The sequence below is a fragment of the Schistocerca serialis genome, unplaced genomic scaffold (assembly GCF_023864345.2).
Source record: "Schistocerca serialis cubense isolate TAMUIC-IGC-003099 unplaced genomic scaffold, iqSchSeri2.2 HiC_scaffold_1431, whole genome shotgun sequence".
NCBI classification, from domain to species: Eukaryota; Metazoa; Arthropoda; class Insecta; order Orthoptera; family Acrididae; genus Schistocerca; species Schistocerca serialis.
The window spans coordinates 133,858-278,036 of NW_026047660.1; the positions used below are offsets into that span (position 1 = coordinate 133,858).

Sequence of the window (144,179 nt, forward strand, 5' to 3'; positions counted from 1 at the left end):
CACAGCTTGCGAGGACAGCACAGCTTGCGAGGACGGCACAGCTTGCGAGGACGGCACAGCTTACAAAGACGGCACAGCTTGCGAGGACAGCACAGCTTGCGAGAACAGCACAGCTTGCGAGGACAACACAGGTTGCGGGGACAGCACAGCTTCCGTGGACAGCACAGGTTGCGAGGACAGCACAGCTTGCGAGGACAGCACGGCTTGCGAGGACAGCACAGCTTGCGAGGACAGCACAGCTTGCGAGGACAGCATAGCTTGCGAGGACAGGACAGCTTGCGAGGACAGCACAGCTTGCGAGGATGGCTCAGCTTGCGAGGACGGCACAGCTTGCGAGGACCACACAGCTTGCAAGGACATCACAGCTTGCGAGGACAGCTCAACTTGAGACGACAGCTCAACTTGAGAGGACAGCTCAACTTGAGAGGACAGCTCAACTTCAGAGGACAGCAAAACTTGAGAGGACTGCTCAACTTGAGAGGGCTGCTCAGCTTCAGAGGGCAGCTCAACTTGAGAGGGCAGCTGAACTTGAGAGGGCAGCTCAACTTGAGAGGGCAGCTCAACTTGAGTGTACAGCTCAACTTGAGAGGAAATCTCAACCTGAGAGGAAACCTCAACCTGAGAGGACAGCTTAACTTGAGAGGACAGCACAACTTACGAGGACAGGAAAGCTTGCGAGGACAGCAAAGCTTGTGAGGACAGCAAAGCTTGTGAGGACAGCACGGCTTGCGAGGACAGCAAGGCTTGCGTGGACAGCACGGCTTCCGAGGACAGCACGGCTTGCAAGGACAGCACTGCTTGTGAGGACAGCACACCTTGCGAGGACAGCACGGCTTGCAAGGACAGCACGGCTTGCGAGGACAGCACAGCTTGCGAGGAGAGTACAGCTTGCGAGGACAGCACAGCTTGGGAGGACAGCACAGCTTTCGAGGACAGCACAGCTTGCGATGACAGCACAACTTGCGAGGACAGCACGGCTTTCGAGGACAGCTCAACTTGACAGGACAGATCAACTTGAGAGGACAGCTAAACTTGAGAGGACAACTCAACTTGAGAGGACAGCTCAACTTGACAGGACAGCTGAAATTGAGAGGACAGCTCAACTTGATAGGGCAGCTCAACTTGAGAGGACAGCTCATCTAGAGAGGACAGCTCAACATCAGAGGACAGCTAATCTTGAAGGAGAGTCAACTTGAGAGGACATCTCAACTTGAGAGGACAGTTCAACTTGAGAGGACAGCTTAACTTGAGAGGACAGCTCAACTTGAGAGGACAGCTCAACTTGAGAGGACAGCTCAACTAGAGAAGGCAGCTCATCTTGAGAGGACAGCTCAACTTGAGGGGACAGCTCAACTTGAGAGGGCAGCTCAACTTGAGAGGGCAGCTCAACTTGAGAGGGCAGCTCAACTTGAGATGGCAGCTCAACTTGATAGGGCAGCTCAACTTGAGTGTACAGCTCAACTTGAGTGTACAGCTCAACTTGAGAGGAAATCTCAACCTGATAGGACACCTCAACCTGAGAGGACAGCTCAACATCAGAGGACAGTCCAACTGTAGAGGACAGCTCAACTGTAGAGGACAGCTCAACTTGAGAGGACAGCTCAACTTGAGAGGACAGCACAACTTGCGAGGACAGCAAAGCTTGCGAGGACAGCAAAGCTTGTGAGGACAGCAAAGCTTGTGAGGACAGCACGGCTTGCGAGGACAGCAAAGCTTGCGTGGACAGCACGGCTTCCGAGGACAGCATGGCTTGTGAGGACAGCACGGCTTGCGAGGACTGCACAGCTTGCGAGGACAGCACGGCTTGCAAGGACAGCACGGCTTGCGAGGACAGCACAGCTTCCGAGGAGAGCACAGCTTGCGAGGACAGCACAAATTGGGAGGAAAGCACAGCTTTCGAGGACAGCACAGCTTGCGATGACAGCACAACTTGCGAGGACAGCACGGCTTGCGAGGACAGCTCAACTTGAGAGGACAGCTCAACTTGAGAGGACAGCTCAACTTGAGAGGACAGCTCAACTAGAGATGACAGCTCAACTAGAGAGGACAGCTCAACTAGAGAGGACAGCTCAACATGATAGGACAGCTCAACTTGAGAGGACAGCGCAACTAGAGAGGAAAGCTCAACTTGAGAGGTCAGCTCAACTTGAGAGGACAGCTCAACTTGAGAGGACAGCTCAACTTGAGAGGACAGCTCAACTTGAGAGGACAGCTCAACTTGAGAGGACAGCACAACCTGAGAGGACAGCACAACTTGAGAGGACAGCTCAACTTGAGAGGGCAGCTCAACTTGAGAGGACAGCTCAACTTCAGAGGACAGCCCAACTTGAGAGGACAGCACTACTTGAGAGGAAAGCACAACATGCGAGGACAGCAAAGCTTGCGAAGACAGCACGGCTGGCGAGAACAGCACGGCTTGTGAGGACAGCAAGGCTTGCGATGACAGCACAGCTTGCGAGGACAGTACAGCTTGCGAGGACAGCGCAGCTTGCGAGGACAGCACAGCTTGCGAATACAGCACAGCTAGCGAGGACAGCACAGCTTGCGAGGACAGCACAGCTTGCGAGGACAGCACAGCTTGCGAGGACAGCACAGCTTGCGAGGACAGCACAGCTTGCGAGCTCAGCACAGCTTGCGAGGACAGCACAGCTTGCGAGGACAGCACAGCTTGCGAGGACAGCACAGCTTGCGAGGACAGCACAGCTTGCGAGGACAGCACAGCTTGCGAGGACAGCACAGCTTGCGAGGACAGCACAGCTTGCGAGGACAGCACAGCTTGTGAGGACAGCACAGCTTGCGAGGTCAGCACAGCTTGCGAGGACAGCACACCTTGCGAGGACAGCACAGCTTGCGAGGACAGCACAGCTTGCGAGGAGAGCACAGCTTGCGAGCACAGCTCAGCTTGCGAGGTCAGCACAGCTTGCGAGGACAGCACAGCTTGCGAGGACAGCACAGCTTGCGAGGACAGCACAGCTTGTGAGGACAGCACTGCTTGCGAGGACAGCTCAACTTGAGAGGACAGCTCAACTTGTGAGGACAGCTCAAAGTGAGAGAACAGCCCAACTAGAGAGGACAGCTCAACTAGAGAGGACAGCTCAACTAGAGAGGACAGCTTAACTTTAGAGGACAGCTCAACTTGAGAGGACAGCTCAACTTGAGAGGACAGCTCAACGTGAGAGGACAGCTGAACTTGAGAGGGCATCTCAACTCGAGAGGGCAGCTCAACTTCAGAGGGCAGCTCAATTTGAGAGGGCAGCTCAACTTGAGAGGGCAGCTCAACTTCAGGGGGCAGCTCAACTTGAGAGGACAGCCCAACATGAGAGGACAACACTACTTGAGAGGAAAGCACAACATGCGAGGACAGCAAAGCTTGCGAAGACAGCACGGCTGGCGAGGACAGCACAGCTTGCGAGGACAGCAAGGCTTGCGATGACAGCACAGCTTGCGAGGACAGTACAGCTTGCGAGGACAGCACAGCTTGCGAGGACAGTACAGCTTGCGAGGACAGCGCAGCTTGCGAGGACAGCACAGCTCGCGAGGACAGCACAGCTAACGAGGACAGAACAGCTTGCGAGGACAGCACAGCTTGCGAGGACAGCACAGCTTGCGAGGACAGCACAGCTTGCGAGGACGGCACAGCTTTCGAGGACGGCAGAGCTTACAAAGACGGCACAGCTTGCGAGGACAGCACAGCTTGCGAGAACAGCACAGCTTGCGAGGACAACACAGGTTGCGGGGACAGCACAGCTTCCGTGGACAGCACAGGTTGCGAGGACAGCACAGCTTGCGAGGACAGCACGGCTTGCGAGGACAGCACAGCTTGCGAGGACAGCACAGCTTGCGAGGACAGCATAGCTTGCGAGGACAGCACAGCTTGCGAGGACAGCACAGCTTGTGAGGACAGCACAGCTTGCGAGGACAGCACAGCTTGCAAGGACAGCACAGCTTGCGAGGACAGCACAGCTTGCGAGGACAGCACAGCTTGCGAGGACAGCACAGCTTGCGAGGACAACACAGCTTGCGAGGACAGCACAGCTTGCGAGGACAGCACAGCTTGTGAGGACAGCACAGCTTGCGAGCACAGCTCAGCTTGCGAGGTCAGCACAGCTTGCGAGGACAGCACAGCTTGCGAGGACAGCACAGCTTGCGAGGACAGCACAGCTTGTGAGGACAGCACTGCTTGCGAGGACAGCTCAACTTGAGAGGAGAGCTCAACTTGTGAGGACAGCTCAACGTGAGAGAACAGCCCAACTAGAGAGGACAGCTCAACTAGAGAGCACAGCTCAACTAGAGAGGACAGCTTAACTTTAGAGGACAGCTCAACTTGAGAGGACAGCTCAACTTGAGAGGACAGCTCAACGTGAGAGGACAGCTGAACTTGAGAGGGCATCTCAACTTGAGAGGGCAGCTCAACTTCAGAGGGCAGCTCAATTTGAGAGGGCAGCTCAACTTGAGAGGGCAGCTCAACTTCAGGGGGCAGCTCAACTTGAGAGGACAGCCCAACTTGAGAGGACAGCACTACTTGAGAGGAAAGCACAACATGCGAGGACAGCAAAGCTTGCGAAGACAGCACGGCTGGCGAGGACAGCACAGCTTGTGAGGACAGCAAGGCTTGCGATGACAGCACAGCTTGCGAGGACAGTACAGCTTGCGAGGACAGCGCAGCTTGCGAGGACAGCACAGCTTGCGAGGACAGCACAGCTAACGAGGACAGCACAGCTTGCGAGGACAGCACAGCTTGCGAGGACAGCACAGCTTGCGAGGACAGCACAGCTTGCGAGGACGGCACAGCTTGCGAGGACGGCACAGCTTGCGAGGACGGCAGAGCTTACAAAGACGGCACAGCTTGCGAGGACAGCACAGCTTGCGAGGACAGCACAGCTTGCGAGGACAGCACAGCTTGCGAGGACAGCACAGCTTGCGAGGACGGCACAGCTTGCGAGGACGGCACAGCTTGCGAGGACGGCAGAGCTTACAAAGACGGCACAGCTTGCGAGGACAGCACAGCTTGCGAGAACAGCACAGCTTGCGAGGACAACACAGGTTGCGGGGACAGCACAGCTTCCGTGGACAGCACAGGTTGCGAGGACAGCACAGCTTGCGAGGACAGCACGGCTTGCGAGGACAGCACAGCTTGCGAGGACAGCACAGCTTGCGAGGACAGCATAGCTTGCGAGGACAGGACAGCTTGCGAGGACAGCACAGCTTGCGAGGATGGCTCAGCTTGCGAGGATGGCTCAGCTTGCGAGGACGGCACAGCTTGCGAGGACCACACAGCTTGCAAGGACATCACAGCTTGCGAGGACAGCTCAACTTGAGAGGACAGCTCAACTTGAGAGGACAGCTCAACTTGAGAGGACAGCTCAACTTCAGAGGACAGCAAAACTTGAGAGGACTGCTCAACTTGAGAGGGCTGCTCAGCTTCAGAGGGCAGCTCAACTTGAGAGGGCAGCTGAACTTGAGAGGGCAGCTCAACTTGAGAGGGCAGCTCAACTTGAGTGTACAGCTCAACTTGAGAGGAAATCTCAACCTGAGAGGAAACCTCAACCTGAGAGGACAGCTTAACTTGAGAGGACAGCACAACTTACGAGGACAGGAAAGCTTGCGAGGACAGCAAAGCTTGTGAGGACAGCAAAGCTTGTGAGGACAGCACGGCTTGCGAGGACAGCAAGGCTTGCGTGGACAGCACGGCTTCCGAGGACAGCACGGCTTGCAAGGACAGCACTGCTTGTGAGGACAGCACACCTTGCGAGGACAGCACGGCTTGCAAGGACAGCACGGCTTGCGAGGACAGCACAGCTTGCGAGGAGAGTACAGCTTGCGAGGACAGCACAGCTTGGGAGGACAGCACAGCTTTCGAGGACAGCACAGCTTGTGATGACAGCACAACTTGCGAGGACAGCACGGCTTTCGAGGACAGCTCAACTTGACAGGACAGATCAACTTGAGAGGACAGCTAAACTTGAGAGGACAACTCAACTTGAGAGGACAGCTCAACTTGACAGGACAGCTTAAATTGAGAGGACAGCTCAACTTGATAGGGCAGCTCAACTTGAGAGGACAGCTCATCTAGAGAGGACAGCTCAACATCAGAGGACAGCTAATCTTGAAGGAGAGTCAACTTGAGAGGACATCTCAACTTGAGAGGACAGTTCAACTTGAGAGGACAGCTCAACTTGAGAGGACAGCTCAACTTGAGAGGACAGCTCAACTTGAGAGGACAGCTCAACTAGAGAAGGCAGCTCATCTTAAAAGGACAGCTCAACTTGAGGGGACAGCTCAACTTGAGAGGGCAGCTCAACTTGAGAGGGCAGCTCAACTTGAGAGGGCAGCTCAACTTGAGATGGCAGCTCAACTTGAGAGGGCAGCTCAACTTGAGTGTACAGCTCAACTTGAGAGGAAATCTCAACCTGATAGGACACCTCAACCTGAGAGGACAGCTCAACATGAGCGGACAGTCCAACTGTAGAGGACAGCTCAACTGTAGAGGACAGCTCAACTTGAGAGGACAGCTCAACTTGAGAGGACAGCACAACTTGCGAGGACAGCACAACTTGCGAGGACAGCAAAGCTTGCAAGGACAGCAAAGCTTGTGAGGACAGCACGGCTTGCGAGGACAGCAAAGCTTGCGAGGACAGCAAAGCTTGCGTGGACAGCACGGCTTGTGAGGACAGCACGGCTTGCGAGGACAGCACAGCTTGCGAGGACAGCACGGCTTGCAAGGACAGCACGGCTTGCGAGGACAGCACAGCTTCCGAGGAGAGCACAGCTTGCGAGGACAGCACAAATTGGGAGGAAAGCACAGCTTTCGAGGACAGCACAGCTTGCGATGACAGCACAACTTGCGAGGACAGCACGGCTTGCGAGGACAGCTCAACTTGAGAGGACAGCTCAACTTGAGAGGACAGCTCAACTTAAGAGGTTAGCTCAACTAGAGATGACAGCTCAACTAGAGAGGACAGCTCAACATGATAGGACAGCTCAACTTGAGAGGACAGCTCAACTTGAGAGGACAGCGCAACTAGAGAGGAAAGCTCAACTTGAGATGTCAGCTCAACTTGAGAGGACAGCTCAACTTGAGAGGACAGCTCAACTTGAGAGGACAGCTCAACTTGAGAGGACAGCTCAACTTGAGAGGACAGCTCAACTTGAGAGGACAGCACAACCTGAGAGGACAGCACAACTTGAGAGGACAGCTCAACTTGAGAGGGCAGCTCAACTTGAGAGGACAGCTCAACTTCAGAGGACAGCCCAACTTGAGAGGACAGCACTACTTGAGAGGAAAGCACAACATGCGAGGACAGCAAAGCTTGCAAAGACAGCACGGCTGGCGAGAACAGCACGGCTTGCGAGGACAGCAAGGCTTGCGATGACAGCACAGCTTGCGAGGACAGTACAGCCTGCGAGGACAGCGCAGCTTGCGAGGACAGCGCAGCTTGCGAATACAGCACAGCTTGCGAATACAGCACAGCTAGCGAGGACAGCACAGCTTGCGAGGACAGCACAGCTTGCGAGGACAGCACAGCTTGCGAGGACAGCACAGCTTGCGAGGACGGCACAGCTTGCGAGGACGGCACAGCTTACAAAGACGGCACAGCTTGCAAGGACAGCACAGCTTGCGAGGACAGCACAGCTTGCGAGGACAGCACAGGTTGCGTTGACAGCACAGCTTGCGAGGAGAGTACAGCTTGCGAGGACAGCACAGCTTGGGAGGACAGCACAGCTTTCGAGGACAGCACAGCTTGCGATGACAGCACAACTTGCGAGGACAGCACGGCTTTCGAGGACAGCTCAACTTGAGAGGACAGCTCAACTTGAGAGGACAGCTCAACTTGAGAGGACAACTCAACTTGAGAGGACAGCTCAACTTGACAGGACAGCTTAAATTGAGAGGACAGCTCAACTTGAGAGGGCAGCTCAACTTGAGAGGACAGCTCATCTAGAGAGGACAGCTCATCTAGAGAGGACAGCTCAACATCAGAGGACAGCTAGTCTTGAAGGAGAGTCAACTTGAGAGGACATCTCAACTTGAGAGGACAGTTCAACTTGAGAGGACAGCTCAACCTGAGAGGACAGCTCAACATGAGAGGACAGTCCAACTGTAGAGGACAGCTCAACTGTAGAGGACAGCTCAACTGTAGAGGACAGCTCAACTTGAGAGGGCAGCTCAACTTGAGAGGGCAACTCAACTTGAGAGGGCAGCTCAATTCGAGATGGCAGCTCAACTTGAGAGGGCAGCTCAACTTGAGTGTACAGCTCAACTTGAGAGGAAATCTCAACCTGATAGGACACCTCAACCTGAGAGGACAGCTCAACATGAGAGGACAGTCCAACTGTAGAGGACAGCTCAACTGTAGAGGACAGCTCAACTGTAGAGGACAGCTCAACTTGAGAGGACAGCTCAACTTGAGAGGACAGCTCAACTTGAGAGGACAGCACAACTTGCGAGGACAGCAAAGCTTGCGAGGACAGCAAAGCTTGTGAGGACAGCAAAGCTTGTGAGGACAGCACGGCTTGCGAGGACAGCAAAGCTTGCGTGGACAGCACGGCTTCCGAGGACATCACGGCTTGCGAGGACAGCACGGCTTGCGAGGACAGCACAGCTTGCGAGGACAGCACGGCTTGCAAGGACAGCACGGCTTGCGAGGACAGCACAGCTTCCGAAGAGAGCACAGCATGCGAGGACAGCACAAATTGGGAGGAAAGCACAGCTTTCAAGGACAGCACAGCTTGCGATGACAGCACATCTTGCGAGGACAGCACGGCTTGCGAGGACAGCTCAACTTGAGAGGACAGCTCAACTTGAGAGGACAGCTCAACTTGAGAGGACAGCTCAACTAGAGATGACAGCTCAACTAGAGAGGACAGCTCAACATGATAGGACAGCTCAACTTGAGGGGACAGCTCAACTTGAGAGGACAGCTGAACTAGAGAGGAAAGCTCAACTTGAGAGGTCAGCTCAACTTGAGAGGACAGCTCAACTTGAGAGGACAGCTCAACTTGAGAGGACAGCTCAACTTGAGAGGACAGCTCAACTTGAGAGGACAGCTCAACTTGAGAGGACAGCACAACCTGAGAGGACAGCACAACTTGAGAGGACAGCTCAACTTGAGAGGGCAGCTCAACTTGAGAGGACAGCTCAACTTGAGAGGACAGCCCAACTTGAGAGGACAGCACTACTTGAGAGGAAAGCACAATATGCGAGGAAAGCAAAGCTTGCGAAGACAGCACGGCTGGCGAGAACAGCACGGCTTGCGAGGACAGCAAGGCTTGCGATGACAGCACAGCTTGCGAGGACAGCACAGCTTGCAAGGACAGCACAGCTTGTGATGACAGCACAGCTTGCGAGGACAGCACAGCTTGCGAGGACAGCACAGCTTGCAAGGACAGCACACCTTGCGGGGACAGCACAGATTGCGAGGACAGCTCAACTTGAGAGGACAGCTCTACTTGAGAGGACAGCTCAACTTGAGAGGGCAGCTCAACTTGAGAGGACAGCTCAACTTGAGAGGACAGCTCAACTTGAGGAGACAGCTCAACTAGAGGACAGCTCATCTTGAGAGGACAGCTCATCTTGAGAGGACAGCTCAACTTGAGAAGACAGCTCAACTTGAGAGGGCAGCTCAACTTGAGAAGACAGCTCAACGTGAGTGTACAGCTCAACTTGAGAGGAAATCTCAACCTGAGAGGACACCTCAACCTGAGAGGACAGCTCAACTTGAGGGGGCAGTCCAACTGTAGAGGACAGCTCAACTGTAGAGGACAGCTCAACTTGAGAGGACAGCTCAACTTGAGAGGACAGCACAACTTGCGAAGGCAGCGCAACTTGCGAGGACAGCACAGCTTGTGAGGACAGCACAGCTTGTGAGGACAGCACTGCTTGCGAGGACAGCTCAACTTGAGAGGACAGCCCAACTTGAGAGGACAGCACTACTTGAGAGGAAAGCACAACATGCGAGGACAGCAAAGCTTGCGAAGACAGCACGGCTGGCGAGGACAGCACAGCTTGCGAGGACAGCAAGGCTTGCGATGACAGCACAGCTTGCGAGGACAGTACAGCTTGCGAGGACAGCGCAGCTTGCGAGGACAGCACAGCTTGCGAGGACAGCACAGCTAACGAGGACAGCACAGCTTGCGAGGACAGCACAGCTTGCGAGGACAGCACAGCTTGCGAGGACAGCACAGCTTGCGAGGACGGCACAGCTTGCGAGGACGGCACAGCTTACAAAGACGGCACAGCTTGCGAGGACAGCACAGCTTGCGAGGACAGCACAGCTTGCGAGGACAACACAGGTTGCGGGGACAGCACAGCTTCCGTGGACAGCACAGGTTGCGAAGACAGCACAGCTTGCGAGGACAGCACGGCTTGCGAGGACAGCACAGCTTGCGAGGACAGCACAGCTTGCGAGGACAGCATAGCTTGCGAGGACAGGACAGCTTGCGAGGACAGCACAGCTTGCGAGGATGGCTCAGCTTGCGAGGACGGCACAGCTTGCGAGGACGGCACAGCTTGCAAGGACATCACAGCTTGCGAGGACAGCTCAACTTGAGAGGACAGCTCAACTTGAGAGGACAGCTCAACTTGAGAGGACAGCTCAACTTGAGAGGACAGCTCAACTTCAGAGGACAGCAAAACTTGAGAGGACTGCTCAACTTGAGAGGGCTGCTCAGCTTCAGAGGGCAGCTCAACTTGAGAGGGCAGCTCAACTTGAGAGGGCAGCTCAACTTGAGAGGGCAGCTCAACTTGAGTGTACAGCTCAACTTGAGAGGAAATCTCAACCTGAGAGGACACCTCAACCTGAGAGGACAGCTCAACTTGAGAGGACAGCACAACTTACGAGGACAGGAAAGCTTGCGAGGACAGCAAAGCTTCTGAGGACAGCAAAGCTTGTGAGGACAGCACGGCTTGCGAGGACAGCAAGGCTTGCGTGGACAGCACGGCTTCCGAGGACAGCACGGCTTGCAAGGACAGCACGGCTTGTGAATACAGCACACCTTGCGAGGACAGCTCAACTTGAGAGGACAGCTCAACTTGTGAGGACAGCTCAACGTGAGAGAACAGCTCAACTAGAGAGGACAGCTCAACTAGAGAGGACAGCTCAACTAGAGAGGACAGCTTAACTTTAGAGGACAGCTCAACTTGAGAGGACAGCTCAACTTGAGAGGACAGCTCAACGTGAGAGGACAGCTGAACTTGAGAGGGCATCTCAACTTGAGAGGGCAGCTCAACTTCAGAGGGCAGCTCAATTTGAGAGGGCAGCTCAACTTGAGAGGGCAGCTCAACTTCAGAGTGCAGCTCAACTTGAGAGGACAGCCCAACTTGAGAGGACAGCACTACTTGAGAGGAAAGCACAACATGCGAGGACAGCAAAGCTTGCGAAGACAGCACGGCTGGCGAGGACAGCACAGCTTGCGAGGACAGCAAGGCTTGCGATGACAGCACAGCTTGCGAGGACAGTACAGCTTGCGAGGACAGCGCAGCTTGCGAGGACAGCGCAGCTTGCGAGGACAGCACAGCTAACGAGGACAGCACAGCTTGCGAGGACAGCACAGCTTGCGAGGACAGCACAGCTTGCGAGGACAGCACAGCTTGCGAGGACAGCACAGCTTGCGAGGACAGCACAGCTTGCGAGGACGGCACAGCTTGCGAGGACGGCACAGCTTACAAAGACGGCACAGCTTGCGAGGACAGCACAGCTTGCGAGGACAGCACAGCTTGCGAGGACAGCATAGCTTGCGAAGACAGGACAGCGTGCGAGGACAGCACAGCTTGCGAGGATGGCTCAGCTTGCGAGGACGGCACAGCTTGCGAGGACGGCACAGCTTGCGAGGACATCACAGCTTGCGAGGACAGCTCAAATTGAGAGGACAGCTCAACTTGAGAGGACAGTTCAACTTGAGAGGACAGCTCAACTTCAGGGGACAGCAAAACTTGAGAGGACTGCTCAACTTGAGAGGGCTGCTCAGCTTCAGAGGGCAGCTCAACTTGAGAGGGCAGCTCAACTTGAGAGGGCAGCTCAACTTGAGAGGGCAGCTCAACTTGAGTGTACAGCTCAACTTGAGAGGAAATCTCAACCTGAGAGGACCCCTCAACCTGAGAGGACAGCTCAACTTGAGAGGACAGCACAACTTACGAGGACAGGATAGCTTGCGAGGACAGCAAAGCTTGTGAGGACAGCAAAGCTTGTGAGGACAGCACGGCTTGCGAGGACAACAAGGCTTGCGTGGACAGCACGGCTTCCGAGGACAGCACGGCTTGCGAGGACAGCACGGCTTGCGAGGACAGCACGGCTTATGAGGACAGCACACCTTGCGAGGACAGCACGGCTTGCAAGGACAGCACGGCTTGCGAGGACTGCACAGCTTGCCAGGAGAGCACAGCTTTTGAGGACAGCACAGCTTGGGAGGACAGCAACGCTTGCGAGGACAGCACAGCTTGCCAGGACAGCACGGCTTTCTAGGACAGCACAGCTTGCGAGGACAGCACAGCTTGCGAGGAAAGCACTGCTTGCGAGGACAGCACAGCTTGCGAGGACAGCACAGCTTGCGAGGACAGCACTGCTTGCGAGGACTGCTCAACTTGAGAGGACAGCTCAACCTGTGAGGACAGCTCAACGTGAGAGAACAGCTCAGGTAGAGAGGACAGCTCAACTAGAGACGACAGCTAAACTAGGGAAGACAGCTCAACTAGAGAGGACAGCTCAACTAGAGAGGACAGATCAACTAGAGAAGACAGCTCAACTTGAGAGGACAGCTCAACATTAGAGGACAGCACAAGTTGAGAGGACAGCTCAACTTGAGAGGACAGCTCAACCTGAGAGGACAGCTCAACCTGAGACGACAGCTCAACTTGAGAGGGCAGCTCAACTTGAGAGGACAGCACAACTTGAGAGGACAGCACAACTTGAGAGGACAGCACAACTTGGGAGGACAGCACAACTTGGGCAGACAGCACAGCTTGCGCCGACAGCAAAGCTTGCACCGACAGCAAAGCTTGCAAAGACAGCACGGCTTGCGAGGACAGCACGGATTGCGACGACAGCACGGCTTGCGAGGACAGCACGGCTTGCGAGGACAGCACAGCTTGCGAGAGCAGCACAGCTTGCAGGGACAGCACAGCTTGCGAGGACAGCACAGCTTGCGGGGGCAGCTCAGCTTGAGGGGACAGAACAGCTTGCGGGGACAGCACAGCTTGCAGGGACAGCACAGCTTGCGAGGACAGCACAGTTTGCGAGGACAGCACAGCTTGCGAGGACAGCACTGCTTGCGAGGACAGCTCAACTTGTGAGGACAGCTCAACGTGATAGAACAGCTCAACTAGAGAGGACAGCTCAACTAGAGAGGACAGCTCAACTAGAGAGGACAACTCAACTAGGGAAGACAGCTCAACTAGAGAGGACAGCTCAACTAGAGAGGACAGATCAACTAGAGAAGACAGCTCAACTTGAGAGGACAGCTCAACTTTAGAGGACAGCTCAACTTGAGAGGACAGCTCAACTTGAGAGGACAGCTCAACTTGAGAGGACAGCTCGACCTGAGACAACAGCTCAACTTGAGAGGACAGCTCAATTTGAGAGGACAGCACAACCTTAGAGGACAGCACAACTTGCTAGGACAGCACAACTTGGGCGGATAGCACAGCTTGCGCCAACAGCAAAGCTTGCACCGACAGCAAAGCTTGCAAGGACAGCATGGCTTGCGAGGACAGCACAGCTTGCGAGGACAGCACAGCTTGCAAGGACAGCACAGCTTGCGATGACAGCACAGCTTGCGATGACAGCACAGCTTGCGAGGACAGCACAGCTTGCGAGGACAGCACAGCTTGCAAGGACAGCACACCTTGCGGGGACAGCACAGATTGCGAGGACAGCTCAACTTGAGAGGACAGCTCAACTTGAGAGGACAGCTCAACTTGAGAGGACAGCTCAACTTGAGAGGACAGCTCAACTTGAGAGGACAGCTTAACTTGAGAGGACAGCTTAACTTGAGAGGACATCTCAACTTCAGAGGACAGCTCAACTTCAGAGGACAGCTCAACTTCAGAGGACAGCTCAAGTTGAGAGGACAGCTCAATTAGAGAGGACAGCACAACTTGAGAGGTGAGCTCAACTTGAGAGGACAGCTCAAGTTGAGAGGACAGCTCAACTTGAGAGGACAGTTCAACTTGAGAAGACAGCTCAACTTGAGAGGGCAGCTCAACTTGAGAGGGCAGCTCAACTTGAGAGGGCAGCTCAACTTGAGAGGGCAGCTCAACTTGAGAGGGCAGCTCAACTTGAGAGGGCAGCTCAACTTGAGAGGGCAGCTCAACTTGAGAGGGCAGCTCAACTTGAGAGGGCAGCTCAACTTGAGAGGGCAGCTCAACTTGAGAGGGCAGCTCAACTTGAGAGGGCAGCTCAACTTGAGAGGGCAGTTCAACTTGAGAGGGCAGCTCAACTTGAGAGGGCAGCTCAACTTGAGAGGGCAGCTCAACTTGAGAGGGCAGCTCAACTTGAGATTACAGCTCAACTAGAGAGGAAAGCTCAACCTGAGAGGACACCTTAACCTGAGAGGACAGCTCAACTTGAGAGGACAGTCCAACTGTAGAGGACAGCTCAACTTGAGAGGACAGCACAACTTGAGAGGACAGCACAACTTGAGAGGACAGCACAACTTGCAAGGATAGTAGACCTTGTGATTAACCTTGTAGTGCCTTAACTATTGTGCATTCAGTAGCAGTTTCATTTGCAGCAACCTTTCTGTATACAGTAACACTTGCATGTACAGATATACTGATATGAATAGGAATAATTTTACTTTCAGCAGTTTTCGCTAATAGAACATGGATAGTGTGTGCTGCAACTCTTGCATCTACAGTATCTCAAATGTGCAGAGTAAGTTTTGCGTAAGCAGTCACTCCTCCATGCAAGCTATCTCTTGCATGTTCAGTAACAGATGCTTTTGCAGCTGAGATGTGTGTATTAACCACAGAACTTGAATAGACTGCTTTGCATGCAGCAATGCGGAAAGAAAGAGATGGGGAGGAGAAAAAGTAGTATGTAGAAAGAAGGGAGGGAGGGAGGGAGGGAGTGTAGGAGGAAAGTATGTTTGAGAGAGTTGAAGAGGATAGTAATATGGGGAAGGATGAGAGGAGGAGAAGGAAGCCATGGTGAGAAGAGGGAGGATGTATCGGGCAAAGAGGAAACGGCGGAGAGAAATAAGGAAGGAACGAAAGTAACAGGTAATATAAGTATAAAGTGAGTGGAGGGGGATAGAGAAAAATATATATAAATATATATATACATAGTGTGTAGATGGTATGTTTACTACAATTGAGAACACACGAAAACGCTGTACAGGCAGTGAAGTGGAGACGCAAAAGGTGAAAACAAGCACTAAGTCTGAGGTGAGGCAAGAAGGAATAACTTCCACAACAGTAGGCGCTACTGAATAATAAAGTGGGGAAACCAAAGTGTAGAATTGTAGTTGAGCAACATGGTGGCTAGAATAAAAGACACTCGTCGGTGTGGTGTCTAATATCAGTCATACTGTCTGTCAAGACACAACAGGAATGTGCAGATCAAACAGGTGCATCGAAATTCCTGACGACTGCAGCATTACAATAATCAGTACCATAAGCTGTGCTGTGTGGCGCCAAATAACAAGTTGTCAGATGAGAATCAAAGGCAAGAAATCCACTGTAATACAAAAGATGAGAGACAGATGTACCAGTACTGCAAGACATGCCTAATGCCGCATAAATCCACGCTGCCACTTGTGCCGCCCATTCACATAACGTAGTGTTACAGATGAAGTGCCTGCCGAAAACGCGGAGGGATTTCTATAGACTGTAACAATAAAAAAAAAAGGGAAAGTGTGAAGAGCGTGGGACACAGGGCAGACGATACATAGTACGCCAAGGACGGAATGTGATGTGTTGGCAAATGTGCCAACACCTTGTAGATAGAGGAGGCCGAAATGGACGCTATCTAACGCAGACGGGCGTGAATTCTGGAACAGGATAAGTATTGAATGCTAATAAGAAAAGTATGCAGCTCCTCGAATACTTAACTTTATTCCATCCTTGTGGTACATCGCTCTTGATAATACAAATAAGACTATCTTCAGATACGGTTAATGGCGCCTTGCTATGTCGTAGTCATGGACTTAGCTGAAGGCTATTCTAACTGTCTCTCGGCAAATGAGAGAAAGGCTTCGTAAGTATAGTCGCTAGCAAAGTCGTCGTTCAAATGGGGCGAGTGCTATTCCGGATCTCGAGACCTGCCTTGTGGTGGCGCTCGGTCTGCGATCACACAGTGGCGACACGCGGGTCCGACATGTACTAAATGGACAGCGGCCGATTTAAAGTACCAACTAGCAAGTGTGGTGTCTGGCGGTGACACCACAGAATGCGTCGGAAAGCGCGGTCCAGTATTGCGATAGGGGGTGTGGTGGGGGGGGGGGGGGGGTTATGGGGCACAAAATGCGGCCCGTCATTCGTCGGAATTCGCAGCTCGCGGCCGATATCCCGTGGTGCGAATCCAGGGATGAGCACAGCCTCTCACAGTCGCCTGGAGGCGTCATAAAATCCATGTTCAGCTATTTGCTTCCAGGTTGCACTTCCTGAGTTAGCAGGCTTCAATATAATATTGTTGCAACCCTAGCTTCCCGACTGAGAAAGCAAAACAGAAATTTCCAGATCACACACACACACACACACACACAAATCGTCGCAATTGGGCTGCATTAAAATAATTGGAGCGTTACATAATATTTAAAACACAACCAGTACTGTGTGGCAGCAGTGAAAGGGTGTCTAGAAGGAAAGCCAGGGGGAAAAAAAAAATACGCGCCGTCAGACCAAGCCGCCCGACTTAGCAAGCGACTTCTTGTTCCCCTCTAAGCTGCCCGACTTAGCAAGCGACTTGGTTTGTGTGTGGGGGGGGGAGGGGGGGGGGGGTGAGTGTAGTGCGCATCCTGTTGGCTTTGGCTTCGCAGCATGCATTATGTCCCCCTCCTAGCCGCCCGACTTAGCAAGCGACTTTGCAATGCGACTCCGCTGCGCTCCGCTTGCTTCCAGTTACGTTATAAGGCGGCCACTCCGACCAAGTGACAGCGAGAGGCCGGGGTACACTTAGCGGTGCCCGGAATATCTACTGCATCAACGCATCTAACGACACGTCACCTACAGTCTTAAAACTCTGACACCGCCAAGAGACCACCGACCTCAGTACGTCATACAAATTTCACCTCGATACGACCTTACTGTCCCAGGCAAAAACGCACTCAAAGACGCAAATACAAACCGAAAAACGGATCACACAAACTCGCGCAAAAGCTACTTTTTCGTCTGATGTACTTGCAAATTAAACACTTTCCGTTACTCTCCTTTCATTCCACTGTGGAAACTAGTATTTTTTTACGTCGCCAAACGGTCCTATATCAAAGCAAACTACACTTACTGGGACAGGCGGCGCGGCGCGGCGCGGCGCGTCTCTTCTCATCGTCTCAAAATACGCTGCATAAACGTCCGAAACTCCTCGATGCCCTCACTTCAAATCTTAAAACTTTGACACCGCCAAGAGACCACCGACCTCAGTACGTCATACAAATTTCACCTCGATACGACCTTACTGTCCCAGGCAAAAACGCACTCAAACACGCAAATACAAACCGAAAAACGGATCACACAAACTCGCGCAAAAGCTACTTTTTCGTCTGATGTACTTGCAAATTAAACACTTTCCGTTACTCTCCTTTCATTCCACTGTGGAAACTAGTATTTTTTTACGTCGCCAAACGGTCCTATATCAAAGCAAACTACACTTACTGGGACAGGCGGCGCGGCGCGGCGCGGCGCGTCTCTTCTCATCGTCTCAAAATACGCTGCATAAACGTCCGAAACTCCTCGATGCCCTCACTTCAAATCTTAAAACTTTGACACCGCCAAGAGACCACCGACCTCAGTACGTCATACAAATTTCACCTCGATACGACCTTACTGTCCCAGGCAAAAACGCACTCAAACACGCAAATACAAACCGAAAAACGGATCACACAAACTCGCGCAAAAGCTACTTTTTCGTCTGATGTACTTGCAAATTAAACACTTTCCGTTACTCTCCTTTCATTCCACTGTGGAAACTAGTATTTTTTTACGTCGCCAAACGGTCCTATATCAAAGCAAACTACACTTACTGGGACAGGCGGCGCGGCGCGGCGCGGCGCGTCTCTTCTCATCGTCTCAAAATACGCTGCATAAACGTCCGAAACTCCTCGATGCCCTCACTTCAAATCTTAAAACTTTGACACCGCCAAGAGACCACCGACCTCAGTACGTCATACAAATTTCACCTCGATACGACCTTACTGTCCCAGGCAAAAACGCACTCAAACACGCAAATACAAACCGAAAAACGGATCACACAAACTCGCGCAAAAGCTACTTTTTCGTCTGATGTACTTGCAAATTAAACACTTTCCGTTACTCTCCTTTCATTCCACTGTGGAAACTAGTATTTTTTTACGTCGCCAAACGGTCCTATATCAAAGCAAACTACACTTACTGGGACAGGCGGCGCGGCGCGGCGCGGCGCGTCTCTTCTCATCGTCTCAAAATACGCTGCATAAACGTCCGAAACTCCTCGATGCCCTCACTTCAAATCTTAAAACTTTGACACCGCCAAGAGACCACCGACCTCAGTACGTCATACAAATTTCACCTCGATACGACCTTACTGTCCCAGGCAAAAACGCACTCAAACACGCAAATACAAACCGAAAAACGGATCACACAAACTCGCGCAAAAGCTACTTTTTCGTCTGATGTACTTGCAAATTAAACACTTTCCGTTACTCTCCTTTCATTCCACTGTGGAAACTAGTATTTTTTTACGTCGCCAAACGGTCCTATATCAAAGCAAACTACACTTACTGGGACAGGCGGCGCGGCGCGGCGCGGCGCGTCTCTTCTCATCGTCTCAAAATACGCTGCATAAACGTCCGAAACTCCTCGATGCCCTCACTTCAAATCTTAAAACTTTGACACCGCCAAGAGACCACCGACCTCAGTACGTCATACAAATTTCACCTCGATACGACCTTACTGTCCCAGGCAAAAACGCACTCAAAGACGCAAATGCAAACCGAAAAGAAAAACAGATTACACAAACCCACGCAAAAGCTACTTCTTCGTCACATGTAATTACACATTAACCACTTTCCGATACTCTCCTTTCATTCTACTGTGGAAACTAGTATTTTTTTACGTCCCCACACGGTCCTATATCAAAGCAAACTACGCTCACTGGGCCAGGCGGCGCGGCGCGGCGCGTCTCTTCTCATCGTCTCAAAATACGCTGCATAAACGTCCGAAACTCCTCGATGCCCTCACTTCAAATCTTAAAACTTTGACACCGCCAAGAGACCACCGACCTCAGTACGTCATACAAATTTCACCTCGATACGACCTTACTGTCCCAGGCAAAAACGCACTCAAAGACGCAAATACAAACCGAAAAACGGATCACACAAACTCGCGCAAAAGCTACTTTTTCGTCTGATGTACTTGCAAATTAAACACTTTCCGTTACTCTCCTTTCATTCCACTGTGGAAACTAGTATTTTTTTACGTCGCCAAACGGTCCTATATCAAAGCAAACTACACTTACTGGGACAGGCGGCGCGGCGCGGCGCGGCGCGTCTCTTCTCATCGTCTCAAAATACGCTGCATAAACGTCCGAAACTCCTCGATGCCCTCACTTCAAATCTTAAAACTTTGACACCGCCAAGAGACCACCGACCTCAGTACGTCATACAAATTTCACCTCGATACGACCTTACTGTCCCAGGCAAAAACGCACTCAAACACGCAAATACAAACCGAAAAACGGATCACACAAACTCGCGCAAAAGCTACTTTTTCGTCTGATGTACTTGCAAATTAAACACTTTCCGTTACTCTCCTTTCATTCCACTGTGGAAACTAGTATTTTTTTACGTCGCCAAACGGTCCTATATCAAAGCAAACTACACTTACTGGGACAGGCGGCGCGGCGCGGCGCGGCGCGTCTCTTCTCATCGTCTCAAAATACGCTGCATAAACGTCCGAAACTCCTCGATGCCCTCACTTCAAATCTTAAAACTTTGACACCGCCAAGAGACCACCGACCTCAGTACGTCATACAAATTTCACCTCGATACGACCTTACTGTCCCAGGCAAAAACGCACTCAAACACGCAAATACAAACCGAAAAACGGATCACACAAACTCGCGCAAAAGCTACTTTTTCGTCTGATGTACTTGCAAATTAAACACTTTCCGTTACTCTCCTTTCATTCCACTGTGGAAACTAGTATTTTTTTACGTCGCCAAACGGTCCTATATCAAAGCAAACTACACTTACTGGGACAGGCGGCGCGGCGCGGCGCGGCGCGTCTCTTCTCATCGTCTCAAAATACGCTGCATAAACGTCCGAAACTCCTCGATGCCCTCACTTCAAATCTTAAAACTTTGACACCGCCAAGAGACCACCGACCTCAGTACGTCATACAAATTTCACCTCGATACGACCTTACTGTCCCAGGCAAAAACGCACTCAAACACGCAAATACAAACCGAAAAACGGATCACACAAACTCGCGCAAAAGCTACTTTTTCGTCTGATGTACTTGCAAATTAAACACTTTCCGTTACTCTCCTTTCATTCCACTGTGGAAACTAGTATTTTTTTACGTCGCCAAACGGTCCTATATCAAAGCAAACTACACTTACTGGGACAGGCGGCGCGGCGCGGCGCGGCGCGTCTCTTCTCATCGTCTCAAAATACGCTGCATAAACGTCCGAAACTCCTCGATGCCCTCACTTCAAATCTTAAAACTTTGACACCGCCAAGAGACCACCGACCTCAGTACGTCATACAAATTTCACCTCGATACGACCTTACTGTCCCAGGCAAAAACGCACTCAAACACGCAAATACAAACCGAAAAACGGATCACACAAACTCGCGCAAAAGCTACTTTTTCGTCTGATGTACTTGCAAATTAAACACTTTCCGTTACTCTCCTTTCATTCCACTGTGGAAACTAGTATTTTTTTACGTCGCCAAACGGTCCTATATCAAAGCAAACTACACTTACTGGGACAGGCGGCGCGGCGCGGCGCGGCGCGTCTCTTCTCATCGTCTCAAAATACGCTGCATAAACGTCCGAAACTCCTCGATGCCCTCACTTCAAATCTTAAAACTTTGACACCGCCAAGAGACCACCGACCTCAGTACGTCATACAAATTTCACCTCGATACGACCTTACTGTCCCAGGCAAAAACGCACTCAAAGACGCAAATGCAAACCGAAAAGAAAAACAGATTACACAAACCCACGCAAAAGCTACTTCTTCGTCACATGTAATTACACATTAACCACTTTCCGATACTCTCCTTTCATTCTACTGTGGAAACTAGTATTTTTTTACGTCCCCACACGGTCCTATATCAAAGCAAACTACGCTCACTGGGCCAGGCGGCGCGGCGCGGCGCGTCTCTTCTCATCGTCTCAAAATACGCTGCATAAACGTCCGAAACTCCTCGATGCCCTCACTTCAAATCTTAAAACTTTGACACCGCCAAGAGACCACCGACCTCAGTACGTCATACAAATTTCACCTCGATACGACCTTACTGTCCCAGGCAAAAACGCACTCAAAGACGCAAATACAAACCGAAAAACGGATCACACAAACTCGCGCAAAAGCTACTTTTTCGTCTGATGTACTTGCAAATTAAACACTTTCCGTTACTCTCCTTTCATTCCACTGTGGAAACTAGTATTTTTTTACGTCGCCAAACGGTCCTATATCAAAGCAAACTACACTTACTGGGACAGGCGGCGCGGCGCGGCGCGGCGCGTCTCTTCTCATCGTCTCAAAATACGCTGCATAAACGTCCGAAACTCCTCGATGCCCTCACTTCAAATCTTAAAACTTTGACACCGCCAAGAGACCACCGACCTCAGTACGTCATACAAATTTCACCTCGATACGACCTTACTGTCCCAGGCAAAAACGCACTCAAAGACGCAAATGCAAACCGAAAAGAAAAACAGATTACACAAACCCACGCAAAAGCTACTTCTTCGTCACATGTAATTACACATTAACCACTTTCCGATACTCTCCTTTCATTCTACTGTGGAAACTAGTATTTTTTTACGTCCCCACACGGTCCTATATCAAAGCAAACTACGCTCACTGGGCCAGGCGGCGCGGCGCGGCGCGTCTCTTCTCATCGTCTCAAAATACGCTGCATAAACGTCCGAAACTCCTCGATGCCCTCACTTCAAATCTTAAAACTTTGACACCGCCAAGAGACCACCGACCTCAGTACGTCATACAAATTTCACCTCGATACGACCTTACTGTCCCAGGCAAAAACGCACTCAAACACGCAAATACAAACCGAAAAACGGATCACACAAACTCGCGCAAAAGCTACTTTTTCGTCTGATGTACTTGCAAATTAAACACTTTCCGTTACTCTCCTTTCATTCCACTGTGGAAACTAGTATTTTTTTACGTCGCCAAACGGTCCTATATCAAAGCAAACTACACTTACTGGGACAGGCGGCGCGGCGCGGCGCGGCGCGTCTCTTCTCATCGTCTCAAAATACGCTGCATAAACGTCCGAAACTCCTCGATGCCCTCACTTCAAATCTTAAAACTTTGACACCGCCAAGAGACCACCGACCTCAGTACGTCATACAAATTTCACCTCGATACGACCTTACTGTCCCAGGCAAAAACGCACTCAAAGACGCAAATGCAAACCGAAAAGAAAAACAGATTACACAAACCCACGCAAAAGCTACTTCTTCGTCACATGTAATTACACATTAACCACTTTCCGATACTCTCCTTTCATTCTACTGTGGAAACTAGTATTTTTTTACGTCCCCACACGGTCCTATATCAAAGCAAACTACGCTCACTGGGCCAGGCGGCGCGGCGCGGCGCGTCTCTTCTCATCGTCTCAAAATACGCTGCATAAACGTCCGAAACTCCTCGATGCCCTCACTTCAAATCTTAAAACTTTGACACCGCCAAGAGACCACCGACCTCAGTACGTCATACAAATTTCACCTCGATACGACCTTACTGTCCCAGGCAAAAACGCACTCAAAGACGCAAATACAAACCGAAAAACGGATCACACAAACTCGCGCAAAAGCTACTTTTTCGTCTGATGTACTTGCAAATTAAACACTTTCCGTTACTCTCCTTTCATTCCACTGTGGAAACTAGTATTTTTTTACGTCGCCAAACGGTCCTATATCAAAGCAAACTACACTTACTGGGACAGGCGGCGCGGCGCGGCGCGGCGCGTCTCTTCTCATCGTCTCAAAATACGCTGCATAAACGTCCGAAACTCCTCGATGCCCTCACTTCAAATCTTAAAACTTTGACACCGCCAAGAGACCACCGACCTCAGTACGTCATACAAATTTCACCTCGATACGACCTTACTGTCCCAGGCAAAAACGCACTCAAAGACGCAAATGCAAACCGAAAAGAAAAACAGATTACACAAACCCACGCAAAAGCTACTTCTTCGTCACATGTAATTACACATTAACCACTTTCCGATACTCTCCTTTCATTCTACTGTGGAAACTAGTATTTTTTTACGTCCCCACACGGTCCTATATCAAAGCAAACTACGCTCACTGGGCCAGGCGGCGCGGCGCGGCGCGTCTCTTCTCATCGTCTCAAAATACGCTGCATAAACGTCCGAAACTCCTCGATGCCCTCACTTCAAATCTTAAAACTTTGACACCGCCAAGAGACCACCGACCTCAGTACGTCATACAAATTTCACCTCGATACGACCTTACTGTCCCAGGCAAAAACGCACTCAAAGACGCAAATACAAACCGAAAAACGGATCACACAAACTCGCGCAAAAGCTACTTTTTCGTCTGATGTACTTGCAAATTAAACACTTTCCGTTACTCTCCTTTCATTCCACTGTGGAAACTAGTATTTTTTTACGTCGCCAAACGGTCCTATATCAAAGCAAACTACACTTACTGGGACAGGCGGCGCGGCGCGGCGCGGCGCGTCTCTTCTCATCGTCTCAAAATACGCTGCATAAACGTCCGAAACTCCTCGATGCCCTCACTTCAAATCTTAAAACTTTGACACCGCCAAGAGACCACCGACCTCAGTACGTCATACAAATTTCACCTCGATACGACCTTACTGTCCCAGGCAAAAACGCACTCAAAGACGCAAATGCAAACCGAAAAGAAAAACAGATTACACAAACCCACGCAAAAGCTACTTCTTCGTCACATGTAATTACACATTAACCACTTTCCGATACTCTCCTTTCATTCTACTGTGGAAACTAGTATTTTTTTACGTCCCCACACGGTCCTATATCAAAGCAAACTACGCTCACTGGGCCAGGCGGCGCGGCGCGGCGCGTCTCTTCTCATCGTCTCAAAATACGCTGCATAAACGTCCGAAACTCCTCGATGCCCTCACTTCAAATCTTAAAACTTTGACACCGCCAAGAGACCACCGACCTCAGTACGTCATACAAATTTCACCTCGATACGACCTTACTGTCCCAGGCAAAAACGCACTCAAACACGCAAATACAAACCGAAAAACGGATCACACAAACTCGCGCAAAAGCTACTTTTTCGTCTGATGTACTTGCAAATTAAACACTTTCCGTTACTCTCCTTTCATTCCACTGTGGAAACTAGTATTTTTTTACGTCGCCAAACGGTCCTATATCAAAGCAAACTACACTTACTGGGACAGGCGGGGCGGCGCGGCGCGGCGCGTCTCTTCTCATCGTCTCAAAATACGCTGCATAAACGTCCGAAACTCCTCGATGCCCTCACTTCAAATCTTAAAACTTTGACACCGCCAAGAGACCACCGACCTCAGTACGTCATACAAATTTCACCTCGATACGACCTTACTGTCCCAGGCAAAAACGCACTCAAAGACGCAAATACAAACCGAAAAACGGATCACACAAACTCGCGCAAAAGCTACTTTTTCGTCTGATGTACTTGCAAATTAAACACTTTCCGTTACTCTCCTTTCATTCCACTGTGGAAACTAGTATTTTTTTACGTCGCCAAACGGTCCTATATCGAACCAAACTACACTTACTGGGACAGGCGGCGCGTCTCTTCTCATCGTCTCAAAATACGCTGCATAAACGTCCGTAACTCCTCGATGCCCTCACTTCAAATCTTAAAACTTTGACACCGCCAAGAGACCACCGACCTCAGTACGTCATACAAATTTCACCTCGATACGACCTTACTGTCCCAGGCAAAAACGCACTCAAAGACGCAAATACAAACCGAAAAACGGATCACACAAACTCGCGCAAAAGCTACTTTTTCGTCTGATGTACTTGCAAATTAAACACTTTCCGTTACTCTCCTTTCATTCCACTGTGGAAACTAGTATTTTTTTACGTCGCCAAACGGTCCTATATCAAAGCAAACTACACTTACTGGGACAGGCGGGGCGGCGCGGCGCGGCGCGTCTCTTCTCATCGTCTCAAAATACGCTGCATAAACGTCCGAAACTCCTCGATGCCCTCACTTCAAATCTTAAAACTTTGACACCGCCAAGAGACCACCGACCTCAGTACGTCATACAAATTTCACCTCGATACGACCTTACTGTCCCAGGCAAAAACGCACTCAAAGACGCAAATACAAACCGAAAAACGGATCACACAAACTCGCGCAAAAGCTACTTTTTCGTCTGATGTACTTGCAAATTAAACACTTTCCGTTACTCTCCTTTCATTCCACTGTGGAAACTAGTATTTTTTTACGTCGCCAAACGGTCCTATATCAAAGCAAACTACACTTACTGGGACAGGCGGGGCGGCGCGGCGCAGCGCGTCTCTTCTCATCGTCTCAAAATACGCTGCATAAACGTCCGAAACTCCTCGATGCCCTCACTTCAAATCTTAAAACTTTGACACCGCCAAGAGACCACCGACCTCAGTACGTCATACAAATTTCACCTCGATACGACCTTACTGTCCCAGGCAAAAACGCACTCAAAGACGCAAATACAAACCGAAAAACGGATCACACAAACTCGCGCAAAAGCTACTTTTTCGTCTGATGTACTTGCAAATTAAACACTTTCCGTTACTCTCCTTTCATTCCACTGTGGAAACTAGTATTTTTTTACGTCGCCAAACGGTCCTATATCAAAGCAAACTACACTTACTGGGACAGGCGGCGCGGCGCGGCGCGTCTCTTCTCATCGTCTCAAAATACGCTGCATAAACGTCCGAAACTCCTCGATGCCCTCACTTCAAATCTTAAAACTTTGACACCGCCAAGAGACCACCGACCTCAGTACGTCATACAAATTTCACCTCGATACGACCTTACTGTCCCAGGCAAAAACGCACTCAAAGACGCAAATACAAACCGAAAAACGGATCACACAAACTCGCGCAAAAGCTACTTTTTCGTCTGATGTACTTGCAAATTAAACACTTTCCGTTACTCTCCTTTCATTCCACTGTGGAAACTAGTATTTTTTTACGTCGCCAAACGGTCCTATATCGAACCAAACTACACTTACTGGGACAGGCGGCGCGTCTCTTCTCATCGTCTCAAAATACGCTGCATAAACGTCCGTAACTCCTCGATGCCCTCACTTCAAATCTTAAAACTTTGACACCGCCAAGAGACCACCGACCTCAGTACGTCATACAAATTTCACCTCGATACGACCTTACTGTCCCAGGCAAAAACGCACTCAAAGACGCAAATACAAACCGAAAAACGGATCACACAAACTCGCGCAAAAGCTACTTTTTCGTCTGATGTACTTGCAAATTAAACACTTTCCGTTACTCTCCTTTCATTCCACTGTGGAAACTAGTATTTTTTTACGTCGCCAAACGGTCCTATATCAAAGCAAACTACACTTACTGGGACAGGCGGGGCGGCGCGGCGCAGCGCGTCTCTTCTCATCGTCTCAAAATACGCTGCATAAACGTCCGAAACTCCTCGATGCCCTCACTTCAAATCTTAAAACTTTGACACCGCCAAGAGACCACCGACCTCAGTACGTCATACAAATTTCACCTCGATACGACCTTACTGTCCCAGGCAAAAACGCACTCAAAGACGCAAATACAAACCGAAAAACGGATCACACAAACTCGCGCAAAAGCTACTTTTTCGTCTGATGTACTTGCAAATTAAACACTTTCCGTTACTCTCCTTTCATTCCACTGTGGAAACTAGTATTTTTTTACGTCGCCAAACGGTCCTATATCGAACCAAACTACACTTACTGGGACAGGCGGCGCGTCTCTTCTCATCGTCTCAAAATACGCTGCATAAACGTCCGTAACTCCTCGATGCCCTCACTTCAAATCTTAAAACTTTGACACCGCCAAGAGACCACCGACCTCAGTACGTCATACAAATTTCACCTCGATACGACCTTACTGTCCCAGGCAAAAACGCACTCAAAGACGCAAATACAAACCGAAAAACGGATCACACAAACTCGCGCAAAAGCTACTTTTTCGTCTGATGTACTTGCAAATTAAACACTTTCCGTTACTCTCCTTTCATTCCACTGTGGAAACTAGTATTTTTTTACGTCGCCAAACGGTCCTATATCAAAGCAAACTACACTTACTGGGACAGGCGGGGCGGCGCGGCGCGGCGCGTCTCTTCTCATCGTCTCAAAATACGCTGCATAAACGTCCGAAACTCCTCGATGCCCTCACTTCAAATCTTAAAACTTTGACACCGCCAAGAGACCACCGACCTCAGTACGTCATACAAATTTCACCTCGATACGACCTTACTGTCCCAGGCAAAAACGCACTCAAAGACGCAAATACAAACCGAAAAACGGATCACACAAACTCGCGCAAAAGCTACTTTTTCGTCTGATGTACTTGCAAATTAAACACTTTCCGTTACTCTCCTTTCATTCCACTGTGGAAACTAGTATTTTTTTACGTCGCCAAACGGTCCTATATCAAAGCAAACTACACTTACTGGGACAGGCGGGGCGGCGCGGCGCAGCGCGTCTCTTCTCATCGTCTCAAAATACGCTGCATAAACGTCCGAAACTCCTCGATGCCCTCACTTCAAATCTTAAAACTTTGACACCGCCAAGAGACCACCGACCTCAGTACGTCATACAAATTTCACCTCGATACGACCTTACTGTCCCAGGCAAAAACGCACTCAAAGACGCAAATACAAACCGAAAAACGGATCACACAAACTCGCGCAAAAGCTACTTTTTCGTCTGATGTACTTGCAAATTAAACACTTTCCGTTACTCTCCTTTCATTCCACTGTGGAAACTAGTATTTTTTTACGTCGCCAAACGGTCCTATATCAAAGCAAACTACACTTACTGGGACAGGCGGGGCGGCGCGGCGCAGCGCGTCTCTTCTCATCGTCTCAAAATACGCTGCATAAACGTCCGAAACTCCTCGATGCCCTCACTTCAAATCTTAAAACTTTGACACCGCCAAGAGACCACCGACCTCAGTACGTCATACAAATTTCACCTCGATACGACCTTACTGTCCCAGGCAAAAACGCACTCAAAGACGCAAATACAAACCGAAAAACGGATCACACAAACTCGCGCAAAAGCTACTTTTTCGTCTGATGTACTTGCAAATTAAACACTTTCCGTTACTCTCCTTTCATTCCACTGTGGAAACTAGTATTTTTTTACGTCGCCAAACGGTCCTATATCGAACCAAACTACACTTACTGGGACAGGCGGCGCGTCTCTTCTCATCGTCTCAAAATACGCTGCATAAACGTCCGTAACTCCTCGATGCCCTCACTTCAAATCTTAAAACTTTGACACCGCCAAGAGACCACCGACCTCAGTACGTCATACAAATTTCACCTCGATACGACCTTACTGTCCCAGGCAAAAACGCACTCAAAGACGCAAATACAAACCGAAAAACGGATCACACAAACTCGCGCAAAAGCTACTTTTTCGTCTGATGTACTTGCAAATTAAACACTTTCCGTTACTCTCCTTTCATTCCACTGTGGAAACTAGTATTTTTTTACGTCGCCAAACGGTCCTATATCAAAGCAAACTACACTTACTGGGACAGGCGGGGCGGCGCGGCGCAGCGCGTCTCTTCTCATCGTCTCAAAATACGCTGCATAAACGTCCGAAACTCCTCGATGCCCTCACTTCAAATCTTAAAACTTTGACACCGCCAAGAGACCACCGACCTCAGTACGTCATACAAATTTCACCTCGATACGACCTTACTGTCCCAGGCAAAAACGCACTCAAAGACGCAAATACAAACCGAAAAACGGATCACACAAACTCGCGCAAAAGCTACTTTTTCGTCTGATGTACTTGCAAATTAAACACTTTCCGTTACTCTCCTTTCATTCCACTGTGGAAACTAGTATTTTTTTACGTCGCCAAACGGTCCTATATCGAACCAAACTACACTTACTGGGACAGGCGGCGCGTCTCTTCTCATCGTCTCAAAATACGCTGCATAAACGTCCGAAACTCCTCGATGCCCTCACTTCAAATCTTAAAACTTTGACACCGCCAAGAGACCACCGACCTCAGTACGTCATACAAATTTCACCTCGATACGACCTTACTGTCCCAGGCAAAAACGCACTCAAAGACGCAAATACAAACCGAAAAACGGATCACACAAACTCGCGCAAAAGCTACTTTTTCGTCTGATGTACTTGCAAATTAAACACTTTCCGTTACTCTCCTTTCATTCCACTGTGGAAACTAGTATTTTTTTACGTCGCCAAACGGTCCTATATCGAACCAAACTACACTTACTGGGACAGGCGGCGCGTCTCTTCTCATCGTCTCAAAATACGCTGCATAAACGTCCGTAACTCCTCGATGCCCTCACTTCAAATCTTAAAACTTTGACACCGCCAAGAGACCACCGACCTCAGTACGTCATACAAATTTCACCTCGATACGACCTTACTGTCCCAGGCAAAAACGCACTCAAAGACGCAAATACAAACCGAAAAACGGATCACACAAACTCGCGCAAAAGCTACTTTTTCGTCTGATGTACTTGCAAATTAAACACTTTCCGTTACTCTCCTTTCATTCCACTGTGGAAACTAGTATTTTTTTACGTCGCCAAACGGTCCTATATCAAAGCAAACTACACTTACTGGGACAGGCGGGGCGGCGCGGCGCGGCGCGTCTCTTCTCATCGTCTCAAAATACGCTGCATAAACGTCCGAAACTCCTCGATGCCCTCACTTCAAATCTTAAAACTTTGACACCGCCAAGAGACCACCGACCTCAGTACGTCATACAAATTTCACCTCGATACGACCTTACTGTCCCAGGCAAAAACGCACTCAAAGACGCAAATACAAACCGAAAAACGGATCACACAAACTCGCGCAAAAGCTACTTTTTCGTCTGATGTACTTGCAAATTAAACACTTTCCGTTACTCTCCTTTCATTCTACTGTGGAAACTAGTATTTTTTTACGTCGCCACACGGTCCTATATCAAAGCAAACTACGCTCACTGGGCCAGGCGGCGCGGCGCGTCTCTGCTCTTCGTGTTTCAAATCATGCTGTGTGATCGAAGATTATGTAACATAGTGTGCATCACCAAAAAGAAAAATTGTTCCAAACTGACATGATGATAGGGAACCAGGATATATTTAACATGAACATGTACATATAAAAAAAGAAGACTGAAGGCTATAAAGCAGAAAAATATACATGTATTTGACATTGAATTTCCTATCTCTAGTGTCCGAAGTAAAGTTTGGGGGGCAAAAAAAAAAAAAAACAATGTTTTCACTAAAAGCACGAATGTTACTGTGTTCACGCAGTTGTCTGAGCAAGAAAAGAAAAAAAAAAAAGAAAACAGTTGACCGTAACGTCCTTCGCATGCTGACGTCACACAACGAATCACTCAACACACGAATACTGCGACACTCGTCTGTGGAGCGGGATGGTGGTTCCTGGCGTGGAGAAAGCTGCGCCAGCTGGAAGCAGTGCGACTGGTGGTGTGGGCGACCAATCTAATGTTTCTGGGAACCCGGGAGTTGCTCCAGTCGTCCTCCACTCTCTGTAGCGGCACTGCCCATCGACAAGAATCTCGTGGGGTGGTAGGACAGGCTATTGTTGATGTGCAGCACAGCGCGGTACGGCGGCCAGCACACGTACGGCCTCTGATTGTATTGAGGACCGCAAGAGTCGGGACAGAGCCGCAGGACAGGTAGTTGGACGTCCTAACACAGTACACTTGGTCTTATCTAGAACGAAAAATTGCAATACGGGATTCTACTCTCAGAGTGACTGCAACACTCGTGGATTCATCTGATGGAGGCTGAAACCAGGGTAGCAGATCGATCAACGTGGCCGATTGCTCGGAACTGCTCTCTGTAGGAGAGAACATAATCACGACAAACTGCAGGGGCGTGTCGTGACTGACAGCCGCCTCGCTCAGGCGTCTGCCTGCCGCGCGGCCTCCATTTACTCCACACCGACCACCGTGTAGCGTCAGTTCTCGTCCAGCAGTCACTCGCTGTTCGCAGTGCCTGCGCAATACTTACGACCCTTCATAAAGAGTGCCTCCTCAAAACTTTTTACTAAAACAGCATTCAGAATTTGTAAAGATCGTATTTTGTACATTCCATAAAACAAATTAATAGAGGCGAATATTTACATGAATAGAACTGTTACCCTAATACAACACAAAATTCTTATACTCTGCTGAGAGACTTTATAATTAATGCTTATTGTAAAGAATAGTGACTTAACCTATGGGCCCATTGTTAATACCAGGGTACGACTCATTGAGATACAGAGAGGCTCAAGTACTCCACCCATAACTCTAAAATACTGTACGTAATCCCACCTATGACATACCCGTCACTGGAGCATGCTCACAACTACTGCTGACTCTTCAACTTCACCAACTACGCTATCTACAGGCGCCACTGCACGTCCCTCGCCGTCTCGGATCCCAGAGGCCTCGATGGATCCCTAAAACTACTCAAGACATGGCGGACGCACACAAATAAACAATGAACACATATTAGACGAGATATAATTAGCTGCAATCGCCTTAGTAATGGAAATTAATAAAAATACTGTATGCAACCTATCGGCTACACCCGTTTACCATACGTACTCCCCCGTCCTGCCCCGCTGAGACAACTCGGTGGATGTTGCTGTCTCTGGCGTGGCCGATCGGTGAGTCGATCGCTACTCATCTGAGATGGAACTGGATGTACACAAACTTACGGTGGAAAATTTACACACACAAAAAAAAAAAAAAAAAAAAAAAAAAAAAAAAAAAAAAAAAAAAAACACGGCAGACTTGGCAAGTTACAATGCAAGGACTCTACCTCTGTACACAAGTTCTTGCAAATATCATACTTTTAGACTTGTCGTGTGTGCTAGGTCTCACACCGAGACACCAGTTACCGGACTTGTTGAGGAATTCCATACCTTCGGCATTACACCGCTCACACGATAAATCCCGACGACCGCTGACGCTCAGAGACGTGACGTACCACCGTACGAGAAACTCGCCACACTCCAGAAAGGTGGAACGCGCTGCGGCGTGCCCAACACGCCAACGAAGAGAAAAGCCTCACTGAAAGTAGGTGCAACACCGCAGTTGTGTGCCCACGACAGCAGTGACAAATACCGCGCAAACAAACAAGTGGTGCAGCGCTGTGAGGCGTGCCCGGAACACTGTCCATATGCACCCAGTAGCTCTTCCTCAACAAAGACTCAGTAATTGGTACGGTGTAAAGACAAAACACACGGGAAGGTGCACTCTGTGTTACCAATGACTCGGAAGAGTGGTGGCTCCCGCATGACATGGAAAGTACAGAAAAGTGAGTTAGACCGACCCTTCGTTTTCGGAGTTAACAAAGAATGCGGAAGGTCCACATGTCGCCTCGTAGCCCCTACAAGTTACACATGTACATGTTAAAGAATATAAATAAAATCAAAGTACCACACTTAATGTCTAATACGTACACAACAGAAAGATGTCTATTTTACAAATGTTTCCCTTTTGTTTCACACACAGGCAACACTTTTTCTCTGTACAAAAACTACGTTCTTGCGCTCCTCACATTTCAACATATGTAAACGGCTCTGTCCGAGTATTTGTGCGGATTTTCCACCCCGAGCCCAAACCGCACGGTCCTGGCTTCAATCTCGCCCCACACTTCTGTTTCGGTGATTGGAACTCGGGTTAGGACCACGTATTTCGATTCACTCGTCCCGCTCTCCATGTGAATCTCTGCGCCTCCAGCTCGTGTCGTACTGGCGGGTATCGTTTTGTCTCTGCAAGTTACTCTGCCGCCCCAATTTTGTCTCTTATAGTCCTGGCTCCCTCATGTTCCACCACGCTGATGGATGTTGTTATTGCGCGGTGCTCCACGAAAGTCGCCATTGTAATACTTATTTTGCCCTTTCCTTCCATCATGCGCTGCTTCTTTTTCGAAAATTAACTCCAACTCGCGCAGAAGGCTTTTCAATGTTTCGATATTCGCTCCGTACTTTGCTACAAGCGCTAGCTGGTAGTTGCTCGGCAGATTCGCGAAACAGAACTTCATTATTTCACCATCACAATGTGGTACATCAAGAAACTGATTCTTTCTAATTAAAGCCTCAAAGAGCTTCGTGGGGCTCTTGTATCCTGACGCCTCCGGATATGGACACAAAATGATTTCTTCTTTTATTCGGTCTTGCACTTGATGCGATCAATACTTTCCCAGTAACGCGCCGGTGAATTCTCGGCGCGTTCGGCACGTGCTTCTTTAGAAATGAAGACGATCACATGTCCATGTTTCATGTAGTAGTAAATGTATAAATATCGTGACACAAGCGTTTGTTACGTTATTATGGGGCAACATACGAGACCCTACACCATCGGTATTAACCCTGCTGTTCTGTTCGGGTCTATATGACCCGAAACGAATATGAACGTTATTTTACATTATGTAAATACCAATATATATTTATGAAACTTTGTGACTTTGTCTGAAAATGGATGAGCAGCATGTGTTTTAAAAGGTTTTAAAAAAGTTTAAGAAGTTTGGGCTTCAACTGTAATAGTTGCATATGTAATGTTCGGGTCATAATGACCCGACACAAATATGTTTAGTGTAACTCGTATTTATTTCTAAAATCTGGAAATGGCGAAAATTATTTTTGTTGTGTTGTGTGGGAATAGTGACTGCATCATTCCAACTTACTCTCAACAATCACCTAAAGCTCCATGCGTTCACAACAATGGGCTTGTTTGTTGCTTTCCCCAGGAAATAATAATTGGCAGTTCTCAATAATTGGAATGCTTTGTTTCTGCCCAGTTTGACTTGTGACACCATGGCGATGAGACCATTGAATGATCGTGAGTTGGAAGAAATAGTAAATGCCTCACCAGATGAAGGATCACTTTCTGAGTTTGAAGATCACATCAGCAATGCATCTGAAAGCGAGTGTTCCGATGACAGTTACGACAGTCCACAGCCCATACAAAATAGTGTAGAGACTTTTCTTTCTAAAAATGGGAATATAGAATGGCAGTTGCATCCACCAGCACAACATGGTCGCCTACCAGCTTCGAACATCATCAAGAGTACCCCAGGAGTTACCAGGTATGCAGTCAGCAGAATATCTGATGTAAAATGTTCATTTGAAGCAGTATTTCACACAGCGCTTCAAAATGAAATAATAGAGATGACAAATATTGAAGGGCAGCGAGTTTATGGTGAACAGTGGACAGATATTGATGGTTCTGTTTTCCATGCATACTTAGGACTCTTACTCCTAGCGGGTGTATATCGATCTCATGGGGAGTCTACAAAAAGTTTGTGGGATAAAGATACTGGGCGAAACATATTTCGAGCAACCATGTCTCATGAAACATTCTGTAAGATATCACGTGTCCTGCGATTTGACAAGAAATCTACTAGAGAGGAAAGACGACGTACTGACAAACTTGCCGCAATTCGTAGTATTTGGGAGAAGTGGGTAGAGGTCCTTCCTAAACTGTATAATCCAGGAGAAAATGTTACTGTTGACGAGCAGTTAGTAGCATTTAGAGGTCGCTGTCCATTCAAGCAGTATATCCCAAGTAAACCGGCAAAATATGGGATCAAAATATGGACCATGTGTGACAGCAAAACTTCATACGTACTGAAAGCCCAAATTTATACAGGAAAGGTGAGTGGAGCGGCACCAGAAAGAAATCAGGGAATGAGGGTGGTATCTGATCTCACTTCTGAGTTACGTGGTCAGAATATCACGTGTGACAACTTTTTTACGTCGTACAATTTGGGGCAGCTGCTTCTGAAAAGGAAATTGACTATGTTGGGAACTATACGGAAAAATAAGCCGGAGCTTCCACACAAAATGACCAACAAGGAGGTACACAGCTCTTCATTTTACTTCACAAATGACACTACTGTGGTTAATTATATTCCTAAGAGACACAAGAATGTTGTACTTATGAGCACTCTCCACCATGATGCGGAAATCAGTGACAGGGCTGATAAGAAGCCAAAAATGATTTTGGACTATAATTCAACCAAAGGTGCTGTAGACACGCTTGATCAGTTATTAGGTACATATACATGCAAACGAAAAAGTAATAGGTGGCCAATGATAGTTTTCTACAATATTCTTGATGTTTCTGCTTATAATGCATACGTTTTGTGGATTTCGGTTGACCCTAATTGGAATGCAAGCAAATTGACTAGAAGGAGAATATTCTTGGAGGAACTTGGAAAGTCACTGATAAAAGAACATATTGCATCAAGAACGCATTTCCCAAGAACAGAAGATTCTTTGAGAATGGTCACAAGCATCCAAAACCCGAATGATGTGGGTGGTGTGTCAGAATCGGTAACAACAAGAAAATCTACAAAACGTGCACGCTGTAAGTTCTGTCCATCAAGTAATGACAATAAAACAAACATGGTGTGTGGAAAATGTAGTAAACATATTTGCAAGAAACATGTAACCTACTTGTGTCCACAGTGCAAGCAGTAAGAAAAGAACTGTAGTATTTTATAAGATGATTGTATTGAAAATTCTGTTGTTTCAAATTTATGTGAATACTTGTGCCTAAACTACAATCAGTAAGAAGAGAGGATTCTAAAGTTGTAGTGCTTTCTATGTTGGAATGTAATAAAAAAACTGTAGTGTGTTCTGTACTGTAGTGTGCTCTAAGATGAATATCTGTAATGACAACTGTCTGTTGTTAGAAAATGTCAATACTTACGTCTAAACTGTCAACAATAAGAATAGAAGTATGGAAAAACTGTAGTGCTTTCTAAGTTGAATGCCTGTAATGGAAACTGTCTGTTGTTTCAAATTTATGTGCATATTTAAATGAAAAATATCCCTCAATAAAGTTGTATGCATTGTTATTATTATTATTATTACCATTATTATTATTATTATTATTATTATTATTATTACTAACAAGGTACTGGAATAGAACAACAATGTCGATAGCTAAAACTGTACCAAAATTTATGTTTCTAAAGCATTTTGATATGTCGGGTCATATTGACCCGAACAGTATATATGTCAAGTAAAAGTGAACAGAACAGCAGGGTTAATGAAAAGAGAGACAGTGCGCCGTTGCTCAATTCCCAATGCACGGAAAATGAAACACAACTTTTAATGGCGTCGGTCGCATTGCGCCTATCATCGTGAGTAGAGGCGAAATAATTTTATAGCGTCTGTGATGTGGAAGTGATGGCTCAGAGACCGCTCAATAGTGTGATATCAAGTTGTCTCTGTATCTCCATATACACCTGTCACACACTAACCTATGGAGCCAAGCTGCCCTCATTTGTCCTCCTGTCAGAGGCAACCCGTATTCTATTCATTCACGGTTTAGACTGTACTGAAATGTGGTGAATTTTGCCTCTACGCCGCCATCAAGGTGTTTGATACCTGCTGCGAGTTCCCATGTTTGTACTGAGCAGTCAAGATGAACGGTACGACAGAGACGACGACTACACGGGAAACAACATTCAGATGGCGAAAATTTGGGAAACCGTTTTCCTCTAATGATGTGGTTACATGTTAAACGTTATTCGACTTTGCTACGGCGAACAAACGTCAATGTCTCGAGCTTCATAACTTTTACACTCATGGTCTGTGCAATGCAGCTATCCTTTCACGAAGCGAACTTATCAGTCTTTCTGTAATACGAAGTGGAGACATTAACAAGTAGTGGATAGTACGGAATCCTGGCAGACGCCAGTGGGGTCATGATGGGGGGGAGGGTGAGGAGAAGACTGCACGTAAAGGGATGTTCAAAAGCCTCGTGCACGGCCACTGAAGCGTACGCAGCTGATTTATTAAGCGATCAGCATTACGCTCGTTGCGGGAAGATGTGTGAGAAGGGCACTGCTGCAAACACATTTCACCAAAAAGTATTATGCGTTTAGGCACGGCGACAAAACTTCTCAAACGCTACAGACCCATCCACACGGCTGTGCACAGGGGATGTCTTGTCTCCGGCCACTGTTTGCCGTAGCCCTCGCCACTAAGCGAGAGGCTGGCTCTGGCTATAAGCATATTTCCAGGATCCATATCGCAATGTTGCGTGATAAGACAGAACTGGTATTGGCGGATCGATTTGCAAATACTGCCCTACGTACTATGTAGTAGCAGTCCTACTATTTGACGTTCACAGATACGCTCCCCTACGTAAGTATATTAGTGAGAAGTCGGAGATTCGAATACTAGAGAACAATTCTATCATCACAAATGTCCCGCAGATGTGTTTGTCCCGTATTGCGCAATGACTTCGAGAGAGTATGTAGGCGTACAATTCGCGCCGATCTGTGGTACAGCGTTGCGATGTCGACTGTTGAAACTTGTTTTCGTGGTCATTCAAAAAAATTTCGGAATTGTTTTATATATACCAAGAATGTGAAACAGACTACGGTGGAATTTCGAGATATTATTAGCATGTTGCCAACAGAGAGCACGTGATGCGTTTGACGAGGCGAACACAAAGCCACAAGGAGTATAAGGTCTGCGCTCATAGCCCGGGCAGGTATCCGCCATCGGACAGATATCGGCCATTTGCACGCTTTCATAGAGGTTTAATACCTACACTAGAAGAAAAAGTGTCTTATTAAACGGAAAGAATCCCCTCTTCAGAAAATCATGGATCTTTTTAGAGTACTTAATATATTATTCTAGTGAGAAGCAAAAAGGCCATGCTCACTCGATTTCACAGCTAGCACATGTGGCAGTGCAGAGCCGTTCGTAATGAATGAGGCGAGTGTGTGGGTGTTACGACGTCACCTTAGTGTATGAGCAACATACCCCTGCAGTGGCCTTTAGATAATCAAGTGCTGTCCCCCCCCACCCCCCCCCCCCCACCCAAAAGAAAAAATGCAGAGATACTCACTAACCTCTTGATAGTACGAGATAAAAAAATAATAACAACTATTTCTTTTCGCGTCGCAATGGAAAACGCCATAATAACGAAGACATGTCAAGCAGTCAACTCTTACAACACAAGTAAGGCCTGAGTACATTCGTCTCCGATGCTGATTTGACGGCGGTGAGTTTCCTGCTCTGCTAATGGTGCATTTGCTTGCCGACGGCCACCAACACGTGTGAAAACAGAGAGGGTATTACGAAACCTGAATATGCTTAGGACGATAATCCGGAAAGAGAGTTAGCAATAAATATAAATATTCGCTGTATTATTTTAGGCAAAATTAGTTACGTTATTTATATTCAGGTAAAACAAAGGTACATCAGTTCCGTGGAAAGCCAGGCCGCACAGATGGGAACGTAGAGCAGAAGCTTGCACCGGCACCGCGGCTACCGTCTTTCCTTGAGAAGCTGCACAGGATCTCCGAGACTCGCAAACGTTTCAGGCATGGGGGGGAAGCAGTGTCGCAGACATCGACGCCTTCTTTGGCAGCACGGCTGCAGCCGGCTGGCCCACAGAGAGGCGATGGAGAGATTCGTTCGAATCTTGATTTCTTATTCAAATCTAACACGGCAAACACGCCGAAAGCATTTGTGTCCAGAATGCCGCTGCGAGGCACTCCGTTCCCACTTGTAACAGTACTGCTTTGGCGACATTTCAAAAATTCACGTCTTTGTAATTGTTCGTTTATGTATGGCTGAAGAAACGAAAACCTCTGAACTAATCATGATGATGAGTCTACGAAATGTCTAGCTTTGGAAAGAGAACGATTATGGAAATTATTGTGGCTTATATCAGGTAGTATCATTTCCTGGTGACGAATACGCCAGGTTGTTACTATTGCAACGAACGACGACTTTCCACGTCTGCATACGAGTTTTACCCCCTGTTTCACAGCAATATATCATTGTCACTCCTTGTTAACAAACCGGTGGTCGAAGCTCACTTAACGTTTCTGAATACAACATCATAGTTAGGAAGAAACAAGACGATAAATATTTATAGCTCGTCCATTACTATTGCGAAAATATTGAAATGCTTTGAAATGCAAACAGAGTGCGTAATATAGCATACAAGCGTTTGCTATACACAGGTGGAAGTGTTATGAAAGCATGTCTCCACAAATGATTAGTGGATGTCGGTAGCATTTATTCCGATTGGACAGAACGTTTAACTTTGGCGAGTTTGTGTGTGGAAGGCCAAAGTCTAAATGTGGGTTTTATATAGATTGAACACATTCATGTGCGCTCCACCAACGTTACTTAACGTTTAATGGTATACTCGCTTCTAACTTCGATAAATGTAAAGTTTAACTCATGGTTGTGCATTTACTATCCTTTTTCCGTTTTCATTTTCTCCATAAAACCGTTATTATTCGCAAGAAAGTTAAAACGGCCGACATTGTGGAGCGCCAGCAGCAACAATAGGTCGCTGAGGCAGCGACAAACCTCTGTGGGCTGCAGGAGACGCAGAATTAGCGGAAAAATAAACTCAGCCTCTTTCTACGATCTGGAAGCGCGATCAAAAGTGATCAACGTCAGTACCGTGTCAGTATGCGAATCCGACGCCGGTTTTACGATTTTGTGTAACCCGTGCTGGCGTTCGGGTGGCGTCCCTTTTGGTAGTCGATCTGTGACGTGTGTGAAAAAACGCAAACGTAAGCAGTGGCGGTTGGGCGGGGTTTTGTCATCCTGCACTGTCACACATTATCAGACATGACCAGGGTGCTGACCGCAGTCTCAAATCTTCGATAAAATGAAAGTGCTTAAAACCGTAAAATGATGGAATGCTGTGGTAGTGTTTTTTTCCTTCAAAATACAATACGAAATCCGGCATCGGTGACCATGTTTCGGGAGTCGATATGACAGTGTTTACCTGACGAACCAGAAGCGGTAGCGGCAGATCGGTTTAAAAAAGCACATTCGTTAGCTGTTTGTAGAACTGTTAATTAGCGTTTATATTTTGTTGGACAGAATGAAAGCGATTATTAACATACTGTTACTCTTTCGAAGCGGAAACACAGAGAATCAAATATCTTATTTTTACGCTTAACATTTCTCTTCCGTTCGACATTTGTAATTTTCTGCAAAAAGATATCAGAATTTCCGTGTCCATTACTATATACAAGGTCCTTGAACGTTGTGTGACAGAATGGCGCCCGTAGACATCTTTTTCGCGCTGTTATTCCGTTTCAACGTCTTATTCCTTATATCAAAGCTTAATACGGCAAGTCGCATGCTGCCACCTGTCGGCCAGCGACTACACTGCGTCCTCTGTAACTCCTTCCGCAGTTAACTTCTTCTGCAACACGGGGCGCCATCAGAACGTCTTTCGATACCGCTGGTTGGGGTGCGAATCACGCACTTCCAAGAAATAAAACAGAACATTCGTACATAAAAATCTTTTGTAGTCGGCAACGAGGGAGGGCTGTAGCCTATTTGTATGAAAGAAGGTAAATTGAGACAACTGTGAGCCGACAAGACTGCCACATCAGAGAAACGGGCGGCTGCGATTTTAAATCCGGCTCCACACAGCACCAGAGAATGTCGTATAACGCAGTCAGGAGCCGTAGAATAAATTTCAGACTGTTTTCGTTCTCGAGCGAAGCGTTACTCAGCGCTTTCAAAGAAGTAGTAGCGTATTAAAACATAAAATAAGTTTATATTTTTTGTTTCTTTTGAAAATAATGGACATAAGTACATTCTTTTTTTCGTCACATTCCAACATTACCTGAAACATCATTTTTTTTTCCTGAGAGGAAGAAATTGATTTCAATGTCAGATAAGACTATGTTTCCTGCGAGGTGCACAGTTTTCAACTACTTAAAATACAACGCGGCATTATTTTTTATTTAGTTCTTCAGTAAAAAGGCACCAATCGTGGCATGGAGTAACAAGAGGCATAAGCAGTTAGGTGCGACGATGGAAGATACATTATCTGAATGGAGAAAGAGCCAAATTAAAAACCGGCGGCAGTCTTCAGAGAAAGCGGTCGCGGATCACGTGTTACGAGCGATCGACTGTCTGGCGAATCTTGAAACGGCAAATCTGAACTACATCGACAGCAGCGGGAGGCAAAGGCCGGGCAAGTTCTGTTACGTAGGAGGACTATCCAGGAATCTGTGGGCGGCGATGTGGCACCGGGTGGACAGATTAAAATCGGCGTAACTGATCAGTGGGTGGGACACGTTACTGGAATGCATCTTACAACTGGCAGCAGACGCGAAATGACGTCTGCGTTTTGCGTAGAAGATCAAAATCGCAGCATTCATTCACACTATGCAGTACTTAACTCGGTTCGCCCTATTACTAAATATTCAGTTTATACAGTAAAGTATGAATTACATGCACAGGTAATTGTAAAATCATTCCTGTGTCGGAAAAGGAATTGCTGTGGCTGGAGGAATTATTTCCTGGATGATTGCGTGAGAGACGCAAGACTGCTTTCTCGTCTGAGCATTTTGCTAATTCCTTACCTAAAAAAAATACGAGAGTGGTAGTAGAAATAGTCAACTTCGTCATGAATTACAGGCTAGGTAACGTGTAGTTCATTGGAAATAGTACAATTCCGTTGTGTTTAAAATGAAACTTGGCAAGTACGATAACTATAGTGAGTTTGTCTGTGGAGGGCCCAACTTAAAACCTGGGTTTCTATAATTGCTGGTAACTCAATCGCATGACGAAAGTTATCATTCAAAATGGTCATCGCATTAAACTACCAGAAACGTAGTGTTTGATTCCGAGTTGCCTCATTCGTTACTTCTTTCTGTTTTCATTCCTTTAACAGAATCCCAGTTACTCCGGAGAAACTCTGAATGTTAACTGCCATCATTCCGTGGCGCCAGCAGCAACAATCGACCGCTGATGCAGCGACAGAGCTCTGTGGTCTGCGGGAGATGGAGAATTAACGGAAAGATAAACTCAGCTTCTACATTACTACGATCTGCAATTGCGATTAATGTCCGAATGTGCTTACAACCAGTACAGTGTCACTATGCGAATCTGGTTCTGGTTTCGTGATTTTGTGGATCGAGCGCTGGCTTTCCACCGACATGGCGGAATATAGGCGGACAAGCTGGCTTGGTGTCATTCAGTGACATACGTGTAACGAACGTATAAAGCGAATAATTGAAACAGTGCTACTTGAGCGAGGTTTGCCATCCAGCACCGTTATACAGGGCATGGGGAAACAGTTTGACCAAAAAAGGGGGGCGGAAGGACAGCACGAAACATAGGAATGTGTATATGGTGACTAATAGTCGTTACTGCATATTTTCAGCGCTACGGAAACGTAATTGAAATCTGACATACTGAGGTCCTTGTTCAAAATGATAGGTATTTTACAGAAAATGTATACATAAACAGAATGTTTGCACTAACCAGTCGTCACGACGAGAACAAAATAAATTTCAAGCGTCACAAACACGTGTATCGCATTTAGACGACGACCGAGACAGTACTTCTTCAGAAATGAGGACAATCACATGCCCATGTTTCTTGTTTGAGTATATTTAAAAAAAGTGAAAAATGAGTGAAAAATGAGCCACCACTTAATTAACAGTAGTATGTATAGAGAATGTTTTAACTGACCACCGTTTCCATGCTGCCGTACCGCCTTAAATATTTAACTGCGATCTGTATTTTCTATACTCAGATTCCTTCGTTTGGCGCTCTCTTTGTGCCCTACGCTTTTGGTCAAATAGTTTTTCCGCCCTGTATATGCCAGACAATGCGTTACAGAATGTTGTTCGAATTCTCAGGAGTCCAGTACACTTAATCGTTCGTAGGATGTGCTAACAACGGCAAAATGTCAGAATGCGTTGGTAGCGATTTGTAACTTGATAAAGTTCAGTAGACAGTAACTATGTAAAAGGAAATGTGACACGTATAACGAGGCACTACGGAATTAGACGTGTAATATGTTTTCTGATTGCAAAAAGTTCTCTAGTGGAGCGGTAACCGCATAAATATCGTGACAAGTGTGTCTGTCACGCTATTATGGAGCAACGTATGAGACCCCACAGAATCGGTATTAGTGAAAGCACGCACCGTTGCTCAGTTGCCAAAGCGTGCAAAATTAAACAAAACACTTAACTGGGTCTATGACATTGGAACTATCATCGTGAATGAAGACGAAATAAATTTATAGTGTCTATGATGTGGAAGTGATGACTCAGAGACTGATGAATACGGTGAAATTAATTTCTCTCTCTCTCTTTTTTTTTTTTTTTTTTTTTTTTTTTTGATAAATATCTACGACACTATGCAACCAAGTAGCCCCTATTCCTTCTCCTGACCAGAGGCAAACACTATTCTACTTATTAACTGTTTTGACAATACTGAAATGTGGTGGATATTGCTTCTAGCCCTGCACCGAGGCGGGCTAACAGAATCGGATACCTGCCGCGAGTTTCCATGTTTGTACTGAGCAGTCAAGATGAAAGGCGCGGCAGAGACATCGACTACGCGGGACACAACATTTAGATGACCAAAATTTCGGAAACCAGTTTTCTGTTGTGATGGTTACATGTGAGACCTTAATCGATTCCACTAGCCGGAACGAACGCCTGCGGTGCGTTCCAAGCTTCATACGTTTCACACCTATGGTCTCCGCTGAGCAACTGTCGACGATGAAACAAACTTGGCGGTATTGTGAAAGGAAGACGTCAACAAGTAATGTAGAGTACGAATTCCTTACGGACGCCAGTGAAAATATAAGGTGGAGAAGTGTGAGGAGCAGATCACACGTAAAGAGATGTTCAAAAGTCTTATCCAGGCCCATTAAAGCGTTCGTGGCTGCTTTATTAACACACCGGAATTACGCTCGTTGTCGAAAGAAATACGAGGTGGGCACTGGTGGAAGCGTTTTGCACGTGAAAAGATTAGGCGTTTGGATGTGGGCAGAAGATTTGGAGTAGATTCACATTCACACCGCTGTACGCAGGGTTATGGGACGTTTTTGTCACCATCCACTGTTGTGTGGCGGAGCCTTTGCCACTAAGCGAGAGGCGGCTGTGGTTGTAGGGACACATCCAGCATCGATATCGCAGATGTAGAATGTATTAACAGTCCTACTATTTTACTGTCACTCACAAAACGATTTGAAGGCCGCATACACCTCCCCAAATATGTATATAACCGACAAATCAGAGATTCGAATACTAGATAATAATTGTATCAGAACGAATTTCCCGCAGATGTGCTTGTCCCTTACTGGGCAATCATTTAGAAAGAGTACGTAGACATACAAATCGCACTGGCTCGTGGGACAACTTCGCGATGTCGACTATTGAAACACGAGTGATAGCACGTTTAATAAGAGACAATCAATATATAATAACTTTAGTTTTACGTGATAACAATAGGACACTACGGCAGATTTTCGAGATTGGCCGAAGGTACGGAACACGGTTTGTGTCCAAAATTTTGCAGAGGCCGGCGTGCAGCTTGTAACGCATTCAGGCCCCGTGAACAAAGCTCTTGTGGCGTTGGTTCTCGCGACCGGCTCTGCCCAGCAACAGGACAGAAGAATATGGATGAGACAAGTTTTTTTGTTTTAATTTTCTGCCGCCTTCTAAGTGAATTACTGTTTGACTTGAACGTGTTCTTTGTCCTCACAGGTGCAGTGTGTAAAGGTTCTGGGTAGATATATTTTAATCTGTTTCCAGTTACGATTGGTATCTGTCGACACAGAGAAGCAACTGCTGGACTCTCTGCGTTTACATTCCGCATCGGCACAAAGATGATGACGTTGTCGACAATTTTTTATACGTGTTCACAATCGATGTCTGTTGACAAAATAGACGCTGATAATGCTTATATGATTAAGACTTGGCCGTGACTCAAGACGAATCTTTCTAGCCGTTACAAGTCTTCATAACCTTGGAGCGTAAATACGTAACTACTCTTAACACACAAAGCGTGTTATCCAGGTGAGCGCAATAAAACAGAATCTCATGCATTAACTGACCCGGATAAAAATGTTACGACGGTGTTTTTTGACGATTTCTATACTTGTTTTCTGGAAGATTTTCTGACACAACCTCCTCCTCCTCCTCAGAAATTTGGGACAGCATCAGCTGGAGGCAGCTGTGACAGAAGGCCAGCCATGAATGTGCTGACTGCGAGACAGCACTGTTCGCATGCTTTAAAATGGAGCAGCTGGCCAGCGGCTAGGCGTGTGATTCGCACGCTGGAACGGACGCGCATCTCGTGAATGGCGGGCGACGCGATGAGCTGCTGTGGCCAGTAGCAGAACGATCGATTAGATGTACGGCATTTATTTGTTTTGATAACATATTGAAGCAGCAGCAGAACAAACAGTACACCATTTAAACGCTAAAACTTCATAATAGGACAAATCTTTCGCAATACTAAACGCATCGTCTTAGTAAGAAGACTGTAAGGCCGAGCTCTGTGGAAGGCAGGGGCTGCACGTGTGGCGCTGCAGAGTCGGCCGAGATAAACAGGGCGTGTGTGTCCGTGTTGTGACGTCACGGTTGTGTACCACGTAACGTGGCCTGCCGCGATGGAGATAGAATGTGCGTCCACTTTCCAAAGTACGTGTCTCTACATCTGCGTATTGTGCGTTTCCCGGGCTGCGTGGGCGGCAGTGAATTATCAACACTGCTTACTATGACAGTGCTTGCAGACCGGCACAAACACACGTGAAACAAAAGTCGTTACAGTCTGCCCAGTGGCGGAGCACTGAGGAATGTTTGGACACTCTTCTTTCAAAAGGGAGAATTTTAACCCAACTGACACCACAAGCTGCGCACCAAACCTGATTCAAAATCCTTGCACGGGTTGAAAGCAGGGATGCGTGTCGGTCGTCAGGTATAAAACGCTACGAATGGCGAAGATTTTGAGACGACAGGATGTTAATTTCTAACTCGGTATACGGGCGTCCTCCATCAGTAACGTATTCGGTTCTTCACGCTTCATCTCTCGATACTGTGTCGGTATCTCTACTGGAGTACTGATAGATCGTAGCCTCTTATTCTGTGTAAATTCGGACACCACGGATGTTATTTCTTAAAGCATAACAACACACGTCACACGTACTCCTGAAGGAACGGCCAGAAAACTGTATGCTTCCCACCAGGCCGATATTTGCTCTTCTGTAGAAGCGGCCAGCTAAATGAGCCACAGTCCAACATGAACAGGAATTCTGTCGTTTGTGTGTGTGTGTGTGTGTGTGTTGGGGCTTATGGGTGCTCAACATCGAGGTCATGAGCGCCCTGACACACATTAAAAGGAATGAATGTGGACAGACCTAATAAAACTGAAAAACACACTCAAAGAAAGCAGCAAAAGAAGGAAAATACTATATAAGAAAGTAAAACCGAAGGAAAGGGAAAACATAGCAACAAGAATGCCACAGGAAATTGTCATTGGCTGGCCACTGACATAAAATATGGGCGAGCTTGTCACACAGTGAACAAGTTAAAATCCACTCCCTAAAATCTTTGTAAAAACATTTGACATGGCACAGAACTGTAAAACTTTAACCACGTTGGTCCGAGTGTTGCCGAAAAGAGATGGCAGGTCCGCCGGCAAGTCAGCCGCGGCCCGCTGGTCAGAAAATAAAACAGAATCCAATAAAACGTGGCGCACAGTGACCTGGACGCCGCAAGCACCACACATTGGAGGCTCCTCTCGCCGGAGCAGGAAGCCGTGCGTCATAGGGCTGTGGCCTATTCGAAGCCGTGTGAGGAGAACCTCGTCCCGTCGACGGGGCTGGAAGGAAGTACACCACACACGCGTTGTGGGCTCGACTACACGGAGCTTACTGTCAGCCACTTCCAGCCACTCACCCTCCCACCGACGCATGACTCGTGAGCTCAACAGCGAGGTGAGTGCGTGCAAGGGGACAGCACACTGAGATACTTGTGGGGCGAGACACGCCTCCTCGGCTGCGAGATCTGCCCTTTAATTCCCAGCAATGCCGACATGCCCCGGAACCCAGCAGAAAGCTACAACCTTCCCCAGTCGCTGTAGTCGGAGGAGGGCATCCTGCATGGTCTGGACTATTTTGTCTGCCGGAGACAAACGTTGCAATGAGTAAAGGGCACTGAGTGAATCGGAACAGACAAGAAATTTAGGAGAGGAAGAAAGCCTCATCTGCTCCTGTGCCCGCAAGATCGCAGACAATTCTGCATCAAAGACAGTAAAAGTCTGAGGCAGTCGGACCTTGAGGGCACGATCCGGAGAAACAACTGAGCAACCCACGGAATCCCCTTGTTTCGACCCATCCGTAAAAACAGCTACATAGTCGTGGTGCTCAGATAAAATGGCAGAAAATGCTGCATTAAAAACGCTGGCAGGAGTGCAATCTCTCTTGTACTGCAATAAATCTAAAATCACAAGGGGGCTCTTCAGTAACCAGGGTGGCAGGCGGTTAAAACCCAGGATTTGGGGTTGTACAGACTCCACACCGAGCGACTCTAGATCACGTTGCACACGGATCCCAAACGGCAACGTAGCCCGGGGACGGCGGGAAAAAAGGCGGTCCAAAGGTGGACGGGCAACAAGACGGTGGGCAGGCGAGCTGGGAGCTGCAAGAAACTTACCAGCAGGAGCTGCCGCCGGATGGTAAGTGGCGGTTCGCCAGCCTCAGCACAGAGGCTGGTACGGGGCTGGTCCGGTAAGCAGCCGTGGCCAGTCGGATCCCAGCACGGTGGACAGCGTCCAGGATCCGCAAATGAGACGGCATCGCTGACCCATATACTGTGCACCCATAGTCCAGCCGTGGGCGCACAAAAGCTCCATAAAACTGAAGGAGTCGCGCCCTGCCCGCTCCCCAAGACCTGTGGCTGAGGCACTTGAGGATGTTCAGTGCCTTCAGCGTTCTGGCTTTCAAGTCACGTAGGTGTGGCAACCTGGAGTAAAAACTTAGGCCCAGAAACCGCACTGTGTCTCTAACATATCGGACAGTATCCCCCATATGCAAGGCAGGCAACGTAAAAAGACGACGAGAACGGTTTAAATGAACACAAACACACTTATCGGCAGGAAACCGAAAACCCGTCTTTGCAGCCCACTCCTCTAACCGCCGCACTGTTAGCTGCAATTGACGGCTCGCGGATCCAACACTGGAGGAGGAACAGAAAACAGCAAAGTCGTCCACAAACAAGGAGCACTGTACTGGACTCCTCGCTGTAGACGTTGTACTGTTTATGGCTATGGCAAAGAGGGTAACGCTTAAAACACTGCCCTGGGGGACACCGTGCTCTTGCTCAAAGCTGTCGTTTGTGAAAATAACGAATTGTCAGGACGGTGTGTGAAACGTTTGCTGTCGTTCCACCTGGCTCAACGCAACAAGGATAGATACCGGATTAGCACTGCGAGTCTTGAGGAAATTAGCTTAGCTGAATTGCTACACGTGTGACGCAAATACGACACGGAGATGCGTCGTTGAAATGAGTGCTGAATACTGCAACTGTCTTATCCACCTGGTTTCGAACCTCGGCACGGCAAGGATAGATGCATTTGCCGTCTACATGTGTGTGACTATGGCCTAAGGTATGAAACGCTGTGTGTGTGTCCAAAGTTTCACGTGCGCCAACGAGCGCCGTACAACGCAAACAGGCGCCGTAAATTAAAATAAAGCTTTGGTGGCGTTCGTTCTCGCGTTCTGCGCTGCCCAGAGGAACGACAACAATATCGCTGGCGCAAGATTTTTTTATATTTTTGTCACCTTTCCAGTAAATTAGTTGTTAGTTTCCATACGGTGCTCTTCTTCACAGGTGCAGTGTGTTAAGGCCGTTTAGAGATCTTTTTCCGTATCCGTTACCAGATACGAAAGCAGTCTGTAGAAAAACAAGGACAACAGCTGGACACATTGCCACGAAGTAAAACATGTTGTCATACTGCGATTATATTCCACGTCGATGGGAAACAGACGACGCTGTCAACTTGTTTATTAAACCTTGACAATCGATGGGTGGTGACAACATATCTGCTAATCCTGTCTACTTGTTTAAGGTTCCGCCTCGGGCCGAGAGGAATTTTTCTAGCCATCATACGTTTTCAAAGCCGTGGGGTGTAAATAAGTTCCATCCCTTACCGCTACGCATATTCTGCACCACGTGTGTCATTAAAATGAGCATAATATAAGTAGCACAAGCGTTAACTGGCTTGGATAGAAAGGTTCTGAAGGTATTTTTTGACGATTTCTATACGTGTTTTCCAGAAGATTTTCTCACAGAATCGCCTACTTCTTAGGAGTGTAGGATACAATCAGCTGGACGCAGCTGAGACACAAGTCCATCCATGTATGTGCGGTGTGCGAAAGAGCACACTTCGAATGCATTACAATGTTACAACTGCCAGCGATTCACGTGTCGGAATGGACACGCATCTCGCAACTGGACGGCTACGCCAGGCTCTGCTGCTCGTAAATATTAAAAATTAAGTCGCTGTGCCAGTTAGGGATTCACTCTCGATCAGATTATGCATATACATTTTTCTCCCGCTTTCGTTTGCTTCAGAAAACCGCCATTACTCGCGGCAGACTTTAAAATTGACATCTTTCCGCGTGGTAGCAGCAACAATCAGTCGCTGAGGCAGCGACAAAGCTCTGTCGGTTGCAGGACATGGAAGACTAACGGAAATAGAAATTCATCTTACACATTACTGCTCTCTACATTTGTGATTAACTTTTAAATATGCACATAATCGGTACAGTGTAACTACGCGGATCTGATACTGGTTTCGTGATTTTCTGTGTCCCGTGCTGGCGTTCCAGGGACGTGGCAGAATATGGGTGGCAGTCACCCAGTGACACATGTTCAGCGTTCGTAAAAAATGAATAATTTAAGCTATTCTGGTTCAGCGAAGTTTGCCATCCGGCGTCGTCATACAGGGTGCGGAAACGCAGCATGAAATACAAAAATTTGAGTATAGCAACTAGGCTTCGCGATTGAATATTTTGGCGGCACCGGAACGTAATTAAAATCCCACACACGAGCGTCTTGGCTCTAAATGATTGGTAGTTTACAGAAAATGTATACGCAAACACAGGCTGTGTGAACTAACCAACCGCCACCATGAGAACAAGATAAATTTAAAGGGCCACTTACACGTGTATCACATTTAGCTGACTTAGGACACTGCACGTTTTTAGAGATGAAGAGAATCAGATGTGCATGTCTCATGTTTCAGTATGTCTTAAAAAGGTGAAAATGAGTAAGAAGGGAGCCGCCACTTATTGCTATAAGTATGTCATAGCAAATGTTCAAAGTGGCCACAGGTGCCATATTGGCATAGCGCCCGAAATATTCAACTGACAATTGCGATACCGAAATTCCTTCATTTGATGCTGCCTTCTTGCTCTGCACTTTCGGTCAAATTGTTTTTCCCCACCCTGTTTCTTCTAGACGTGACGCGACAGTAATGGTCGAATTCTCAGCCATCCAATACGCTTCGTCTATGGTAGAAAGTGCTAAATACGGCAAAATGACGGAATGGGTTACGAGCGATTTATAACTTTGATGTTCAGTAGACAGAAACTACGTAAAAGCACATGTGATACATTTAACCAAATCGTTACGAAGCGAAGTGTAAAATAAGTTTCTTGATTAGAAATCATTGCCCACAGTGGGCAATGATTTCTGAGGAGTGTGTAGACACACAAATCGTGCCAATCTGTGCTACAACTGTGCTATGTCGGTTATTTAAAACCGACGGATAGCACACTTCAGAAGAGGAAATAAAAATGATAATTTTGTTTTTCGTGGTAAAAAAAAACATTGCAGGATTTTTTAAACATATAGCAGAAATGTGAAAGAGACTACTGTCAAATTTCGAGATGGAAGACGCGACGGTAAGATTGTCAGCATGCTGCCAACAGAGGACAGGAGATCCGTTTGTCGAGGCGAAGACAATGCCTTAAAAAAGGTATTTTTGCGCTTATCGCCCAGAGAGTATAACACAGTCGAACGGATATCCACCATTTACACGTTTTCAAACTGTATTACACTTACAGTAGAACAAAAATGAGACGCTTTGAAATACCGAAGAATTTACTTACTTACACGGCTAGCATATGTGGCAGTGCAGAGCCATTCGTAATGAATGAGACGCGAGTGTGGCTGTCATGACGTCACCATAGTGTATCAGCAAGAGACGCCTGCCCTGATCTTTAGATAATAAAGTACTGTCGCAAAGAAACTGCATAGATACTCACTAAGCTCTTGATAGTACGAGACACAATAATAACTTTCTCTTTTCCATCATCATTGTCATCATGACAATCATAACACTCTCTTAATATGTGGCCGGAATATGTATAGGGCCACAGCCCCACTTCTCAATGGAAGATGCTGTAATAAGGAAAACATGTCACCAGTGAGCTTGAAGAAACACGGGTAAGGTGAGAAAAATAATTTGTAAGGTGCAGAGTTGCAAACGGTTGCATATGGCGTTTTAAAGGTAGAGCCAAACAAAAAGTGCGCCCTTGACATTCCCTAAGTTCCTAAACAGACGGGACTTTTCGAGTGCTAACTGTCTTTTATTAGTGTGGCCAATAATAGAGTAAGCTGTGTATGTTCCAGAATACATGTAAAATTTTGTAAGTACCTTTGTAGGTACGCAAATCACGATGCTGGTTTGTCGACGATGAGTTTTCTGCGCTTGTGATGATGCATTTGCTTGCCGACGATCACAAGCACATACGAAAACAGTTGAGGTGTTACGAAACCTGAGTACATTTAAGATGAGTAATGCGAAAAAGCAGTTACTAGTAACTGTAAATATTGGCTGTGGTGTTGTACGCAAAATTAGTTACCTTACTGATATTCAAGTAAAACCGAGGCCCATCACTTGTGTGAAATGCGGAGGAGAATGTGCAGCAGTAACTTGCAGCCGCACGGCGGCTATTGCCATAGCGTTGAGAGATTACAGAGGACTCTCAAGACTTGTTTACGTTTTAAGCATACGGGAAGCAGCGTCGCAGACGTCGACACCTTGTTCGGCAGCACGGCCGGTGTCAGCTGGTCCAGAAAGAGGCGGTGGAGAGATTCGTCCGAATATTGATTTGTTACTCACGTTTCACCCGGCCAAGAACGGCGAAAGTGTGTGTCAGAAGAATGTCGCTGCGACACACTCCGTCCCCAGTTTGAACGGAATTTTCGGCACAGTGCTGGTTTAGCGGCATTTTATAAATTTCACGTCTTTGAAACTGTGGGTTTATGTAATACTGAAGAACTGAACGTCCTCGAACTGAGGAGAAATGCATTAAATAATTGACGGAAGATTTAGCCTTGGAAAGAGAACAATTGTGGAACTTTGTGTCAGGTTATAGTGACGAACACGATAGCTACTTTCTGTTGGGATGATCGACGACTTTTGCGATTCGCTTTCCCCTCCGTGCGTGCGAGATTCAGACGCTGTTTCACGACAGTAGATCGTTATCACCGCGTGTGAAGGAACCGGTGGTCGACCATCACGTGACATGTGTGAGCGCAGAGACAATAATAATGAACCCAGATGGTGATATTTTTTTATATCTCCTCCGTCACAGTCATTGAACTGTTTTAATATGCGGGCAGACGGTATAACGGAGCACGCATCATCTGATGTTGCAAAGTGCAAGTGTTATAAGAACGCCAGTAGTGGTTACTCGAAGCCAGTATCTGTTTTGAGTGAAGAATAGGATACATTGTTTCGTTTGGGAAGGAAGATAACTTTGCGAGTTTGTCTGCGAAGGCGTAACTCTAAACGTGGGTTTACGTAGCGTAGGTCCAGTTGTGTGTGCCCTACCGACGTAACTCACCGTTTACAAGTTTACTCGCTTATTACTGTGCCGAACCCAAAGTCTGGCTGGTGGTTGCGCATTTATTATCATTTCTTCCCGTTTTCATTTACGTCAGAAAGGAGCCATTACTCGCGACAGACATTTCGGAGCTTTGGCATCAACTGCCGGCCTCTGAGGCACCGACGAAGCTCTGTCGACTGCAGGAGACGGAGAAGAAATGGCGGAAAGATAAAGTCAGATTCTACACTACTGAGATCTGAAGGTGCGATTAAACGTCTTCAGAGTCAATACAGCGTCAGTATGCGAAACCGAAGGCGGTTTCACGATTCTCTGTAACCCATGACGAGGGCGCTAACCGCATCCTCAGGCGTCGAATATTTATTCTTTCACAGTGTCGAATGTGCTTCGAAACAGCTAAATGATGGATTGCTGTGATATCGATTTTCATTTTTAAAATCCGGCAACTGAAACCGCATTTCGACGATTGATACGAAAGTGTTGACATGACGATTCGGAAGTGGTATTCGATCGGTTCATGAAAAACAGATCTGCTAGCCGCATGCAGTACTGTTAAAGTGCGTTCCGTCAGATTGTCTCCAGTGTCCAGAGCCACCCACTCCAGACCTCGGGCTGGAGCCCGCCGGTACCTGCCTTAACGCCGCCTTTGCGGCTGAGCGGCCAGCCCTGCGGGAGGGAATCCCAGAGCCGGCACATCCGGAGCACCTCTCAGCTCCCACTGCGAAACGTTCCCACCTGCCTGCCACTCGGCTGGCGCACGCTTCAGCTTACTGCGTCCACAGGGGTCGGCGATCACTGTACTAACAGCAAGTTCTGATGTTTGCACCTAACGAAATTGTAGATCCCCATATACGCCGTCGTCTGTCGCTGAGCAACTGCGGACCATATATTTACCCAAGCGTTCGTCTTAAACTGTGCTCATGTATTCTCGCTCAGTGTAGACGCGGAAACTCCGCTAACGGAGTTTCTGTCTGTACAGAAAATGAAAGCGCCGCATGTGTCGTCTCGCCTTAGAAATGACCAACTATTCCGATAGGAAGTGAATCAAACATTTCACACTATCTCACACTAAATCGCTGCACAGTCTCCACAGCGCTAACACAGTGCAATCTCGTACCGAAACGCCGAAAATTCGGCGTGTGCGCCTGACACACTCCTTCTGTTGTTCTCTGCTGCTACGGTCCACAGGAACGGTACACCACTCTTTCAGTAGATTGAAAACCACTCACAACTCCTTGACCGTTCTTCACACGGTCAAACACGCCGGTATTGACTGCACACATCTCCTCACGAAGGTAACGACATATGTACTCCTCGCATTTTAACTAAATTACCGGAATTTTTTAAGCACCGCGTGCCTCGCGTTTAGCGGGAATATCAACTAATGAAACCAATCGAGGGTGCAACGGACTTGTGTACACTACAAACGAACCAATATTTCGTCATCTTGTACACACGTGTTTTAATTGTCGCATTGTACCCAGAGGAAACTAAAGCTGTAATTTTTCCCGAGGGCATGCAGCTTTACTGTGTGCACGGAGAGCTGCATCAAACCAGTCTCTGGACTGAAGACCACAACAACAACAACAACAACACAGTGGAGGGAGCTGAACTTGTATTTCAGCCGATAATTGCGACTGTGTGTGTGCGTGGAGAGATGCCGAACGATACTTGTGGCCTGCGATTTGCTTATACTGGCGCCAAAGACCGCGCACCTGACAACTTCCGATCACTCGAGTCTAGCAATGCTGCGCCTTATCAGCACTTGGGAGAGTGGCCAGCACAAACGATTCGCCCCTGTTTAACGTTGCGCCTGTTGGCCGTTCAGATACAGACAATAAAGTTCATACTAGATTCGGATAATTTTCTAGAAATACGTCCACATCTGGAGCATTCCTTACAGGTAATTCTCGAATACAACACCCTTTCCTGGGCTGTTCGTTCGCGCGCATTAAATGTGCTTTGACCTGTTTTAGCAGACGCATTATGACCAGCGGAAAGATTGACTGCGTCAATGAAACACTGCTTGTGATATTCGATTGCCTCGGTACGGTAGCGGATGGGGCCTCTCCCGTACTAGGTGTCGTGTAATTCGCCCACCCGTCGACAACTGAACTGAAATGTTGCCGTGTGTGTTGACACATTTCCCAGACTTTAGTGATGTCGGAACTGGGGTGAGCAACAGCAAGATAACTTGAACTGAAAGAGACAGGCGTATCTTTGTGATGGTATTCCGTAATTTGAGAGCGCATTGGAAGCCACAATACTCAGAAAAATAAGCAGGCAAAATTTCCGCACGACACCTTCTCTGGCACCATGAGGATAGTGACACGGTGCCAAAAAAAAAAGGCGATGGACATTTTCAAAATAATCTTGACCTGTTACCAAAGCTTAACCCGCAAGAACACGGGCAGGGTCTGACGCAAGAATGCCGTCGCAAGCAACTCCGTTCCCAGTTGTAACGGAATTTTCGGCCCAAAGCTGTTTCCGCGGCAATTTATAAGCACAGCGTCATTGTAATTGTCCGTTTATATAATACTGACGTATTACAGAGCGGTGAACTGGAAAGAATTTCTATTACGATGATGACGTGAAGGCTTTTCTTAGCTGTAGTTAAATCGGAAAAACGTACCATTTCTTACCGTGTTTGCTGTGAATGTTGTTTCAGTCTATTCCCCTAAGTAAATAAATAAAAAAATAAAACAGAAGATGTACCCCGAGCTGGCAAATCACTTAATCGTCTCGCTAGTAGGGAGACCTCCGTGTTGAAAACGGAGATTTAGCCGTTGAGAAAAGTTTGCTACCGTTACTAACTAGAGACGCTTCCTTAGTTCTGATATAAAGAAGTACACATAGCGATAGGTGAATGACATACACAGACTCGAATGACGTCGTTAAATATACTGACACGAAGCGCCTTTTTTTTTCTTTCGTGGGGTTTGTACATGCAGGAACAAAGAGGTGCTATAGTTTCTTTTGACCAGAAGACAACATAACTTCAAATGTTACCAATTCTGACTGAACTGGAAGCACCTAAATACTGCGTCCAAAACCATATCTGCACTGGCTCCAAAACTTTAAGAGTAGCCGGAAGTTTCGATGTTTACATCGAAGCATCGGTCTGAGCGAAACAAGAGTCGTAGTATGCATCATTCATAGAAATGTTCTCGAGTACGGCAAACGCTTTACTACATAAAATTCATTGTGTCACTGACAAATTAAAAATTCTAATAGAACAGAATAACTCTTGTACAGCAACTGTGTTTCCCGTAATTGGGTCACAGTTTTCAAAGATTACGTACATCTACGATTCCCGCCAATTTCTAGTACAGTTTTCTAGTATGGACTATTTAACCGCACCAGGGAGTGGAGAACACATTTGGTAAAAGCAGATATTAATTATATATTTCTTCTGTGTCGTCATCAAGGCAACTTTGATACTGATACGTGGCCGGAATGTGTAACATATTGCAGCACTACATCGCGGATGAAGGTGCCACTACAAAGTTAACACTTTGCAGTAGAAGTTGCGCGATACGATTGTTGTGGTAGAAAACGAAGCTATGGAAATTTGTGGGTTTGGCACTTGTAACCCGCCGTGTTCCAAACGACCGGCTAGTTATACGCTATTTATTTGTTATAAAAGTTTATTAAAGCTGTAGCAGAACAAAAAGTACGCCTTTTAAACACGTAAAGTTGATAATAGGAGGAATCTTTCAAAACGCTAAACGTATCATCTTAGTGAGGAGAGTATAAGGGCAAGATCTGGCGACGGTATGGGCTGAACACGTGGGGTTTGAGAGTTGGTCGTAATAAACAGGACGCGAGTGCCAATGTTGTAACAGCCCGGTTGTCTATCATGGAACGCGATGAGCATGGAACACAACTAAATTCCCTAAAGTAGGTGTCTACACATGTATATGCGTTTTCATGGCTGGGTTGACAGTGGTGAGTTGTCGGTACTGCTTAAGATGCAAGTGCTTGCCGACCACGACAGACACACGTGAAACAAAAGACGTTGCAGTTTGCCCACTGACGGAGCGCTGAGGAATGTTTGGACAGCCTCCTTCCAAAGAGAGAATTTCAAGCCAAGCGACCGCGCACGCTACGCGGCCACCGTATTCCAAAATCCTTGGGTTGGATGAAAGTAGGGATGAAGGCTATGTCGGTCGTCAGATCTAAAACTCTACGAGTGGCGAAGATATTTGACACGACAGAAAGTTAACCTCTGACCCACTTTTATGAATTTACAAGTAACGTTTTCTGGTACATCTCGCTTATTATCTTGATATTGTGTCGATATCAGTACTGGATGAAACACAAGTCATAGCTCTTTATTCCGTGTAAAAATCGGAGATTACGGATGCTACTTCTTGAAGCATAATGCCACACGTGAGGTGGCTATGTGCTTCCCGCCAAACCGATATTCAGTCTTCCGCGGAAGCGGCCAGCTAAATGAGGCGCAGTGCAGCAAGAACAGGAATTCCTCGAATTGTTGCAGTTTTGTCGTTTGTTAAAATAAAGAGTTGTCAGGACAGTGTTTGAAAAGTTTGCTCTCGTTCCACCTGGCCAAACGTAACAAGGATAGTTATCGCATTAACACTGCGAATCTTGGGAAAATTAGGTTAATTGAAATACAACAAGAGGAGATGTTGAAGTCAGTGTTTGATTGCAGGCATTGATAATGTAATTGTCTAGTCCACTGGGTTTCGAACATCAGCACAGCAGGGGTAGAGGCAGGCGCCGTGCATATGTGTGTCTGTATGGTCGAACGTATGAAACGTGGTGTGTGTCCACAGCTTCACACTCGCCAGCCACGAGCGGACGGCGCAGTCGAGCACCGTAAAATGAAGCTTTCACTGTCTTCGGTCTCGCGATCGGCGCTGATCAGCGGCAAGACACAATAATATCGCTGACGCAAGCTTTTTCCTGTTTACCGCCTCTTCCGTGGATTGATTGTTGACTTGAATGCGCTGTGTCTCCTCTCATGTGCAGTGTGTAAAGGCCCTCAGCGGATCGTTTTCCATCTGTTACCATTTAACGAATGGAGTTTGTGGGAACAGAAGGTGAACAGCTGGACACATTGCGACGAAGTAACACAGATTCTCACACTGGGTTTAAATTTCACACTGATAAAAAACAAACGATGCTGTCAACTGTTTTATTACATGTTTAGAAGCCAGTGGCTGGTAACATCTCCGATAATTCTACGTACATGATTAAGAGTTCGCCTTGACTCTAGAGGAATTCTTCTAGGCATTACGCGTCTTCAAAATCATGGAGTGTAGACACGTCCCGCCCCTTTCCGCTACGCCTATTCCGCAAAACGCATACCCAGGTGAGCATAATAAAACGGCATCACACGAGTTAACTGGCTTGGATAAAAACGTTTCGACGGTATTTTTAGACGATTTCTATGCGTGTTTTCCGGAAGTATTTCTCACACAATCGCCTCCTTCTCAATAGTGTAGGGTAACATCATGAATGGGCGGAGTGCGAAACAACACAGTCCGGGTGCTTACAATGGTACAACTGGCCAGCGACCTGGAGAGCGATTCACACGTGGGAAAGGACACGTGTCTGTCGCAACTGGAGGGATACGCGAGGTTCTGCTGTGGGTAGAAATTGAAAATTAAATCGGTGCATCAACTACGGATTCACTCTGATTTCGACGATGAACATTTTTTTCCCGTTTTCATTTACTTCAGAAACCGTCAAATGTCGCGGGAGAGCTGAAACCGCCAACGTCCCGCGATGCTGACAGTAACAGCAACAGTCGCTCGGGCGGCGCCAAAGCTTTCTCAGTTGCAGGAGGCGGAAGATTGACGAAAAAATAAATGCAGCTTGAACATTACCACTATCTGCATTTGTGATTAACGTCGAAATGTGGTTCAAAAATGGTTCAAATGGCTCTGAGCACTATGGTACTTAACATCTGTGGTCACCAGTCCCCTAGAACTTTGAACTACTTAAACCTAACTAACCTAAGGACATGACACACATCCATGCCCGAGGCAGGAATCGAACCTGCTACCGTAGCGGTCGCGCGGTTCCAGACTGAAGCGCCTAGAACCGCACGGCCACACCGGCCGGCCGTCGAAATGTGCTCGTAATCAGTACAGTTAAGTTATGCGGATCTGATGCTGGTTTCGTGATTTTATATGTCGCGTGGTTGCGTTCCAGTGACGTGGCGGAATATAGGCGGACGATGGGCGTTGGAGTAGCTCAATGACATATGTGTAGCGTATGTGAAAAAGTGAATAATTGAAGCGGTGCTGGCTGAGCGACGTTTGCCTTCCAGCAACGTTATACGGGGTGAAAGAAAACAATTTGACCAAACGTGCAGGGTGGAGTGACAGTGGGAAACATAGAAATTTGAGTAACGCAACTAAGGGTCGCAAGTGCGTGCTTTCGGCGCTACAGGAACGTAATTAAAATCTGACATAGGGACGTCTTCACTCAAAATGAATGGTAATTGACAGAAAATCTACCTGGAACACAGACTTTCGACTAACCAGTCTCCAGGATGAGAACAAGAAAAAGTTAAAACACCACATATACGTTTATCATACTTAGCCGACCTACCAGACAGTACTTCTTTGAAAATGAAGACAGTAATATGTCCATGTTTAATGTTTCAAGATGTCTAATAAAGGTCAAAGTAAATGAGAAATGAGTCACTACCTAATTAACGTAAGTATGTCGACTTCTCACGAGTCAATAGAACGCGCTGGAAACGGCAAAATGACGGAATGCGTTGGTAGCGGTACACAACTTTAAAATTTAGTAGACGGTAAGTACGTGAAAGAAAATGCGATACGTTTAACCAAGTTGCTACTATGTAAGATGTAAAATACGTTTCTCGATTACAAAAAGTCCTCGACCGAAGTAGTGAATGTATAAATGTCGTGACAAAAGCGCCTGTCACATTATTATGGGGCAACATATTATGAGCCCCTACAGCATCGGTATTAATGAAACGAGAGACAATGCACGACTGGGCAGTTCCCAATGCACTGACAATGAAACACAACTTTTATTGGCGCGGCTGCATTGCTCCTATGATCGTGACTAGAGACGAAACAATTTTATGGCGTCTGTGATGTGAAAGTGAAGACTCAGAGACCGATGAATACTGTGATACCGACTGCTCTCTGTACCTCGATGTATACTTGCGACACAGTAACCTATGGAGCCCAGTTACCCTCATTTGTTCTATTTCTGTACGGTTTTGACTGCACTGAAATTTGGCTGAAGTCCTCTATGTAGGTATCTAATTACCAGCTGCAAGTTTCCATGTTTGTACTGAGCAGTCAAAATGAACGGTACGGCAAACGCGGATCTCAACATTCAGATGAAATTTTGGAAACCGTTTTTCACTAATCATGTACTTACATGTTAAACATCAATCGTCTTTGCTAGGGTCAACAAACGTCGACGTCCGGAGCTTCATAATTTTTACACGCATGGTTTCTGCAATCCAGCTGTCCTTGACGAAGCGAACTTATCAGTCTGTGTGTAATATGAACAGGAGACATCAACAAATAGTGCAGAGTACGGATTACTGACAGACGCGCGATGGGCACTGCTGCAAACACATTTCACCAAAAGGCGTTAGGCGTTTAGGCACGGCGACAAAACTTCTCAAAGACTGAAGACCCATCCAGACCGCTGTGCACAGAGTCAGGGGGTGTCTTGTCACCGGCCACTGTTTGCCGTGGCCCTTGGCCCTAAGCGAAAGGCTGGCTGTGGTTATAAGCACATTTCCAGGACGATATCACAGAGTTGGCGTAATGAGACAGAACAGCTATTGGCAGATCGGTTTGCTAAGACGGCCCTATGTATTACGAAGTAGCAGTCCTACTATTTGACGTTCACAGAAACAGACTGAGTACCAGATACGCTTCCCTACGTCATTATTTTACTGAGATAACGGTGATTCAAATACTAGATAACAATTCTATCATCGCAAATGTCCCGCAGATGTGTTTCTCTCATATTGGGCAATGACTTCGAGATAGTCTCGTAGATATACAAGTCGCGCCGATTTGTGGAACATCTTTGCGATGTCGACTATTGAAACACGACGGATAGCAACGTTTTATAAGAGGAAATAAAAATGACAAATTTGTTTTCTTGGTCATAAAAAAAATTGCGGGTTTGTTTTAACATATAGCAATAATGTGAAACCGACTACGGTAGAATTTCGAGACGTGAGACGCTGCAGGAATAATACTAGCATTTTGCCAACAGAGAGCACGTGATCCGTTTGTCGAGGCGAACACAAAGCTATGAAGAGTGTAAGGTTTGCGCTTGTAGGCCGGTGAGTTAAAACACGATCGGACAGATATCTACCATTTACACGCTTTCAAAGTGTGTTTGTATCTATACTAACAAAAAGAGTCGTATTAAATGGGAAAAAATAATCGGTCCAGAAAAGCGTGATCTTTTTAGTGTACTTAATGTATTATTCTAGTGAGAAGCTAAAAGGCCCTGCTCACTCGATTCCAGGGCTAGGATATGTGGCAGTGCAGAACTGTTCGTAATGAATGAGACGCGAGTCTGGATGTTAGGACGTCACCATAGGGTATCAGCAAGAGACGCCTGCCGTTGCCTTTAGTTAATGAAGTACTATCCAAGAAAATAAAAATAAAAATAAACTGCACAGACACTCACTAAACTCTTGATAGTACGAGAGAAAATAGTAAAAACTTTTTCTTTTCGCGTCGGAATGGAAAATTCCATAATAAGGTCAACATATCAAGCAGTCAGGTCCTAGAAAACGAGTAAGGCCAGAATAATTACATGTAGGCGACAGAGTTGGAAACGGTTACATACAAACGGCTGAGATGTTTTTAGAGTGTATCGAAGCTAGAGCCAGACGGAAAGTAAGCCCTCGAAATTCCTTAACTTCCTACAACGACGGAGCTGCTCGGGTGCTGAATGTATTGTCTTAGGGTGGCCAATAATAGACCAAGCTCTGTCGCTTCCAGAATACTTGCGAACTATAATAACCAGTTTTCTAGGCTAGCAAATTCGTCTCAGATGCTGGTTTGACGGCGGTGAGTTTTCTGCTCTGCTAATGGTGCATTTGCTTGCCGAGGGCCAAAAAACACATGGGAAAACAGTGAAGATATTACGAAACCTGAATATGTTTAGGACGACAATGCGAGAAAACAGTTAGTGTTTAGGCAGTGTTTTAGGCAAAATTAATTACGTTATTTATATTCAGGTACAACCGAGGGACATCAGTTCCGTGAACAGACAGGCCGCAGAGATGACAATGTGCGGCGGCGACTTCTACCGCCACGTCGGCTGTTGTCTTAGCGTCCACAAGCTACAAAGGATCTCCGAGACCTGATAGCGTTTCAAGCATGGTGGAAGCAGCGTCGCAGACATCGTCACCTTGTTTACCGTTTTAGTGAGTTTGATGGGGGAGGGAACCAAACAGCCAGGTCGTCGGATTAGGGAAGGACGGGGAAGGAAGTCGGCAGTGCCCTTTCAAAGAAACCATCTCGGCATTGACCTGAAGCGATTCAGGGAAATACGGAAAACCTAAATGAGGATGGCCGCATGCGGGTTTTAACCGTGGTCCTCCCGAGTGCGAGTCCAGTGTGCTAACCGGCGCATCACCTCGTTCGGTGCACCGTTTTAAGCACATTCATTTTATCGAGGAATGAGTGCGGAGCACTTGAGATTGCGGGCAGCACCCTCGGCACGTCATGTGTGACGGTGCCGGATGACAAAACATCGCTCCAACAACACTGCTAGCGTTTGCTTTTTCTCACATACGTCACTGAATGACTTCTAGAAGAGACGTCCGCCTATGTTACTCCACGCCACTCGAACGCCAGCACGGGTTCCACAAAATCATAAAAGCAGCGTCGGATTCACAAGGACACGGTACTGACTTTGAACGCATATAATCCCTATCGCAGACCGTAGAAATATAGAAGGTTGAGTTTATTTTTCCGTTAATTCTCCGTCTCCTGCGGTCCACAGAGCTTTGTCGCTGCTTCAGCGACTGATTGTTGCTGCTGGCGCTCCACAATATCGGCAGTTCATAACATTCTCGCGAATGATGGCGGTTTTATGGAGAAAATGAAAAGGGGAAAAAATTATAACAACTGCACATTCACCAGTGAAACTTTACGTTTATCCAAGTTGTAAGCGAGTAAACTTTTAAACTGTAAATTACCTCGGTGGGGCATACCTAACAGTATGTAGTCTATATAAACCAGCATTTAAAGTTAGGTCTTCTACACACAAACTCGAAAAGGTACCGTTCCGTCCAATCGAAATTACGCGTCGTATTCTTCAATGTAAAATGCTACTGACTTCTACCAATGACTTGCGGTGTCTTGCTTGCATAACACTTCCACCTTTCGACAGCAAACGATTGTGTACTACTTTACACACTCTGTCACACATAAAAGCACTTCAATATTTCGCAGTAGTAATGGGCGAACTATAAAGATTTATCGCTTCTTAATTATCATGTCGGCATTCTCATACGCAATGTGAGCTCCGAGCACCGGTTTGTTAACATGCAGTGATGACGTTTTATTGCTGTGAAATAGCGGTTAAAACTCGATTGCAGACGTGGAAAGCGAATCGCAAAAGTCGTCGTTCGTTCCAACAGAAACTAACTACCGTATTCATCACTAGAAAATGATATTAACTGATATAAGCCACAATAATCTACATAATCGTTCTCTTTCCAAAGCTAATTGGTTTGTAGGCTCATCATCATAGAATGAGGAAAGACAGGAACTAACTAATAAGTACCTGACAAAAATTGAATGTAAAATTGTTAATAATCATTCTGGTCGTAACAAGGTATTATAGAGATGGATTAAATTGATTATATTGATACCTACAAAATATACTGGTGTTCGAATGTGATGATATCCTCGATAAGGCGAAATAAATGATTAGATACAGCGAGACACGTGGCGCGTGCTCCAGGGAGACAGGGGTGCCATGTGACGTCACACGTCCGTCTGGGCTGCCGCTACGTCTGTAACGGACATCAGCCGCTGTGGCCGCCATTAAGACTTGACGGACGTCTCAGCTGCCACTGCGGCCCTATGGTGGCAGACATCTGCAGCCGAGTCCTAGTATTTTGTGCTCGTTGTTCTTTGTTGCCGCCAAAATTGCAGCATTCATTCACACTATGCAGTACGTAATTCGGTTCGCCCTTTTACTAAATGTTCAGTTTATAAAGTTAAATATGAATTAAATGCAGAGGTAATTGTAAAATCATTCCTGTGTAGCAAAAGGAATTGCTGCGGCTGGAGGAATTATTTCCTGGATGATTGCATGATAGGCGCAAGACTGCTGTCTCGTGTGAGCATTTTGCTCATTCCTTACCTAAGAAAAATACTGGAGTGGTAGTAGAAATAGTCAACTTCGTCATGAATTACTGGCTCGGTTATGTGTAGTTCATAAGAAATAGTGTAATTTAGTTGCGTGTGACATGAAGCTTGGTAAGGACGATAACTTTAGTGAGTTTGTCTGTGGAGGGCCCAACTTAAAACCTGGGTTTGTGTAATTGCTGTTAACTCAATCGCTTCACAAAGCTCATCGTTCAAAATTGTCACCGCATTAAACTAACAGAAACGTACTGTTTGATTCCTAGTGGCCCCGTCCGTTACTTCTTTGTTTTCATTGCTTTACAGAATCCCAGTTACTCCGGAGTAACTCTGGACGTAACTGCCTTCATTCTGTGGCGCCAACAGCAACAATCGACCGCTGATGCAGCGACAGAGCTCTGTGGACTGCAGTAGACGGAAAATTAACGGAAAGATAAACTCAGCTTCTACATTACTATGATCTGCATTTTCGATTAATGTCTGAATGTGCTTACAGTCAGTACAGTGTCACTATGCGAATCTGGTACTCGTTTCGTGATTTTGTGGATCGCGTGCTGGCTTTCCAGAGATGTGGCGGAACATTGGGGGGACAACCTGGCTGGGTGTCATTCAGTGACATACGTGTAACGAACGTATGAAGTGAATAACTTATACAGAGCTGTAGGAGCTAGTTTTGCCATCCAGCACCGTTATACAAGGCGTGGAGAAACAATTTGACCAAAATTGCAGGGCGGAAGGAGAGCATGAAATAGGAATGTGTGTATGGCAACTAAAAGTTGTAAATGTATATTTTCAGCGCTGCACGAACGTAATTGAAATCTGACATACGGAGGTCCTTGTTCAAAATGATAGGTAATTTACAGAAAATGTATACGTAACCAGAATGTTTGGACTAACCAGTCATCACGATGGGAACAAGATAAATTTAAAACATCACTAACACATGTATCGTATTTAGTTGACGAAGGAGACAGTACTTGTTCAGGAATGAGGACAATCATATGTCCATGTTTCTTGTTTGGATATATCTTAAAAAGGTCAAAATTAGTGTAAAATGAGCCACCACTTAGTTAACATGAGTATGTGTAGAAAATGTTCAAACTGACCACCGTTTTCATGCTGGCATAGTGGTTTTTCTCTACTCAGATTCCTTCATTTGATACTGTCTTCGTCAGATTGGTTTTCCGCACCCTGTGTACGCCAGACGATGCATTACACTCTGTTGTTCGCGTTCTCACGAGTCCAGTACACTTAATCTTTGGTAGAAAGTGCTAAGAACGGCAAAATGGCGGGAATACGTTGGTAGCGACTAGTAATTTTAAAATTCAGTAGACAGTAAATAGGGAAAAGGAAATGTGACACTTATAACGAAGCACTACTGAATTAGACGTGAAATACGTTTCTTGATTACAAAAAGTCCTTCTAGTAGAGTGGTGGACGCAGAAATGTCGGACAAGAGTGTCTGTCACGCTATTGTAGGGCAACGCATGAGGCCCCACATAACAGGTATTAGTGAAAGCAAGCACCGTTGGTCGGTTGCCAAAGCGTTTAAAATTAAAGACGAAATAAATTTATACCGTCTATGATGTTGAAGTAATGTTTCGGAGCGGCATGAATACGGTGAAATTGATTATTCGTTCTTAGTTCGATATATATCCACGACACAAGGACGATACTCTATGGAACCAAGTAGCCCCTACTCCTTCTCCTGACGAGAGGCAAACACTATTCTACTTATTAACTGTTTTGATTATACTGAAATGTTGTGAATATTGCTTCTAGCCCTGCATCAAGGTGGGCTAACAGAATCGGATACCTGCTGCGAGTTTCCATGTTTGTACTGAGCAGTCAAGACGAACGGCGCGACACAGACGGCGGCCATGCGGGACACAACATTGGGATGACCAAAATTTCGGAAACCACTCTTATGTAGTCATGTTTACATGTTAAACCTTAATCGATTCTACTAGCCGGAACGAACGCCTGCGGTACGTTCCAAGATTCATACGTTTCAGACCCATGGTCTCCACTGAGCAAAATATGGACAACGAAACGAACTTAGTGGTGTTTTCGTATTGCGAAACGAAGAGGTCAACAAGTAATGTAGAGAACGAATCCCTTACGGACGCCAGTGAAAATATAAGTTGGAAGAGTATGATGAGGTCAGACGTATGGGGATGTTCAAAAGTCTTATCCAGGCCCACTACATCGTTAGTGGCTCCTCTGTTAACCGACCAGGATTACGCTCGTTGTCGAAAGAAATGCGAGGCGGGCACTGGTGGAAGTGTTTTGCACGTGAAAAGATTAGGCGCTTAGGGATGGCCAGAAAACTTGTGATAGAGTAATCAATCAGTGTTGTGTGATGGAGCCTATGCCCCTTGCGAGAGGTTGGCTGTGGTTATAAGGACATTTGCAGCATCGATATTGCAGTGTTTCCGTGATAAGACAGAACTGCTACTGGCCGATCGATTTGCAATGACGGCCCTATGTGGAATGTATTAACAGTCCTACTATTTTACTGTCAAAGAGACGATTTGAAGACCTCACGCATGTCCCTAAATATGTATAGTACCAACAAATCAGAGATTCAAACAGTAGATAATAAATGTATGATAACAAATTTCTCGCAGATGTGCTTGTCCCACACTGGGGAATGATTTAGAAAGAGTACATAGATATACAAATCGCACTGACTTGTGGGACAACTCTGCGATGCGACACGAGGGACAGCTCATTCAATAACAGGAAATCGAAATGATAACTTTTGTTTCACGTGATAATAAAAAAAAAAAAATTCAGAGTGCTTTAATAAATGGCAGGAATATGAAGGACACTACGGCAGAATTTCGAGGTCGGCCGAAGGTACGGAAAATAGTGTGAGTCCAAAGTTTTACACTGGCCAACGCGTGGCAAATAACGCATTCAGGCACCGTGAATGAAGCTCTGGTGGCGTTCCATCACGCGACCGGCTCTGCCCAGCAACAGGACAAAAGAATATGGATGACACAAAGTTTTTATTCTAATTTTCTACCGCCGTTTGTCTAGAATGTGATCTTTGTTCTCATAAATGCAGTGTGTGAAGGTCCTGGATAGATCTTTTTCTTCAGTTGCCAGTTACTAATGGAACATGTATAAGCAGAGAAGCAACTGCTGGACACATTGCCCCAAGAAAGGAAACAGATCCTCACACGGCGTTTAAATTCCGCATCGGCACAAAACAGATGATATTGTCGACTGTTTTTATTACATTTTCACAATCGATGCCTGTTGACAAAATACACGTTGATAATACATATATGATTAAGATTTCGCCTTGACTCAAGACGAATCTTTCTAGCCGTTGCAAGTCTTCATAACCTTGGAGCGTAAAAATACGTTACACTTCTTACCACGCATCGCGTGTCATCCAGGTCAGCACAATAAAGCAGAATCAAATGCGTTACCTGGCACGGATAAATATGTTTTGACGGTATTTTTTGACGATTTCTATCCATGTTTTCTTGAAGTTTTTCTCACAAAACCTCCTCCTCAGAAGTTTAGGATACCATCAGCTGGAGGCAGCTGTGACAGAAGGGCACCCATGAATGTGCGGACTGCGAAATAGCAGTGTCCGGATGCACTAAAACAGTGCAACTGGCCAGCGACTAGGAGTGTGATTATGACATGTGGGAATGGTTAAGCATCTCGTAAATGGCAGGCGACGCGACGTTCTTCTGTGGGCATATTCGAAAAAGTTTTCACGCTTTCATTTACGGCAGGAAACCGCCGTCACTCGCGAGAGAGTTGAACCGCCGACCTTTCGGAGCGCCAGCAGCGACAGTCAGCAGCTGAGGCAGTGGCAAAGCTCTGTCGGCCGCAGGGACGGAGAACTGCCGGAAAAATGTATTCGGCTTAACTGTGTATAGATGAGTGGCAGGGATAAAATACAGGGAGCGAAATCTATTTACAATTTGTACAGAAACCAGATGGCAGTTATGAGAGTCGAGGGGAATGAAAGGGAAGCAGTGGTTGGGAAGGGAGTGAGACAGGGTTGTAACCTCTCCCCGATGTTATTCAATCTGTATATTGAGCAAGCAGTGAAGCAAACAAAAGAATAATTCGGAGTAGGTATTAAAATCCATGGAGAAGAAATAAAAACTTTGAGGTTCGCCGATGACATTGTAATTCCGTCAGAGACAGCAAAGTACTTGGAAGAGCACTTGAGCGGAATGGACAGTGTCTTGAAAGGAGAATATAAGATGAATGTCAACAAAAGCAAAACGAGGGTAATGGAATGTAGTCGAATTAAGTCGGGTGATGCTGAGGGAATTAGATTAGGAAATGAGACACTTAAAGTAGTAAACGAGTTTTGCTATTTAGGGAGCAAAATAACTGATGATGGTCTAAGTACACAAGATATAAAATGTAGACTGGCAATGGCAAGGAAAGCGTTTCTGAAGAAAAGAAATTTGTTAACTTTGAGTATAGATTTAAATGTCAGGAAGTCGTTTCTGAAAGTATTTGTATGGACTGTAGCCATGTATGGAAGTGAAACATGGACGAAAGATAGTTTGGAGAAGAAGAGGATAGAAGCTTTCGAAATGTGGTGCTACAGAAGAATGCTGAAGATTAGATGGGTAGATCACATAACTTATGAGAAGGTACTGAATAGAATTGAGAGAAGAGGCATAACTTGACAAGAAGAAGGGACCGGTTGGTAGGACATATTCTGAGGCATCAAGGGATCAGAAATTTAGCATTGGGGGGCAGCGTGGAGGGTAAAAATCGTAGAGGGAGACCAAGAGATGAATACACTGAGCAGATTCTGAAGGACGTAGGTTGCGGTAGGTACTGGGAGATGAAGAAGCTTGCCCAGGATAGGGTAGCATGGAGAGCTGCATGAAACCAGTCTCATGACTGAAGACCACAACAACAACAACTTTGTACAATATTTCGCACTTGTGTTTTAGGCAAAGATAATTAAAGTACTGTTATCAACGCTAAACTGAGGGATGCAAACTTTTTTATTTCATACAAAGGCTTTACGTATTCTGCCATCAAAGGGGCCGCACAGATCAGATTTTGCGACAGTAATTACAACCTGGAGGGTAGCTGTAGTCCAGAGCAAATCGTCGAATCATTTACATCCCGGCGCGGGGAAACAGAGTCGCGGACATCGGCATGTTCCCTGGCAGCACGACGGCAGTGATACGGTAACCAAAAAAAGGGGCGATGGAACTTTATAAAATAATCCTGCACTGCCACTAAAGTTTAACTCGGTATGGACACGGACAGCGTCTGACGCAGGAATGCCGTTGCGAGCAACTCCCTTCCCAGTTGTAACGGAATTCTCGGCCCTCGGGAGATTTCGCGGCAATTTATAAACACCGCGTCATTTTGGTTGTTCGTTTATCTCGTACTGACGAATTACAGAGGTGTGACGCGGAGAGAGATGCGACTACGATGATGAGCTGCAGGCTTCTCTTAGCTGCGGCGTAATCGGAGGAGCGCAACACTTCTTATCGTGTTTTCTGTGGGTTAAGGAGGACAACACTGTGCTCTTTCATCCTGCAAATTTTGATATTTACTTCGAAACAAAAGTAGTAGGCGACATTCACTGAAATGTTCTGAGTAACTGTGACGCTACCTATGTAGAGTCAGGCAGATGAAAGATTCTAATAGTGCACAGTAGTGACTGCGTTTGCCCTAATTGGGACATGGTTTCCAAAGAATTGCATTACATATACGGCGTGTGCCAATTTGTAGTACAGATTCCTAGTAGTATGGACTTTTCGGACACGTCCAGGAGCAGACACCAAACTTCGTACGAGAACCTTGAAATGATAAATTTCTTCTCTATTGTCATCGAGGCAACTTTCATACTGAGCTGATACGTGGCTGGAATGTGTAAGAAATCACAGTACTACTTCGCAGAGGAAGAAGCAAACTGCAACGAAAACTCTTTGGCAACAAAGGCTGTGCGATTCGATTGTCGATGCAGAAAACAAACAAGCGGAAATTTGTGCGTTTGGAACTTGTAATCCCTTTTTTCCTAGCGATCGATTAGATGTACGCCATTTATATGTTTTGATAGTATATTAAAGCAGTAGCAGTACACCATTTAGATGCTAAAACTTAATAATAGGACAAATCTTTCGCAATACTAAACGCATCGTCTTAGTGAGAAGGCTGTAAGGCCGAGCTCTGTCGATGGCAGGGGCTGCACGTGTGGCGCTGCAGAGTCGGCCGTAATAAACAGGGCGAGTGTGTCCGTGTTGTGACGTCACTGTTCTGTACCACGCAACGAGGCCTGCCGCGATGGGTACAGAATGTGCGTACGTTTTCCAAAGTAGGTCTCTACATTTGCATATTGTGCGTTTCCCGGGCTGGGTGGACGGCAGTGAATTACCAGCGCTGCTTACTATGCAAGTGCTTGCAGTCCGCCTCAAACACACGCGAAACAAAAGTCGTTACAGTCTGCCCGGTGGCGGAGCACTGAGGAATGTTTGGACACTCTCTTTAGAAAGGGAGAATTTTAACCCAACTGGCTCCACAAGCTACGCACCGAACCTGCTTCAAAATCGTTGCATAGGTAGAAAGTAGGGATGCGTGTCGGTCGTCAGGTCTAAAACGCTACGAATGGCGAAGATTTTGAGACGACAGGATGTTGATCTCTAACTCGGTATATTAATGTCTTCCGTCAGTAACGTATTCGGTTCTTCACGCTTCATATCTCGATACTGTGTGGTATCTGTACTGGAGTATGCAGGGATCATAGCCTCGAATTCTGTGTAAATCTGGACATCACGGATGTCACTTCTTAAAGCATAATGACACACATGAGACGTAGTCGTGAGGAAATGGCCAGAAAACTATATGATTCCCGCCAACCGATTCTGTGGAAGAGGCCAGCTGAATGAGCCACAGTCCAACAAGAAGAGAAATTCGTCGCATTCCTGTAATTCTGCCATTTGTGAAAATAAAGAGTTGGCAGGATAGTGTTTGAAACGTTTGCTGTCGTTCCACATGGCCAAACGTAACAAGGATAGTTGTCGCATTAACGTCGCGAATCTTGCAGAAAGTAGATGAATTGAATTACCAAATGAGTGATACCAATGCAACAAGATCAGTTGTTGAAGTCAGTACTTGATTGCAGTTGCAGATAGTGCAACCGTCTAATCCATTTGGTTTCGAACCACAACACGGGAAGGATAGATGCAGGCGCCGTGTATATGTGTATCTCTACGGTCGAACACATGAAGCCCGGTGTGTGTTCACAGATTCACATACGCCAGCGAGGAGCACATAACGAAGTCAGGCATCGTAAACCAAAGTTTTGACGGACTTCATTCTCGCGATAGGCGCCACCCAGCTACACGACAGAATAATAACGCTGACGCAAGCTTTTTCCATTTCTCTGCCTTCTCAGTGAATTAATTGTTGACTCGAATGCAGTCGTCCTCCTATCATGAGCAGTGTGTAAAGGCATTCGAGGAATCCTTTCTTATCTGTTACCATTTAACACATCGATACAAAGAAATGATGCTGTCAACTTTTTAATTACGTCATCATAAGCGATGCCTGGTGACAACATATTCGCTAATTCTACGTACACGACTAAGGTTTCTCCTTGGCTCTAGAGCAATTTTTCCGTCCATTATACGTCTTCAAAACCATGGAGTGTAAATACGTTCCAGCTCTTACCGTTCCACGTATTCCGCACGACGCGTGTGATCCACGCGAGCGTAATAAAACAGCAGCACTGAGTTATTTGGCTTCGATAACAACGTTTTGACGGTACTTCTTTACGATTTCCTTACATGTTTACCGGGACATTTTTTTTCACTCAATCGCATCCTTTTCGGGAGTGTAGCATAATATCAGCTGGAGGCAGCTGTGACAGAAGGCCGTCCATGAATGTGCCGAGTACGAAACAGCACAGTCCGGATGCGTTGCAGTGGTACAACTGGCCAGCGACTGGGAGTGTGATTCACATGTGGGGAACGACACACACCTACGCGAGTTCTTGCTGTGGGTAGACATGCGTCAAGTAGGGATTCACTCTCATTTCGATGATGAACACTTGCATCTGAATTTTTCTCCCGTTTTCGCTTATTTCACAAAACCGCCATTACTCGCGGGAGAGTTAAAACTGCCAACATTCCGCGGTGCTGGCAGCAACAATCTGTCTCTGACGCAGCGACAAAGCTCTGTCGGTTGCAGGAGACGGAAAATTAACAGAAAAATAAATCCAGCTTCTACATTACTACTATATGTATTTGTGACTAACGTCTAAATGTGCTGACGATCAGTACAGAGTAATTATGCAGATCCGATGCTGGTTTCGTGATTTTGTGTGTCGCGTGCTGGCTTTCCAGTGACGCGACGCAATACGGGCGGACGACCGGGGTGGGAGTCATTCAGTGACGTATGTGTAGCGTACGTTGAAAGTGAACAATTTAAGCAGTGCTGGTTGAACAGGGTTTCGCCATCCAGCATCGTTATACAGGGTCCGGAGAAACGATTTGAGCAAAGGTGTAGGGCGGAAAGACAGTGTGAAACATAGTGAGTACAACTCGGGGTCGAAAATTCGTATTTTGGGCGCTACAGGAACGTAATTAAAATCTGACATGTGGACGTCTTTACTCAAAATGAAAGATAATTCACACAAAATGTAAGTGTAATCACAGTCTATGGACTAACCAGTCTCAGGACGATAACAAGAAAAACTCAAAGCATCACATACACGTGTGTAATACTTAGCCGACGTTCTAGACAACATTTCTTTAGAAATAAAGACAATCACATGTCCATGTTTTATATTTCAACATGTCTTCAAGAGGACAAAGTAAAGGAAACGTGATCCACCACTTACTTAGCGTTAGGTATGTCGGAGCAAATGTTCAGACTGCCCACCGTTTTCATGCTGGCATAGCGCTGTAAATATTCAACAGCCATTTCTAGTTCCTATACTCGGATTGGTTTTTTTAATGCTGTCTTTCTGCCCTACACTTTGGGTCAGACTGTTTTCTCACACACTGTATATGTGAGACAAGACATGGCAGAGTGATGGTCAACTTCTCAGGAGTCCATAGAAAGTGCTGGAAACGGCAAAATGACGGAATGCGCTGGTACCCATATATAACCTTAAAATTTAATAGAAAAAATGCGATACGTTTAACCATGTAGCTAGAATGTAAGATGTAAAATATGTTTCTTGATCACAAAAAGTCCTCAACTGAAGTGGTGAATGTACAAATGTCGTGACAAATGCCTCCGTGACGTTACTATAGAGCAACATATGAACCCCTGCAGCATCGGTATTCATGAAACGAGAGACAGTGCACCGGTGGTGGGTTCCGAAAGTACTGAAAATGAAACACGATTTTTAACTTTGGTCCCATTGCTCCTATCATCGTAAGTAGAGTATTTTTACAGCTTTTGTGACGTGGAAGTGATGACACAGACCGATGAATACCGTCATATCAACTCCCCCCCACACGTTAACCTATGGAACCAAGTAGCCCTCATTTCTTCTTCTGGTCAGAGGCAAACCACATTCAATTTATTTACGTTTTTGACTGTACTCAAACGTGGTGAATTTTGCCTCTAGTCCTCCGTCAAGGTATCTGACACCTGCTGCGATTTTCCATGTTTGTATTCAGCAGTTAAGACAGAGACGACGACTACATGGGAAACAACATTCAGGTGAGGAAAATTTCGGAAACCATTTTTCTCTAATGATGAGGTTGCACGTTAAACATTAATCGGCTTTGATAGGATGAACAAACGTCGATGTCCAGAGCTTCATAATTTTTACACACATCTCTCTGCAATGGAGCTGCCCTTGACGAAGCGAACTTGTCATTTTGTGTAATATGAAGAGGAAACATTAACAAGTAGTGGGGAGTACGGAATCCTGGCAGACGCCAGTGGAGTCTTGATATGGGGGAAGGTGAGGAGCAGACTGCACGTAAAGGGATGTCCAAAAGCCTCGTGCACGGCCACTGAAGCGTACGTAGCTGGTTTATTAAGCGATCAGGATTACGCTCGTTGCGGAAAGAAGCGCGAGATGGGCACTGCTGCAAACACATTTCACCAAAAAGCGTTTGGCGTTTACGCACGGCGGCAAAACTACTCAAAGACTGAAGACCCATTCAGACCGCTGTGCACAGTCAGGGGGTGTCTTGTCTCCGGCCACTGTTTGCCGTAGCCCTCGCCACTAAGCGAGAGGCTGGCTGTGGCTATTAGCACATTTCCAGGATCCATATCGCAGTGTTTGCGTGATAAGACAGAACTGCTATTGGCAGATCCGTTTGCAAATACTGCCCTACGTACTATGTAGTAGCAGTCCTACTATTTGACGGTATATTGATAATTTTTACTTATCGACCGTCTGACAGCAACTGAATAAAACACAATTTTAGTGCCATACGCGTTTCGCCTTTATTTTCTGCAAGACATCATCAGTGGCAGGTTCCGTGGACAATTTCTTACATATTACGCTCCTGTTGCATTTTCGGTCTTCTTCTTCTTATGAATGCGAATTTGCGGTTTTTCCACACATTCCACAGCACTATGAACTGAACGCTTGTTTCAATGCAGTGTTTTAGTTTCTGTTGCCCACTGTCAGACGGTCCATAAGTAAAATTTATCAATATACCGTAATATTACACGCAACTGAGGAAGACAGGACTACAAAAGTTGAAGATGTCTGCTATTTGACGTTCACAGAAACGGACTGGGTACCAGATGCGCCTCCTAATGTAAGTATATCACGGAGAAATCGAAGATTCGAATACTAGAGAACGATTCTATCATCGCAAATGTCCCGCAGACGTGTTTGTCCCATATTGGGCAATGACTTCGAGAGAGTATCTAGGAATACAAATCGCACAGATGTGTGGTACAGCTTTGCGACGCCGTCTGTTGAAACACGACGAATGGCACGTTTAACAAGAGGGTATACATAATGACAACTTTTATTTTCGTGGTTTTTCAAAAAACATTGCGGAATTGTTTTAATATATACCAAGAATGTGAAACAGACTACGTTACAATTTTGAAACCATAAGGAGTATAAGGTTTGCTTGTAGCCCGGTGACTTAAAAACGATCGGCCACACATCCGCCATTTGCACGCTTTCAAAGAGGGTTAAACGGAAACAATCACCTCTTGAGAAAATCATGCATCAAGGAAAACATGTCAAGCAGTCAGCCCTTACAACACAAGTAAGGCCTGAATAAACACATGTAAGCGACAGAGTTGCAAACGGTTACGTACACACCACTGAGATGTTTCTAGAGTGTACTAAAGCTAGAGACAAACAAAAAGTATGCTCTTGAAATTCCTTAACTTCCTAAAACGACGGAACTTTTCGAGTGCCAAATGTATTTTCTTAGCGTGGCCAATAACAGACCAAGCTGTGTCGGTTCCAGAATACATAATTTCATAGGCAGCTTTCCAGGTAAGCAAATTCGTCTCTGGTTTTACGGTGGTGAGTTTCCTGCTCTGCTAATGGTGCAATTTGCTTGCCCACGGCCAAAAACACGTGTGAAAACAGAGAGGGTATTACGAAACCTGAATATGCTTTGGACGATAATGCGATAAAACAGTTAGCAATAAATGTAAATATTCGCTGTAGTATTTTAGGTAAAATTAGTTGCGTCATTTATACTGAGGTAAAACCAAGGTACATCAGTTCCGTGGAAAGGCAGGCCGCAAGAGATGGGAACGTAGAGCAGAAACTTGCACCGGCACCGCGACTACAGTCTTTCCTTGAGGGGCTGCCAAGGATTTCCCCGACTTGGTTGGGATTCGAGCATGGGGGGGAAGCAGCGTCGCAGACATCGACGCCTTCTTTGGCAGCACGGCTGCAGCCGGCTGGTGCAGAGAGAGGCGATGGAGAGATTCGTCCGAATCTTGATTTCTTATTCAAATCTAACGCGCCAAACACGCCGAAAGCATTTGTATCCAGAATGCCGCTGCGAGACACTCCGTTCGCAGTTGTAACGAAATTTTCGGTGCAGTACTGCTTTCGCGACATTTCAAAAATTCACCTCTTTGTAATTGTTCGTTTATGTACTGCTGAAGAAACGTGAACAAATCGGTGCTCGGCACTCACATTATGTATGTGAATGCCAACAAGATAAGTAAGAAGTAAGAAGACGTTGAATCTCTATAGCTCGTCCATTACTATTGCGAAAATATTGAAATGCTTTCAAATGCGAACAGTGTGTAATATAGCACACAATAGTTTGCTGTAGGGAGGTGGAAGTGTTATGCAAGCATGACGCCACAAGTGATCACTGGAAGTCAGTAGTATTTTTCATTGAAGAATACGATGCGTAATTTCGATTGGACAGAATGATAACTTTGGCGATTTTGTGTCTGAAAGGCCTAACTCTAAACGTGGGTTTATATAGATTAAATACAGTCATGTGCGCTCCACCGACGTTATTTATCGGTTAAAGGTTTACTCGCTTCTAACTCCGATGAATGTAAAGTTTGACTGATGGCTGTGCATTTACTATCATTTTTCCGTTTTCATTTTCTGCATCAAACCGCCATTATTCGCGAGAAAGTTAAAACTGCCGACATTGTGGAGCGCCAGCACCAGCAATAGGTACCTGAGGCAACGACTATGCCCTGTGAGCTGCATGAGACGCAGATTTAGCGGAAAAATAAACTCAGTTCCTATATTTCTACGATCTGCAAGTGCGATTAAAAGTGCCCAATGTCAGTACCGTGTCATTATGCGAATCCGAAGCTGCTTTTACGATTTTGTGTAATTCCTTTTGGTAGTCAGTCAGTGACGCGTGTGAGAAAACGCAAACGTTAGCAGGGGGGGGGGGGGGGGTTTCGCCATCCTGCACTGTTACACATTATCAGACATGACCAGGGTGCTGACCGCAGTCTCAATTCTTCGATAAAATGAAAGTGCTTAAAAGCGTAAAATGATGGAATGCTGTGGTAGTGTTTTTTTCCCTCGAAATACAGCAAGAAATCCGGCACCGGTGACCATGTTTCGGGAGTCGATATGATAGCGTTTACATGACGAACCAGAAGCGGTAGCGGCAGTTCGGTTTATGGAAAGCACATTCGTTAGCCGTGTGTAGAACTGTTAAATAACGTTTTATATTTTGTTTGAGACAATGAAAGCGATTAACATATCGTTACTTTTTCGAAGCGGAAACACAGAGAATCAAATATTTTATTTTTACGCTAAACATTTCTCCTCCGCCAGACATTTATAATTTTCTGCAAGCTGATATCAGAATTTCCGTGTCCATTACTATATACAAGGTCCTTGGTCGTTGTGTGACAGAATGGCCCCGTAGACATTTTTTTCGCGCTGTTTATTCCGATCAACGTCTTATTCCTTATATCAAAGCTTACGACGGGAAGTCGCATGCTGCCATCTGTCGGCCATCGACTACACTGCGTCCTCTGTAACCCCTGTCGCAGTTACCTTCTTCTGCAACACGGGGCGCCATCACAACGTCTTTCGATAGCGGTCTTTGGGGTGCGAATCACGCACTTGCAAGAAATAAAAACAGAACATTCGTACATAAAAATCTCTTGTGGTGGGCAACGAGGAAGGGTTGAAGCCTATTTGTATAAAAGAAGGTAAATTGAGACAACTGTGAGCCGACAAGACTGCCACATCAGAGAAACAGGCAGTTGCGATTTCAAATCCGCCTCCACACAGCACCAGAGAATATCGTATACCGCAGTCAGGAGCCGTAGAATAAATTTCAGACTGTTTTCGTTCTCGAGCGAAGCGTTGCTCAGCGCTTTCAAATAAGTAGTAGCATATTAAAACATGAAATAAGTTTATATTTTGTATTTCTTTTGAAAAGAATGGAAATAAATAAAGTTTTTTTTTCGTCACGTTCCAACACTACCAGGAACATCTTTTCTTTTTTCCTGAGAGGAAAAATATTGATTTCAATGTCAGGTGCAAGTATATTCCCTACGAAGCTTACTTTTCAACTACTTAATATAATAGGTGGCCTAAATTTCTCTTTAGTTCTTCAGTGACAGGGCACAATTCCTGGCATGGAGAACAAGAGACATAAGCAGTTAGGTGCGGCGCTGGAAGATACGTCATCTGAACGGAGAAAGAGCTAAAGTAACAACAGTCTTCAGAGAAAGTGGTCGCGAACCGTGTTGAGTGCGACGGACTAACTGGCAGATCTTGAAACGGAAAATCTGAACATCAACAGTAGCGGGAGGCAAAGGCCGGACAAGTTCTCATACATAGGAAGAGTATCCAGCAATCTGTGGGTGGCGATATACCACTGTGTGGACAGATTTAAGTTGCGTAACTGGTCAGTGAGTGGGGCAGGATACTGGAATGCGTCTGACAACTGGCAGCAGACGCAGCATTATGCTGTGCTCACAGTTTTGGACATTAGTTCGCTGGCTTGAGTAGGGAGAGACTCCAATGTTTCTCTTAACCAGGTACACGGATTGACATGTGTCTTTTTCGTGGAAGATCGGAATTTGCTTATGAATTATAAAGATATGTTATGCGCCGAATACTACTAAAGATGTACCTGGTAATAGTGGGGCAACTTTGAAATGTACAAGCAAAAATGCTTGACGTTTACTGAGTGTAGAATGAGGAAAGTCGGCAACAAACGAATAGCCAGACAAAAATTGAATGTAAAATTGTTAATAATCATGCCGCTCGTAAAAAAGTGTTATACAGAGCGTTTAATTGATTATAGTGATACCGAGAAAATACATAGGTGTTCAAGGGTGAGAAGCTGTCGAAATGCTCGATAAAGATAAATAAATGATTGGATACAGCGAGACACGTGGCGCGTGCTCTACGGAGACAGGGGCGCGACGTGGCGGCCTCAGCCGCTGTGGCCGCCATTAAGACTTGAGGAACGACTCAGCTGTCACTGCAGCCCTATGATGGCGGACATCTGTGGCCAAGTCTTAGTATTTTGTTCTTGTTTATCACGGCTGCTCAAAAAATTGAAACATTTATTCACACTATGCAGTGTGTAATTCGGCTCACACTGTTACTAAATGTTCAGTTTATAAAGAAAAATATTAATTACACGAAGGGCATTTCTGCTCTGGCTGGAGCAATTGTCTCCTCCACGGTTGCATGATAGACGTAACACTTCTATCACGTGTGAGCATTTTGCTCATTCATTACCTAAGAAAAATACGAGACTAGTAAAATTAATAGTCAACTTCGTCATGAATTACAGGCTCAGTTGTGCGTAGTTCGTAGGAACGTGGCAGGAACGATATCTTTAGTGAGTTTGTCTGTGGTGGACGCAACATAAAACCTGGGTTTCTGTAATTGCTGGTAACTCAATCGCATCACGAACATTATCGTTCAAAATTGTCATCGCATTAAATTAACAGAAACGTACTGTTTGACTGCCAGTTGCCGCTTTCGTTACTCCTTCCTGTTTTGATTTCTTTAATAGAATCCCAGTTACTGCGGAGAAAGCCTGAATCTAACTGCCATCATTCCGTGGCGCCAACACCAACAATCGACCGCTGATGTACCGACAGGGCTCTGTGGTCTGCAGGAGACGCAGAATTAACGGAAAGATAAACTCGGCTTCTGCATACTACGAACTGCGTTTGCGATTAATGTCTGAGTGTGCTTACAATCAGTACGGTGTCACCGTGCGAATCTGGTGCTGGTTTGGTGATTTTGTGGATCGCGTGCTGGCTTTCCAGTGACGTGGCGGAATGTAGGCGGTCAACCTGGCTGGGTGTCATTCAGTGAGATACGTGTAGCGTCTGTAAAAAGTGAATAATTTAAGCGGTGCTGGCTGAGCGACGTTTGCCATCCGGGAATGTTATACAGGGTGCGGGAAAACAATTTGACCAAAAGTGCAGGGCGGAAAGACAGTACGAATCATAGGAATTTGAGTGCCGCAAGTAAGAGCCGCAAATGCGTAATTTCGGCGCTACAGGAGTGTAAATACAATCTGACATGGAGACCTCTTTGCCCAAAATGAAAGGTAATTTATAGAAAATGTACGGCTGAACACAGTGTTTGGACTAACCAGTCTTCAGGATGAGAAGAAGAAAACTATAAAACATCACATACACGTTCATTATACTTGCGCGACGTACCACACAATATTTCCTTAGAAATGAAGACAATCGCATGCCCATGTTTAATACTTGAAGATGTCTTAAAAAGGTCAAAGTAAATGAAAAATGAGTCACCACTTAATTAAGTAAGCCTGTCGTAGCAAGTGACATAATGATAGTCGAACTCTCACGACTCCATAGAAAGTGCTGGAAACGACAAAATGACGGAATGCGTTGGTAGCGATATACAACTATAAAATTTAGTAGACGGAAAGTACGTGAAAGAAAATGCGAAACGTTTAAGCAAGCAGTAAATGTATAAATGTGGTGAGAAAAGCGTCTGGCACATTATTATGGGGCAACATATTATGAGTCCCTACAGCGTCGGTATTAAAGGAACGAGAGAGACAATGCACCATTGGTCAGTTCCCTATGGACTGAAAATGAAACACAACTTTTAATGGTGTTGGTCGCATTGCTCCTATCATAGAGACGAACTAATTTTATAGTTTCTGTGATGTGGAAGTGATGACTCAGAGACCGATGAATAGTGTGATATCAGCTGCTCTCTGTATCTCGATATATCCCTGCGACACAGTAACCTACGAGACCGAGTTGCCCTGATTTGTTCTCCTGGCAGAGGCGAACTACATTCTATTTATTTATGGTTTTCACTGTACTGAAACGTCGTGAAGTTTGCCTCAAGTCCTCCATGTAGGTATCTGACACCTGCAGCAAGTTTCCATGTGTGTACTGAGCAGTCAGGATGAACGGTACGACAGGGACGACGACTACACGGGAAACAACATTCAGGGGAGGAAAATTTCGGAAACCGTTTTAATCATGTGGTTACATGTTAAACAGTAATCGGTTTTGCTTGAGTGAGCAAACTTCCATGTCCCGAGCTTCATAATTATTACACGCGTGGTCTCTGCAATGCAGCTGTCCTTCAAGAAGCAGACTTACCAGTCTTTGCGCAGTAGGTGGAGACATTAACAGATGGTGGAGAGTACGGAATCCTGGCAGACGCCAGTGGAGCCATGATGTAGTGGAGGGTGAAGAGGAGACTGGAAGTAGAGAACGTTGAAAAGTCTCGTGCTCGGCCATTGAAGCGTTCACAGCTGATTTCTTGAGCGATCAAGATTACGCTCGTTGTGGAAAGAAGTGCGAGATGGGCACTGCTGCAAACACATTTCACCAGAAAGCTTTGGGCGTTTAGGCACGGCGACAATACTTCTCAAAGAGTAAAAACACACTCACACCACTGTGCACAGAGTCACGGGGTGTCTTGTCTCCGGCCACTGTTTGCCGTAGCCCTTGCCTCTAAGCGAGAGGCTGGCTGTGGTTTTAAGCACATTTCCAGGATCCATATCGCAGAGGTCGCGTGATGAGACGGAACTGCTATTGGCAGATCCGTTTGCAGAGACTGCTCTACGTAATTAATAGTAGCTGTCCCACTATTTGACGATCACAGAAACGGACTGAGTACCAGATACGCTTCCCTACGCAAGTATGTTACTAAGAAATCGGAGATTCGAATAGTAGCGAGCAATTGTATCATCGCAAATGTCGTGGCAGTTGTGTTTGTCCCATATTGGGCAATCGCTTCGAGATAGTCTCGTAGATATACAAATCGCGCCGATCTGTGGTACAGCTTTGCGATGTCGACTGTTGAACCACGACGAATGGTACGTTTAAGAAGAGGACATAAAAATGACAACATTTGTTTTCGTGGTCATTCAAATAAATCGCGCGATTGTTTTAATATATACCAAGAATGTGGAACCGACTACGGTAGAATTTCGAGATATGAAGACGCTGCAGGAATAAAATCAGCATGTTGGCAACAGACGTCACGTAATCCGTTTGTGGAGGCGAAGACAAAGCCGTGAGGCGTACAAGTTTTGCGCTTCTAGCCCAGTGAGTTAAACACGATCGGACAGATATCCGCCGATTACACGCTTTCCAAGTGTGTTAATACCTGTAGTAGAAGAAAAGTTGCATTAAATGGAAAAAATCGTCTGTCCAGAAATGCATGGCTCTTTTGAGAGTAGTTACCGTGTTATTCTAGTGAGAAGCAAAAAGGCCGGGCTCACCCGATTTCAGGGCTAGCATATGTGGCAGTGCGCAGCCGTTCATAATGAATGAGACGCGAGTGTGGATGTTATGACGTCACTGTGGTGTACGAGCAAGTAACGCCGGCCGTGGTCTCTAGTTAATGAAGTACTGTCGCAAAGAGACTGCACAGCTACGCACTAAGCTCTCGATAATACGAGATACGATAAGAACAACAACTCATTCTCTATCCATTATCATCACGACAATTGTAACACTCTTTTAATGAGTGGCCGAATATGTAAAGGGCCACAGCACCACGTCGCAATGGAAGGTGCCAAATTAAGCAAAACATGTCAAGCAGTCAGCTCCTAAAACACAAGTTCAGGCCAGATTAATTATACGTAAGCGACAGAGTTGCAGACGGTAACATAAACACCTCTGGGATGATTTTACAGTGTATTGAAGCTAGAGCCAAACAAAAAGTATGCCCTTGAAATTCCTTAACTTCCTAAAACGACGGTCTTTTTCGAGTGCTACATGTCTTCTCTTAGTGTGTCCTACAACAGGCCAAGCTGTGTCGGCTCTATAATAGATGTAAACCTTCACAAGTTGGTTTCTCGGTAAGCAAATTTGTCTCTGATGCTGGTTTGACGATGGTGTTTCCTGCACTCCTAACGGTGCATTTGATTGTCGGCGGCCACAAACACGTGTGAAAACAGTGAGGGTATTAGGAAACCTGAATATGCTTTGGACGATAATGCGAGAAAACAGTTAGTAATAAATGTAAATATTCGCCGTAGTGTTTTGGCAACATTACTTACGTTATTTATATTCAGGTAAAACCAAGGAACATCTGCTCCCTGAGAAGACAGGCCGCAGAGACGAGAGTGTGCAGCAGTAACTTGTACCGTCACGGCGGCTGCTGCCTTAGCGCTGGGAAGCTGCAGAGGCTCTCCTAGAATTGATAACTTTTAACCCGGGGTGGAAGCAGCGTCGCAGACGTCGACACCTTGTTTTCCAGCACGGCTGTAGTCGGCTGGTCCAGAAAGAGGCGACGGAGAGATTCGTCCGAAGCTCGGTTTGTTATTCACGGCTAATCCGGCGAAGAACGCCGAAAGCGAGTGTCTGAGCAATGTAGCTGCGATACACTCCGTTCCCATTTGTAGTCTCTGTAATTGTTCGTTTACGTATTGCTGAAGAAACAAAAGCCTCTGAACTAATTACGATGGTGAGTTAACGAAACATTCAGCTTTGCGAAGACAACGGCTATGGAAATTACTCTCTCTTATACAAGTTAATATCATTTTCTAGCGACCAGTGTCATGGGTAGTTTCTGTTGGAACGAACGACGACTTTTGCGATTCGGTTTCTACGTCTGCATACGAGTTTCAGCCGCTGTTTCAGAGCGATAAAACATTATCAATCCCTGTTAACAGGGAGCTCACACAACGTTTGTGAATGCCGACATGATAATTAAGCAGTAACAAGACGAAAAATCTTTTTAGCTCGTCAATTACTATTGCGAAAATATTGAAATACTTTTATATGCGGACAGTGTTTAATATAGCAGACAATCGTTTGCTACAGGGAGGTGGAACTGTCACGCAAGCACGACGCCACAAGTGATTAGTGGAAGTGAGTAGTATTTTTCATTGAGGAATGCGATGCTTAATTTCGATTGGACAGAATGATAAGGTTTGCGAGTTTGTGTGTGGAAGGCCTAACTCAGTTACCGTTGATGACCTTGCAGCTTTGCTAGAAATGATAAGTAAATGGACACCCTAGCTGCAACAGGCGTTGATATACTTCACTGGGGACATGTTGAAAATGTGTGCCCCGGAGATCCCGGGTTCGAGTCCCGGTCGGGGCACACATTTTCAACATGTCCCCAGTGAAGTATATCAACGCCTGTTGCAGCTAGGGTGTCCATTTACTTATCATTTCACTTAGTTTATCGTTTACATGTAAAGTTTGATTGGTGGTTGTGCATTTACTATAATTTCTCCGTTTTCATTTTCTCCATAAAACCGCCATTGTCAGCGAGCAAGTGATAAACTGCCGACATTGTGGAGCGCCAGCAGCAACAATAGGTCGCTGGGGCAGCGACACAGCACTGTGGGCTGCAGCAGACGCAGAATTAACGGAAAAACAAACTCAGCTTTATCTTTCTACGATGTGCAACCGCGATTAAAAGTGCCCAACGGCAGTACCGTGTCATTATGCGAATGCGACGCCGGTTTTACGATTTTGTGTAACCCGTGCTGGCGTTCGAGTGGCGTCCCTTTTGGTAGTCAGTCACTGACGTGTGTGAAAAAACGCAAACGTAAGCAGTGGCGGTTGGGCGGGGTTTTGTCATCCTGCACTGTCACACGTTATTAGACATGACCAGGGTGCTGACCGTAGTCTCAATTCTTCGATAAAATGAAAGTGCTTAAAACCGTGAAATGATGGAATGCTGTGGTAGTGTTTTTTTCCTTCGAAATACAGCAAGAAATCCGGCACCGGTGACCATGTTTCGGGAGTCGATATGATAGCGTTTACATGACGAACCAGAAGCGGTAGCGCCAGTTCGGTTTATGGAAAGCACATTCGTTAGCCGTGTGTACAACAGTTAAATAACGTTTATATTTTGTTTGACAGAATGGAAGCGATTATTAACATTCCGTTACTTTCTCGAAATGGAAACACAAGTGATTCAAAAATTTTATTTTTACGCTAAACATTCTCCTCCGTTCGACATTTATAATATACTATAAAAAGGTATCAGAATTTCAATGTCCATATTATACACAATGGAGCCCGTATACATCTTTTTCGCACTGTGTATTCCGTTTCACCGGCATATTCCCTATATCAAAGCTTAACACGGGCAGTCGCATGCTGCCATCTGTCGGCCATCGACGACACTGCGTCCTCTGTAACTCCTTTCGCAGTTACCTTCTTCTGCAACACGGGGCGCCGTCGCAGCGTATACCGCTGATTCGGGTGCGAATCACGCACTTCCAAGAAATAAAAACAGAACATCCGTACATCGAAATCTCTTGTAGTGGGCAACGAGGGAGGGCTGTAGCCTATTTGTATGAAAGAAGGTAAATTGAGACAACTGTGAGCCGACAAGACCGCCACACCAGAGAAACAGGCAGTTGGGATTTCAAATCCGCCTCCACACAGCACCAAAGAATATCGTATAACGCAGTCAGGAGTCGTAGAATAAATTTCAGACTGTTTTCGTTCTCGAGCGAAGCGTTGCTCAGCGCTGTCAAATAAGTAGTAGCATATTAAAACATAAAATAAGTTTATATTTCGTATTTCTTTTGCAAAGAATGGAAATAAATACTGTTTTTTTCGTCACATTCCAACACTCCCCGGAACATCTTTTCTTTTTTCCTGAGAGGAAAAAAAATTGAATTCAATGTGAGGTGCAAGTATATTGCCTACGAAGTGTACTTTTCAACTACTCAAAATAATACGTGGCATTAATTTTTCTTTAGTTGTTCGGTAAAAGGGCACAATTCGTAGCATGGAGTAACAAGAGGCATAAGCAGTTAGGTGCGACGCTGGAAGATACATCATCTGAATGGAGAAAGAGCCAAATTAACAAACGGCGGCAGTCTTCAGAGAAAGCGGTCGCGGACCGCGTGTTACGAGCGATCGACTGTCTGGCGGATCTTGAAACGGCAAATCTGAACTACATCGACAGCAGCGGGAGGCAAAGAGCGGAAAAGTTCTGTTACGTAGGAGGACTACCCAGAAATCTGTGGGCGGCGATATGGCACCGGGTGGACAGATTAAAATCGGCGTAACTGGTCAGTGAGTGGGACACGTTACTTGAATGCATCTTACAACTGGCAGCAGACGCGAAATGACGTCTGCCTTTTTCATAGATCAAGTTTTGCACGCAAATCATACAGACGTGTTAAGCACCTAATACTAATAGAGATGTACCTTGTAAAGGCGGGCCAAGTTTCAGAGGTGCACGTAACTTGCTTGACGCTGGGTTTAGATTGAGGAAATACAGTAACTAACGAACAAGTGCCCGACAAAATTGAATGTAAAATTGTTAATAATCGTGCCGCTCGTAAAAAAGTATTATACAGAGCGTTTAAATTGATTGTATTGATACCGAGAAAATATACTGGACTTCAAAGGTGAGTAAATATGGAAATGCCCGATAAAGGGAAATAAGTGATAAGATATAGTAACACACGTCGTGCGTTGTCTTGGAGACAGGGGTGCCTTGTGACGTCACCCCACACTGTGGGCTGCTGCTGCATCTGTGGACGAGCCTCGGCAGCCGTGGCCGCCATTAAGATTTCACGAATGACTCAGCTGCCACTGCAGCTCGGTGACGGCAGATATCTGTAGCCGAGTCTCAGTATTTTGTGCCCGTTGTTCTTTGTTGGAAAATTGCAGCATTCGTTCACACTATGCAGTACTTAACTCGGTTCGCCCTTTTACTAAATATTCAGTTTATGCAGTAAAGTATGAATTACATGCAAAGGTAATTGTAAAATCATTCCTGTGTCGGAGAAAGAAATGCTCTGGCTGGAGGAATTGTTTCCAGGATGATTGCATGATGGACGCAAGACTGCTTTCTCGTCTGAGCATTGTGCTAATTCCTTACCTAAAAAAAAATACGAGAGTGGTAGTAGTAGTAATAGTCAACTTGGTCATGAATTACAGGCTCAGTTATGTGTAGTTCATTGGAAATAGTACAATTCCGTTGGGTTTAAAATGAAACTTGGCACGGACGATAACTATAGTGTGTTTGGCTGTGGAGGGCCCAACTTAAAACCTGCGTTTCTGTAATTGCTGGTAACGCAGTCGCATCACCAAAGTTATGATTCAAAATTGTCATCGCATTAAACTACCAGAAACGTACTGTTTGATTCCGAGTTGCCTCATTCGTTACTTCTTTCTGTTTTCATTCCTTTAACAGAATCCCAGTTACTCCGGAGAAACTCTGAATGTTAACTGCCATCATTCCGTGGCGCCAGCAGCAACAATCGACCGCTGATGCAGCGACAGAGCTCTGTGGTCTGCGGGAGACGGAGAATTAACGGAAAGATTTAGTCGGCTCCTACATTACTATGATCTGCAATTGCGATTAATGTCCGAATGTAGTTACCACCAGTACAGTGTCACCGTGCGAATCTGGTGCTGGTTTCGTGATTTTGTGGATCGCGTGCTGGCTTTCCAGTGACGTGGCGGAATATAGGCGGACGACCTGGCTGGGTGTCATTCAGTGACGTATGTGTAACGAACGTATGAAGCGACTAATTTAAACAGTGCTGTTTGGTCGAGGTTTGCCATCCAGCACCGTTATATAGGGTGTGGAGAAACAGTTTGACCAAAAGTGCAGGGCGGAAGGACAGCATGAAACATAGGAATGTGTGTATGGCAACTAAGGGTCGTAAATGCATATTTTCAGCGCTACGGGATCGTAATTGAAATCTGCCATACTGAGGCCCTTGTTCAAAATGATAGGTATTTTACAGAAAATGTATACGTAAACACAATGTTTGCACTAACCAGTCGTCACGACGAGAACAAGATAAATTTCAAGCGTCACAAACACGTGTATCGCATTCAGCTGACGAACGAGACAATACTTCTTCAGAAATGAGGACAATCACATGCCCATGTTTGAGTATATTTAAAAAAAGTGAAGAATGGGCCACCACTTCATTAACAGGAGTATGTATGGAAAATGTTGTAACTGACCACCGTTTTCAAGCTGCCGCAGCGCCTTAAATGTTTAACTGCGACCTGTATTTTCTATACTCAGATTCCTTCGTTTGACGCTCTCTTTGTGCCCTACGCTTTTGGTCAAATAGTTTTTCCGCCCTGTATATGCCAGACAATGCGTTACAGAAGAATGTTGTTCGAATTCTCAGGAGTCCAGTACACTTAATCGTTCGTAGGATGTTCTAACAATGGCAAGATGTCAGAATACGTTGGTAGCGATTTGTAACTTTAAAGTTCAGTAGACAGTAACTATGTAAAAGGAAATGTGACACGTATAACGAGGCACTACGGAATTAGACGTGTAATATGTTTTCTGATTACGAAAAGTTCTCTAGTAGAGCGGTAACCGCATAAATATCGTGACAAGTGTGTCTGTCACGCTATTATGGAGCAACGTATGAGACCCCACAGAATCGGTATTAGTGAAAGCATGCACCGTTGGTCAGTTGCCAAAGCGTTCATAATTAAACAAAACACCTAACTGGGTCTATGACATTGGAACTAGCATCGTGAATGAAGACGAAATAAATTTATAGTGTCTATGATGTGGAAGTGTGGATTCAGAGACTGATGAATACGGTGAATTTAATTCCTCTATTTTTTTTTTTTTTTTTTTTTTTTTTTTTTTTTTTTTTTCGATAAATATCTACGACCCTATGGAACCAAGTAGCCACTATTCCTTCTCCTGACCAGAGGCAAACACTATTCTACTTATTAACTGTTTTGACAATACTGAAATGTGGTGAATATTGCTTCTAGCCCTCCATCAAGGTGGGCTAACAGAATCGGATACCTGCCGCGAGTTTCCATGTTTGTACTGAGCAGTCAAGACGAACGGCGCGACACAGACGGCGGTCATGCGGGACACAACATTGGGATGCCCAAAATTTCGGAAACCACTTTTCTGTAGTCATGTTTACATGTTAAACCTCAACCGATTCTACTAAGCGGAACGAACGCCTGCGGTACGTCCCAAGATTCTTATGTATCAGACCCATGGTCTCCGCTGAGCAAACTATCGACGATGAAACAAACTTGGCGGTGTTTTCGTATTGTGAAAGGAAGACGTCAACATGTAATGTAGAGTACGAATTTCTTACGGAGGTCAGTGAAAATATAAGATGGAGACGTGTGAGGAGCAGATCACACGTAAAGGGATGTTCAAAAGTCTTATCCAGGCCCATTAAAGCGTTCGTGGCTGCTTTATTAGTAGACCCACAATTACGCTCGTTGTCGAAAGAAATACGAGGCGGGCACTGGTGGAAGCGTTTTGCACCTGAAAAGATTAGGCATTTAGATGTGGGCAGAAGACTTGGAGTAAATTCACATTCCCACCGCTGTGCGCAGGGTTAGGGGATGTTTTTGTTACCAGCGACTGTTGTGAGCCGGAGGCTGTGCCACTAAGCGAGAGGCGGCTGTGGTTGTAGGGACACATCCAGCATCGACATCGCACATGTGGAATGTAGTAGCAGTCCTACTATTTTACTGCCACAAAACGATTTGAGGGTCGCATACAGCTCCGTAAATATGTATATAACCGTCAAATCAGAGATTCGAATACTAGATAATAATTGTATCATAACGAATTTCCCGCAGATGTGCTTGTCCCACACTGGGCAATCATTTAGAAAGAGTACGTAGACATACAAATCGCACTGGGTCGCGGGACAACTTTGCGATGTCGACTATTGAAACACGAGTGATAGCACGTTTAATAAGAGACAATCAAAATATTAACTTTTGTTTTACGTGACAATCAAAAAAATTTGCAAGATTGTTTTAATATATGGCAAGAATATGAAGGACACTACGGCAGAGTTTCGAGATTGGCCGAAGGTACGGAACACGGTTTGTGTCCAAAATTTTACACAGGCCGGCGTGCAGCGTGTAACGCATTCAGGCTCCGTCAAGAAAGCTCCTGTGGCGTTGGTTCTCGCGACCGGCTCTGCCCAGCAACAGGACAGAAGAATATGGATGAGACAAGTTTTTTTTTTTTTTAATTTTCTACCGCCTTGTCAGTGAATTACTGTTTGACTTGAACGTGTTCTTTGTTCTCACAGGTGCAGCGTGTAAAGGTTCTGGATAGATATATTTTAATCTGTTTCCAGTTACGAATGGAATCTGTCGATACACACCGCGTTTAAATTCCGATTCGGCACAAAGCAGGTGACATTGTCGACAATTTTTTATATATCTTCACAATCGATGTCTGTTGACAAAATAGACGCTGACACTGCGTATATGATTAAGAATTGGCCGTGACTCAAGACGAATCTTTCTAGCCGCTACAAGTCTTCATAACCTTGAGGCGTAAATACGTAACAACTATTACCACACAAAGCGTGTGATCCGGGTGGGCATAATAAAACAGAATCTCATGCATTAACTGACCCGGATAAAAACGTTTTGACGGTGTTTTTTGACGATTTTTGTACGTGTTTTCTGGAAGATTTTCTCACACAACCTCCACCTCCTCCTCAGAAATTTAGGATACCATCAGCTGGAGGCAGCTGTGACAGAAGGCCGGCCATGAATGTGCGGACTGCGAAACAGCACTGTCGGCATGCATTAAAATGGTGCAACTGGCCATCGACTAGGCGTGTGATTCACATGTTGGAACGGACACGCATCTCGTGAATGGCGGGCGACGCGACGTCCTGCTGTGGGTGGATTTTAAGAAAGGTCAGATAACAGCCGCGAGAGAGTCGAACTGCCATCAGTGGCAAAGCTCTGTAGGCCGCAGGGGACGCAGAACTGACGGAGAAATATGTTCGGCTTAACTATGTATAATATTTCGCACTTGGGTTTTAAGCAAAAATATTGGCAGCACTGTTAACGACGCAAAACCGAGACAAACAGACTTTTTTATTTCATACAAGGGTTTTACGTATTGTCATCAGAGAGGCCGCACAGATCAGATTTCGCAACTGTAGTTTCAACCTGGACAGCGGCTGTACTCCAGAGTAATTCGTCGAATCATTGACGCCCCGACGTGGGGAAACAGCGTCGCAGACATCGACATCTTCCCTGGCAGCCCGACGACAATGATACGGTCACCAAAAAAAGAGCCATGGAACTTCATAAGATAATCCTGAATCGCTACTCAAGTTTAACTCGTCAAGAGCACCGACAGCGTCTGACGCAAGAATGGCGTCGCGAGCAACTCCGTTCCCAGTTGTAACGGAATTTTCGGCCCACAGCAGGTTTCGCGGCAATTTATAAACACCACGTCATTTTAATTGTCCGTTTATCTCATACCGAACAGCTATAGAGCGGTGACCGAGAAGGAAATCCAATTACGATGATGAAGTGAAGGCTTTTCTCAACTGTAGTTTAATCGGAAGACCGTAATATTTCTTGTCGTCTTTTCTATTGGTTAAGGGAGACAACACTACGCTCTTTCAGTGAATTCCCCTAGTCAATGAAAGTAAAAAACAGAAGATTTACCCAGAGTTGGGAAATTGCTTCATCGCCTCACTAGTAAAGACGACCTCATTTCATGGCAGATGTGGTTTGGAAACTGAGTTTCAGCTGTGGGCAAAAGTTTGCTACCGAAACTAACTAGAGACGCTCCTTACTTCCCAAATAAAGCATCGCATACGGCGAGAACTGAATAACAGGCACAGAAGTGAAAGAGAGGAACTCATATATAATGATTTAATCGTTGTTTTCCTTTCTGGTCTCAATATACACCTGCGGCACAACCTGAGCAAAACGCGTGTGACGTTGTGGTCCACGTGTAGGAACGGTCAAGCATAGTCTGTCGGAACAAAGAGGTGCTATCAGTTTCTTAAGACCAGAAGACAAAACAGCTTCATTTGTCACCAATCCTGATTAGACTGAAAGCTGCTACACGTAGCCTCTGGAACCGTACGTGGATAAACTCCAAAGCAGTTTCGGTATTTACTTCGAAGCGTCGGTCGGAACGAAAGAAAAGTAGTATGCGTCATTCACAGAAATATTCAGAGTACGTTATAGTGCTACAACGATGAAAAATACTATTACGACAATGTCAAAACTTATTTTCATAAAATAAACAATAACTGACGATATTAAAATTGTAATTATAATTTTATTATTTTAATTTTTGTGCTCAGTGAATCAAAGACTTTCTATTGCACGGAATAAACTAGCATTGTTTGTACTACGAAACTATATATGATTCTTAAGTGAGAACTAATTCTATGTAAGACATTTTGTCTGGGCGGGTTTTGTGCTCGTACTGGTCGGTAGAGAAAGAAAAGTTTCTTAATCGATGTATGTAATGTGAATGTATAAAGGCTATAAAAAGGAGAGAGAGACAGAGAGAGAGAGAGAGAGATAATTCTCGCGGACAATGACCATATTGTATAAGACAAGGTAAATACAAGTTATTCAAAACAAATATCTCTAAAGCGTATCGTACTGTGATTTAAAAAGACTGAAAATTGCGGTGTTTAATCTAAACCTGTCCTGAATAACAGCGAAGAACATTTATGTCATCATATATTTTCTTCGTTTGACCACGGTTGTGATTCGCATGTTACTTTTTGTTACGCGACGCGTTAGGAATATTTTCATTATACGCGCAAAAGCGCACACAGCTTTGATCGAACCTGCATCTTTCGGAAACGAAAACTCTTAATCAGTACAATGACGCGAATACCGTCTGAATCGCAACCGTGATCACAAAAGTGTTTCCTGGACCTGATTTTTATAAATGTGTAGACTTGAAAGCGAACAATATTGCACCATCGCTGGCTCGCAACAATTGAAAGAAAACAAAACAGGGACTGAACAACTTTAAATTTTAAGGCCGTCATCGTTACGAAATCTGAACGACGTAAGTTAATTAATTAAATATTAACAGGAAGAGAATTATTAAATTTTAAATATTAAATGATAGCAAGAATTTAAAGCATTTTAGCATCAGTACGTTTCTTTGCATTAGTAGCTGAGTATCAGATACCATCATATCTATTTAAAAGATAGTGCGTAAATAACATTGCCACCTTTTATAATTATTGTTCTAGCAATTCAACGTGAGACGCTTTCCTATGTAAGGTCAGTGTATTGGAGACATATTAAACATTTATTAGTACACATTAGTTTTAGCTTAGCAACTGTGCTTGCCGTAATTGGGACACGGTTTTCAAAGATTATCAACATACACAATGCGTGCCATTTTGTAGTGCGGTTTCCTGGTATGGACTTTTCGCACACGTCGGAGAGCGGACACCACACTTCGTACGAGCACCTAGTAATGTTAAATTTCTTCTCTATTCTCATTAGGGCAACTTTCATGCTGATTTGATACGTGGATGGAATGCGTAAGAAATCACAGCACTACTTCGCAGAGGAGGAAGCAAACCACAACGAAAACTCTTTGGCAACAAAGGCTGTGTGCAATTCGAATGTCGATGCAGAAAATAAAGCGATGGACATTTGTGCGTTTGGAACATGTAATCCCCCGTTTTCCTAACGATCGATTAGATGTACGCCATTTATATGTTTAGATAACATATTAAAGCAGTAGCAGAACAAACAGTACACCATTTAAAAGCTAAAACTTAATTATAGGACAAATCTTTCGCAGTACTAAACGCATCGTCTTAGTGAGAATACTGTAAGGCCGAGCTCTGTCGAAGGCAGGGGCTGCACGTGTGGCGCTGCAGAGTCGGCCGTAATAAACAGGGCGAGTGTGTCCTTCCATGGGTTGAAAGCAGGGATGCGTGTCGGTCGTCAGGTGTAAAACGCTACGAATGGCGAAGATTTTGAGACGACGGGATGTTAATCTCTAACTCGGTATACGGGCGTCCTCCATCAGTAACGTATTCGGTTCTTCAAGCTTCATCTCTCGATACTGTGTCGCTATCTGTACTGGAGTATGCAGGGACCATAGCCTCTTATTCTGTGTAAATTCGGACATCACAGATGTTAGTTCTTAAGGCATAATGACGCACACCACACGTACTCCTGAGGAAACGGCCAGAAAACTGTATGCTTCCCGCCAGGCCGATATTTGCTCTCCTGTAGAAGCGGCCAGCTAAATGAGCCACAGTCTAACAAGAACAGGAATTCTGTCGTTCGTGAAAATAAAGAATTGTCAGGACAGTGTGTGAAACGTTTGCTGTCGTCCCACCTGACCAAACGCAACTGGGATAGATACCGGATTAGCACTGCGAGTCTTGGGGAAATTAGCTTAACAGAATTGCTACACGTGTGACGCTAATACGACACGGAGATCCGTCGTTGATATGAGTGCTTAATACTGCAACTGTCTTATCCACCTGGTTTCGAACCTCGGCACGGCAAGGATAGATGCATTTGCCGTCTACATGTGTGTGACTATGGCCTAAGGTATGAAACGCTGTGTGTGTGCCCAAAGTTTCACGTGCGCCAACGAGCGCCGTACAACGCAAAAAGGCGCCGTAAATTAAAATAAAGCTTTGGTGGCGTTTGTTCTCGCGTTCGGCGCTGCCCAGACACGACAGAATAATATCGCTGACGCAAGATTTTTTTTTCGATTTTTATCACGTTTCCAGTAAATTACTTGTTAGTTTCCATACGGTGCTCCTCTTCACATGCGCAGTGTGTTAGGGCCGATGATAGATCTTTTTCCTTATCCGTTACCAGATACGAATGCAGTCTGTAGAAACACAGAAGGACAATAGCTGGACACATTGCCACGAAGTAAGACAGCTTTTCACACTGCGATTATATTCCGCCTCGATGCGAAACAGACGACGCTGTCAACTTGTTTATTAAACCTTCACAATCGATGGGTGGTGACAACATATCTGCTAATCCTGTGTACTTGTTTAAGGTTCCGCCTCGACTCGACACGAATTTTTCTAGCCATGATACGTTTTCAAAGCCGTGGGGTGTAAATAAGTTCCATCCCTTACCGCTACGCATATTCTGCACCACGTGTGTCATTAAAGTGAGCATAATATAAGAAGCACAAGCGTTAACTGGCTTGGATAGAAAGGTTCTGAAGGTATTTTTTGGCGATTTCTATACGTGTTTTCCAGAAGATTTTCTCACAGAATCGTCTACTTCTTAGGAGTGTAGGATACAATCAGCTGGAGGCAGCTGAGACACAAGACCATCCATGTAGGTGCGGTGTGCGAAAGAGCACACTTCGAATGCATTACAATGTTACAACTGCCAGCGACTAGGGGTGCGATTCACGTGTCGGAATGGACACGCATCTCGCAACTGGACGGCTACGCCAGGCTCTGCTGCTCGTAAATATTAAAAATTAAGTCGCTGTGCCAATTAGGGATTCACTCTCGATCAGATGATGCATATACATTTTTCTCCCGCTTTCGTTTGCTTCAGAAAACCGCCATTACTCGCGGCAGACTTTAAAATTGACATCGTTCTGCGTAGTAGCAGCAACAATCAGTCGCTGAGGCAGCGACAAAGCTCTGTCGGTTGCAGGACGCGGAAGACTAATGGAGAAAGAAATTCATCTTACACATTACTGCAATCTACATTTGTGATTAACGTTTAAATATGCACATAATCGGTACAGTGTAATTACGCGGATCTGATCCTGGTTTCGTGATTTTATATGTCGCGTGCTAGCGTTCCAGTGACGTGGCAGAATATGGGTGGCAGTCACCCAGCGTTCGTAAGAAAAGAAAAATTTAAGCTGTTGTGATTCAGCGAAGTTTGCCATCCGGCGTCGTCATACAGGGTGCATAGAAACAATGTGACCAAAAGTGTATCGTGGAAACGCAGTATGAAACACAAAAATTTGAGTATAGCAACTAGGCTTCGCGACTGAATATTTTCGGCGGCACCGGAACGTAATTAAAATCCCACACACGACCGTCTTGGCTCCAAATGACTGGTAGTTTACAGAAAATGTATACGTAAACACAGGCTGTGTGAACTAACCAACCGCCACCATGAGAACAAGATAAATTTAAAGCGCCACTTACACGTGTATCACACTTAGCTGACTTAGGACACTGCACGTTTTTAGAGATGAAGAGAATCAGATGTCCATGTCTCATGTTTCAGTATGTCTTAAAAAGGTGAAAATGAGTAAGAAGGGAGCCGCCACTTATTGCTATAAGTATGTCATAGCAAATCTTCAAAGTGACCACAGTTGCCATGTTGGCATAGCGCCCGAAATATTCAACTGACACTTGCAATACCGAAATTCCTTCATTTGATGCTGCCTTCCTGCTCTGCACTTTCGGTCAAATTGTTTTTCCCCACCCTGTTTGTTCTAGACGTGACGCGACAGTAATGGTCGAATTCTCAAGTCATACAATACACTTCGTCTATGGTAGAAAGTGCTAAATACGGCAAAATGACGGAATGCGTTACGAGCGATTTATAACTTTGAAGTTCAGTACACAGTAACTACGTAAAAGCACATGTGATACATTTAACCAAATTGTTACGAAGCAAGATTTAAATACGTTTCCTCATTAGAATGGGCAATGATTTCTGAAGAGTATGTAGATACACAAATCGTGCCAATCTGTGGTACAACTGTGCAATGTCGGTCATTTAAACGCGACGGATAGCACACTTCACAAGAAGAAATAAAAATGATAATCTCGTTTCTCGTAGTAAAAAAAAAAATTGCGGTATTCTTTTTAACGTATAGCAAAAATGTGAAACAGACTACTGTAGAATTTCGAGGAGGAAGACGTGACGGGAACAATGTCAGCATGTTGTCAACAGAGGACAGGAGATTCGTTTGTCGAGGCGAAGACAATGCCTTAAAAAAGTATTTTTGCGCTTATCGCCCAGAGAGTAAAACACAGTCGAACAGATATCCGCCATTTCCACGTTTTACACTTACAGTAGAACAAAATTGAGACGCTTTGAAATAGCGAAGAATTTAATTTTTTCAAAAAACCATAATGTGTCAGAGCACTCACTGTATTATTTTAGTGAGGAGAATGTGAGGCCAGCCACACTCCATTACAGAGCTAGCATATGTGGCAGTGCAGAGCCATTCGTAATGAATGAGTCGCGAGTGTGGATGTTATGACGTCACCATAGTGTATCAGCAAGAGACGCCTGCCCTGATCTTTAGATAATAAAGTACTGTCGCAAAGAAACTGCATAGATACTCACTAAGCTCTTGATAGTACGAGACACAATAAGAACAACTTTCTCTTTTCCATCATCATTGTCATCAGGACAATCATAACACTCTCTTAATATGTGGCCGGAATATGTAAAGGGCCACAGCCCCACTTCGCAATGGAAAATGCTGTAATAAGGAAAACATGTCACTAGTCAGCTAGTAGAAACACGGGTAAGGCGAGAAAAATAATTTGTAAGGTGCAGAGTTGCAAAAGGTTACATATACACGACTAAATGTTTTTATGGCGCTTTAAAGCTAGAGCCAAACAAAAAGTGCGCCCTTGACATTCCCTAAGTTCCTAAACAGACGGTATTTTTCGAGTGCTAATTTTATTTTCTTAGTGTGGCCAATAACAGAGTAAGCTGTGTAGGTTCCAGAATACATGTAAACTCTCGTAAGTAGCTACCTTTCCAGGTACGCAAATTCGTCTCCGATGCCGGTTTGACGACGATGAGTTTTCTGCGCTGGTAATGACGCATTTGCTTGCCGACGACCACAAGCACATACGAAAACAGTTAAGGTATTACAAAACCTGAATACATTTAAGATGAGTAATGCGAAAAAGCAGTTACTAGTAACTGTAAATATTGGCTGTGGTGTTGTACGCAATAATAGTTACGTTACTTATATTCACGTAAAACCGAGCCCCATCACTTGTGTGGAAAGACAGACCGCAGAGAGGAGAATGTACAGCAGCAACTTGTAGCCGCACGGCGGCTGTTGCCGTAGCATCGACAGATGACAGAGGAGTCTCAAGACTCGTTTACGTTTTAAGCATGGGGGAAGCAGCGTCGCAGACGTCGACACCTCGTTTGGCAGCACGGCTGGTGTCAGCTGGTCCAGGAAGAGGCGGTGGAGACATTCATCCGAACCTCGATTTGTTACTCACGTCTAAGCCGGCCAAGAACGCCGGAAGTGTGTGTCAGAAGAATGTCGTTGCGACACACTCCGTCCACAGTCGTAACGGAATTTTCGGCGCAGTGCTGTTTTAGTGGCATTTCATAAATATCTCGTCTTTGAAACTGTTACTTTATGTATTGCTGAAGAACTGAAAACCCTTGAACTAAGAAGAATGCAATTAACAGTTGACGAAAGAGAACGGTTACAGAAATTACTGTCGCTTTTATCAATAAGTACTGTTTTCTAGAGACGAATACGATAGTTAACTCATGTTCGGATGAACGACGAGTTTGGTGATTCGGTTTCCACATGTGCTGTTTGATGACAACAAATCATCATCTCTCCGTGTGAGCAAACCGGTGGTCGACGCTCACATAACATATGTGAATACTGACGTGATAATTAAGAGGACCAAAGGTGACAGCTTTGAGTATCTCCTAAATTACTATTGCGGAAATATTGAAGTGCTTCTACATCGGACAGAATGTGTAATAGAGCTCACAGCCGTTTATTGTAGTGAGGTGGAAGTGTTATGAAAACATTACGCCACAAGTGATTAGTGGAAGTCAGTGGCATTTTTCATCGAAGAATACGATGCGTAATTTCGTTTGGACATAACGGTAACTTTTGCGACATTGTGCGTGGAAGGCCCAACTCTGAATGTGGATTTATGCAATAACGGTTATGTGTGCCCCATTGTCGTAATTTTTGGCTTAAGGCTTTGCTCGCCTATAACTTCGCTAAACGTTACGTTTGACTGGTGGTTGTGCAATTATTATCATTTTCCTCCGTTTTCACTTACTTAATAAAATCGACATTAGTATCTAGAAAGTTCAACTGCCGACGTTGCGGAAGGCTAGCACCAACAATCAATGGCTGGGGCACTGACAAAGCTCTGTGGGCTGCAGAAGAGGGAGAATCAACAGAAAAATACATTCGGCTTCTACGTTACTAAGATCTGCAAGCATAATTAAATACGTTCAAAGTCAATACAATGTCATTATTTGGCGATTTCGTGTAACCAGTGCTGGTATTCGAGTGACGTGGCGGAACATGGGGGGTCGACCCGTTTGGAAGTCATCCAGAGACGTATGTGCCACGTTTGTGAAAAAAGGCGTAACTTAAGCAGTGCTGTTTAAGCGAGATTTTGTCGTCGTGCACCGTCATTCATGCCAGAGATGAGCCGACTTGAGCGCTGACCGCTTTCCCAGGAGTTCAATACTTACTTAGTCTCTGATAAAATGATTGTGCTACAAAAGGTAAAATGATGGAATGTGGTGGTAGTGTGCTTTACCTTTAAAATACAGTAAAAAACCCGGAACCGGTAACCGCATTTCGAAAACCGATATGATAGTGTTTACATGACGAACCACAAGCGGTGGTGAAAGATCGGTTTGTGAAAAACACACTCGGTAGGCATACGTAGAAATGCTAAGGAATATTTTACTTTTTGTTTCACGCAATGAAAGTAAATATTAACATACCTTTCCTGTTACAAAACGGAAACACAGGGAAGCAAAGATTTTATTTTTACGCTTAACATTTCTCCCGCTTTCGATATTTACAATTCTCAACAAAAGGCTATCAGAATTTTCGTGTGCACTATTATATACAATGTCGGTGATCGCCGCGTGTCACAAGATGCCCAGTAGACATGTTACTCTTTTCCGCGCTGTTTATTTCTTTTTAGCGTCTTATTGTTTATATCACTGCCGGACACTGCAAGTCGCCTACTGGCATCTGTCGACCAACGGCTGCACTGCGTCCTCCGAAACTCCTTTCGCAGTCAACGTCTTCTGCCACGCGAGGCGCCAATAGAACGTCTTTCCATATCGCTGGTTCGGCGCGAATCACGCATTTTCGTGAAATGAATAAAAAAAAAATAGAAATCTGTTTTTGTGTGCGTCGAGAGAAGGCTGCGGTCTTTTAGCATGAAAGGAGGTAACACGAAATATGAAATAACTGTGAGCGAACAAGACTGCCACGTCACAGAGACAGGCGGCTGCGATTTCAAATCCGTCAGCACACAGCGCCAGAGAGTATCGCATAACGCAGTCTGGCGGTGTGGAATAAACTTTGGATTGCCTTCGTACGACCGTAGCGATGGCCAGCGCTTTCAAATCAATTTGTATTACAGATATGGGATAAGTTGATTTTTTTGTACTTCCTTTGTAGAGAATGGAAATAAATAGATTCCTTTTTTCGTCACAGCTTTCAACACTACACAGAACGTTTTTTCTCGTCCGAGGTAAACTCTGAATTGAATATCGGGTTCGAGGCTACTCGCTAAGAACTGTTACTTCCATCAGTTTAAAATAATAGTCTACGTTGCATTAATTTTCATTTAGCTCTTCGGAATGCAGATAACCATTCATGGCATGGAGTAACAAGAGGCATCAGTAATTACAACCAACGTTGGAAGAAAGGTTATGTGACTGGAAAAGGAGCTAAGTTCACAATCGGCGGCAGACTGCAAAGAAAGCGGTCGTGAAACACGGACTGGGAGCGACTGTCATTTGGCAAACCTTGAAACGGAAAGTCTAAAATACATAAACTGGGTATAAAGGCCGTGCACGTTCTGTAATAATCTGTGGACGGCGAAACAGCTCACTCTGGACAGATTACAATGGCGTAACTGATCAGAGACTACTGGGCGCGCACGTTGCAATCGGCAGTATATGCGGGGATGAGCTATGGGCGGAGTTTCGGACATACGTTCGCCGCTTCAAGTAGGGAGAGATTCCGACGCGTATCTTAAACAGAGATAAGGATTGACGTCTGTCTTTTTCGTAGAAAATTAAGTTCTGCGTGTAAATTACAAAGACATGTTATGTACCTAATACTTCTAGAGATGTACCTGGTAAAAAGGTCCAAGTTTCGAAGGTACGCGTGATTTGCTTGACGCTAACTGAGCGTAGAAAGAGGAAATGGGGCAACTAGCAAATAAGCTATTGATAAAAATTGAATGTAAAATTGTTAATAGTAATGCCCCTCGTAGGGGAGTATTATACAACACGTTTCATTTGTTTATACCGATCACAAAAAAAACTTACTAACGTTTCAGGTATGAGCAAATAGTGAATTGATCAAATGTAGCGAAACACGTTGTGGGTGGTCAACCGAGACAGGGGTGCCGTGTGACGTCACACCTCAGTGTGGGCTGCTGTGCGGTTGCTACGGCTGTAGACGCGCCTCAGCCGCTGTGGTCACGGCCAAGGCTTCATGAACCACTCGGCTGCAACGGTAGCTCTGTGTTGCCACTATTCTACAGCCAAATCTCGGCACTGACTGGTTGTTTGTTGTTGTTGCCACCAAAATTGCAGCAATTATTCACACTGTGCAGTATGTAATTCGGTTGGCCCTCTTACTAAATATTGAGTTCATAAAGTTACAGATGAATTCCATACAGAAGTAATCACATAATCATTCCTATGCCGCAACAGAAAATGCTCTGACTGTAGAAATTGTATCCTGGATGATTGCATGCTAAACGCAAAACTGCTATTTTGCTCGTTCTTTACCTAAGAAAGATACGATAGTAGTAATACAAACAGACAACTTCGACATGAGTTATGGCCTCAGTTCAGCTCATAAGAAGTAGTCAGAATCAGTTGTCTGTAAAATGAGAAGTGGCAAGGACGAAAACTTTACTCAGTTTGTCCATCGAGGGTATATTGCAGATTCCTGTGATAGCTCTCAGTTCCACTGCGTAGTTTATTGTTTAAAATTGTCATAGCATTAAACCACCAGGATCGTTGAGTTTGACTACTAGTTGCCGCTTTCGTTACTTCTTTCCATTTTCATTTATATCGTAGAATCCCTTATACTTGGAGGCTATTTGAATTTAACTGCCACCATTCCGTGGCGGCAACAGCAACAATCGACCGCTGATGCAGCGATAGAGCTCTGTGGGTCGCACAGTACGGGAAACGGTCGGAGAAACGAGACGAGACATATTCATTGCTGCTTTCTGCAATTGTGATTAATATCGAAAGTAGCACACGTTTAATACAATAGCTTTACAAGAATGTGATGCATGTATCGTAATCAAAGTCTTAACTGTATTGTTCGCCGAAACTTTCAAAAATGACCATTCTACGTGAATCTATTGTGAAACGAATCAAAATTATATACACCTCTTAACCGAGCCAGTCAATTTACTTCCTCGCATCGTCAGTCAGGATGACCGTGTGTAAATAGTGTCTTTGCATTAAGCATTTAGAAGATGTTCACTACAACAACAACTTGCAATGTCATTTTACTTACGAAATTTATACTATCTCAGCGAAGAAGAAGTGAATGATGTCGATGTGTGTAGGTTACCTAGCCCCATAAACTGAGTAGCTGTGACGTAAAGTCTTTATGTTATCTCGTTATATGCATACGACAGAGTAACGAATCTGCCCCTTGGATGGGACAGTGTACTGATACGAATTGTTAAGCTCTGTCTGTGGAAACACATAATCGCTTTTAGCTTCTCCTGACCAGAGACTACTTTCATTCTACTTACTAACAGTGACAACAATATCGGAAGGTGGTAAATGTTTCCCATTTTCCTTAATGTAGGTGAGCGACAAGAATAAAATACTTGCTGTAAGTTACACAATGGCGATATCGAGACATTAGTATGAACCATGCAACAGAATTCTTTGCGGAGGTTTCAAACACATGGTGGCATTACACTAGGCCCTGAATCACAGCTATCGAACTGATTCGGTCAATTTAAGAGTTTCACATGTGTGTCTGTGCACGATTTTCGCTGCATGCTTACTAAGATTGCAAGGGGGGACGGGAATGGTTACCTCATCCAAACCAAGCGACAGAGGTAGATACGTATGTGACACTTATCCATAGCTTTCATACTGACTGCATGCGATGAAAGAGTTGAATTTATGAAATGTGATACATTATGAATCCATAAACAGCATAGGGAGCTCCCTAAAAGCAAGTACCTTGAAAGACTTTATGTATGAGCCAAACATTGATATTATTCTAGTTACAGAAGTTAAGGATACTGCACTACACGTTGTATTGGGATATAGCGCTGTAATTAATGCTGGAACTGGAGATGAATTAGAGACCGTGATACTCGCGAAAGAGGGCATAATAGTGGATCACGTTGAAAACTCACATGTAATACAGTTGTAGCTTGTACTGTTTACAACACCTGGCTATTTAATATATATGTTCAACCTGGTAGCAGTAAACTACGTAAACGAGCAGAGTTCCTTTAATTACAAAATTGTCCCTCTCTTCAGATTTCATTAAGGTAATATCATTTTGGCAGAAGATATGAAAGGCATTCTACGTCCAAGAGGTCAATCTCCTAATAGGAACTCTTCTATTGAATTATAAAACGTAAGACAAGAGTACCATTAAATTAACACGTAGAGCATAAAACAGCGACATGGCTGGGTTTACATTAATTATTAACTGCTTGGAAGGTCGCTCGTACAGGCTACACCTGTGGAACAGAGACCAACGTCCTGCACACAGAAGTGTGGCGCAGCAGCTGCACTGAGCACGCTGCACTCGCGTGCACAGCTGATGTGGAGCGACAGGGCGCCCACCACATCAGAAGTCATGACGGACGGAACCTCAACCCTGCACACCTACTGCCAGATGCCGAATGCTGCGACCGTTCCCGCAAAAATATGCAGGAATGGGAAGGTAACTTCACATCCTATATTTCTTTCCTCAGTTTGTGGACAATATGCACGAAAGTAAACTGTCTCCAGAAGGTGTGCTGCCTTTGGGATATGTGCTGTCCTTTGGAGGAGAGCTGTATTTAGGAAATGTGCTGTCTTTGCAAGGTGTCCTGCATTTGCAATGTGTGCAGCCTCCACAAGGTGTGCTGCCTTTGCAAGGCAGTTGTTCTTTGCAAGGTGTTCTCCTTTGCAAGATTTTCTGCCGTTGCATTCTGTCCTGTCTTCGCAAGGTGTGCTACTTTCGTGAGGTGTGCTGCCTTTGCAAGCTGTTCTGCCTTGACACAGTGTGTAGCCTTCGCAAGGTGTGCAGCCTATGCTAGGTTTACTGCCTCTACTATCAGAAGATGTGCTACCTTCACAAGATGTGCTACCTTCACAAGATGTGCTGGCTTCTCAAGGAGTGCTGCTTCACAAGAAATGCTGCATTAGCTAGGTGTGTTGCCTTCACAATATGTGCTGCCTTTGCAAGGTTACCTTGCGGAAGCTGCATATCTGGTGAAGGCAGTCAACCTCTCGAAAGTAGCAAACCTTGCGAAGGTAGCACAGCATGCAAAGGAAGAAGACCATGTGAAGAAATAAGACACTGCAAAGGCAGTACATATTGTGAAGGAGGGCCAACTTGTGAAGGCAGCACACCTTGTGAAGCCAGTACACTGTATAAATGCAGCATACCGTATGAAGGCAGCACACATTGTGAATAAGCCGGCCGCGGTGGCCGACAGGTTCTAGGCGCTTCAGTCAGGACCTGCGCAACTGCTATGGTCGCTGGTTCGAATCCTGCCTCGGGCATGGATGTGTGTGATGTCCTTAGGTTGGTTAGGTTTCAGTAGTTCGAAGTTCTAGGTGACTGATGACCTCAGATGTTAAGTCCCATAGTGCTCAGAGCCATTTGAACAACATTGCGAAGACAGAATCACTTGTGAAGGCTGCAAACATTGCAAAGGCAGCACACATTGTGAACATAGCACACTTTGCTAAGGCTCATACCTTGTGAAAGCTGCACAGATTGCGAATGCTGCACACCTTGAAATCACTGCAAGCATTGCAAATACTACAAATTTTATGAAGGATGCACACCTTGTAAAGGCTGCATACCCTGCAAAAGCAGCACATGCTGCAAAGGCGGCACACAATGAAAATGCCACACATGTTCAAATGCAGCACAGACTGCAAAGAGGCACATGCAGCAAAGGAAGCACATGCTGCAAAGGCAGCACATGCTGCAAAGGCAGCACACATTGAGAAGCCTGAAACACACTGGAAAGGCAGCACAAACTGGAAAAGCAGCATATACTGGAAAGGAAGAACACAGTGGAAAGGCGCAGACATTGGTAAGGCATCACAAACTGGATAGGCAACACTCACTGGAAACACAGAACACACTGCGGAGCCACATCACTTGAAAACCACACACAATGTGAGGCAGCACACGCTGCGACTGCAGCCTTACCAGTGTGTGATGCCTTTTCAGTACGTGGTGCCTTTCTAGTGTGTGGTGCCTTTCCAATGTGGTTCAAAATGGCTCTGAGCACTATGGGACTTAACATCTATGGTCATCAGCCCCTAGAACTTAGAACTACTTAAACCTAACTAACCTAAGGACAGCACACAACACCCAGTCATCACGAGGCAGAGAAAATCCCTGACCCCGCCAGGAATCGAACCCGAGCGTGGGAAATGAGAACGCTACCGCACGACCACGAGCTGCGGACTCCAGCGTGGTGCTTTCCACTATGTGTGCTTCTCCAGTGTTGCTGCATATTAAATGTGTGCTTCCTTTCCGATGTGTGCTGCCTTCCCAATATGTGCTGCCTTCCCAATGTGTGCTGTCTTTAAAATATGAGGTGACTTTCCAATGTGTGTTGCCTTTCTAATATGTGCTACCTTTGCAACAAGTGCTGTCATGGCAGTATGTTCTGCCATTGCAGCGTGCTGCTGCCACAGCAGTGTGTGCTGCTATTGCAGCGTGTTCTGCCGTTGCAGCATGTGCTCCTTTCCAATTTGTGCTGCCTACCATTGTGTGTGGATTTCTAGTGTGCACCGCTTTTCTAATGACTGCTGCCTATCCAGTTTGTGATGCATTTCCATTGAGTGCTGCCTTTCCAGTGTGTGCTGCATCTCCAGTGAGTGCTGCCTGTCCAGTTTGTGATGCATTCCAGTGTCTGCTGCCTTTATAGTGTGTGTTGCATATCCAAAGTGTGCTGCCTTTATAGTGTGTGTTGCATATCCAGGTTGTGATGCATATCCAGGGTGTGCTGCCTTTCTAGGGTGTGTTGCCCTTCCAGGGTGTGCTACCTTTCCAGGTTGTGCTGCCTTTCCAGGGTGTGCTGCCTTTCTGGGGTATGCTGGCTTTCCAGAGTATGCTGCCTTTCCATGGTGAGCTGCCTTCCCAGTGTGTGTGATTTGCTGTGTGTGCGGCCTTTCAAGTGTGTATTGCTTTCCGATGTATGTGCAAGCATGTGCTGCCTTTGCAGTGTGTATTACCTTTCCAGCATGTGCTACCTTTCCTGCATATCCTGCCAATGTAGCGCATGCTGACATTACCACATGTGCTGCCATAGGACCACATGCTGCCATAGCAGCGAGTGTGGCTATAGAGGCATGTGCTGTTATAGAGGGAGGTGCATGCTGCCTTTGCAGCATTTGCTGAATTCCCAATGTATGCTGCCTTTTCAGCGAGTGCTGGCTATGCAGTGTGTACTGCCATTGCACCAGGTGCTGCCTTATCATCATGTGCTTCACAGCATGTGCAGTGTTTGCAGGGCCTGCTGCCTTTGCAGTGTGTCCTGCCTTTGCAGTGCATGTTTTCTTTGCAGTGCCTACTACCTTTGCAGCGTGTGCTGCATTTAAAGTGCAGGCTGCCTTTGACATGCATGGTGCCTTTCCTTTGTCTTCTGCTTTTCTAGTGTTTCCGGCCTTTCAGTGTGTGCTGCCTATCCACATTGTGACACTTTACAGTGTGTTGTTATTTCATTGTATGCTTGCTTCCCAGTGCATGCTGGGTTTCAGTGTGCAGTACCTTGCCATTGTGTGATGCCTTTCTGATATGTGCTGAATTTTCAGTTTGTGCTGCCTTTTTCAGCATGGGCTGCCTTTGCAGTGTGTGCTGCCTAGTATTGTGTGCCGCCTTTGTAGCATGTGCTGCCTTTGTAGTATGTGCTGCCATTGCAGCATGTGCTGCTGTTGCAGCGTTTGCACCCTTTACATGGTGTGCAGTCTTTGTAGCATATGCAGCCTTTGTAGCATATGCAGCCATTGCAGCATGTGCTGCCTTTGCAGCTTGTGCTGCCATTCCATTGTGTGCTTGTTTTATAGTGCATATTGCCTTTACAGTGTGTGCTGCCTGCCGCCTTTCCAAGACAGCAAAGACAGTACGATTTCAAAAGGCAGTACACCGTGTGAAGATAGCACACCTTGTGTAGACAGCACGACTTGCAAAGATGGCACACCTTGCGAAGACAGCATGTCTTGCCAAGACAGCATGTCATGGCAACACAGCACGACTTGCATACGCAGCACACCTTGTAAAAGCAGTATGACTTACAAAATCAGCTGACCTTGAGGGGACAGCTCAACTTGAGGGGACAGCTCAACTTGAGAGGACAGCTCAACTTTGGAGGACAGCTCAACATAAGAGGGCAGCTCAACTTGAGAGGGCAGCTCAACTTGAGAGGGCAGCTCAACTTGAGAGGGCAGCTCAACTTGTGAGGACAGCTGAACTTGAGAGGGCAGCACAACTTGCGAGGACTGCACAACTTGCGAGAACAGCAAAGGTCGCGAGGACAGCAAAGCTCGCGAGGACAGCAAAGCTCCCGAGGACAGCAAAGCTCGCAAGGACAGCACGGCTCACGAGGACAGCACGGCTTGCGAGGACAGCACGGCTTGCGAGGACAGCACAGCTTGCGAGGACAGCATGGCTTGCGAGGACAGCAGGGCTTGCGAGGACAGCACAGCTCGCGAGGACAGCACGGCTTGCGAGGACAGTACGGCTTGCGAGGACAGCATGGCTTGCGAGGACAGCACAGCTTGCGAAGACAGCACAGCTTGCGAGGACAGCACAGCTTGCGAGGACAGCTCAACTTGAGAGGACAGCTCAACTTGAGAGGACAGCTCAACTTGAGAGGACAGCTCAACTTGAGAGGACAGCTCAACTTGAGAGGACAGCTCAACTTGAGAGGACAGCTCATCTAGAGAGGACAGCTCATCTAGAGAAGACAGCTCAACTTGAGAGGACAGCTCAACTTGAGAGGACAGCTCAACTTGAGAGGACAGCTCAACTAGAGATGACAGCTCAACTAGAGAGGACAGCTCAACATGATAGGACAGCTCAACTTGAGAGGACAGCTCAACTTGAGAGGACAGCTCAACTAGAGAGGACAGCTCAACTTGAGAGGTCAGCTCAACTTGAGAGGACAGCTCAACTTGAGAGGACAGCTCAACTTGAGAGGACAGCTCAACTTGAGAGGACAGCTCAACTTGAGAGGACAGCTCAACTTGAGAGGACAGCTCAACTTGAGAGGACAGCTCAACTTGAGAGGACAGCAAAACCTGAGAGGACAGCACAACTTGAGAGGACAGCTCAACTTGAGAGGGCAGCTCAACTTGAGAGGACAGCTCAACTTGAGAGGACAGCCCAACTTGAGAGGACAGCACTACTTGAGAGGAAAGCACAACATGCGAGGACAGCAAAGCTTGCGAAGACAGCACAGCTGGCGAGGACAGCATAGCTTGCGACACAGGACAGCTTGCGAGGACAGCACAGCTTGCGAGGATGGCTCAGCTTGCGAGGACGGCACAGCTTGCGAGGACGGCACAGCTTGCAAGGACATCACAGCTTGCGAGGACAGCTCAACTTGAGAGGACAGCTCAACTTGAGAGGACAGCTCAACTTCAGAGGACAGCAAAACTTAAGAGGACTGCTCAACTTGAGAGGGCTGCTCAGCTTCAGAGGGCAGCTCAACTTGAGAGGGCAGCTAAACTTGAGAGGGCAGCTCAACTTGAGAGGGCAGCTCAACTTGAGTGTACAGCTCAACTTGAGAGGAAATCTCAACCTGAGAGGACACCTCAACCTGAGAGGACACCTGAACTTGAGAGGACAGCACAACTTACGAGGACAGGAAAGCTTGCGAGGACAGCAAAGCTTGTGAGGACAGCAAAGCTTGTGAGGACAGCACGGCTTGCGAAGACGGCAAGGCTTGCGTGGACAGCACGGCTTCCGAGGACAGCACGGCTTGCAAGGACAGCACAGCTTGCGAGGACAGCACAGCTTGCGAGGACAGCACAGCTTAAAGGGACAGCATTACTTGAGAGGACAGCTCAACTTGAGAGGACAGCTCAACTTTGGAGAACAGCTCAACATAAGAGGGCAGCTCAACTTGAGAGGGCAGCTCAACTTGAGAGGGCAGCTCAACTTGAGAGGGCAGCTCAACTTGTGAGGACAGCTGAACTTGAGAGGGCAGCACAACTTGCGAGGACTGCACAACTTGCGAAAACAGCAAAGGTCGCGAGGACAGCAAAGCTCGCGAGGACAGCAAAGCTCGCAAGGACAGCAAAGCTCGCAAGGACAGCACGGCTCGCGAGGACAGCACGGCTTGCGAGGAGAGCACGGTTTGCGAGGACAGCACGGCTTGCGAGGACAGCACGGATTGCGATGACAGCACAGCTTGCGAGGACAGTACAGCTTGCGAGGACAGTACAGCTTGCGAGGACAGCGCAGCTTGCGAGGACAGCACAGCTTGCGAATACAGCACAGCTAGCGAGGACAGCACAGCTTGCGAGGACAGCACAGCTTGCGAGGACAGCACAGCTTGCGAGGACGGCACAGCTTACAAAGACGGCACAGCTTGCGAGGACAGCACAGCTTGCGAGGACAGCACAGCTTGCGAGGACAGCGCAGGTTGCGGGGACAGCACAGCTTGCGAGGTGAGCACATGTTGCGAGGACAGCACAGCTTGCGAGGATAGCACGGCTTGCGAGGACAGCACAGCTTGCGAGGACAGCACAGCTTGCGAGGACAGCATAGCTTGCGAAGACAGGACAGCTTGCGAGGACGGCACAGCTTGCGAGGACGGCTCAGCTTGCGAGGACGGCACAGCTTGCCAGGACGGCACAGCTTGCAAGGGCATCACAGCTTGCGAGGACAGCTCAACTTGAGAGGACAGCTCAACTTGAGAGGACAGCTAAACTTTGGAGGACAGCTCAACATAAGAGGGCAGCTCAACTTGAGAGGGCAGCTCAACTTGAGAGGGCAGCTCAACTTGAGAGGGCAGCTCAACTTGTGAGGACAGCTGAACTTGAGAGGGCAGCACAACTTGCGAGGACTGCACAACTTGCGAGAACAGCAAAGGTCGCGAGGACAGCAAAGCTCGCGAGGACAGCAAAGCTCGCGAGGACAGCAAAGCTCGCAAGGACAGCACGGCTCGCGAGGACAGCACGGCTTGCGAGGACAGCACAGCTTGCAAGGACAGCACGGCTTGCGAGGACAGCATGGCTTGCGAGGACAGCACGGCTCGCGAGGACAGCACTGTATGCGAGGACAGCACGGCTTGCGAGGACAGTACAGCTTGCGAGGACAGCACAGCTTGCGAGGACAGCTCAACTTGAGAGGACAGCTCATCTTGAGAGGACAGCTCAACTTGAGAGGAGAGCTCAACTTGAGAGGACAGCTCAACTTGAGAGGACAACTGAACTTGAGAGGACAGCTCATCTAGAGAGGACAGCTCAACTTGAGAGGACAGCTCAACTAGAGATGACAGCTCAGCTAGAGAGGACAGCTCAACATGATAGGACAGCTCAACTTGAGAGGACAGCTGAACTAGAGAGGACAGCTCAACTTGAGAGGTCAGCTCAACTTGAGAGGACAGCTCAACTTGTGAGGACAGCTCAACGTGAGAGAACAGCCCAACTAGAGAGGACAGCTCAACTAGAGAGGACAGCTCAACTAGAGAGGACAGCTTAACTTTAGAGGACAGCTCAACTTGAGAGGACAGCTCAACTTGAGAGGACAGCTCAACGTGAGAGGACAGCTGAACTTGAGACGGCATCTCAACTTGAGAGGGCAGCTCAACTTCAGAGGGCAGCTCCATTTGAGAGGGCAGCTCAACTTGAGAGGGCAGCTCAACTTCAGGGGGCAGCTCAACTTGAGAGGACAGCCCAACATGAGAGGACAGCACTACTTGAGAGGAAAGCACAACATGCGAGGACAGCAAAGCTTGCGAAGACAGCACGGCTGGCGAGGACAGCACAGCTTGCGAGGACAGCAAGGCTTGCGATGACAGCACAGCTTGCGAGGACAGTACAGCTTGCGAGGACAGCGCAGCTTGCGAGGACAGCACAGCTTGCGAGGACAGCACAGCTAACGAGGACAGCACAGCTTGCGAGGACAGCACAGCTTGCGAGGACAGCACAGCTTGCGAGGACAGCACAGCTTGCGAGGACGGCACAGCTTGCGAGGACGGCAGAGCTTACAAAGACGGCACAGCTTGCGAGGACAGCACAGCTTGCGAGAACAGCACAGCTTGCGAGGACAACACAGGTTGCGGGGACAGCACAGCTTCCGTGGACAGCACAGGTTGCGAGGACAGCACAGCTTGCGAGGACAGCACGGCTTGCGAGGACAGCACAGCTTGCGAGGACAGCACAGCTTGCGAGGACAGCATAGCTTGCGAGGACAGGACAGCTTGCGAGGACAGCACAGCTTGCGAGGACAGCACAGCTTGTGAGGACAGCACAGCTTGCGAGGACAGCACAACTTGCGAGGACAGCACAGCTTGCGAGGACAGCACAGCTTGCGAGGACAGCACAGCTTGCGAGGACAGCACAGCTTGCGAGGACAGCACAGCTTGCGAGGACAGCACAGCTTGCGAGGACAGCACAGCTTGCGAGGACAGCACAGCTTGGGAGGACAGCACAGCTTGCGAGCACAGCTCAGCTTGCGAGGTCAGCACAGCTTGCGAGGACAGCACAGCTTGCGAGGACAGCACAGCTTGCGAGGACAGCACAGCTTGTGAGGACAGCACTGCTTGCGAGGACAGCTCAACTTGAGAGGACAGCTCAACTTGTGAGGACAGCTCAACGTGAGAGAACAGCCAAACTAGAGGGGACAGCTCAACTAGAGAGCACAGCTCAACTAGAGAGGACAGCTTAACTTTAGAGGACAGCTCAACTTGAGAGGACAGCTCAACTTGAGAGGACAGCTCAACGTGAGAGGACAGCTGAACTTGAGAGGGCATCTCAACTTGAGAGGGCAGCTCAACTTCAGAGGGCAGCTAAATTTGAGAGGGCAGCTCAACTTGAGAGGGCAGCTCAACTTCAGGGGGCAGCTCAACTTGAGAGGACAGCCCAACTTGAGAGGACAGCACTACTTGAGAGGAAAGCACAACATGCGAGGACAGCAAAGCTTGCGAAGACAGCACGGCTGGCGAGGACAGCACAGCTTGCGAGGACAGCAAGGCTTGCGATGACAGCACAGCTTGCGAGGATAGTACAGCTTGCGAGGACAGCGCAGCTTGCGAGGACAGCACAGCTTGCGAGGACAGCACAGCTAACGAGGACAGCACAGCTTGCGAGGACAGCACAGCTTGCGAGGACAGCACAGCTTGCGAGGACAGCACAGCTTGCGAGGACGGCACAGCTTGCGAGGACGGCACAGCTTACAAAGACGGCACAGCTTGCGAGGACAGCACAGCTTGCGAGAACAGCACAGCTTGCGAGGACAACACAGGTTGCGGGGACAGCACAGCTTCCGTGGACAGCACAGGTTGCGAGGACAGCACAGCTTGCGAGGACAGCACGGCTTGCGAGGACAGCACAGCTTGCGAGGACAGCACAGCTTGCGAGGACAGCATAGCTTGCGAGGACAGGACAGCTTGCGAGGACAGCACAGCTTGCGAGGATGGCTCAGCTTGCGAGGACGGCACAGCTTGCGAGGACCACACAGCTTGCAAGGACATCACAGCTTGCGAGGACAGCTCAACTTGAGACGACAGCTCAACTTGAGAGGACAGCTCAACTTGAGAGGACAGCTCAACTTCAGAGGACAGCAAAACTTGAGAGGACTGCTCAACTTGAGAGGGCTGCTCAGCTTCAGAGGGCAGCTCAACTTGAGAGGGCAGCTGAACTTGAGAGGGCAGCTCAACTTGAGAGGGCAGCTCAACTTGAGTGTACAGCTCAACTTGAGAGGAAATCTCAACCTGAGAGGAAACCTCAACCTGAGAGGACAGCTTAACTTGAGAGGACAGCACAACTTACGAGGACAGGAAAGCTTGCGAGGACAGCAAAGCTTGTGAGGACAGCAAAGCTTGTGAGGACAGCACGGCTTGCGAGGACAGCAAGGCTTGCGTGGACAGCACGGCTTCCGAGGACAGCACGGCTTGCAAGGACAGCACTGCTTGTGAGGACAGCACACCTTGCGAGGACAGCACGGCTTGCAAGGACAGCACGGCTTGCGAGGACAGCACAGCTTGCGAGGAGAGTACAGCTTGCGAGGACAGCACAGCTTGGGAGGACAGCACAGCTTTCGAGGACAGCACAGCTTGCGATGACAGCACAACTTGCGAGGACAGCACGGCTTTCGAGGACAGCTCAACTTGACAGGACAGATCAACTTGAGAGGACAGCTAAACTTGAGAGGACAACTCAACTTGAGAGGACAGCTCAACTTGACAGGACAGCTGAAATTGAGAGGACAGCTCAACTTGATAGGGCAGCTCAACTTGAGAGGACAGCTCATCTAGAGAGGACAGCTCAACATCAGAGGACAGCTAATCTTGAAGGAGAGTCAACTTGAGAGGACATCTCAACTTGAGAGGACAGTTCAACTTGAGAGGACAGCTTAACTTGAGAGGACAGCTCAACTTGAGAGGACAGCTCAACTTGAGAGGACAGCTCAACTAGAGAAGGCAGCTCATCTTGAGAGGACAGCTCAACTTGAGGGGACAGCTCAACTTGAGAGGGCAGCTCAACTTGAGAGGGCAGCTCAACTTGAGAGGGCAGCTCAACTTGAGATGGCAGCTCAACTTGATAGGGCAGCTCAACTTGAGTGTACAGCTCAACTTGAGTGTACAGCTCAACTTGAGAGGAAATCTCAACCTGATAGGACACCTCAACCTGAGAGGACAGCTCAACATCAGAGGACAGTCCAACTGTAGAGGACAGCTCAACTGTAGAGGACAGCTCAACTTGAGAGGACAGCTCAACTTGAGAGGACAGCACAACTTGCGAGGACAGCAAAGCTTGCGAGGACAGCAAAGCTTGTGAGGACAGCAAAGCTTGTGAGGACAGCACGGCTTGCGAGGACAGCAAAGCTTGCGTGGACAGCACGGCTTCCGAGGACAGCATGGCTTGTGAGGACAGCACGGCTTGCGAGGACTGCACAGCTTGCGAGGACAGCACGGCTTGCAAGGACAGCACGGCTTGCGAGGACAGCACAGCTTCCGAGGAGAGCACAGCTTGCGAGGACAGCACAAATTGGGAGGAAAGCACAGCTTTCGAGGACAGCACAGCTTGCGATGACAGCACAACTTGCGAGGACAGCACGGCTTGCGAGGACAGCTCAACTTGAGAGGACAGCTCAACTTGAGAGGACAGCTCAACTTGAGAGGACAGCTCAACTAGAGATGACAGCTCAACTAGAGAGGACAGCTCAACTAGAGAGGACAGCTCAACATGATAGGACAGCTCAACTTGAGAGGACAGCGCAACTAGAGAGGAAAGCTCAACTTGAGAGGTCAGCTCAACTTGAGAGGACAGCTCAACTTGAGAGGACAGCTCAACTTGAGAGGACAGCTCAACTTGAGAGGACAGCTCAACTTGAGAGGACAGCACAACCTGAGAGGACAGCACAACTTGAGAGGACAGCTCAACTTGAGAGGGCAGCTCAACTTGAGAGGACAGCTCAACTTCAGAGGACAGCCCAACTTGAGAGGACAGCACTACTTGAGAGGAAAGCACAACATGCGAGGACAGCAAAGCTTGCGAAGACAGCACGGCTGGCGAGAACAGCACGGCTTGTGAGGACAGCAAGGCTTGCGATGACAGCACAGCTTGCGAGGACAGTACAGCTTGCGAGGACAGCGCAGCTTGCGAGGACAGCACAGCTTGCGAATACAGCACAGCTAGCGAGGACAGCACAGCTTGCGAGGACAGCACAGCTTGCGAGGACAGCACAGCTTGCGAGGACAGCACAGCTTGCGAGGACAGCACAGCTTGCGAGCTCAGCACAGCTTGCGAGGACAGCACAGCTTGCGAGGACAGCACAGCTTGCGAGGACAGCACAGCTTGCGAGGACAGCACAGCTTGCGAGGACAGCACAGCTTGCGAGGACAGCACAGCTTGCGAGGACAGCACAGCTTGCGAGGACAGCACAGCTTGTGAGGACAGCACAGCTTGCGAGGTCAGCACAGCTTGCGAGGACAGCACACCTTGCGAGGACAGCACAGCTTGCGAGGACAGCACAGCTTGCGAGGAGAGCACAGCTTGCGAGCACAGCTCAGCTTGCGAGGTCAGCACAGCTTGCGAGGACAGCACAGCTTGCGAGGACAGCACAGCTTGCGAGGACAGCACAGCTTGTGAGGACAGCACTGCTTGCGAGGACAGCTCAACTTGAGAGGACAGCTCAACTTGTGAGGACAGCTCAAAGTGAGAGAACAGCCCAACTAGAGAGGACAGCTCAACTAGAGAGGACAGCTCAACTAGAGAGGACAGCTTAACTTTAGAGGACAGCTCAACTTGAGAGGACAGCTCAACTTGAGAGGACAGCTCAACGTGAGAGGACAGCTGAACTTGAGAGGGCATCTCAACTCGAGAGGGCAGCTCAACTTCAGAGGGCAGCTCAATTTGAGAGGGCAGCTCAACTTGAGAGGGCAGCTCAACTTCAGGGGGCAGCTCAACTTGAGAGGACAGCCCAACATGAGAGGACAACACTACTTGAGAGGAAAGCACAACATGCGAGGACAGCAAAGCTTGCGAAGACAGCACGGCTGGCGAGGACAGCACAGCTTGCGAGGACAGCAAGGCTTGCGATGACAGCACAGCTTGCGAGGACAGTACAGCTTGCGAGGACAGCACAGCTTGCGAGGACAGTACAGCTTGCGAGGACAGCGCAGCTTGCGAGGACAGCACAGCTCGCGAGGACAGCACAGCTAACGAGGACAGAACAGCTTGCGAGGACAGCACAGCTTGCGAGGACAGCACAGCTTGCGAGGACAGCACAGCTTGCGAGGACGGCACAGCTTTCGAGGACGGCAGAGCTTACAAAGACGGCACAGCTTGCGAGGACAGCACAGCTTGCGAGAACAGCACAGCTTGCGAGGACAACACAGGTTGCGGGGACAGCACAGCTTCCGTGGACAGCACAGGTTGCGAGGACAGCACAGCTTGCGAGGACAGCACGGCTTGCGAGGACAGCACAGCTTGCGAGGACAGCACAGCTTGCGAGGACAGCATAGCTTGCGAGGACAGCACAGCTTGCGAGGACAGCACAGCTTGTGAGGACAGCACAGCTTGCGAGGACAGCACAGCTTGCAAGGACAGCACAGCTTGCGAGGACAGCACAGCTTGCGAGGACAGCACAGCTTGCGAGGACAGCACAGCTTGCGAGGACAACACAGCTTGCGAGGACAGCACAGCTTGCGAGGACAGCACAGCTTGTGAGGACAGCACAGCTTGCGAGCACAGCTCAGCTTGCGAGGTCAGCACAGCTTGCGAGGACAGCACAGCTTGCGAGGACAGCACAGCTTGCGAGGACAGCACAGCTTGTGAGGACAGCACTGCTTGCGAGGACAGCTCAACTTGAGAGGAGAGCTCAACTTGTGAGGACAGCTCAACGTGAGAGAACAGCCCAACTAGAGAGGACAGCTCAACTAGAGAGCACAGCTCAACTAGAGAGGACAGCTTAACTTTAGAGGACAGCTCAACTTGAGAGGACAGCTCAACTTGAGAGGACAGCTCAACGTGAGAGGACAGCTGAACTTGAGAGGGCATCTCAACTTGAGAGGGCAGCTCAACTTCAGAGGGCAGCTCAATTTGAGAGGGCAGCTCAACTTGAGAGGGCAGCTCAACTTCAGGGGGCAGCTCAACTTGAGAGGACAGCCCAACTTGAGAGGACAGCACTACTTGAGAGGAAAGCACAACATGCGAGGACAGCAAAGCTTGCGAAGACAGCACGGCTGGCGAGGACAGCACAGCTTGTGAGGACAGCAAGGCTTGCGATGACAGCACAGCTTGCGAGGACAGTACAGCTTGCGAGGACAGCGCAGCTTGCGAGGACAGCACAGCTTGCGAGGACAGCACAGCTAACGAGGACAGCACAGCTTGCGAGGACAGCACAGCTTGCGAGGACAGCACAGCTTGCGAGGACAGCACAGCTTGCGAGGACGGCACAGCTTGCGAGGACGGCACAGCTTGCGAGGACGGCAGAGCTTACAAAGACGGCACAGCTTGCGAGGACAGCACAGCTTGCGAGGACAGCACAGCTTGCGAGGACAGCACAGCTTGCGAGGACAGCACAGCTTGCGAGGACGGCACAGCTTGCGAGGACGGCACAGCTTGCGAGGACGGCAGAGCTTACAAAGACGGCACAGCTTGCGAGGACAGCACAGCTTGCGAGAACAGCACAGCTTGCGAGGACAACACAGGTTGCGGGGACAGCACAGCTTCCGTGGACAGCACAGGTTGCGAGGACAGCACAGCTTGCGAGGACAGCACGGCTTGCGAGGACAGCACAGCTTGCGAGGACAGCACAGCTTGCGAGGACAGCATAGCTTGCGAGGACAGGACAGCTTGCGAGGACAGCACAGCTTGCGAGGATGGCTCAGCTTGCGAGGATGGCTCAGCTTGCGAGGACGGCACAGCTTGCGAGGACCACACAGCTTGCAAGGACATCACAGCTTGCGAGGACAGCTCAACTTGAGAGGACAGCTCAACTTGAGAGGACAGCTCAACTTGAGAGGACAGCTCAACTTCAGAGGACAGCAAAACTTGAGAGGACTGCTCAACTTGAGAGGGCTGCTCAGCTTCAGAGGGCAGCTCAACTTGAGAGGGCAGCTGAACTTGAGAGGGCAGCTCAACTTGAGAGGGCAGCTCAACTTGAGTGTACAGCTCAACTTGAGAGGAAATCTCAACCTGAGAGGAAACCTCAACCTGAGAGGACAGCTTAACTTGAGAGGACAGCACAACTTACGAGGACAGGAAAGCTTGCGAGGACAGCAAAGCTTGTGAGGACAGCAAAGCTTGTGAGGACAGCACGGCTTGCGAGGACAGCAAGGCTTGCGTGGACAGCACGGCTTCCGAGGACAGCACGGCTTGCAAGGACAGCACTGCTTGTGAGGACAGCACACCTTGCGAGGACAGCACGGCTTGCAAGGACAGCACGGCTTGCGAGGACAGCACAGCTTGCGAGGAGAGTACAGCTTGCGAGGACAGCACAGCTTGGGAGGACAGCACAGCTTTCGAGGACAGCACAGCTTGTGATGACAGCACAACTTGCGAGGACAGCACGGCTTTCGAGGACAGCTCAACTTGACAGGACAGATCAACTTGAGAGGACAGCTAAACTTGAGAGGACAACTCAACTTGAGAGGACAGCTCAACTTGACAGGACAGCTTAAATTGAGAGGACAGCTCAACTTGATAGGGCAGCTCAACTTGAGAGGACAGCTCATCTAGAGAGGACAGCTCAACATCAGAGGACAGCTAATCTTGAAGGAGAGTCAACTTGAGAGGACATCTCAACTTGAGAGGACAGTTCAACTTGAGAGGACAGCTCAACTTGAGAGGACAGCTCAACTTGAGAGGACAGCTCAACTTGAGAGGACAGCTCAACTAGAGAAGGCAGCTCATCTTAAAAGGACAGCTCAACTTGAGGGGACAGCTCAACTTGAGAGGGCAGCTCAACTTGAGAGGGCAGCTCAACTTGAGAGGGCAGCTCAACTTGAGATGGCAGCTCAACTTGAGAGGGCAGCTCAACTTGAGTGTACAGCTCAACTTGAGAGGAAATCTCAACCTGATAGGACACCTCAACCTGAGAGGACAGCTCAACATGAGCGGACAGTCCAACTGTAGAGGACAGCTCAACTGTAGAGGACAGCTCAACTTGAGAGGACAGCTCAACTTGAGAGGACAGCACAACTTGCGAGGACAGCACAACTTGCGAGGACAGCAAAGCTTGCAAGGACAGCAAAGCTTGTGAGGACAGCACGGCTTGCGAGGACAGCAAAGCTTGCGAGGACAGCAAAGCTTGCGTGGACAGCACGGCTTGTGAGGACAGCACGGCTTGCGAGGACAGCACAGCTTGCGAGGACAGCACGGCTTGCAAGGACAGCACGGCTTGCGAGGACAGCACAGCTTCCGAGGAGAGCACAGCTTGCGAGGACAGCACAAATTGGGAGGAAAGCACAGCTTTCGAGGACAGCACAGCTTGCGATGACAGCACAACTTGCGAGGACAGCACGGCTTGCGAGGACAGCTCAACTTGAGAGGACAGCTCAACTTGAGAGGACAGCTCAACTTAAGAGGTTAGCTCAACTAGAGATGACAGCTCAACTAGAGAGGACAGCTCAACATGATAGGACAGCTCAACTTGAGAGGACAGCTCAACTTGAGAGGACAGCGCAACTAGAGAGGAAAGCTCAACTTGAGATGTCAGCTCAACTTGAGAGGACAGCTCAACTTGAGAGGACAGCTCAACTTGAGAGGACAGCTCAACTTGAGAGGACAGCTCAACTTGAGAGGACAGCTCAACTTGAGAGGACAGCACAACCTGAGAGGACAGCACAACTTGAGAGGACAGCTCAACTTGAGAGGGCAGCTCAACTTGAGAGGACAGCTCAACTTCAGAGGACAGCCCAACTTGAGAGGACAGCACTACTTGAGAGGAAAGCACAACATGCGAGGACAGCAAAGCTTGCAAAGACAGCACGGCTGGCGAGAACAGCACGGCTTGCGAGGACAGCAAGGCTTGCGATGACAGCACAGCTTGCGAGGACAGTACAGCCTGCGAGGACAGCGCAGCTTGCGAGGACAGCGCAGCTTGCGAATACAGCACAGCTTGCGAATACAGCACAGCTAGCGAGGACAGCACAGCTTGCGAGGACAGCACAGCTTGCGAGGACAGCACAGCTTGCGAGGACAGCACAGCTTGCGAGGACGGCACAGCTTGCGAGGACGGCACAGCTTACAAAGACGGCACAGCTTGCAAGGACAGCACAGCTTGCGAGGACAGCACAGCTTGCGAGGACAGCACAGGTTGCGTTGACAGCACAGCTTGCGAGGAGAGTACAGCTTGCGAGGACAGCACAGCTTGGGAGGACAGCACAGCTTTCGAGGACAGCACAGCTTGCGATGACAGCACAACTTGCGAGGACAGCACGGCTTTCGAGGACAGCTCAACTTGAGAGGACAGCTCAACTTGAGAGGACAGCTCAACTTGAGAGGACAACTCAACTTGAGAGGACAGCTCAACTTGACAGGACAGCTTAAATTGAGAGGACAGCTCAACTTGAGAGGGCAGCTCAACTTGAGAGGACAGCTCATCTAGAGAGGACAGCTCATCTAGAGAGGACAGCTCAACATCAGAGGACAGCTAGTCTTGAAGGAGAGTCAACTTGAGAGGACATCTCAACTTGAGAGGACAGTTCAACTTGAGAGGACAGCTCAACCTGAGAGGACAGCTCAACATGAGAGGACAGTCCAACTGTAGAGGACAGCTCAACTGTAGAGGACAGCTCAACTGTAGAGGACAGCTCAACTTGAGAGGGCAGCTCAACTTGAGAGGGCAACTCAACTTGAGAGGGCAGCTCAATTCGAGATGGCAGCTCAACTTGAGAGGGCAGCTCAACTTGAGTGTACAGCTCAACTTGAGAGGAAATCTCAACCTGATAGGACACCTCAACCTGAGAGGACAGCTCAACATGAGAGGACAGTCCAACTGTAGAGGACAGCTCAACTGTAGAGGACAGCTCAACTGTAGAGGACAGCTCAACTTGAGAGGACAGCTCAACTTGAGAGGACAGCTCAACTTGAGAGGACAGCACAACTTGCGAGGACAGCAAAGCTTGCGAGGACAGCAAAGCTTGTGAGGACAGCAAAGCTTGTGAGGACAGCACGGCTTGCGAGGACAGCAAAGCTTGCGTGGACAGCACGGCTTCCGAGGACATCACGGCTTGCGAGGACAGCACGGCTTGCGAGGACAGCACAGCTTGCGAGGACAGCACGGCTTGCAAGGACAGCACGGCTTGCGAGGACAGCACAGCTTCCGAAGAGAGCACAGCATGCGAGGACAGCACAAATTGGGAGGAAAGCACAGCTTTCAAGGACAGCACAGCTTGCGATGACAGCACATCTTGCGAGGACAGCACGGCTTGCGAGGACAGCTCAACTTGAGAGGACAGCTCAACTTGAGAGGACAGCTCAACTTGAGAGGACAGCTCAACTAGAGATGACAGCTCAACTAGAGAGGACAGCTCAACATGATAGGACAGCTCAACTTGAGGGGACAGCTCAACTTGAGAGGACAGCTGAACTAGAGAGGAAAGCTCAACTTGAGAGGTCAGCTCAACTTGAGAGGACAGCTCAACTTGAGAGGACAGCTCAACTTGAGAGGACAGCTCAACTTGAGAGGACAGCTCAACTTGAGAGGACAGCTCAACTTGAGAGGACAGCACAACCTGAGAGGACAGCACAACTTGAGAGGACAGCTCAACTTGAGAGGGCAGCTCAACTTGAGAGGACAGCTCAACTTGAGAGGACAGCCCAACTTGAGAGGACAGCACTACTTGAGAGGAAAGCACAATATGCGAGGAAAGCAAAGCTTGCGAAGACAGCACGGCTGGCGAGAACAGCACGGCTTGCGAGGACAGCAAGGCTTGCGATGACAGCACAGCTTGCGAGGACAGCACAGCTTGCAAGGACAGCACAGCTTGTGATGACAGCACAGCTTGCGAGGACAGCACAGCTTGCGAGGACAGCACAGCTTGCAAGGACAGCACACCTTGCGGGGACAGCACAGATTGCGAGGACAGCTCAACTTGAGAGGACAGCTCTACTTGAGAGGACAGCTCAACTTGAGAGGGCAGCTCAACTTGAGAGGACAGCTCAACTTGAGAGGACAGCTCAACTTGAGGAGACAGCTCAACTAGAGGACAGCTCATCTTGAGAGGACAGCTCATCTTGAGAGGACAGCTCAACTTGAGAAGACAGCTCAACTTGAGAGGGCAGCTCAACTTGAGAAGACAGCTCAACGTGAGTGTACAGCTCAACTTGAGAGGAAATCTCAACCTGAGAGGACACCTCAACCTGAGAGGACAGCTCAACTTGAGGGGGCAGTCCAACTGTAGAGGACAGCTCAACTGTAGAGGACAGCTCAACTTGAGAGGACAGCTCAACTTGAGAGGACAGCACAACTTGCGAAGGCAGCGCAACTTGCGAGGACAGCACAGCTTGTGAGGACAGCACAGCTTGTGAGGACAGCACTGCTTGCGAGGACAGCTCAACTTGAGAGGACAGCCCAACTTGAGAGGACAGCACTACTTGAGAGGAAAGCACAACATGCGAGGACAGCAAAGCTTGCGAAGACAGCACGGCTGGCGAGGACAGCACAGCTTGCGAGGACAGCAAGGCTTGCGATGACAGCACAGCTTGCGAGGACAGTACAGCTTGCGAGGACAGCGCAGCTTGCGAGGACAGCACAGCTTGCGAGGACAGCACAGCTAACGAGGACAGCACAGCTTGCGAGGACAGCACAGCTTGCGAGGACAGCACAGCTTGCGAGGACAGCACAGCTTGCGAGGACGGCACAGCTTGCGAGGACGGCACAGCTTACAAAGACGGCACAGCTTGCGAGGACAGCACAGCTTGCGAGGACAGCACAGCTTGCGAGGACAACACAGGTTGCGGGGACAGCACAGCTTCCGTGGACAGCACAGGTTGCGAAGACAGCACAGCTTGCGAGGACAGCACGGCTTGCGAGGACAGCACAGCTTGCGAGGACAGCACAGCTTGCGAGGACAGCATAGCTTGCGAGGACAGGACAGCTTGCGAGGACAGCACAGCTTGCGAGGATGGCTCAGCTTGCGAGGACGGCACAGCTTGCGAGGACGGCACAGCTTGCAAGGACATCACAGCTTGCGAGGACAGCTCAACTTGAGAGGACAGCTCAACTTGAGAGGACAGCTCAACTTGAGAGGACAGCTCAACTTGAGAGGACAGCTCAACTTCAGAGGACAGCAAAACTTGAGAGGACTGCTCAACTTGAGAGGGCTGCTCAGCTTCAGAGGGCAGCTCAACTTGAGAGGGCAGCTCAACTTGAGAGGGCAGCTCAACTTGAGAGGGCAGCTCAACTTGAGTGTACAGCTCAACTTGAGAGGAAATCTCAACCTGAGAGGACACCTCAACCTGAGAGGACAGCTCAACTTGAGAGGACAGCACAACTTACGAGGACAGGAAAGCTTGCGAGGACAGCAAAGCTTCTGAGGACAGCAAAGCTTGTGAGGACAGCACGGCTTGCGAGGACAGCAAGGCTTGCGTGGACAGCACGGCTTCCGAGGACAGCACGGCTTGCAAGGACAGCACGGCTTGTGAATACAGCACACCTTGCGAGGACAGCTCAACTTGAGAGGACAGCTCAACTTGTGAGGACAGCTCAACGTGAGAGAACAGCTCAACTAGAGAGGACAGCTCAACTAGAGAGGACAGCTCAACTAGAGAGGACAGCTTAACTTTAGAGGACAGCTCAACTTGAGAGGACAGCTCAACTTGAGAGGACAGCTCAACGTGAGAGGACAGCTGAACTTGAGAGGGCATCTCAACTTGAGAGGGCAGCTCAACTTCAGAGGGCAGCTCAATTTGAGAGGGCAGCTCAACTTGAGAGGGCAGCTCAACTTCAGAGTGCAGCTCAACTTGAGAGGACAGCCCAACTTGAGAGGACAGCACTACTTGAGAGGAAAGCACAACATGCGAGGACAGCAAAGCTTGCGAAGACAGCACGGCTGGCGAGGACAGCACAGCTTGCGAGGACAGCAAGGCTTGCGATGACAGCACAGCTTGCGAGGACAGTACAGCTTGCGAGGACAGCGCAGCTTGCGAGGACAGCGCAGCTTGCGAGGACAGCACAGCTAACGAGGACAGCACAGCTTGCGAGGACAGCACAGCTTGCGAGGACAGCACAGCTTGCGAGGACAGCACAGCTTGCGAGGACAGCACAGCTTGCGAGGACAGCACAGCTTGCGAGGACGGCACAGCTTGCGAGGACGGCACAGCTTACAAAGACGGCACAGCTTGCGAGGACAGCACAGCTTGCGAGGACAGCACAGCTTGCGAGGACAGCATAGCTTGCGAAGACAGGACAGCGTGCGAGGACAGCACAGCTTGCGAGGATGGCTCAGCTTGCGAGGACGGCACAGCTTGCGAGGACGGCACAGCTTGCGAGGACATCACAGCTTGCGAGGACAGCTCAAATTGAGAGGACAGCTCAACTTGAGAGGACAGTTCAACTTGAGAGGACAGCTCAACTTCAGGGGACAGCAAAACTTGAGAGGACTGCTCAACTTGAGAGGGCTGCTCAGCTTCAGAGGGCAGCTCAACTTGAGAGGGCAGCTCAACTTGAGAGGGCAGCTCAACTTGAGAGGGCAGCTCAACTTGAGTGTACAGCTCAACTTGAGAGGAAATCTCAACCTGAGAGGACCCCTCAACCTGAGAGGACAGCTCAACTTGAGAGGACAGCACAACTTACGAGGACAGGATAGCTTGCGAGGACAGCAAAGCTTGTGAGGACAGCAAAGCTTGTGAGGACAGCACGGCTTGCGAGGACAACAAGGCTTGCGTGGACAGCACGGCTTCCGAGGACAGCACGGCTTGCGAGGACAGCACGGCTTGCGAGGACAGCACGGCTTATGAGGACAGCACACCTTGCGAGGACAGCACGGCTTGCAAGGACAGCACGGCTTGCGAGGACTGCACAGCTTGCCAGGAGAGCACAGCTTTTGAGGACAGCACAGCTTGGGAGGACAGCAACGCTTGCGAGGACAGCACAGCTTGCCAGGACAGCACGGCTTTCTAGGACAGCACAGCTTGCGAGGACAGCACAGCTTGCGAGGAAAGCACTGCTTGCGAGGACAGCACAGCTTGCGAGGACAGCACAGCTTGCGAGGACAGCACTGCTTGCGAGGACTGCTCAACTTGAGAGGACAGCTCAACCTGTGAGGACAGCTCAACGTGAGAGAACAGCTCAGGTAGAGAGGACAGCTCAACTAGAGACGACAGCTAAACTAGGGAAGACAGCTCAACTAGAGAGGACAGCTCAACTAGAGAGGACAGATCAACTAGAGAAGACAGCTCAACTTGAGAGGACAGCTCAACATTAGAGGACAGCACAAGTTGAGAGGACAGCTCAACTTGAGAGGACAGCTCAACCTGAGAGGACAGCTCAACCTGAGACGACAGCTCAACTTGAGAGGGCAGCTCAACTTGAGAGGACAGCACAACTTGAGAGGACAGCACAACTTGAGAGGACAGCACAACTTGGGAGGACAGCACAACTTGGGCAGACAGCACAGCTTGCGCCGACAGCAAAGCTTGCACCGACAGCAAAGCTTGCAAAGACAGCACGGCTTGCGAGGACAGCACGGATTGCGACGACAGCACGGCTTGCGAGGACAGCACGGCTTGCGAGGACAGCACAGCTTGCGAGAGCAGCACAGCTTGCAGGGACAGCACAGCTTGCGAGGACAGCACAGCTTGCGGGGGCAGCTCAGCTTGAGGGGACAGAACAGCTTGCGGGGACAGCACAGCTTGCAGGGACAGCACAGCTTGCGAGGACAGCACAGTTTGCGAGGACAGCACAGCTTGCGAGGACAGCACTGCTTGCGAGGACAGCTCAACTTGTGAGGACAGCTCAACGTGATAGAACAGCTCAACTAGAGAGGACAGCTCAACTAGAGAGGACAGCTCAACTAGAGAGGACAACTCAACTAGGGAAGACAGCTCAACTAGAGAGGACAGCTCAACTAGAGAGGACAGATCAACTAGAGAAGACAGCTCAACTTGAGAGGACAGCTCAACTTTAGAGGACAGCTCAACTTGAGAGGACAGCTCAACTTGAGAGGACAGCTCAACTTGAGAGGACAGCTCGACCTGAGACAACAGCTCAACTTGAGAGGACAGCTCAATTTGAGAGGACAGCACAACCTTAGAGGACAGCACAACTTGCTAGGACAGCACAACTTGGGCGGATAGCACAGCTTGCGCCAACAGCAAAGCTTGCACCGACAGCAAAGCTTGCAAGGACAGCATGGCTTGCGAGGACAGCACAGCTTGCGAGGACAGCACAGCTTGCAAGGACAGCACAGCTTGCGATGACAGCACAGCTTGCGATGACAGCACAGCTTGCGAGGACAGCACAGCTTGCGAGGACAGCACAGCTTGCAAGGACAGCACACCTTGCGGGGACAGCACAGATTGCGAGGACAGCTCAACTTGAGAGGACAGCTCAACTTGAGAGGACAGCTCAACTTGAGAGGACAGCTCAACTTGAGAGGACAGCTCAACTTGAGAGGACAGCTTAACTTGAGAGGACAGCTTAACTTGAGAGGACATCTCAACTTCAGAGGACAGCTCAACTTCAGAGGACAGCTCAACTTCAGAGGACAGCTCAAGTTGAGAGGACAGCTCAATTAGAGAGGACAGCACAACTTGAGAGGTGAGCTCAACTTGAGAGGACAGCTCAAGTTGAGAGGACAGCTCAACTTGAGAGGACAGTTCAACTTGAGAAGACAGCTCAACTTGAGAGGGCAGCTCAACTTGAGAGGGCAGCTCAACTTGAGAGGGCAGCTCAACTTGAGAGGGCAGCTCAACTTGAGAGGGCAGCTCAACTTGAGAGGGCAGCTCAACTTGAGAGGGCAGCTCAACTTGAGAGGGCAGCTCAACTTGAGAGGGCAGCTCAACTTGAGAGGGCAGCTCAACTTGAGAGGGCAGCTCAACTTGAGAGGGCAGCTCAACTTGAGAGGGCAGTTCAACTTGAGAGGGCAGCTCAACTTGAGAGGGCAGCTCAACTTGAGAGGGCAGCTCAACTTGAGAGGGCAGCTCAACTTGAGATTACAGCTCAACTAGAGAGGAAAGCTCAACCTGAGAGGACACCTTAACCTGAGAGGACAGCTCAACTTGAGAGGACAGTCCAACTGTAGAGGACAGCTCAACTTGAGAGGACAGCACAACTTGAGAGGACAGCACAACTTGAGAGGACAGCACAACTTGCAAGGATAGTAGACCTTGTGATTAACCTTGTAGTGCCTTAACTATTGTGCATTCAGTAGCAGTTTCATTTGCAGCAACCTTTCTGTATACAGTAACACTTGCATGTACAGATATACTGATATGAATAGGAATAATTTTACTTTCAGCAGTTTTCGCTAATAGAACATGGATAGTGTGTGCTGCAACTCTTGCATCTACAGTATCTCAAATGTGCAGAGTAAGTTTTGCGTAAGCAGTCACTCCTCCATGCAAGCTATCTCTTGCATGTTCAGTAACAGATGCTTTTGCAGCTGAGATGTGTGTATTAACCACAGAACTTGAATAGACTGCTTTGCATGCAGCAATGCGGAAAGAAAGAGATGGGGAGGAGAAAAAGTAGTATGTAGAAAGAAGGGAGGGAGGGAGGGAGGGAGTGTAGGAGGAAAGTATGTTTGAGAGAGTTGAAGAGGATAGTAATATGGGGAAGGATGAGAGGAGGAGAAGGAAGCCATGGTGAGAAGAGGGAGGATGTATCGGGCAAAGAGGAAACGGCGGAGAGAAATAAGGAAGGAACGAAAGTAACAGGTAATATAAGTATAAAGTGAGTGGAGGGGGATAGAGAAAAATATATATAAATATATATATACATAGTGTGTAGATGGTATGTTTACTACAATTGAGAACACACGAAAACGCTGTACAGGCAGTGAAGTGGAGACGCAAAAGGTGAAAACAAGCACTAAGTCTGAGGTGAGGCAAGAAGGAATAACTTCCACAACAGTAGGCGCTACTGAATAATAAAGTGGGGAAACCAAAGTGTAGAATTGTAGTTGAGCAACATGGTGGCTAGAATAAAAGACACTCGTCGGTGTGGTGTCTAATATCAGTCATACTGTCTGTCAAGACACAACAGGAATGTGCAGATCAAACAGGTGCATCGAAATTCCTGACGACTGCAGCATTACAATAATCAGTACCATAAGCTGTGCTGTGTGGCGCCAAATAACAAGTTGTCAGATGAGAATCAAAGGCAAGAAATCCACTGTAATACAAAAGATGAGAGACAGATGTACCAGTACTGCAAGACATGCCTAATGCCGCATAAATCCACGCTGCCACTTGTGCCGCCCATTCACATAACGTAGTGTTACAGATGAAGTGCCTGCCGAAAACGCGGAGGGATTTCTATAGACTGTAACAATAAAAAAAAAAGGGAAAGTGTGAAGAGCGTGGGACACAGGGCAGACGATACATAGTACGCCAAGGACGGAATGTGATGTGTTGGCAAATGTGCCAACACCTTGTAGATAGAGGAGGCCGAAATGGACGCTATCTAACGCAGACGGGCGTGAATTCTGGAACAGGATAAGTATTGAATGCTAATAAGAAAAGTATGCAGCTCCTCGAATACTTAACTTTATTCCATCCTTGTGGTACATCGCTCTTGATAATACAAATAAGACTATCTTCAGATACGGTTAATGGCGCCTTGCTATGTCGTAGTCATGGACTTAGCTGAAGGCTATTCTAACTGTCTCTCGGCAAATGAGAGAAAGGCTTCGTAAGTATAGTCGCTAGCAAAGTCGTCGTTCAAATGGGGCGAGTGCTATTCCGGATCTCGAGACCTGCCTTGTGGTGGCGCTCGGTCTGCGATCACACAGTGGCGACACGCGGGTCCGACATGTACTAAATGGACAGCGGCCGATTTAAAGTACCAACTAGCAAGTGTGGTGTCTGGCGGTGACACCACAGAATGCGTCGGAAAGCGCGGTCCAGTATTGCGATAGGGGGTGTGGTGGGGGGGGGGGGGGGGTTATGGGGCACAAAATGCGGCCCGTCATTCGTCGGAATTCGCAGCTCGCGGCCGATATCCCGTGGTGCGAATCCAGGGATGAGCACAGCCTCTCACAGTCGCCTGGAGGCGTCATAAAATCCATGTTCAGCTATTTGCTTCCAGGTTGCACTTCCTGAGTTAGCAGGCTTCAATATAATATTGTTGCAACCCTAGCTTCCCGACTGAGAAAGCAAAACAGAAATTTCCAGATCACACACACACACACACACACACAAATCGTCGCAATTGGGCTGCATTAAAATAATTGGAGCGTTACATAATATTTAAAACACAACCAGTACTGTGTGGCAGCAGTGAAAGGGTGTCTAGAAGGAAAGCCAGGGGGAAAAAAAAAATACGCGCCGTCAGACCAAGCCGCCCGACTTAGCAAGCGACTTCTTGTTCCCCTCTAAGCTGCCCGACTTAGCAAGCGACTTGGTTTGTGTGTGGGGGGGGGAGGGGGGGGGGGGTGAGTGTAGTGCGCATCCTGTTGGCTTTGGCTTCGCAGCATGCATTATGTCCCCCTCCTAGCCGCCCGACTTAGCAAGCGACTTTGCAATGCGACTCCGCTGCGCTCCGCTTGCTTCCAGTTACGTTATAAGGCGGCCACTCCGACCAAGTGACAGCGAGAGGCCGGGGTACACTTAGCGGTGCCCGGAATATCTACTGCATCAACGCATCTAACGACACGTCACCTACAGTCTTAAAACTCTGACACCGCCAAGAGACCACCGACCTCAGTACGTCATACAAATTTCACCTCGATACGACCTTACTGTCCCAGGCAAAAACGCACTCAAAGACGCAAATACAAACCGAAAAACGGATCACACAAACTCGCGCAAAAGCTACTTTTTCGTCTGATGTACTTGCAAATTAAACACTTTCCGTTACTCTCCTTTCATTCCACTGTGGAAACTAGTATTTTTTTACGTCGCCAAACGGTCCTATATCAAAGCAAACTACACTTACTGGGACAGGCGGCGCGGCGCGGCGCGGCGCGTCTCTTCTCATCGTCTCAAAATACGCTGCATAAACGTCCGAAACTCCTCGATGCCCTCACTTCAAATCTTAAAACTTTGACACCGCCAAGAGACCACCGACCTCAGTACGTCATACAAATTTCACCTCGATACGACCTTACTGTCCCAGGCAAAAACGCACTCAAACACGCAAATACAAACCGAAAAACGGATCACACAAACTCGCGCAAAAGCTACTTTTTCGTCTGATGTACTTGCAAATTAAACACTTTCCGTTACTCTCCTTTCATTCCACTGTGGAAACTAGTATTTTTTTACGTCGCCAAACGGTCCTATATCAAAGCAAACTACACTTACTGGGACAGGCGGCGCGGCGCGGCGCGGCGCGTCTCTTCTCATCGTCTCAAAATACGCTGCATAAACGTCCGAAACTCCTCGATGCCCTCACTTCAAATCTTAAAACTTTGACACCGCCAAGAGACCACCGACCTCAGTACGTCATACAAATTTCACCTCGATACGACCTTACTGTCCCAGGCAAAAACGCACTCAAACACGCAAATACAAACCGAAAAACGGATCACACAAACTCGCGCAAAAGCTACTTTTTCGTCTGATGTACTTGCAAATTAAACACTTTCCGTTACTCTCCTTTCATTCCACTGTGGAAACTAGTATTTTTTTACGTCGCCAAACGGTCCTATATCAAAGCAAACTACACTTACTGGGACAGGCGGCGCGGCGCGGCGCGGCGCGTCTCTTCTCATCGTCTCAAAATACGCTGCATAAACGTCCGAAACTCCTCGATGCCCTCACTTCAAATCTTAAAACTTTGACACCGCCAAGAGACCACCGACCTCAGTACGTCATACAAATTTCACCTCGATACGACCTTACTGTCCCAGGCAAAAACGCACTCAAACACGCAAATACAAACCGAAAAACGGATCACACAAACTCGCGCAAAAGCTACTTTTTCGTCTGATGTACTTGCAAATTAAACACTTTCCGTTACTCTCCTTTCATTCCACTGTGGAAACTAGTATTTTTTTACGTCGCCAAACGGTCCTATATCAAAGCAAACTACACTTACTGGGACAGGCGGCGCGGCGCGGCGCGGCGCGTCTCTTCTCATCGTCTCAAAATACGCTGCATAAACGTCCGAAACTCCTCGATGCCCTCACTTCAAATCTTAAAACTTTGACACCGCCAAGAGACCACCGACCTCAGTACGTCATACAAATTTCACCTCGATACGACCTTACTGTCCCAGGCAAAAACGCACTCAAACACGCAAATACAAACCGAAAAACGGATCACACAAACTCGCGCAAAAGCTACTTTTTCGTCTGATGTACTTGCAAATTAAACACTTTCCGTTACTCTCCTTTCATTCCACTGTGGAAACTAGTATTTTTTTACGTCGCCAAACGGTCCTATATCAAAGCAAACTACACTTACTGGGACAGGCGGCGCGGCGCGGCGCGGCGCGTCTCTTCTCATCGTCTCAAAATACGCTGCATAAACGTCCGAAACTCCTCGATGCCCTCACTTCAAATCTTAAAACTTTGACACCGCCAAGAGACCACCGACCTCAGTACGTCATACAAATTTCACCTCGATACGACCTTACTGTCCCAGGCAAAAACGCACTCAAAGACGCAAATGCAAACCGAAAAGAAAAACAGATTACACAAACCCACGCAAAAGCTACTTCTTCGTCACATGTAATTACACATTAACCACTTTCCGATACTCTCCTTTCATTCTACTGTGGAAACTAGTATTTTTTTACGTCCCCACACGGTCCTATATCAAAGCAAACTACGCTCACTGGGCCAGGCGGCGCGGCGCGGCGCGTCTCTTCTCATCGTCTCAAAATACGCTGCATAAACGTCCGAAACTCCTCGATGCCCTCACTTCAAATCTTAAAACTTTGACACCGCCAAGAGACCACCGACCTCAGTACGTCATACAAATTTCACCTCGATACGACCTTACTGTCCCAGGCAAAAACGCACTCAAAGACGCAAATACAAACCGAAAAACGGATCACACAAACTCGCGCAAAAGCTACTTTTTCGTCTGATGTACTTGCAAATTAAACACTTTCCGTTACTCTCCTTTCATTCCACTGTGGAAACTAGTATTTTTTTACGTCGCCAAACGGTCCTATATCAAAGCAAACTACACTTACTGGGACAGGCGGCGCGGCGCGGCGCGGCGCGTCTCTTCTCATCGTCTCAAAATACGCTGCATAAACGTCCGAAACTCCTCGATGCCCTCACTTCAAATCTTAAAACTTTGACACCGCCAAGAGACCACCGACCTCAGTACGTCATACAAATTTCACCTCGATACGACCTTACTGTCCCAGGCAAAAACGCACTCAAACACGCAAATACAAACCGAAAAACGGATCACACAAACTCGCGCAAAAGCTACTTTTTCGTCTGATGTACTTGCAAATTAAACACTTTCCGTTACTCTCCTTTCATTCCACTGTGGAAACTAGTATTTTTTTACGTCGCCAAACGGTCCTATATCAAAGCAAACTACACTTACTGGGACAGGCGGCGCGGCGCGGCGCGGCGCGTCTCTTCTCATCGTCTCAAAATACGCTGCATAAACGTCCGAAACTCCTCGATGCCCTCACTTCAAATCTTAAAACTTTGACACCGCCAAGAGACCACCGACCTCAGTACGTCATACAAATTTCACCTCGATACGACCTTACTGTCCCAGGCAAAAACGCACTCAAACACGCAAATACAAACCGAAAAACGGATCACACAAACTCGCGCAAAAGCTACTTTTTCGTCTGATGTACTTGCAAATTAAACACTTTCCGTTACTCTCCTTTCATTCCACTGTGGAAACTAGTATTTTTTTACGTCGCCAAACGGTCCTATATCAAAGCAAACTACACTTACTGGGACAGGCGGCGCGGCGCGGCGCGGCGCGTCTCTTCTCATCGTCTCAAAATACGCTGCATAAACGTCCGAAACTCCTCGATGCCCTCACTTCAAATCTTAAAACTTTGACACCGCCAAGAGACCACCGACCTCAGTACGTCATACAAATTTCACCTCGATACGACCTTACTGTCCCAGGCAAAAACGCACTCAAACACGCAAATACAAACCGAAAAACGGATCACACAAACTCGCGCAAAAGCTACTTTTTCGTCTGATGTACTTGCAAATTAAACACTTTCCGTTACTCTCCTTTCATTCCACTGTGGAAACTAGTATTTTTTTACGTCGCCAAACGGTCCTATATCAAAGCAAACTACACTTACTGGGACAGGCGGCGCGGCGCGGCGCGGCGCGTCTCTTCTCATCGTCTCAAAATACGCTGCATAAACGTCCGAAACTCCTCGATGCCCTCACTTCAAATCTTAAAACTTTGACACCGCCAAGAGACCACCGACCTCAGTACGTCATACAAATTTCACCTCGATACGACCTTACTGTCCCAGGCAAAAACGCACTCAAACACGCAAATACAAACCGAAAAACGGATCACACAAACTCGCGCAAAAGCTACTTTTTCGTCTGATGTACTTGCAAATTAAACACTTTCCGTTACTCTCCTTTCATTCCACTGTGGAAACTAGTATTTTTTTACGTCGCCAAACGGTCCTATATCAAAGCAAACTACACTTACTGGGACAGGCGGCGCGGCGCGGCGCGGCGCGTCTCTTCTCATCGTCTCAAAATACGCTGCATAAACGTCCGAAACTCCTCGATGCCCTCACTTCAAATCTTAAAACTTTGACACCGCCAAGAGACCACCGACCTCAGTACGTCATACAAATTTCACCTCGATACGACCTTACTGTCCCAGGCAAAAACGCACTCAAAGACGCAAATGCAAACCGAAAAGAAAAACAGATTACACAAACCCACGCAAAAGCTACTTCTTCGTCACATGTAATTACACATTAACCACTTTCCGATACTCTCCTTTCATTCTACTGTGGAAACTAGTATTTTTTTACGTCCCCACACGGTCCTATATCAAAGCAAACTACGCTCACTGGGCCAGGCGGCGCGGCGCGGCGCGTCTCTTCTCATCGTCTCAAAATACGCTGCATAAACGTCCGAAACTCCTCGATGCCCTCACTTCAAATCTTAAAACTTTGACACCGCCAAGAGACCACCGACCTCAGTACGTCATACAAATTTCACCTCGATACGACCTTACTGTCCCAGGCAAAAACGCACTCAAAGACGCAAATACAAACCGAAAAACGGATCACACAAACTCGCGCAAAAGCTACTTTTTCGTCTGATGTACTTGCAAATTAAACACTTTCCGTTACTCTCCTTTCATTCCACTGTGGAAACTAGTATTTTTTTACGTCGCCAAACGGTCCTATATCAAAGCAAACTACACTTACTGGGACAGGCGGCGCGGCGCGGCGCGGCGCGTCTCTTCTCATCGTCTCAAAATACGCTGCATAAACGTCCGAAACTCCTCGATGCCCTCACTTCAAATCTTAAAACTTTGACACCGCCAAGAGACCACCGACCTCAGTACGTCATACAAATTTCACCTCGATACGACCTTACTGTCCCAGGCAAAAACGCACTCAAAGACGCAAATGCAAACCGAAAAGAAAAACAGATTACACAAACCCACGCAAAAGCTACTTCTTCGTCACATGTAATTACACATTAACCACTTTCCGATACTCTCCTTTCATTCTACTGTGGAAACTAGTATTTTTTTACGTCCCCACACGGTCCTATATCAAAGCAAACTACGCTCACTGGGCCAGGCGGCGCGGCGCGGCGCGTCTCTTCTCATCGTCTCAAAATACGCTGCATAAACGTCCGAAACTCCTCGATGCCCTCACTTCAAATCTTAAAACTTTGACACCGCCAAGAGACCACCGACCTCAGTACGTCATACAAATTTCACCTCGATACGACCTTACTGTCCCAGGCAAAAACGCACTCAAACACGCAAATACAAACCGAAAAACGGATCACACAAACTCGCGCAAAAGCTACTTTTTCGTCTGATGTACTTGCAAATTAAACACTTTCCGTTACTCTCCTTTCATTCCACTGTGGAAACTAGTATTTTTTTACGTCGCCAAACGGTCCTATATCAAAGCAAACTACACTTACTGGGACAGGCGGCGCGGCGCGGCGCGGCGCGTCTCTTCTCATCGTCTCAAAATACGCTGCATAAACGTCCGAAACTCCTCGATGCCCTCACTTCAAATCTTAAAACTTTGACACCGCCAAGAGACCACCGACCTCAGTACGTCATACAAATTTCACCTCGATACGACCTTACTGTCCCAGGCAAAAACGCACTCAAAGACGCAAATGCAAACCGAAAAGAAAAACAGATTACACAAACCCACGCAAAAGCTACTTCTTCGTCACATGTAATTACACATTAACCACTTTCCGATACTCTCCTTTCATTCTACTGTGGAAACTAGTATTTTTTTACGTCCCCACACGGTCCTATATCAAAGCAAACTACGCTCACTGGGCCAGGCGGCGCGGCGCGGCGCGTCTCTTCTCATCGTCTCAAAATACGCTGCATAAACGTCCGAAACTCCTCGATGCCCTCACTTCAAATCTTAAAACTTTGACACCGCCAAGAGACCACCGACCTCAGTACGTCATACAAATTTCACCTCGATACGACCTTACTGTCCCAGGCAAAAACGCACTCAAAGACGCAAATACAAACCGAAAAACGGATCACACAAACTCGCGCAAAAGCTACTTTTTCGTCTGATGTACTTGCAAATTAAACACTTTCCGTTACTCTCCTTTCATTCCACTGTGGAAACTAGTATTTTTTTACGTCGCCAAACGGTCCTATATCAAAGCAAACTACACTTACTGGGACAGGCGGCGCGGCGCGGCGCGGCGCGTCTCTTCTCATCGTCTCAAAATACGCTGCATAAACGTCCGAAACTCCTCGATGCCCTCACTTCAAATCTTAAAACTTTGACACCGCCAAGAGACCACCGACCTCAGTACGTCATACAAATTTCACCTCGATACGACCTTACTGTCCCAGGCAAAAACGCACTCAAAGACGCAAATGCAAACCGAAAAGAAAAACAGATTACACAAACCCACGCAAAAGCTACTTCTTCGTCACATGTAATTACACATTAACCACTTTCCGATACTCTCCTTTCATTCTACTGTGGAAACTAGTATTTTTTTACGTCCCCACACGGTCCTATATCAAAGCAAACTACGCTCACTGGGCCAGGCGGCGCGGCGCGGCGCGTCTCTTCTCATCGTCTCAAAATACGCTGCATAAACGTCCGAAACTCCTCGATGCCCTCACTTCAAATCTTAAAACTTTGACACCGCCAAGAGACCACCGACCTCAGTACGTCATACAAATTTCACCTCGATACGACCTTACTGTCCCAGGCAAAAACGCACTCAAAGACGCAAATACAAACCGAAAAACGGATCACACAAACTCGCGCAAAAGCTACTTTTTCGTCTGATGTACTTGCAAATTAAACACTTTCCGTTACTCTCCTTTCATTCCACTGTGGAAACTAGTATTTTTTTACGTCGCCAAACGGTCCTATATCAAAGCAAACTACACTTACTGGGACAGGCGGCGCGGCGCGGCGCGGCGCGTCTCTTCTCATCGTCTCAAAATACGCTGCATAAACGTCCGAAACTCCTCGATGCCCTCACTTCAAATCTTAAAACTTTGACACCGCCAAGAGACCACCGACCTCAGTACGTCATACAAATTTCACCTCGATACGACCTTACTGTCCCAGGCAAAAACGCACTCAAAGACGCAAATGCAAACCGAAAAGAAAAACAGATTACACAAACCCACGCAAAAGCTACTTCTTCGTCACATGTAATTACACATTAACCACTTTCCGATACTCTCCTTTCATTCTACTGTGGAAACTAGTATTTTTTTACGTCCCCACACGGTCCTATATCAAAGCAAACTACGCTCACTGGGCCAGGCGGCGCGGCGCGGCGCGTCTCTTCTCATCGTCTCAAAATACGCTGCATAAACGTCCGAAACTCCTCGATGCCCTCACTTCAAATCTTAAAACTTTGACACCGCCAAGAGACCACCGACCTCAGTACGTCATACAAATTTCACCTCGATACGACCTTACTGTCCCAGGCAAAAACGCACTCAAACACGCAAATACAAACCGAAAAACGGATCACACAAACTCGCGCAAAAGCTACTTTTTCGTCTGATGTACTTGCAAATTAAACACTTTCCGTTACTCTCCTTTCATTCCACTGTGGAAACTAGTATTTTTTTACGTCGCCAAACGGTCCTATATCAAAGCAAACTACACTTACTGGGACAGGCGGGGCGGCGCGGCGCGGCGCGTCTCTTCTCATCGTCTCAAAATACGCTGCATAAACGTCCGAAACTCCTCGATGCCCTCACTTCAAATCTTAAAACTTTGACACCGCCAAGAGACCACCGACCTCAGTACGTCATACAAATTTCACCTCGATACGACCTTACTGTCCCAGGCAAAAACGCACTCAAAGACGCAAATACAAACCGAAAAACGGATCACACAAACTCGCGCAAAAGCTACTTTTTCGTCTGATGTACTTGCAAATTAAACACTTTCCGTTACTCTCCTTTCATTCCACTGTGGAAACTAGTATTTTTTTACGTCGCCAAACGGTCCTATATCGAACCAAACTACACTTACTGGGACAGGCGGCGCGTCTCTTCTCATCGTCTCAAAATACGCTGCATAAACGTCCGTAACTCCTCGATGCCCTCACTTCAAATCTTAAAACTTTGACACCGCCAAGAGACCACCGACCTCAGTACGTCATACAAATTTCACCTCGATACGACCTTACTGTCCCAGGCAAAAACGCACTCAAAGACGCAAATACAAACCGAAAAACGGATCACACAAACTCGCGCAAAAGCTACTTTTTCGTCTGATGTACTTGCAAATTAAACACTTTCCGTTACTCTCCTTTCATTCCACTGTGGAAACTAGTATTTTTTTACGTCGCCAAACGGTCCTATATCAAAGCAAACTACACTTACTGGGACAGGCGGGGCGGCGCGGCGCGGCGCGTCTCTTCTCATCGTCTCAAAATACGCTGCATAAACGTCCGAAACTCCTCGATGCCCTCACTTCAAATCTTAAAACTTTGACACCGCCAAGAGACCACCGACCTCAGTACGTCATACAAATTTCACCTCGATACGACCTTACTGTCCCAGGCAAAAACGCACTCAAAGACGCAAATACAAACCGAAAAACGGATCACACAAACTCGCGCAAAAGCTACTTTTTCGTCTGATGTACTTGCAAATTAAACACTTTCCGTTACTCTCCTTTCATTCCACTGTGGAAACTAGTATTTTTTTACGTCGCCAAACGGTCCTATATCAAAGCAAACTACACTTACTGGGACAGGCGGGGCGGCGCGGCGCAGCGCGTCTCTTCTCATCGTCTCAAAATACGCTGCATAAACGTCCGAAACTCCTCGATGCCCTCACTTCAAATCTTAAAACTTTGACACCGCCAAGAGACCACCGACCTCAGTACGTCATACAAATTTCACCTCGATACGACCTTACTGTCCCAGGCAAAAACGCACTCAAAGACGCAAATACAAACCGAAAAACGGATCACACAAACTCGCGCAAAAGCTACTTTTTCGTCTGATGTACTTGCAAATTAAACACTTTCCGTTACTCTCCTTTCATTCCACTGTGGAAACTAGTATTTTTTTACGTCGCCAAACGGTCCTATATCAAAGCAAACTACACTTACTGGGACAGGCGGCGCGGCGCGGCGCGTCTCTTCTCATCGTCTCAAAATACGCTGCATAAACGTCCGAAACTCCTCGATGCCCTCACTTCAAATCTTAAAACTTTGACACCGCCAAGAGACCACCGACCTCAGTACGTCATACAAATTTCACCTCGATACGACCTTACTGTCCCAGGCAAAAACGCACTCAAAGACGCAAATACAAACCGAAAAACGGATCACACAAACTCGCGCAAAAGCTACTTTTTCGTCTGATGTACTTGCAAATTAAACACTTTCCGTTACTCTCCTTTCATTCCACTGTGGAAACTAGTATTTTTTTACGTCGCCAAACGGTCCTATATCGAACCAAACTACACTTACTGGGACAGGCGGCGCGTCTCTTCTCATCGTCTCAAAATACGCTGCATAAACGTCCGTAACTCCTCGATGCCCTCACTTCAAATCTTAAAACTTTGACACCGCCAAGAGACCACCGACCTCAGTACGTCATACAAATTTCACCTCGATACGACCTTACTGTCCCAGGCAAAAACGCACTCAAAGACGCAAATACAAACCGAAAAACGGATCACACAAACTCGCGCAAAAGCTACTTTTTCGTCTGATGTACTTGCAAATTAAACACTTTCCGTTACTCTCCTTTCATTCCACTGTGGAAACTAGTATTTTTTTACGTCGCCAAACGGTCCTATATCAAAGCAAACTACACTTACTGGGACAGGCGGGGCGGCGCGGCGCAGCGCGTCTCTTCTCATCGTCTCAAAATACGCTGCATAAACGTCCGAAACTCCTCGATGCCCTCACTTCAAATCTTAAAACTTTGACACCGCCAAGAGACCACCGACCTCAGTACGTCATACAAATTTCACCTCGATACGACCTTACTGTCCCAGGCAAAAACGCACTCAAAGACGCAAATACAAACCGAAAAACGGATCACACAAACTCGCGCAAAAGCTACTTTTTCGTCTGATGTACTTGCAAATTAAACACTTTCCGTTACTCTCCTTTCATTCCACTGTGGAAACTAGTATTTTTTTACGTCGCCAAACGGTCCTATATCGAACCAAACTACACTTACTGGGACAGGCGGCGCGTCTCTTCTCATCGTCTCAAAATACGCTGCATAAACGTCCGTAACTCCTCGATGCCCTCACTTCAAATCTTAAAACTTTGACACCGCCAAGAGACCACCGACCTCAGTACGTCATACAAATTTCACCTCGATACGACCTTACTGTCCCAGGCAAAAACGCACTCAAAGACGCAAATACAAACCGAAAAACGGATCACACAAACTCGCGCAAAAGCTACTTTTTCGTCTGATGTACTTGCAAATTAAACACTTTCCGTTACTCTCCTTTCATTCCACTGTGGAAACTAGTATTTTTTTACGTCGCCAAACGGTCCTATATCAAAGCAAACTACACTTACTGGGACAGGCGGGGCGGCGCGGCGCGGCGCGTCTCTTCTCATCGTCTCAAAATACGCTGCATAAACGTCCGAAACTCCTCGATGCCCTCACTTCAAATCTTAAAACTTTGACACCGCCAAGAGACCACCGACCTCAGTACGTCATACAAATTTCACCTCGATACGACCTTACTGTCCCAGGCAAAAACGCACTCAAAGACGCAAATACAAACCGAAAAACGGATCACACAAACTCGCGCAAAAGCTACTTTTTCGTCTGATGTACTTGCAAATTAAACACTTTCCGTTACTCTCCTTTCATTCCACTGTGGAAACTAGTATTTTTTTACGTCGCCAAACGGTCCTATATCAAAGCAAACTACACTTACTGGGACAGGCGGGGCGGCGCGGCGCAGCGCGTCTCTTCTCATCGTCTCAAAATACGCTGCATAAACGTCCGAAACTCCTCGATGCCCTCACTTCAAATCTTAAAACTTTGACACCGCCAAGAGACCACCGACCTCAGTACGTCATACAAATTTCACCTCGATACGACCTTACTGTCCCAGGCAAAAACGCACTCAAAGACGCAAATACAAACCGAAAAACGGATCACACAAACTCGCGCAAAAGCTACTTTTTCGTCTGATGTACTTGCAAATTAAACACTTTCCGTTACTCTCCTTTCATTCCACTGTGGAAACTAGTATTTTTTTACGTCGCCAAACGGTCCTATATCAAAGCAAACTACACTTACTGGGACAGGCGGGGCGGCGCGGCGCAGCGCGTCTCTTCTCATCGTCTCAAAATACGCTGCATAAACGTCCGAAACTCCTCGATGCCCTCACTTCAAATCTTAAAACTTTGACACCGCCAAGAGACCACCGACCTCAGTACGTCATACAAATTTCACCTCGATACGACCTTACTGTCCCAGGCAAAAACGCACTCAAAGACGCAAATACAAACCGAAAAACGGATCACACAAACTCGCGCAAAAGCTACTTTTTCGTCTGATGTACTTGCAAATTAAACACTTTCCGTTACTCTCCTTTCATTCCACTGTGGAAACTAGTATTTTTTTACGTCGCCAAACGGTCCTATATCGAACCAAACTACACTTACTGGGACAGGCGGCGCGTCTCTTCTCATCGTCTCAAAATACGCTGCATAAACGTCCGTAACTCCTCGATGCCCTCACTTCAAATCTTAAAACTTTGACACCGCCAAGAGACCACCGACCTCAGTACGTCATACAAATTTCACCTCGATACGACCTTACTGTCCCAGGCAAAAACGCACTCAAAGACGCAAATACAAACCGAAAAACGGATCACACAAACTCGCGCAAAAGCTACTTTTTCGTCTGATGTACTTGCAAATTAAACACTTTCCGTTACTCTCCTTTCATTCCACTGTGGAAACTAGTATTTTTTTACGTCGCCAAACGGTCCTATATCAAAGCAAACTACACTTACTGGGACAGGCGGGGCGGCGCGGCGCAGCGCGTCTCTTCTCATCGTCTCAAAATACGCTGCATAAACGTCCGAAACTCCTCGATGCCCTCACTTCAAATCTTAAAACTTTGACACCGCCAAGAGACCACCGACCTCAGTACGTCATACAAATTTCACCTCGATACGACCTTACTGTCCCAGGCAAAAACGCACTCAAAGACGCAAATACAAACCGAAAAACGGATCACACAAACTCGCGCAAAAGCTACTTTTTCGTCTGATGTACTTGCAAATTAAACACTTTCCGTTACTCTCCTTTCATTCCACTGTGGAAACTAGTATTTTTTTACGTCGCCAAACGGTCCTATATCGAACCAAACTACACTTACTGGGACAGGCGGCGCGTCTCTTCTCATCGTCTCAAAATACGCTGCATAAACGTCCGTAACTCCTCGATGCCCTCACTTCAAATCTTAAAACTTTGACACCGCCAAGAGACCACCGACCTCAGTACGTCATACAAATTTCACCTCGATACGACCTTACTGTCCCAGGCAAAAACGCACTCAAAGACGCAAATACAAACCGAAAAACGGATCACACAAACTCGCGCAAAAGCTACTTTTTCGTCTGATGTACTTGCAAATTAAACACTTTCCGTTACTCTCCTTTCATTCCACTGTGGAAACTAGTATTTTTTTACGTCGCCAAACGGTCCTATATCAAAGCAAACTACACTTACTGGGACAGGCGGGGCGGCGCGGCGCGGCGCGTCTCTTCTCATCGTCTCAAAATACGCTGCATAAACGTCCGAAACTCCTCGATGCCCTCACTTCAAATCTTAAAACTTTGACACCGCCAAGAGACCACCGACCTCAGTACGTCATACAAATTTCACCTCGATACGACCTTACTGTCCCAGGCAAAAACGCACTCAAAGACGCAAATACAAACCGAAAAACGGATCACACAAACTCGCGCAAAAGCTACTTTTTCGTCTGATGTACTTGCAAATTAAACACTTTCCGTTACTCTCCTTTCATTCCACTGTGGAAACTAGTATTTTTTTACGTCGCCAAACGGTCCTATATCAAAGCAAACTACACTTACTGGGACAGGCGGGGCGGCGCGGCGCAGCGCGTCTCTTCTCATCGTCTCAAAATACGCTGCATAAACGTCCGAAACTCCTCGATGCCCTCACTTCAAATCTTAAAACTTTGACACCGCCAAGAGACCACCGACCTCAGTACGTCATACAAATTTCACCTCGATACGACCTTACTGTCCCAGGCAAAAACGCACTCAAAGACGCAAATACAAACCGAAAAACGGATCACACAAACTCGCGCAAAAGCTACTTTTTCGTCTGATGTACTTGCAAATTAAACACTTTCCGTTACTCTCCTTTCATTCCACTGTGGAAACTAGTATTTTTTTACGTCGCCAAACGGTCCTATATCAAAGCAAACTACACTTACTGGGACAGGCGGGGCGGCGCGGCGCAGCGCGTCTCTTCTCATCGTCTCAAAATACGCTGCATAAACGTCCGAAACTCCTCGATGCCCTCACTTCAAATCTTAAAACTTTGACACCGCCAAGAGACCACCGACCTCAGTACGTCATACAAATTTCACCTCGATACGACCTTACTGTCCCAGGCAAAAACGCACTCAAAGACGCAAATACAAACCGAAAAACGGATCACACAAACTCGCGCAAAAGCTACTTTTTCGTCTGATGTACTTGCAAATTAAACACTTTCCGTTACTCTCCTTTCATTCCACTGTGGAAACTAGTATTTTTTTACGTCGCCAAACGGTCCTATATCAAAGCAAACTACACTTACTGGGACAGGCGGGGCGGCGCGGCGCAGCGCGTCTCTTCTCATCGTCTCAAAATACGCTGCATAAACGTCCGAAACTCCTCGATGCCCTCACTTCAAATCTTAAAACTTTGACACCGCCAAGAGACCACCGACCTCAGTACGTCATACAAATTTCACCTCGATACGACCTTACTGTCCCAGGCAAAAACGCACTCAAAGACGCAAATACAAACCGAAAAACGGATCACACAAACTCGCGCAAAAGCTACTTTTTCGTCTGATGTACTTGCAAATTAAACACTTTCCGTTACTCTCCTTTCATTCCACTGTGGAAACTAGTATTTTTTTACGTCGCCAAACGGTCCTATATCAAAGCAAACTACACTTACTGGGACA

At 47.1% G+C, this 144,179-nt stretch overlaps 1 protein-coding gene across 1 annotated transcript; it reads right to left on the bottom strand.

Annotated features, from left to right (window-relative positions):
• Positions 1–1,159: 1,159 nt before the first annotated feature.
• Positions 1,160–111,324, bottom strand: LOC126443278 (uncharacterized). The gene is made up of 4 exons (XM_050090893.1): positions 110,965–111,324; positions 8,065–8,298; positions 6,267–6,428; positions 1,160–1,498 (listed from the first exon to the last, which is right to left on the bottom strand). Exons 1-4 carry the CDS (start codon positions 111,322–111,324, stop codon positions 1,160–1,162), a joined length of 1,095 nt encoding a protein of 364 aa, XP_049946850.1.
• Positions 111,325–144,179: the final 32,855 nt, after the last annotated feature.

What these genes read in the sequence shown, in the direction of transcription:
- LOC126443278 (XM_050090893.1), bottom strand. Translation starts at nt 111,324, where the DNA reads ATGGAGCTGCCCTCTGAAGTTGAGCTGCCCTCTCAAGTTGAGATGCCG. An exon ending in ATGTTGAGCTGTCCTCTCAG is followed by an intron (nt 6,429 to 8,064) that starts GTTGAGCTGTCC and finishes CTGTCCTCTCAG; the next exon opens with GTTGAGGTGTCCTATCAGGT. An exon ending in AAGTTGAGCTGTCCCCTCAA is followed by an intron (nt 1,499 to 6,266) that starts GTTGAGCTGTCC and finishes GTGTCCTATCAG; the next exon opens with GTTGAGATTTCCTCTCAAGT.